The sequence below is a fragment of the Salmo salar genome, chromosome ssa06 (assembly GCF_905237065.1).
Source record: "Salmo salar chromosome ssa06, Ssal_v3.1, whole genome shotgun sequence".
NCBI lineage: Eukaryota > Metazoa > Chordata > Actinopteri > Salmoniformes > Salmonidae > Salmo > Salmo salar.
In genome coordinates, this window is record NC_059447.1 from 11,458,895 (window position 1) to 11,590,000 (window position 131,106).

At 46.4% G+C, this 131,106-nt stretch overlaps 1 protein-coding gene across 2 annotated transcripts; it reads left to right on the forward strand.

Moving 5' to 3' along the window:
* The first annotated feature begins 30,370 nt into the window (after window positions 1-30,370).
* LOC106560351 (protein tweety homolog 2-like) lies at window positions 30,371-120,936 on the forward strand. 2 transcript variants are annotated; one of them, XM_045719728.1, is made up of 15 exons: window positions 30,372-30,790; window positions 41,864-42,036; window positions 55,987-56,098; window positions 92,945-93,165; window positions 96,234-96,329; window positions 103,182-103,254; window positions 107,839-107,908; window positions 109,835-109,890; window positions 110,752-110,844; window positions 113,409-113,501; window positions 113,746-113,888; window positions 115,161-115,346; window positions 115,538-115,616; window positions 119,178-119,190; window positions 119,840-120,936. In XM_045719728.1, the coding sequence occupies exons 1-15, from the start codon at window positions 30,662-30,664 to the stop codon at window positions 119,878-119,880; spliced, it is 1,578 nt and encodes a 525-aa protein (XP_045575684.1). In that variant the 5' UTR covers window positions 30,372-30,661; the 3' UTR covers window positions 119,881-120,936. The 2 variants fall into 2 exon arrangements, with proteins under 2 accessions (XP_045575683.1, XP_045575684.1); XM_045719727.1 differs by lacking the exon at window positions 119,178-119,190 and having other exon boundaries at window positions 30,371-30,790.
* Window positions 120,937-131,106: the final 10,170 nt, after the last annotated feature.

A 131,106-nucleotide genomic window follows, 5' to 3' on the forward strand; every position in this document is an offset into this window, starting at 1 on the left:
GTCTGTTATACCTGTATTTCTGTCTGTTATACACGTCTGTCTGTTATACACGTCTGTCTGTTATACCTGTATGTTATACCTGTATGTCGGTCTGTTATACCTGTCTGTCTGTCTGTCTGTCTGTCTGTCTGTCTGTCTGTCTGTCTGTCTGTCTGTCTGTCTGTCTGTCTGTCTGTCTGTTATACCTGTCTGTTATACCTGTATATCTGCTTGTTATACCTGTCTGTTATACCTGTATGTCGGTCTGTTATACCTGTCTGTCTGTCTGTCTGTCTGTCTGTCTGTCTGTCTGTCTGTCTGTCTGTTATACCTGTCTGTTACACCTGTATGTCGGTCTGTTATACCTGTCTGTCTGTCTGTCTGTTATACCTGTCTGTTACACCTGTATGTCGGTCTGTTATACCTGTCTGTCTGTCTGTCTGTCTGTCTGTCTGTCTGTCTGTCTGTTATACCTGTCTGTCTGTCTGTCTGTCTGTTATACCTGCCTGCCTGTTATGTCTGTCTGTTATACCTGTCTGTCTGTCTGTCTGTCTGTCTGTCTGTCTGTCTGTCTTGTCTGTCTGTCTGTCATACCTGTCTTGTCTGTCTGTCTGTTATACCTGTCTGTCTGTCTGTTATACCTGTCTTGTCTGTCACATCTGTCTGTCTTGTCTGTCTGTTATACTTGTCTGTCTGTTTTACCTGTTTGTCTGTTATATCTGTCTGTCTGTCTTGTCTGTTATATCTGTCTGTAATACCTGTCCTGTCTGTCTGTTATACCTGTATGTCTGTCTATCTGTTATACCTGTATATCTGTCTGTCTATCTTGTCTGTCTGTCTGATATACCTGTCTGTCTGTTATACCTGTCTTGTCTGTCTGTCTGTTATACCTGTATGTCTGTCTGTTATACCTGTATCTCTGTCTGTCTGTTATACCTGTATGTCTGTCTGTTATACCTGTAGGTCTGTCTGTCTGTCTGTCTGTCTGTCTGTCTGTCTGTCTGTCTGTCTGTCTGTCTGTCTGTCTGTCTGTCTGTCTGTCTTGTCTGTCTGTCTGTTATACCTGTCTGGCTGGCTGTTATACCTGTATGGCTGTCTGTCTGTCATACCTGTCTGTCTGTGTGCCTGCCTGTGTTTCCATGGTGTTTTGGGTTGTTAGACAACATCCCCTTCATCTTGGTAGTGACTCTAGTCTTGCCTCATTGTTCTCAGTGATGTTGTGCCATAGAAAGCCTTGGGCGGGCGGCCTATCTGTTTTTTTTGGGAAGCCTAAGTGTAAATATATAAATAAAATATTTTTGTATTATTATACATTGTCGGGATGTTTAAAAAAAATCTGTGTGAACTTAAACAGCTAAAACCACATAAAGTATGTAGAAAATATAATGGACCTACATATATTTTTTTTATAATCTTTAAGAACTAACAATCACCAAAATAAAAGCTAAACTGTCAGGGGAATTTGAGAATTCCCCAAAAAATGTATTTAGCAGTGTCACGGATGTCTAAAGGATTGGACCAAAATGCAGCGTGTGTTTCGTTCCACATATTTATTAGACTGTGAAACTTTATGCAATACAAAATAAACTGAAGGGCAAAACAACAAACTGTGACGCAGAGGAGAAACAAACACTACTCACAAAATATAATCACCCATAAAAACAGGTGGGACAAACATCAGCTTAAATACGACCTCCAATTAGAGACAACGACGACCAGCTGCCTCTAATTGGAGATCATACCAAACAACACCAACATAGAAGTACAAAACTAGAAACTGAAAATAGAAATACATAACATAGACAAACAACCCCTGTCACGCCCTGAACTACTCTACCATAGAAAATAACAACATACTATGGTTAGGACGTGACAAGCAGTAGTGATTTTGTTATAAAGTTTGAGCAAAAGAACAGAGCATTTTCCATGGTAAAATGTGTAGAATTGCAGGAAATGTACTTTAAAACTGCAAAAATGTATCTCGGCTCCATGGAGAAATTCAGAGATTGCTATAAATTGGCTTAGAAATGCAAAATAGCAACAAAAAATATATATATATACACAACAACAAAAAAGATGGCACCTGAAATTTCCTAAAAAATGCAGCAACACCAACCACGCCCAATGGCCATGCCCCCCTTCCACGCCCACCACCTAAGCCCCTTTTTGATCCAGAAAAAAACCTGGATCCTCTGTGTTGCTGTGGTAGTACTCTCTCTTGCTGTCTAGACAGCTGGAAGACTTATGTCTGAATTCCAAATGGCACTCTGCTCCCTTTATAGTGCTCTACTTCCCTATGGACCCTTGTCAAAAGTAGTGCACTATATAGGGAATAGGGTGCCATTTGGGAGAAGACTATGTGTTTAATTAACCGCTGTCTGTCCATTCCATTGATTTCCATTATTACTCTTCTAATTATACAACTCACTGCTTTTTAAACACGGGGAGAAAAAACTACTTTAAATGCAACGATTATAGCCCGTTGAGGGATATCATCAGATTTAGAGAATAACGTAGCCACTGTTGCAGAAATCCTCCCAACACAGTGGTATCTGTGGTTGGTGTGAGTGTGAGTTTTTTTATTTTTTTATTTCACCTTTATTTAACCAGGTAGGCTAGTTGAGAACAAGTTCTCATTTACAACTGCGACCTGGCCAAGGTAAAGCAAAGCAGTGCGACACAAACAACAACACAGAGTTACACATGGAATAAACAAGCATACAGTCAATAACACAATAGAAAAAAAATTAAGTCTATATACAGTGTGCAAATAGCCTGAGGAGGTAAGAAAATAAATAGGCCATAGTAGCGAAGTAATTACAATTTAGCAAATTAACACTGGAGTGATAGATGTGCAGATGATGATGTACAAGTAGAGATACTGGTGTGTAAAAGAGAAGAAAAATAAATAAAAACAATATGGGGATGAGGTAGGTAGATTGGGTGGGCTATTTACAGATAGACTATGTAGAGCTGTAGCGATCGGTTAGCTCCTCAGATAGCTGATGTTTAAAGTCAGTGAGGGAAATATAAGTCTCCAGCTTCAGCGATTTTTGCAATTCGTTCCAGTCATTATGACGTGTTAGTATGAGTGTGAGTCAGTGTGAGTGTGTGACTGTGTATGTGTGTGATCAGTGCTAACTGATTCAACAATGAGTCCTCCTCTTCCCGTTCTTTCACGTCATACCCCTCCTTCGCTATACCCCCCCCCAGTGGGGCTACCATGGGGAATCAGTGATGTGTGTGCGGGAGTGTGTGTTTTGCCCCCCTATGGGGTATCATCTGCCATACAGTACGTTTCACTTCAGGCCTTACCATGTCCATATCTTCTATCATAAACATAGGTTCCTGGCTCCTATCAGACAAGCCACTTAACATGACATTGAATCAGAGACCTTGTCCTTATTGAGAGGCTCTGCACACACACACACACACACACACACACACACACACACACACACACACACACACACACACACACACACACACACACAAATGTTAGGTGAGAACTTAGATAGATTCTTTAAGATATGCTTCTTTAAGATATGCTTTCAGTTAAAGGGGCAATCAGCAGTTGCTACATTACATACAGTTGAAGTCGGAAGTTTACATACACCTCAGCCAAATACATTTAAACTCAGTTTCCTGACATTTAATCCTAGTAAAAATTCCCTGTCTGAGGTCAGTTAGGATCACCACTTTATTTTAAGAATGTGAAATGTCAGAATAATAGTAGAGAGAATTATTTATTTCAGCTTTTATTTCTTTCATCACATTCCCAGTGGGTCAGAAGTTTACATGCACTCAATTAGTATTTGTCAGCATTGCCTTTAAATTGTTTAAATTGGGTCAAACGTTTTGGGTAGCCTTCCACAAGCTTCCCAGAATAAGTTTGGTGAATTTTGTCCCATTCCTCCCGACAGAGCTGATGTAACTGAGTCAAGTTTGTAGGCCTCCTTGCAAATGGAAGACCCATTTGCAACCAAGCTTTATCTTCCTGACTGATGTCTTGAGATGTTGCTTCAATATATCCACATAATTTTCCATCCTCATGATGCCATCTATTTTGTAACCTGCACAAGTCCCTTCTGCAGCAAAGCACCCCCACAACATGATGCTGCCACCCCCGTGCTTCACGGTTGGGATGGCGTTCTTGGGCTTGTAAGCCTCCCCCTTTTTCCTCCAAACATAACGATGGTCATTATGGCCAAACAGTTCTATTTTTGTTTCATCAGACCAGAGGACATTTCTCCAAAAAGTATGATCTTTGTCCCCATGTGCAGTTGCAAACCGCAGTCTGGCTTTTTTATGCCGGTTTTGGAGCAGTGGCTTCTTCCTTGCTGAGTGGCCTTTCAGGTTATGTCGATATAGGACTTGTTTTACTGTGGATATAGATCGTTTTGTACTTGTTTCCTCCAGCATCTTCACAAGGGCCTTTGCTGTTGTTCTGGGATTGATTTGCACTTTTCGCACCAAAGTACGTTCATCTCCAGGAGACAGAACGCGTTTCCTTCCTGAGTGGTATGACGGCTGCATGGTCCCATGGTATTAATACTTGCGTACTATTGTTTGTACAGATGATGATTTTGATTTTCCCATGATGTCAAGCAAAGAGGCACTGAGTTTGAAGGTAAGCCTTGAAATACATCCACAGGTACACCTCCAATTGACTCAAATGATGTCAATTAGCTTATCAGAAGCTTCTAAAGCCATGACATCATTTTCTGGAATTTTTCAAGCTGTTTAAAGGCACAGTCAACTTAGTGTATGTAAACTTCTGACCCACTGGAATTGTGATACAGTGAATTATAAGTTAAATAATCTGTCTGTAAACAATTGTTGGAAAAATGACTTGTGTCATGCACAAAGTAGATGTCCTAACCGACATGCCAAAACTGTAGTTTGTTAATAAGAATGTTGTGGAGTGGTCGAAAAACTAGTTTTAACGACTCCAACCTAAGTGTATGTAAACTTCCGACTTCAACTGTACATGTTGTAATATGTCCCCATTGATTTTGGAAGAATATCACTTATAAATGCTTTATGAGTTTAATGGTGGTACCCGATCAAACCCCAAATATATGCTTGTTTCTCTCCAATGTTTGTAAACAAAGTCAATGTAAACAAACACCATATAGCCTCAAAACATGATTAAAACGATGCTTTAACCAGTCCATGTATCCATAGCACTGTCTATGAATTTGAGAGTGATTCCATTTCTTCAGCCCCATCCCTCTGTCACAGTGTCCACAGAAGGTGACGCCCCTCCCCAGTCGGGCGGTGCTCAGCGGTCGTCGTCGCTGGCCTACTAGCTGCCACCGATCTATGTTTCTGTGTCTTTTGGTTTTGTCTGTCTAGGTCTGCACCTGTTCCTTGTTAGTCATTTAGTGGGGGGGTATTTAGTTTGTCTTTTTGCTTGTGGAATTCGTGCAGGATTATTTCATGTCATGTGTGAGTGGCAGTTGGTATTCCGCGCTGCCTTTTACTACACAGCGTACTTTGGATTATACATTTGGATTGCCGGGCTGCGCCCTGTGCGTTTTTTGAATTTTGGAGTTGTTCTCCTATCGTGTGTATTGTGCACCCTGCCTTGTGGCTACCTTATTTATACAGTGTTTAATAAAACATCTGTGTTAACGGATCTCCGTCTCCTGCGCTTGACTCTGCCCCTTTCCTGCTACCAAGGATATCGTTGACAGAATCCCGCACCCTCAGATGGAGTCAGCAGGAGCAGAAGCGCCGTCCATGGCTGAACAGGTGTCGCAACACGCCAGCCTCCTCCACCGCCTGGGCTCGGCTATGGATCAGGTGCTGGCCCGGCTGGAGAGCTGGGAGAGAGGTGCTCCCCCAGTCACATCAGCGCCGGTTCCCCATCCTGCGCCCCTACCGGCACCCACTGAAGCAAGCTCAAGTGGGATCAGGATTACGCCTCCCAGGGAGTTCGATGGGACGGCCGCTGGGTGCCAGGGGTTTTTACTCCAGTTAGAACTGTACCTGGCGACCGTCCGCCCCTCTCCCTCTGATGAAGAGGGTGAGCGTCCTCGTCTCGTGTCTCACGGGTAGAGCCCTAGAAATGGGCCAACGCAGTCTGGGATGGTCCAGACTCGGCTAGGGGCGACTACCCGGAGTTCGCCCGCCGCTTCCGGGTGGTATTCGATCATCCCCCAGAGGGCATCGAACAACCCCGGGTGAGCGATTATTTCACCTGAGACAGGAGACGAGGAGCGCTCAAGACTTTGCCCTAGAATTCCGGACTCTCGCCGCAGGATCGGGGTGGAATGAGCGGGCCCTGATTGATCACTACAGATGTAGTGTCCGAGAGGACGTCCGCCGGGAGCTGGCTTGTCGGGACAACACCACCACCCTAGACCAGCTTATAGATCTGTTCATCAGGCTGGACAACCTGCTGGCTGCCCGGGGACGTTCCAGTCGGGGCCTGTTTGTTCCATCTCCCAGCCCTCCTGCTCCACTGCCCATGGAGATAGGAGGGGCTACATCTTGGAGGACCCACTGTGGTCGTAGAGGACACACTGCGGACCGGTGCTGGAGAGGTCCACCCGGGAGTTCGGATGGCAGGCAGAGCACTACATCGACCCCCAAGTGAGTCAGCACCAGCCACACCCAGAGCCCCCTGTCGACCACATGTACACCTCAGTTTGTTTTCCTGAGTTTTCCGCTCACTTCCAGTATAAGGCACTAGTCGATTCAGGTGCAGCTGGGAGTTTTATGGACCGTGGGGTAGCCAAGAAGTTAGGGATTCCCCTGGTTCAGCTGGATCACCCCTTCCCCGTGCACGCCCTAGATAGTCGACCGCTAGGGTCAGGCCAAGTGGGGGAGGTCACAGTGCCACTGGTCATGGTGACATGGGGGGGCCATGAGGAGCGTATCAGCCTATTCCTCATTGACTCCCAGGCGTTTCCGGTGGTACTGGGAATCCCCTGGCTAGCCACTCACAACCCTCAGACTTCATGGAGGCAGAGGCAGGGGCGAAAATCTGATATCAACTTTGGAGGGGACAATTACATTACATTTTCTCAAGAGCAATTCCTGAGGGGGACACCAAAAGTAGTGCTGTAACACATAGCCTACATTGTAATATGGTAAATGTATATTGAGGAACCAAAGAAATAAGGTGTTTGCCGTACTCCTAACTACCGGTACCCAAAACTACACAACTAATCACAACAGCAATACCATTGCCTTTAACAAATCTTAGTTCAGTCACCAGTTTAAGTTGAGTGGGGGTATCCATGGCATTTTCCAATTCTGTTCCTATTTTACAAGTAAAAAAAATTGAGAACCTTTCATAATGTTGCCAAACAAAGACTCAACAAACTTACCTGAGACTCCCTGTCTCTGCCAGTCTGTCCCTGCATATCTGTCCCCAATTCTGCTGTCTGTGTGCCATCTGTTGCCTGCTCTGCCTAATGACATCATTGTGAAACATTTCCATTAGCATTTCACTTCTTTCTTATGAACATATTATCAACTAGTCTGAGATATTAGGCTACTAGGGTTCTTACTTTGCGTTTTGGTGTACTGAAAAATACTCTGATGTCCGTCTTTTTTCTGCCATTTTTCTACCTGGCTGGCTACACACACACAGTATGTAGGTTATTTACAGTAGGAGATGGGCTTATATCATCTTATCTTCTATCATTCTATATGGGCTTCGTTCTAAAAGGTAGCTAGCAAATGTGAAACGGATTGCAGTGACAAGAGTTGACAGCTGTATGAGTTCACCATTTACACAACATATGCTGCAAACTTTTGTAATTCATATTGGCTGGCTTCCAACAATAGCTGAATTTGCAAAGCTAGCGAGCACCAATTCAGTGGTGTTTGCTATAATCTTTGCTACCCTGGTTATATAAAGGTGAAATAAAATAAATAAATAAATAAAAGTTCCCTTGCGACAATTTATCTTTTGCACCGAGACCATTAAATATATTTAAAACAATGGTAGAAGAGAGTGTAGTTCTGTTCAGTTTATCGCTAACCTTATCACAGGGACTTTGAAGCACTAACTTACATGTATGCTGATCTTGGAATAAATTGACGATAGCAAAGATTCCATCTTTGACGACGCCACATAAATGGAATAGGTACTAGCTAGCTTAATAGTTAATATTTGCGCGCTAGCTCTGCAAATTCAGCTAGGGTGTGTGTGAACCCTGGCGCGATTGACTGGATTAACCTCACGTCAGTTACGTGCATTGAGTGCCTTTCAGACAGTAGATACTAACACTCTGTTAAATTGACAACTAAGGAACTGGCAGTGGATCAAACCATTGTGAGGCAAAGGGCGGGGGGGGGGGTCGCAATCTTTTGAAACTTAAAAGTGTCTATAATCAGCACAATTGCTTTCATTGCGTATTATTAATATTATTTAAATTACATAGTTATGTTTACAGTAATATATTGGGGGGGACAAATCATATTTTTCCCAGGATGGGGGGGTCGTGTCCCCCCCATCCCCCCTGGGATTTCCGCCCCTGGGCAGAGGGCTCTTAAGGGGTGGTCGAGGGAGTCCTCGGGTAGGTGTATAGGAGTTTCCATCAGTGTATGCCGATTTGGCTATCGCCTTCAGTAAAACGAAGGCGACTCAATTACTACCTCATCGACGAGGGGATTGTGCGATAAACCTCCAGGCTGGGAGTCACGTGTATCCTCTGTCTCAGGAGGAGACAGCGGCTATGGAGACATACGTCACTGAGTCCTTGAGACAGGGATACATTCGGGAATCCAAGTCACCCGTCTCCTCGAGCTTCTTTATTGTGAAGAAGAAGGAGGGAGGTCTGCGCCCGTGCATTGACTATAGAGGTCTAAATTCTATCACGGTGGGTTTCAGTTACCCGCTACCTCTCATCGCTACGGCGGTGGAGTCATTTCACGGGGCGCGCTTCTTCACAAAACTAGATCTCAGGAGCGCGTATAACCTGGTGCAAATCTGAGATGGAGACGAGTGGAAAACCGCATTTAGTACCACATCTGGCCATTATGAGTACCTCGTCATGCCGTATGGGTTAAAAAATGCTCCCGCCATCTTCCAATCCTTTGTGAACGAGGTTCTCAGAGACATGCTCGGTCAGGGTGTGGTGGTGTACATCGATGACATTTTGATCTACTCCGCCACACGCGCCGCGCATGTGTCTCTGGTGCGTAAAGTGCTTGGGCGACTGCTGGAGCATAACCTATACGTCAAGGCTGAGAAATGTGAGTTCTCCAAACGAACCGTCTCTTTTCTGGGATATCGCATTTCCACCACAGGGGTGGTGATGGAATGTGACCACGTTACGGCTGTGCGTAATTGGCCGACCCCAACTACGGGAAGGAGGTGCAGCGGTTCTTGGGGTTTGCCAATTACTACCGGAGGTTTATCCGGGGTTTTGGCCAGGTGGCGGCTCCCATTACCTCACTGATGAAAGGGGGTCCGGTGCGGTTGCGGTGGTTGGCAGAGGCGGACAGAGCCTTTCGTCGTCTGAAGGCTCTGTTTACCGACGCTCCGGTGCTGGCGCATCCGGACCCCTCTTTGCCATTCATAGTGGAGGTGGACGCGTCCGAGGCTGGGGTAGGAGCGGTGCTGTCGCAGTGTTCGGGCGCGCCTCCGAAGCTTCGCCCCTGTGCGTTCTTTTCAAAGAAGCTGAGTCCGGCGGAGCGCAACTATGATGTGGGGGACAGGGAGTTGTTAGCTGTGGTCAAGGCTCTGACGGTGTGGAGACATTGGCTTTAGGGGGCACAACACCCTTTTCTCATCTGGACTGACCACCATAACCTGGAGTACATCCGGGCAGCGAGGAGACTTAACCCTCGTCAAGCCAGGTGGGCCATGTTCTTTACGAGGTTTCAATTTACCCTCTCGTACATTCCAGGTTCCCGGAACCGGAAGGCCGACGCACTGTCGCGTCTCTACGACACCGAGGAGCGGACCATTGATCCTACTCCCATACTCCCCGCCTCCTGTCTGGTGGCACCGGTGGTCTGGGAGGTGGATGCGGACATCGAGCGGGCGGGTCAGTCGGAACCCACTCCACCTCAATGTCCCGCGGGTCTGAAATACGTTCCGCTCGGTGTTCGCGATCGCCTGATCCGATGGTCCCATACTCTACCCTCCTCGGGTCATCCTGGTGTGGAACGGACGGTGCGGGGCCTGAAGGGGAAGTACTGATGGCCCACTTTGGTTAACCTGTTTAGGATAGGGGGCAGTATTTGCACGGCAGGATAAAAAACGTACCCGATTTAATCTGGTTATTACTCCTGCCCAGAAACTAGAATATGCATATAATGATTTTATTTGGATAGAGAACGCCGTAAAGTTTCTAAAACTGTTTGAATGGTGTCTGTGAGTATAACAGAACTCATATGGCATGCCAAAACCTGAGAAGATTCCATACAGGAAGGCCCTCTCTGACCATTTCTTGGCCTTCTATAGCCTCTTTATGGAAAATAGAGGATCTCTGCTGTAACGTGACATTTTCTAAGGCTCCCATAGGCTCTCAGAAGGCGCCAGAATGGGGAATGATGACTCTGCAGTCCCTGGGCGAAAAACAGTAGGGGATTTGGAAAGTGGTCGTTCTGAGAACAATGACATGGGTGCGCGCGTGCATGTGAAGACTCCATTTTCTATTTTCAGTGTTTGAACGAAAACAAGGTCTCCCGGTCAGAATATTTTCGCTATTTTACGAGAAAAATCGCATAAAAATGTATTTTAAACGTTTGACATGCTTCGAAGTATGGTAATGGAATATTTAGAATTTTTTTGTCACAATACGTGCCGGCGCGTCACCCTTCGGATAGTGTCTTGAACGCAAGAACAAAACGCAGCTATTTGGATATAACTATGGATTATTTGGAACCAAAACAACATTGGGTGTTGAAGTAGAAGTCCTGGGAGTGCATTCTGACGAAGAACAGCAAAGGTAATCCAATTTTTCTTATAGTAAATCTGAGTTTGGTGAGTGCCAAACTTGGTGGGTCAAAATAGCTAGCCATGATGGCCGGGCTATCTACTCAGAATATTGCAAAATGTGCTTTCACCGAAAAGCTATTTTAAAATCGGACACCGCGATTGCATAAAGGAGTTCTGTATCTATAATTCTTAAAATAATTGTTATGTTTTTTGTCAACGTTTATCGTGAGTAATTTAGTAAATTCACCAGAACTTTTCAGTGGGTATGCTAGTTCTGAACGTCACATGCTAATGTAAAAAGCTGGTTTTTGATATAAATATGAACTTGATTGAACAAAACATGCATGTATTGTATAACATAATGTCCTAGGAGTGTCATCTGCTGAAGATCATCAAAGGTTACTGCTGCATTTAGCTGTGGTTTTGGTTTTTGTGACATTATATGCTAGCTTGAAAAATGGGTGTGTGATTATTTCTGGCTGGGTACTCTCCTGACAATCTAATGTTTTGCTTTCGTTGTAAAGCCTTTTTGAAATCGGACAATGTGGTTAGATAAAGGAGAGTCTTGTCTTTAAAATGGTGTAAAATAGTCATATGTTTGAAAAATTGACGTTTTTGGATTTCTGAGGTGTTTGTAATTCGCGCCACGCTCTATCATTGGATATTGGCGAAGCGTTCCGCTAGCAGAACATCTAGATGTAAGATGTTAGACGCTATGTATCTTCCTGTTCGATGTGCGCCCAGTGTAAGGCTCCTAGGCACCTGCCTCGAGGGAAACTACAGCCCCTCCCCGTTCCACAGCGACCTTGGTCCCACCTCTCGGTGGATTTCCTCACGGATCTCCCGCCGTCTCAGGGGAACACCACGGTCCTGGTCGTTGTGGATCGGTTCTCGAAGTCCTGCTGTCTGCTCCCTTTGCCCGGTCTTCCTACGGCCCTACAGACCGCGGAGGCACATGTCTTCCGGCACTACGGGGTGCCCGAGGACATCGTCTCTGATCGAGGTCCCCAGTTCACATCCAGGGTATGGAGGTCGTTTATGGAGAGGCTGGGGGTCTCGGTCAGTTTGACCTCGGGTTTTCACCCCGAGAGTAATGGGCAGGCGGAACGCATTAACCAGGATGTGGGAAGGTTTCTGCAGTCCTATTGTCAGGACCGGCCAGGGGAGTGGGCGAGGTTCGTGCCATGGGCCGAGATGGCACAGAACTCTCTGCGCCACTCCTCTACTAACCTGTCACCTTTCCAAGTTGTGTTAGGGTACCAGCCGGTCCTGGTGCCATGGCATCAGAGCCAGACGGAGGCTCCTGCGGTGGAGGAATGGGTACAGCCCTCAAAAGAGACCTGGAGTGCTGTCCAGGAGTGCCTGAAGCGAGCTGTAAGACGGCACAAGGAGAGCGCTGACCGTGAGGCCCCCGTGTTTAACCCGGGGGACAGAGTCTGGCTCTCGACCCAGAACCTGCCCCTCCGCCTGCCCTGCCGGAAGCTGGGGCCGTTCAAAGTCCTGAGGAGAATAAACGAGGTGTGTTATATGTTACAACTTCCTTCATATTACCGTATTAACCCCTCGTTTCATGTGTCTCTCCTCAGGCCGGTGGTAGCTGGTCCGCTGCAGGACCGCTGAGGTGCGGGAGGTCCCTCCGCCCCCCCTGGACATCGGGGGGGGGCCCCGGCGTACACAGTCGGGGCCATCCTGGACTCTCGACGTCGGGTAGGGGGCCTGCAGTACCTCGTGGACTGGGAGGGGTACGGCCCGGAGGAGAGGTGCTGGGTCCCGGTGGGGGACATTCTGGATCCAGCCCTGCTGCAGGAATTCCACCGCCTCCGTCCGGATCGACCGGCACCTCGCCCTCCGGGTTGTCCCTGAGGCCGGCGTCGGCGCGCTGCAGGAGCCGCGTGTCGGGGGGGGGTACTGTCACAGTGTCCACAGAAGGTGGCGCCCCTCCCCGGTCGGGCAGTGCTCGGCGGTCGTCGTCGCCGGCCTACTAGCTGCCACCGATCTATGTTTCTGTGTCTTTTGGTTTTGTCTGTCTAGGTCCGCACCTGTTCCTTGTTAGTCATTTAGTGGGGGGTATTTAGTTGGTCTTTTTGTTTGGGGAATTCGTGCGGGATTATTTCATGTCATGTGTGAGTGGCAGTTGGTATTCTGCGCTGCCTTTTACTACGCAGCGTACTTTGGATTATACATTTGGATTGCCGGGCTGCGCCCTGTGCGTTTTTTGAATTTTGGAGTTGTTCTCCTATCGTGTGTTTTGTGCACCCTGCCTTGTGGCTACCTTATTTATACAGTGTTTAATAAAACATCTGTGTTAACGGATCTCCGTCTCCTGCGCTTGACTCTGCCCCTTTCCTGCTACCAAGGATATCGTTGACACCCTCAGCTTTCTACCGTACCAGGGGCGGGGAGGACGTTTTATTATTGTTTCATCCGCTGATTGGCCCTGTATTGTAAATATCTGCTATGGTATTATGGCTCAGACGGGACATATTAATTTACATAAAGTATATGTGGTATCATTTCATATCATTTTCTTCTCTCAGCAGACAAAATAAACCCTATGGGCCCTGGTCAAAAGCAGTGCACTACATAGGGAATATTCTGCCTGGGCCCTGGTCAAAAGCAGTGCACTACATAGGGAATATTCTACCTGGGGCCTGGTCTAAAGTAGTGCACTACATAGGGAATATGGTGCCATCCGGGACACACACCATCATATCACAGACGGCTTAGTCAACATGCAGTCTGATAGGATCAAGCATTGACACGTGAAAGAGAAGTCTTTCTCCACATCTAATTTAGTTAACTAAACAACTAGATTCTCATCAGGACAGGAGGTCCTCTTCACTATATTATGGAGTCAGATAAACAACTAGATACTCATCAGGACAGGAGGTCCTCTTCACTATATTATGGAGTCAGATAAACAACTAGATTCTCATCTTGACAGGAGGTCCTCTTCACTAGACAGTATTATGGAGTCAGATAAACAACTAAACTGAAACTAACCATAGATCATGGGTTCCCAAACATTATCACTCAGGACCACTTGCAGCATTGAGGAACATCCAGTGTCCCCTCTCCGGGTTGAGGGGCCGCCACGTCTACTTCTATGGGTACAAGAACTGTTCATGACACAAACTGTTCACATCCCTCTCGTTAAGCAGAGAGAAAATGTTGCAGGTTAAAAGCGTATTTCCTGAAATTCTCCACATTTTGCCATGTCTTATGTGTGTTCATGTGATATTTCAATGACTCAGACATTACAACAAAATTAATGGGCTAAAAAACGTTAGCTGACATGGGCTAGTTGATCTGGACATTTCTATTAATAGCTTTCCGAGGTCTACACTGATTTACATGAAAAGAACACAACCGTATGGGAACTACTGCCCTAGATCAGTATTAGTGTTGCCAGGTAATACAACCTAAAGTCTGCCATGTGTCATATCTCAATGATATCAGCCAGGTAATACAACCTAAAGTCTGCCATGTGTCATATCTCAATGATATCAGCCAGGTAATACAACCTAAAGTCTGCCATGTGTCATATCTCAATGATATCAGCCAGGTAATACAACCTACAACCTGCTGTGTTATATCACAATGCCATCAGCCAGGTAATACAACCTACAGTCTGCTATGTGTTATATCACAATGCTATCAGCCAGGTAATACAACCTACAGTCTGCTATGTGTTATATCACAATGCTATTAGCCAGGTAATACAACCTAGAGCCAGCTGTTTTATATCACAATGCTATCATCCAGGTAATACAACCTACAGCCCACTGTGTGTCATATCTCAATGCTATCAGCCAGGTAATACAACCTACAGTCTGCTATGTGTTATATCTCAATGCTATCAGACAGGTAATACAACCTAAAGCCTGCTGTGTTATATCACAATGCCATCAGCCAGGTAATACAACCTACAGTCTGCTATGTGTTATATATCAATGCTATCAGCCAGGCAATACAACCTACAGCCTGCTGTGTGTCATATCTCAATGCTATCAGCCAGGGAATACAACCTACAGCCCGCTGTGTGTCATATCTCATTGATATCAGCCAGGTAATACAACCTACAGTCTGCTGTGTTATATCACAATGCTATCAGCCAGGTAATACAACCTACAGTCTGATGTGTGTCATATCACAATGCTATCAGCCAGGTAATACAACCTACAGCCTGCTGTGTTATATCACCATGCTATCAGCCAGGTAATACAACCTACAGCCTGCTGTGTGTCATATCACAATGCTATCAGCCAGGTAATACAACCTACAGCCTGCTGTGTTATATCACAATGCTATCAGCCAGGTAGAACAACCTACAGCCTGCTGTGTTATATCACAATGCTATCAGCCAGGCAATACAACCTACAGCCTGCTGTGTGTCATATCACAATGGTATCAGCCAGGTAGAACAACCTACAGCCTGCTGTGTGTCATATCTCAATGCTATCAGCCAGGTAGAACAACCTACAGCCTGCTGTGTGTTATATCACAATGCTATCAGCCAGGTAGAACAACCTACAGTCTGATGTGTTATATCACAATGCCATCAGCCAGGTAGAACAACCTGCAGTCTGATGTGTTATATCACAATGTCACAAAAGGTGCCGTGTTGAAGGGAAGACCAAAATGCAGCGGGTATGTGGATACTCATTCTTTTAATGGAAAAAACGAAAAGCATCCACAGGAAAAACAAAACAATAAACAGTACTCACGACTAGCCAGTGTAGCAGGCTCAATAAACGCAGTGCTCACAAACAATTACCCACAAACACACAGACAAACACACCCTACTAATATAGGACTCCCAATCAAAGGCAACTCAACACACCTGCCTTCAATTGGGAGTCCAACCCCAATTAACTCTACATAGAAAACAAACCTAGAACCTATACCCACAACTAACTAACTAAACCTAGAAATACATAAACACAGAGCAGTGCCCAAAACCCCCGGAATACATAAATAAAACAACCTACTACCTACACCACCACCCCAAACCATATAAAACAAATACCCTCTGCCACATCCTGACCAAACTCCAACAACAAATAACCCTTAACTGGTCAGGACGTGACAGTACCCCCCCCTAAAGGTGCAGACCCGGAATGCACCTAAAAGAAAAAACAAACCCCCAAACAAAAATATCCCCCTAAACAATAAGGGAGGGTGGCTGCCGTCAACGACGGCACTGTGCTACACCCTCCCTCCCCAACCCACCTATCCTGGAGGTGGCTCAGGTGCAGGACGTGGACCTCGCTCCACCTTCGGCGTCGCGCACTTCGGTGGCGCCGATAGCTGCGCCGGGCAGACGGGCCACTCGGGCTGACCCTGGCAGACGGGCCACTCGGGCTGGGCCGGAGGACAGGCGGGCCACTCGGGCTGGGCCGGAGGGCAGGCGGGCCACTCGGGCTGGGCTGGAGGGCAGTCGGGCCACTCTGGCAGACCCGGGCAGTCGGGCCACTCTGGCAGCTCCTGACTGGCGAGGCTGGGCTGACGCACTAGACGCCTGATGCGTGGGGCTGGTACTGGACGTGCCAGCCTGGAGACACACACCTCCACGCTAGTGCGCACAGCGGGAAACACCGGACCGTAGAGGCGCACCGGCGGTCTTGAGCGCAGGGTTGGCATCACCCCTTCAGGCTCGATGCCTACTTCGCCCTGGCACATGCGGGGCGCTGATACTGTGCCTACCGGCCTGAAAAGCCCAGGCCTCACCACAGTCCCAACCCCAAAGCACGGGACCTGTCCAGTCTGCCCTACAAGGGTACGGGGAGCTGGCCTGGGGCTCCAATCTCGCCCCGCCAAATAGCCCTTGTGCCCCCCCCCTAAAAAATTATTGGGGCTGCCTCTCGGGTTCTACCTGCCTCCCAGGCAGGTTGTCACAGTGGACCCGCAACTGCTCCCATGTCCAGTCAATCCTTTCCTCCAATACTTCCAGCGACCAGGAATCCATCTCCTCCCGAGCACGCTGCTTCCAATAGTCCTCCTTGACTTCCCTCTGTCCTCTTCTCCGCTGCTTGGTCTTTTTGTGGTGGGTAATTCTGTCACAAAAGGTGCCGTGTTGAAGGGAAGACCAAAATGCAGCGGGTATGTGGATACTCATTCTTTTAATGGAAAAAACGAAAAGCATCCACAGGAAAAACAAAACAATAAACAGTACTCACGACTAGACAGTGTAGCAGGCTCAATAAACGCAGTGCTCACAAACAATTACCCACAAACACACAGACAAACACACCCTACTAATATAGGACTCCCAATCAAAGGCAACTCAACACACCTGCCTTCAATTGGGAGTCCAACCCCAATTAACTCTACATAGAAAACAAACCTAGAACCTATACCCACAACTAACTAACTAAACCTAGAAATACATAAACACAGAGCAGTGCCCAAAACCCCCGGAATACATAAATAAAACAACCTACTACCTACACCACCACCCCAAACCATATAAAACAAATACCCTCTGCCACATCCTGACCAAACTCCAACAACAAATAACCCTTAACTGGTCAGGACGTGACACACAATGCTATCAGCCAGGTAGAACAACCTACAGCCTGCTGTGTTATATCACAATGCTATCAGCCAGGTAGAACAACCTACAGTCTGATGTGTGTTATATCACAATGATATCAGCCAGGTAGAACAACCTACAGCCTGCTGTGTTATATCACAATGCTATCAGCCAGGTAGAACAACCTACAGTCTGATGTGTGTTATATCACAATGCTATCAGCCAGGTAGAACAACCTACAGCCTGCTGTGTTATATCACAATGCTATCAGCCAGGTAGAACAACCTACAGTCTGATGTGTGTTATATCACAATGCTATCAGCCAGGTAGAACAACCTACAGTCTGATGTGTGTTATATCACAATGCTATCAGCCAGGTAATACAACCTAAAGCCTGCTGGTTGTTTCCTCAGTGCTTCACTAGTACATCTCAAAGCCACGAAAAACAAACAAGCAATCCATTATAGCCAATGAAGTTGACTTATTATGGTTGCGTCTCAAATGACACCCTATTCCCTACATAGTAGACTACATTTGACCAAAGCCCAGGGAGGCAGAGTTTTTCTGTCCCTCCTCTGCAGTAGATCAATAACAAGCAGCTGCAATTATGACCATCAGACACCATTTGTAATGATTGTGTGTGTGTGTGTGTGTGTGTTTGTGTGTGTGTGTGTGTGTCTAATTGTGTGTGTGTGTGTGTACGTGTCTACATTGTGTGTAAGTATACTTGCTTGCATGAGGTCCACCGCCATCCAATTCTGTGGTCTTACAGTGTGATCTAGGGGATTTGTCTGTTTAGGTCATGATTCATTGACAGAGGGGATTTGTCTGTTAAGGTCATGATTTATTGACAGAGGGGATTTGTCTGTTTAGGTCATGATTCATTGACAGAGGGGATTTGTCTGTTTAGGTCATGATTCATTGACAGAGGGGATTTGTCTGTTTAGGTCATGTATCATGGAAAAGCTGCCAGTGAGATCGACTGCTGCGTAATGAACGAATGGGGACGTTGCTTGGGTCCCAAATGACATCCTATTCCCTATATAGTGCACTACTTTTGAGCAGGGCGCATAGGACACTTTTTTAAAGAAGTGCACTATATAGAGAATAGATGCCATTTGGGATGCAGCCTATGCGTTCTGAGGGAAACAATTAAAAAGGCAGTAGGTGTACAATTATTTGTCAGCGATATGCAGGGAAATGAGTCTCAGACAGACCTCATTTTGAAAGTGTTATTATTACGTTTTAAATTAGTATTGATTTTGGGGATGATTAAACTGCACTAATCAAACATATTCCTCTTTTTGAATTGTTCATTACTTTTCTAATCAAGGGCACACAGAACATTTACTTAGGCCAACACACACACACACACACACACACACAATTAGACACTCACACACACACACACACACAGACACACACACACACAATTAGACACTCACACACACACAAACTCACACACACACACACACACACACACACACACACACACACACACACACACACACACACACACACACACACACACACACACAGACACACACACACACAATTAGACACTCACACACACACAAACTCACACACACACACACACACACACACACACACACACACACACACACACACACACACACACACACACAGACAATATCCCAGAGGATTTCATACTTTGATATTAAACTTTAACACAATCTCAGGAGTCACAGAGCGAGCCGGTCTGATTGGATAACACCCTACGTTGAGCCATAAACCTGGTCAGCATCCCAAATGGCACCCTATTCCCTATGGGCCCTGGTCGAATGTAGTGCACTATATAGGGACTAGGGTGTAATTTAGGATACACACTCTTAATTCATATGTATAAATCTCTCAATATAGAGCAAAGAGGATTTAAGTCGATGAAAATCCCAAATAGCAATAACCATGAAGGAGGGAGAAAAATAAAAGTCTGGATGTGTCCCAAAATGGCACCCTATTCCCTATGGGCCCTGGTCAAAAGTGCAATGAAGGGAATAGGGTGCCATTTGGACTAGAAAGGGAATATGGTGCCATTTGGACTAGAAAAGGAATAGGGTGCCATTTGGCCTATACATGGAATATGGTGCCATTTGGACTAGAAAGGAAACACGGTGCAATTTGGACTAGAAAGGGAATAGGGTGCCATTTGGACTATAAATAGAATAGGGTGCCATTTGGACTAGAACGGGAATAGGGTGTCATTTGGACTATAAATGGAATAGAGTGCCATTTGGACTATAAATGGAATAGGGTGCCATTTGGACTGTAAATGGAATAGGGTGCCATTTGGACTATAAATGGAATAGGGTGCCATTTGGACTATAAATGGAATAGGGTGCCATTTGGACTGTAAATGGAATAGGGTGCCATTTGGACTATAAATAGAATAGGGTGCCATTTGGGACGCAGATATATTTCTGCCACATACCACTGAACATTGACTGGCTATGAAGGCTTGAATGAAGCCTACAGGAAAATAACTAATGGAGATAGGATTTGTGTTGGTCCTCCTAAACAGTAAACTAATCAAATAATCTCCAGTCATCATGGAAACATCTCAAGAGCTGGTTTCCCAGACACAGATTAAGCCTGGTCCTGAACTAACAAACATTAGGGAGATTCTCCATTGAGCATGCTTTTCAGTCCAGGCGCAGTATGTATGTGCATTAACAAGTGTATGATTCTGACAATGCCGCTCATACTTGGTACAATACGATACATCTATTTGTTGTTCATTGATTGTTTTGTCTGCAGGACTTGTTGACCTTTCGACCTAACGACTCACACAGGAAGTTGTTGAGTTGATTGGAAAGTCAAATAACCTTCAACTACAATACAAAAAGAGATTCTGCATGTTTTCTATTCTTAACCTCGCTAGGACTCCAGTCAGATAATGTGTGCATCACAAATGGCACCCTACAGGCCCTGGTCGAGGCACCCTTCGGGCCCTGGTCAAGGTACCCTACGGTCCCTGGTCGAGGCACCCTTCGGGCCCTGGTCGAGGTACCCTACGGGCCCTGGTCAAGGTACCCTACGGTCCCTGGTCGAGGCACCCTTCGGGCCCTGGTCGAGGTACCCTACGGGCCCTGGTCAAGGTACCCTACGGTCCCTGGTCGAGGCACCCTTCGGGCCCTGGTCGAGGTACCCTACGGGCCCTGGTCGAGGTACCCTACGGGCCCTGGTCGAGGAACCCTACGGGCCCTGGTCGAGGAACCCTACAGCCCTGGTCGAGGAACCCTACAGGCCCTGGTCGAGGTACCCTACGGCCCTGGTCGAGGCACCCTACGGGCCCTGGTCGAGGCACCCTACGGCCATGGTCGGGGCACCCTACGGGCCCTGGTCGGGGCACCCTACGGCCATGGTCGGGGCACCCTACGGTCCCTGGTCGAGGTACTCTATGGGCCCTGGTCGGGGCACCCTACGGGCCCTGGTTGAGGCACCCTACGGGCCCTGGTCGGTGCACCCTATGGGACCTGGTCGGAAGTAGTGCTCTACATAGGGAATAGGGGGCCATTTGGGACGCAGGCCAGATACTGTGTGTCTGTCTATTCTGGTACCCAGTCAGGTCAAGGTTGGAGTGATACAGAGATCCTGTTACCCAGTCAGGTCAAGGTTGGAGTGATACAGGTTTCCGGTTTGGAGCGAGCAGTCGCACTACGCTTCGCTCCACAGGTAATATTACACTTCACTACATTACAACGGGTTGATTTGTTTGATCTGAGCAATTCTTCTTAGCTAGCTACATAGCCGTCTTTGTATCAAAGATAATTGTGTAGTTTAGAGTAGTTTAGAGTAATTAGAGTAATTATCGAGGCTAGCTATCTTCGTCCTCCTAACGTAGTCAACACTGCTAGCTGCTAGCTAGCTAGTCATCACTGCTAGCTAGCCAACTTCTACCGACTAGCAGCACTGTAGAAACTATTACATTACAACGTAACGACTTGATTAGTGTAGTGTTAGTGTTAGTTAGCCAGCTACATAGTTGTCTTTGCTGTCTCTGTATCTAAGATAATTGTGTAGTTTAGAGTAATTATCGAGGTGAGCTAGCAAGCCGCGACGCGACGCCAGACTTAGTCAACACACCTAGTCATCATTAACCCACTGCTAGCTAGCCAACCGTTACCGACTAGCAGCGCTGTAGATACTAATACTTTACAACGGAACGATTTGACTAGTGCAGTGTTAGCTAGCTAGCTACATAGTTGTCTTTGTCATAACTTGATAATTGTGTAGTTTAGTAATTATCGAGGTTAGCTAGCCAGCTATTTCCGTCCCCCGCGACGCCATTTTTCCTAACCCAGCCAACTATTACCGACGAGCAGCATTGTAGAAACTAAATACATTACAAAGGAACGTCTTGATTAGTGTTATGTTAGCTAGCTAGCTACAAAGCTACAAAGTTGCTTTGTATCATGACAAGGTGTAGTACTGAAACTATCGAGGTTACCTAGCCAGCTACACGTTCAAAGTCAACAACGCAGCCACTACTAGCTAGCCTACTCCACCAGCCAGCAGTACTGTATCATTTTCGTCATTTTAGTCAATAAGATTTTTGCAACGTAAGCTTAACTTTCTGAGCATTCGAGACGTGTAGTCCACTTGTCATTCCAATCTCCTTTGCATTAGCGTAGCCTCTTCTGTAGCTTGTCAACTATGTGTCTGTCTATCCCTGTTCTCTCCCCTCTGCACAGGCTATACAAACGCTCCACACCGCGTGGCCGCTGCCACTCTAACCTGGTGGTCCCAGCGTGCACGACCCACGTGGAGTTCCAGGTCTCCGGCAGCCTCTGGAACTGCCGGTCTGCGGCCAACAAGGCTGAGTTCATCTAAGCCTATGCTACCCTCCAGTCCCTAGACTTCCTGGCGCTGACGGAAACATGGATTACCACAGATAACACTGCTACTCCTACTGCTCTCTCCTCGTCTGCCCACGTGTTCACGCATACCCCTAGAGCATCGAGCCAGCGGGGTGGTGGCACTGGAATCCTCATCTCTCCCAAGTGGACATTCTCTCTTTCTCCCCTGACCTATCTGTCTATCTCCTCATTTGAATTCCATGCTGTCACAGTTACCAGCCCTTTCAAGCTTAACATCCTTATCATTTATCGCCCTCCAGGTTCCCTTGGAGAGTTCATCAATGAGCTTGACGCCTTGATAAGTTCCTTTCCTGAGGATGGCTCACCTCTCACAGTTCTGGGTGACTTTAACCTCCCCACGTCTACCTTTGACTCATTCCTCTCTGCCTCCTTCTTTCCACTCCTCTCCTTTTTTGACCTCACCCTCTCACCTTCCCCCCCTACTCACAAGGCAGGCAATACGCTTGACCTCATCTTTACTAGATGCTGTTCTTCCACTAATCTCATTGCAACTCCCCTCCAAGTCTCCGACCACTACCTTGTATCCTTTTCCCTCTCGCTCTCATCCAACACTTCTCACTCTGCCCCTACCCGGATGGTATTGCGCCGTCCCAACCTTCGCTCTCTCTCTCCCGCTACTCTCTCCTCTTCCATCCTATCATCTCTTCCCTCTGCTCAAACCTTCTCCAACCTATCTCCTGATTCTGCCTCCTCAACCCTCCTCTCCTCCCTCTCTGCATCCTTTGATTTCCTCTGTCCCCTATCCTCCAGGCCGGCTCGGTCCTCCCCTCCTGCTCCGTGGCTCGACGACTCACTGCGAGCTCACAGAACCGTGCTCCGGGCAGCCGAGCGGAAATGGAGGAAAACTCGCCTCCCTGCGGACCTGGCATCCTTTCACTCCCTCCTCTCTACATTTTCCTCTTCTGTCTCTGCTGCTAAAGCCACTTTCTACCACTCTAAACTCCAAGCATCTGCCTCTAACCCTAGGAAGCTCTTTGCCACCTTCTCCTCCCTCCTGAATCCTCCTCCCCCTCCCCCCCCTCCTCCCTCTCTGCGGATGACTTCGTCAACCATTTTGAAAAGAAGGTTGACGACATCCGATCCTCGTTTGCTAAGTCAAACGACACCGCTGGTCCTGCTCACCCTGTGCTTTGACCTCTTTCTCCCCTCTCTCTCCAGATGAAATCTCGCGTCTTGTGACGGCCGGCCGCCCAACAACCTGCCCACTTGACCCTATCCCCTCCTCTCTTCTCCAGACCATTTCCGGAGACCTTCTCCCCTACCTCACCTCGCTCATCAACTCATCCTTGACCGCTGGCTACGTCCCTTCCGTCTTCAAGAGAGCGAGAGTTGCACCCCTTCTGAAAAAACCTACACTCGATCCCTCCGATGTCAACAACTACAGACCAGTATCCCTTCTTTCTTTTCTCTCCAAAACTCTTGAACGTGCCGTCCTTGGCCAGCTCTCTTGCTATCTCTCTCAGAATGACCTTCTTGATCCTAATCAGTCAGGTTTCAAGACTGGGCATTCAACTGAGACTACTCTTCTCTGTGTCACGGAGGCTCTCCGCACTGCTAAAGCTAACTCTCTCTCCTCTGCTCTCATCCTTCTAGACCTATCTGCTGCCTTTGATACTGTGAACCATCAGATCCTCCTCTCCACCCTCTCCGAGCTGGGCATCTCCGGCGCGGCCCACGCTTGGATTGCGTCCTACCTGACAGGTCGCTCCTACCAGGTGGCGTGGCGAGAATCTGTCTCCGCACCACGTGCTCTCACCACTGGTGTCCCCCAGGGCTCTGTTCTAGGCCCTCTCCTATTCTCGCTATACACCAAGTCACTTGGCTCTGTCATATCCTCACATGGTCTCTCATATCATTGCTATGCAGATGACACACAATTAATCTTCTCCTTTCCCCCTTCTGACAACCAGGTGGCGAATCGCATCTCTGCATGTCTGGCAGACATATCAGTGTGGATGACGGATCACCACCTCAAGCTGAACCTCGGCAAGACGGAGCTGCTCTTCCTCCCGGGGAAGGACTGCCCGTTCCATGATCTCGCCATCACGGTTGACAACTCCCTTGTGTCCTCCTCCCAGAGTGCTAAGAGCCTCGGCGTGACCCTGGACAACACCCTGTCGTTCTCCACTAACATCAAGGCGGTGACCCGATCCTGTAGGTTCATGCTCTACAACATTCGCAGAGTACGACCCTGCCTCACACAGGAAGCGGCGCAGGTCCTAATCCAGGCACTTGTCATCTCCTGTCTGGATTACTGCAACTCGCTGTTGGCTGGGCTCCCGGCCTGTGCCATTAAACCCCTACAACTCATCCAGAACGCCGCAGCCCATCTGGTGTTCAACCTTCCCAAGTTCTCTCACGTCACCCCGCTCCTCCGCTCTCTCCACCGGCTTCCAGTTGAAACTCGCATCCGCTACAAGACCATGGTGCTTGCCTACGGAGCTGTGAGGGGAACGGCACCTCCGTACCTTCAGGCTCTGATCAGGCCCTACACCCAAACAAGGGCACTGCGTTCATCCACCTCTGGCCTGCTCGCCTCCCTACCTCTGAGGAAGCACAGTTCCCGCTCAGCCCAGTCAAAACTGTTCGCTGCTCTGGCACCCCAATGGTGGAACAAGCTCCCTCACGACGCCAGGACAGCGGAGTCAATCACCACCTTCCGGAGACACCTGAAACCCCACCTCTTTAAGGAATACCTGGGATAGGATAAAGTAATCCTTCTAACCCCCCCCCTTAAAAGATTTAGATGCACTATTGTAAAGTGGTTGTTCCACTGGATATTATAAGGTGAATGCACCAATTTGTAAGTCGCTCTGGATAAGAGCGTCTGCTAAATGACTTAAATGTAATGTAAAATACAGAGATCCTGTTACCCAGTCAGGTCAAGGTTGGGGTGTCACAGAGATCCTGTTACCCAGTCAGGTCAAGGTTGGAGTGTTACAGAGATCCTGTTACCCAGTCAGGTCAAGGTTTGGGTGTCACAGAGATCCTGTTACCCAGTGCAAAGAGGGCATATGTTTTTAGTATGTGTTGTTGATCCCAGATGGAATTGAACCCACAATATTGTTTATCTCTGTCACCCACCTGGACTTTAGAACCGCGTTCATCTATAGTTGAAGGTCGAGCCTCCCCCATCTCTCTCTCTCTCTCTCTCTCTCTCTCTCTCTCTCTCTCTCTCTCTCTCTCTCTTATCCAGCTCTTCCTTTATCTTCTCCAAGTTGGTAACCTCTGCTACCCAGCGAATAACAAATGTTCCCACAACTTAGAGTAGGGATAAGGGAAAGTATTCAGAAGTTCGGATGACTGACGTGCCGAAAGTAAACTGCCTGTTACTCAGGCCCAGAAGCTAGGATGTGCATATAATTGGTAGTATAGGATAGAAAACACTCAGAAGTTTCTAAAACTGTTAAAAGAATGTCTATGAGTATAACAGAACTGATATGGCAGGCAAAAACCCGAGGAGAATCCATCCAGAAAATCTATTTTTTGAGGTGACCCAAAATGCTTGTCTATGGGAAATTCAAAGAAAATCCTCCCAGATTGCAGTTCCTATGGCTTCCACTAGATGTCAACAGTCTTTAGAAAGGGTTTCAGGCTTGTTTTTTGAAAAATGAGCTAGAATTTGTCATTTTTCAAGGTGGCTCTCATTTGGACTGTAGTCTTGTGGCACGCATGGATGAGGGCGCACACTTCATTATTTATCTCTGGTATTGAACACACTATTCTCCATCTTAAATTTGATCATTTATTTACATATTAGGGTACCTGAGGATTGATTAGAAATGTTGTTTGACTTGTTTGGATGAAGTTTATTGGTAACTTTTGGGATTCCTTTGTATGCAGGTGGATTACTGAATCAAGCCCGCCAACTAAACTGACTTTTTTAGGATATAAAGAAGGACTTTATCGAACAAAACGACCATTTGTTGTGTATCTGGGACTCTTGGGATTGCAAACAGAGGAAGATCTTCAAAGGTAAGTGATTTATTTTATCGCTATTTCTGACTTTTGTGATGCCTCTGCTGGTTTGGAAAATGTTTTTAATGCTTTTGTACGCGGGGCGCTGTCCTCAGATAATTGCATGGTATGCTTTCGCGGTAAAGCCTTTTTTAAATCTGACAAAGCGGCTGGATTAACAAGAAGTTAAGCTTTTAAATGATGTATGACACTTGTATTTTCATGAATGTTTAATATTATGCGCCCCACCTAGCGCCCCACCTTTCCCAAAGAGGAAGTCTCATTAGGTAATTTACTAACGTTTTCACAGGAATGTTCCTGTGAGGTGCAAGGAATGTTTCCAAGAGACCATTGCCTTGTTCTCTGAGAACATGGTAACCACATTCTGGGTATGTTCTGTTTGATATTAAGGTAATGTTCTCCAAAACTGGCTAAAAAGGTTCTCAGAAGGTTTTTGCTAACATAGATAGAATGTTCCCCTAACTAACAGAAAACTGGACACTCAAACATTAAGGGAACATTACGTGTGACATTACAAAAATGTTCTCTCTCCCTAGAATTGTTAGCTGGGTAGCTTCCTCAACTCCTCTTCTGTAAAACACATCCATACTGTACAACATATGAACTGTTGCCTGTGCCTTGATCTTATTGACTGAGCCACATAGGACCATAGACACCACAGGACCATAGACACCGCAGGACCATAGACACCACAGGACCATAGACACCGCAGGACCATAGACAGAGGACCATAGACAGAGGACCATAGACACCGCAGGACCATAGACACCACAGGACCACAGACACCACATGATCATAGACACCACAGGACCATAGACACCGCAGGACCATAGACACAGGACCATAGACACCACAGGACCATAGACACCACAGGACCACAGACACCACAGGATCATAGACACCACAGAACCATACACAGGACCATAGACACCACAGAACCATAGACACCACAGGACCATAGACACCACAGGACCATAGACACCACAGGACCATAGACACCACAGGACCATAGACACCACAGGATCATAGACACCGCAGGACCATAGACACAGGACCATAGACACCACAGGACCATAGACACTGCAGGACCATAGACACCACAGGACCATAGACACCACAGGACCATAGACACCACAGGACCATAGACACCGCAGGACCATAGACACCGCAGGACCATAGACACATGATCATAGACACCACAGGACCAAAGACACTACAGGATCATAGACACCACAGGATCATAGACACCACAGGACCATAGACACCACAGGAACATAGGCACAGGACCATAGACACCACAGGATCATAGACACCACAGGATCATAGACACCACAGGACCATAGACACCACAGGAACATAGACACAGGACCATATACACCACAGGACCATAGATACCACAGGACCATAGACACCACAGGACCATAGACACAGGACCATAGACAGAGGTCTACTTCAAAGACTTCTTTCATGATGTTGTTTCTGCTCCAACACTAAATTAGCTCCAGTGTTCTGCTTTGCTCTGCTGCCCCCAGAGACCCTTTGGTTATGTCCCAGATGCCATTATTCATGATAAGCTACAGTTCATTGGGATTATATCTAAATTCACAGGCGGTATAATATAAACACACACACACACACACACAGAGAGAGAGAGAGAGGAGCACTTAGGATGAGGTGTTCAGGAATATAAGTCTTCCCAGATACAATAACACTAGAGTAGGATGGGAATTCTCTGCTACATTACTCTGATGTATGGAGAGAGGTAGGGATGCTTGACTGCCCCCACTCTCTCTCTCACTTTCCCTCTCTCTCCAGTCTTCTCTTTCCCTCTCTCTCCAGTCTTCTCTCTCCCTCTCTCTCTCTCTGAACTAGGTTACATGGGCTATCTTGTGCTGCCACCTTCTGGTTCATTCTCTCCTTGTTAGTCTCTAAGAGAGAAAGAGAGCGACATTAATCAACTCATATCTGTTTGCTGCACTTCTCTTTAATTTCCACCAGAGGTCAGGCTTCAACTACACCTGTCTGTCTGTCTGGCTCTGTTGTAGGTCTAATAGTGGGCCTGATCTCATTGACCTCAGAAACCCAGAAAGCGTTTGTGTATGTTTTAATAATATGATTACTGATGTGAAGTGAAATAGATTCCCCACTACCCAATCAAATGAGGATTAGAGTAGATAGATAGATACTACAGTTCACCTGTTTCCCCGGACTTCCTATGGATCCCAGAGCAGGTGCAGGCCTATAAGGCATTCCGTTACTGATGTCAGGACACATCTTAAAATATAATTGATCAAGATGAATCAAGTGGCTGGTAGCCAAGATATCAGCCTACATACATTGAGTTGACCGTAAAACAGCTCACATGAAAATGACAATATCTACTCTGTGCAATATCTACTCCGTGCCCTACGGAGTAAGACGCACTGACACGGCGATAGGCCTATACACAAACACAGGCCTAGTCATTCATGCATGTTCATCTCAGTAACATCATGCCAGCACACATCAGATAACATGTGTGTAACAGTCTACTTACCTTAGTACTATTAGCACTACACACGATCCATGCATCCATACACTTTACTCCATGGTCCTTTTTATAGCAGGCCTGCAAGAGGATCCCAATGGAAATACTTTGTTAAAGTTTTTTTGTGTTATCCTCAATGATTTGAAATGCATTGCTTCCACATGCGGTTTGAATTGTGTTTTTAAATAGTCAAATAAATCGTGAATGGGCTACTGGTGCATTCATTTTGTTGGATTTATTGCTTCCGACTTCACCGTTTCCCACTTTCCCCATGAGCACATGAATGCCACATAACTACAACGAGGTTGGCAGTTAGCAGACCATGGGAAACATCTGGTGCGTGTCGCATTAAACTTTTTAGGGCCCAAATAAAATGGATGTAGCCTCGTTTTTTTTTCAATGTATGTCCTTTTTTGTTGTGTCCTGACATGGCACTGTTAAATAATTCCCACATGGGCTACGAAACAAAATTCAATTATTTTGTAAAATAAACCAATGTAACTGAAAGCCAATTTATACTTGATCCAAAATGTGGTCGGTGTGACGCAATTGCAGAGCCTCAGAGGCATGCAGAAGCCAACCTGAACTCTGTACCGCATCGCCATGACCTTCCCAAATGTTGTAACAATGCGGTGGGCTCCATATAGCGTTGCATTGGTGTGATTGTTTGACTGTAGGTGGGGGCGGCCGGGAGGTCCTGTATACACGCAAACTCACTTCCTTGACAACTTCCTTCACAACAGCTCCGCTGCTCCGCGAAGCGCAAGAAGTATGAGGGTCCTGACTTCTGTAGAGGCCACATTACGGGCTCCCGAGTGGCGCAGTGGTCTAAGGCACTGCATTTCAGTTCTAGAGGCGTCACTACAGTCCCTGGTTCGAATCCTCAAATCCAGGCTGTATCATATCCGGCCGTGATTGGGAGTCCCATAGGGTGGCGAACAATTGGCCCAGCGCGCGTCTTCTGGGTTTGGCCGGGGTAGGCGTCATTGTAAATAAGAATTGCTGTTCTTAAATGACTTGCCTAGTTAAAAAAAAAATTATCAGCGTAAATACTACACGGCCACCACGTAGCACGTTTAGGCCTAGCGCTGCCTCCGTTCAAATGCTTGTAAGCCTCCTAGTGCTGGGCCAGCCTTACAGGCATTATCAGAACCTACACTACACTCACACAAACCACAGCCTTTCATGAATGGTTCACTACTGTAGTGCTCTATCATGCTTCAGCCGTCGGATTACATGAGATACATTCTGCTCTAATAACCAGCAGTTTTATACCAGATATGAGATAGCCTATGGGTTGTATTCTAATACCACCAATCATCATTATAGATTTAATTTCATGACCTGAATGTATTAACCGCATCCTCTTCCCTGTAGCCATATCCTTTTCCACTAGGTTATACTTTCTTGACCGCAGCTGTAAATGGTTTAAAACGGGTCACGCACTGTGTATTGAAGGGCGTTATCGTCAGTCTCGTGCCTTGGATGAGTGCGCGTCGCGCGCGGTCAAGTCAGAAAAAGCGGCTTCCACTGGAACGAGCTTACCCGTGAGCGCGCCTCCGAGAAGTTAAAACAGCTGTCTAGCTGCAGAACACGACACGGGACCACGGAGATACCGAGATAGTGCTGTTGTTATGCCTTGTTCTCAGGGCAAAGAGTCCAAGGAAGTAATTTTGTATTGTTTATTCTCCTGCGCTACATTGTAAAGTGTTTTCCAACAAGAAGTCGCGGATTCATGATTTGTTTTTGTACAGAACCAAGGATTAGGCTACTGACGGGGTCTCAACTTCTCGAATGAGATTTTAGGGGTCCAGAAGCACTTTTTGTAATAAGGAATGGCCACGGCACGGCTGGACTATATCGCTCCATGGTGGACCTACTGGCTGCACAATTTTCCCCACTTCAACTTTACCTTCCAGCCCGTTGATAACACCTTCAGACCCGGGGAGGCGAGCTACCAGCAGGTTGGTACCTACTACCACTGCGCGTAAATCGCGGCCACGTTTCTCTTCTAGACTAGAGAGGGCTCACTGAAAGACCTTCACTGACAGGCCACATATCTAGGCAAATTATCTGAAAACGAGTTTGTTGGTCAAAGATTTAACAATTCATTCTTACGTAATTTCCCACATTGCTATAGGATGTATTTCCATCCGCACCAACTCTGCACAGTTTAACTTTTAATGAAGTGAACACACTTTATTCTCTCTATTCTCTGCTATCATCACTGGGCATGTTCAATAGGACGTAGCAAAATAAAGTTATGAGCAGAGTGGACACATCACATCCGTTTTAGTATTGACATCTCCAGCTGCAAAGGCCTGAGTGTGCCTATCTAGCCTGGTTGCATTCTCTGTTAAACTATTACATTCCACTCCTTGCCACTCCTGTCTTTGGCAAATGAGTGGCAAGGAGTGGAATGTTAGCTAAAAAGACTGGTAGCCAAACTAGTGCCAATCTGGCTGGTTGGTTGTTTGTTACCAGCCTTCAGTGTCTGAGTCTGGGCATATTCCTGGTTGTCTTCTTTATTGCAGTAGTGCTCCACAGATGAATATGTGTTAAGCTTCTCAGAATAGGATTGCTGATCTAGGATCAGCCCCCCCATCCATGTAATCCTATTCATTGTGATCTAAGGGTCAAAACGGATCCTATATAGATCAGTTCTCCTGCTCCAGGACACTTGCTAGACACAGCCCCATATCTCACTACACCTGGAGAAGTGTTTACCCTGTCAATAACCACATTACCCACCATACCAGTGTTCTGAGATGTGAGATGTGCAGCGTGACTGCATAAAGACTTCCTGGAACGTAGCCACAGTGTCAGAGATCAGGGGCACACAGAGGTTACAACTACATAACACTGGTTACCACTACGTAACACTGGTTACCACTACATAACACTGGCTATAACTACATAACACAGAGGTTATCACTACGTAACACTGGTTACCACTACATAACACTGGTTATTAAGACATAACACTGGTTATAACTACATAACACAGAGGTTATCACTACGTAACACTGGTTACCACTACATAACACTGGTTACCACTACATAACAGTGGTTACCACTACATAACACTTGTTACCACTACATAACACTGGTTACCACTACATAACACAGAGGTTACAACTACATAACACTGGTTACCACTACGTAACACTGGTTACCACTACATAACACTGGCTATAACTACATAACACAGAGGTTATCACTACGTAACACTGGTTACCTCTACATAACACTGGTTATTAAGACATAACACTGGTTATAACTACATAACACAGAGGTTATCACTACGTAACACTGGTTACCACTACATAACACTGGTTACCACTACATAACACTGGTTACCACTACATAACACTTGTTACCACTACATAACACTGGTTACCACTACATAACACTGGTTACCACTACATAACACTGGCTATAACTACATAACACAGAGGTTATCACTACGTAACACTGGTTACCACTACATAACACTGGTTATTAAGACATAACACTGGTTATAACTACATAACACAGAGGTTATCACTACGTAACACTGGTTACCACTACATAACACTGGTTATTAAGACATAACACTGGTTATAACTATATAACACAGAGGTTATCACTACGTAACACTGGTTACCACTACTTAACACTGGTTACCACTACATAACACTGGTTACCACTACATAACACTGGCTACAACTACATAACACAGAGGTTATCACTACATAACACTGGTTACCACTACATAACACTGGTTACCACTACATAACACTGGCTATAACTACATAACACAGAGGTTATCACTACATAACACTGGTTACCACTACATAACACTGGTTACCACTACATAACACTGGTTACCACTACATAACACTGGTTATAACTACATAACACTGGTTATCACTACATAACACTGGTTACCACTACATAACACTGGTTACCACTACATAACACTGGTTACCACTACATAACACTGGGTATAACTACATAACACAGAGGTTATCACTGCGTAACTGGAACCACTACATAACACTGGTTACCACTACATAACACTGGTTACCACTACATAACACTGGTTACCACCACATAACACTGGTTATAACTACATAACACTGGTTACCACTACGTAACACTGGTTACCAATACATAACACTGGTTACCACTACATAACACTGGTTACCACTACATAACACTGGTTACCACTACATAACACTGGTTATAACTACATAACACAGAGGTTATCACTACGTAACTGGAACCACTACATAACACTGGTTACCACTACATAACACTGGTTACCACCACATAACACTCGTTACCACTACATAACACTGGTTATTAAGACATAACACTGGTTATAACTACATAACACAAGGGTTAACACTACATAACACTGTTTATAACTGCATAACACTTGTTACCACTACATAACACTGGTTATACCTACATAACACTGGTTATAACTACATAAAACTGGTTATAACTTCATAACACAGAGGTTAACGCTACATAACACTGGTTATAACTACATAACACTGGTTACCACTATATAACACTGGTTATAAGTACATAACACTGGTTATAAGTACATAACACTGGTTATAACTACATAACACTGGTTACCACTACATAACACTGGTTATAGCTACATAACACTGGTTACCGCTACACGACACTCGTTACCAGTACATAACACTGGTTACCAGTACATAACACTGGTTACCACAACATAACGCTGGTTACTACTACATAACACTGGTTACCACTACATAACACTGGTTACCACAACATAACACTGGTTATAACTACATAACACTGGTTACCACCACATAACACTGGTTATAGCTACATAACACTGGTTATCACTACATAACACTGGTTATATCTACATAACACTGGTGACCACTACATAACACTGGTTACCACTACGTAACACTGGTTACCACTACATAACACTGCTTACCACCACATAACACTGGTTACCACTACATAACACTGGTTCTTAAGACATACCACTTGTTACCACTACATAACACTGGTTATACCTACATAACACTGGTTATAACTACATAAAACTGGTTATAACTACATAACACAGAGGTTAACATTACATAACACTGGTTATAACTACATAACACTGGTTACCACTACATAACACTGGTTATAGCTACATCACACTGGTTACCGCTAGACGACACTCGTTACCAGTACATAACACTGGTTACCGCTACGTAACACTGGCTATAACTACATAACCCAGAGGTTATCACTATGAAAACACTGGTTACCACTACATAACACTGGTTACCACTACATAACACTGGTTATAGCTACATAACACTGGTTACCGCTAGACGACACTCGTTACCAGTACATAACACTGGTTACCGCTAGATAACACTGGCTATAACTACATAACCCAGAGGTTATCACTATGAAAACACTGGTTACCACTACATAACACTGGTTACCACTACATAACACTGGTTATAAGTACATAACACTGGTTGTAAGTACATAACACTGGTTATAACTTTATAACACTGGTTACCACAACATAACACTGGTTATAGCTACATAACACTGGTTACCGCTACACGACACTCGTTACCAGTACATATCACTGGTTACCAGTACATAACACTGGTTACCACAACATAACGCTGGTTACCACTACATAACACTGGTTACCACTACATAACACTGGTTACCACTACATAACACTGGTTATAACTACATGACACTGGTTACCACTACATAACACTGGTTATAACTTCATAACACTGGTTACCATTTCATAACACTAGTTACCACTACATCACACTGGTTATAACTACGTAACACTGGTTACCACTACATAACACTGGTTACCACTACATAACACTGGTTACCACTACACAACTCTGGTTACCACTACATAACACTGGTTATAACTGCATAACACTGGTTATAACTACATAAAACTGGTTACTACTACATAAAACTGATTACAAAAATTACACGGTCTTATCCAGAGTAGCTACATAACACTGGTTACCACTACATAACACTGGTTACCACTACGTAACACTGGTTATAGCTACATAACACTGGTTACCACTACATAACACTGGTTACAACTACATAACGCTGGTTACCACTACATAACACTGGTTATAACTACATAACACTGGTTACCACTACATAACACTGGTTACCACTACATAACACTGGTTATAACTACATAACACTGTTTATAACTACATAAAACTGGTTACTACTACATAAAACTGATCAAAAAAATTACACGCTCTTATCCAGAGTAACTTATAGTAGTGATTGCATACATTTGCATATTTGTTTGTACTTGTCCCCCGTGGGAATCGATCTCACGACCCTGGCGTTGCAAGTACCATGCTCTACCAACTGAACCACATGGTACCACTATTTAACACTGGTTACCAGTACATAACACTGGTTACCACAACATAACACTGGTTACCACAACATAACACTGGTTACCAATGGTTACCACTACATAACACTGGGTACCACTACATAACACTGGTTATTAAGACATAACACTGGTTATAACTACATAACACAAGGGTTACCACTACATAACACTGTTTATAACTGCATAACACTTGTTACCACTACATAACACTGGTTATACCTACATAACACTGGTTATAACTACATAAAACTGGTTATAACTACATAACACAGAGATTAACACTACATAACACTGGTTATAACTACATAACACTGGTTACCACTATATAACACTGGTTATAAGTACATAACACTGGTTGTAAGTACATAACACTGGTTATAACTTTATAACACTGGTTACCACTACATAACACTGGTTATAGCTACATAACACTGGTTACCGCTACACGACACTCGTTACCAGTACATAACACTGGTTACCAGTACATAACACTGGTTACCACAACATAACGCTGGTTACCACTACATAACACTGGTTGCCACTACATAACACTGGTTACCACTACATAACACTGGTTATAACTACATGACACTGGTTACCACTACATAACACTGGTTATAACTTCATAACACTGGTTACCATTTCATAACAATAGTTACCACTACATCACACTGGTTATAACTACGTAACACTGGTTACCACTACATAACACTGGTTACCACTACATAACACTGGTTACCACTACACAACTCTGGTTACCACTACATAACACTGGTTATAACTGCATAACACTGGTTATAACTACATAAAACTGGTTACTACTACATAAAACTGATTACAAAAATTACATGGTCTTATCCAGAGTAGCTACATAACACTGGTTACCACTACATAACACTGGTTACCACTACGTAACACTGGTTATAGCTACATAACACTGGTTACCACTACATAACACTGGTTATAACTACATAACTCTGGTTACCACTACATAACACTGGTTACCACTACATAACACTGGTTACCACTACATAACACTGGTTATAACTACATAACACTGTTTATAACTACATAAAACTGGTTACTACTACATAAAACTGATCAAAAAAATTACACGCTCTTATCCAGAGTAACTTATAGTAGTGATTGCATACATTTGCATATTTGTTTGTACTTGTCCCCCGTGGGAATCGATCTCACGACCCTGGCGTTGCAAGTGCCATGCTCTACCAACTGAACCACATGGTACCACTATTTAACACTGGTTACCAGTACATAACACTGGTTACCACAACATAACACTGGTTACCACAACATAACACTGGTTACCAATGGTTACCACTACATAACACTGGTTACCACTACACTCCAGACTAGAGACAAACCTCCAACACATGCACAACTGCTTTCTCTCCAAACCTTCTGGCTTTGGCAATGATCTGTCAGACAGGCCTCAATGTGGGATTTCTGATGGTGTTAAGTCTAGTTTCCTGGATATTACAAAAGGTGTACCGCAGGGGTCGCTACTGGGACCTGGTATCTTGACTATTTATATACATAATATTGGTCTGTTAACTTGTAATATTCATCTGTATGCAGACACCACTGTTATATATGCCATTGACACCAACCCCCAACTGCTGGCCTGGCTACGTTAGATCTGACCGTGTTACCTTACAGAAGCCCTGGTTGGTACTTAATGCAGGCAAGACTAAAGACATGTTGTTCTCTAATTCTCTCTCCAAAAATGTCAGCTGGACTACGTATTTATTCATTGGATGGTTCTCCCATTGATCTGGTTCCCATCTATATACTGTATATCTGAGCATTTGGATTGACAAAGACTTAATGTTTAAGAAACATACGGATGAGCTAGATAAAAAACTATGATTTAAAGTAGGCTTCTTTTTTAGAAATAGATATTGCCTCTCCCTAAACAGCAGGAAGCAGATTGTACAGTCAACTTTCCTGCCAGTTCTTGACTATGGTGACACTATTTACCAGATTGCAGCAGCCACTACTTTCTGACGAATGTGGCTGTTTTTCTAGAATGTATGTATTGTGCAGTAATTTAGTTGGTTTTGCATTGCATTGATTAGATTTTGTCTTGTGAATTGTATGTATTGTAGAGTTTGTTAAATGCTTTTGGCATCTCTAAGTGCCTATTTGAAAATAACTTCAGCTCAAGTTGTCTCCATGTGCCTCAAAGCTAAACACAAAAGTCCCATTTGATGTCCACGGTGGGAAAGAAATGATCTGAAACCACATTACCGTAAACCACATCTTCTAAGCTGTTATCATTCACAGCCTGGTGATTGTGTGAGCATGCAGCATCACTTCTCTGTGTGGGGGGTGTTTGTGAATGCTGCTGTTGTGTGTTGTAGTACCTCTATACTACTTTAAATTGTGATATTGACCTGTGTTGCTGAATAGACAGGTCAATGGAGGTAGTGTGATGCTAACAGATTCACTTCTCTCTCTCCGGCCAAACTGGGAAACTGTCTGTGTGTGTCTGTCTCTGCGTTTAGTTTGCTTGTGTAAGTAGTAACACCGTAGTCTGTCCTCTGCGATTAAGACTACATGATGTGTAACACCGTAGTCTGTCCTCTGCGATTAAGACTACATGATGTGTAACACCGTAGTCTGTCCTCTGAGATTAAGACTACATGTGTAACACTGTCAGATTATCTTCTAAAGCAGTTCTGAACAATGTGGACCTTCCTCCTGCTGGCACATCCTTCTGGAACAACGGGACCATTTCAGATCGAGAGGTGGGATTGAGGACAGAGCCCAGAATATGATCACTTTAATGACTTGGTACAGTTGAACTCTGTTTGGGTCCAGAAGTTTACAACAGGAGTTTGAATAGCAGTTTCATCTTACTTTCCAGGTCATTGTTGTGAAAGAGATTGTGTTCTCAATTACTTACATTTAACTAGGCAAGTCAGTTAAGAACAAATTCTTATTTACAATGACGGCCTACACCGGCCAAACCGGGATGATGCTGGGCCAATTGTGCGCCGCCCTATGGGACTCCCAATCACAGCCGGGTGTGATAGAGCCTGGATTCGAACCAGGGTGTCTGTAGTGACACCTCTAGCACTGAGATGCAGTGCCTTAGACCACTTCGCCACACAGAAGCCCCAAATATAGGTAGTTACATTGATTTAGACACTAGTTGGATGAGAAATAATACATGAGCCTTTAGTTTCCGCTGCTCGGCCCCACTTGACCAGTCAAGTTGAGTCAGGAAAATAGAAGGTATCATCCTGTTAACCTCTCTGGGCTAGGTGGGACGTTTGCGTCCCACCCTAGTCAACAGCCAGTGGAATCCCGTGGCGTGATATTCAAATACCTTAGAAATGCTATTACTTCAATTTCTCAAACATATGACTATTTTACACCATTTTAAAGACAAGACTCTCGTTAATCTAACCACACTGTCCGATTTCAAAAAGGCTTTACAACGAAAGCAAAACATTAGATTATGTCAGCAGAGTACCCAGACAGAAATAATCAGACACCCATTTTTCAAGCTAGCATATAATGTCACAAAAACCAAAACCACAGCTAAATGCAGCAGTAACCTTTGATGATCTTCATCAGATGACACTCCTAGGACATTATGTTATACAATACATGCATGTTTTGTTCAATCAAGTTCATATTTATATAAAAAACCAGCTTTTTACATTAGCATGTGACTAGCATGTGACTAGCATTCCCACCGAACACTTCCGGTGAATTTACTAAATTACTCACGATAAACGTTCACAAAAAACATAACAATTATTTTAAGAATTATAGATACAGAACTCCTTTATGCAATCTCGGTGCCCGATTTTAAAATAGCTTTTCGGTGAAAGCACATTTTGCAATATTCTGAGTAGATAGCCCGGCCATCACAGGCTAGTTATTTTGACACCCACCAAGTTTGGTACTCACCAAACTCAGATTTACTATAAGAAAAATTGGATTACCTTTGCTGTTCTTCGTCAGAATGCACTCCCAGGACTTCTACTTCAATAACAAATGTTGGTTTGGTTCCAAATAATCCATAGTTATATCCAAATAGCGGCGTTTTGTTTGTGCGTTCAAGACACTATCCGAAGGGTGACGCGCCGGCGCATATCGTGACAAAAAATTTCAAAATATTCCATTACCGTACTTCGAAGCATGTCAAACGCTGTTTAAAATACATTTTTATGCGATTTTTCTCGTAAAATAGTGATAATATTCCGACCGGGAGTCGTGGTTTTCGTTCAAAGACTGAAAAAGTAACATGGACTCTTCATGTGCACGCGCACACCCGTCTCATTGTTCTCAGATCGACCACTTACCAAATGCGCTACTGTTTTTCAGCCAGTAACTGCAGAGTCATCATTCAACGTTCTGGCGCCTTCTGAGAGCCTATGGGAGCCTTAGAAAGTGTCACGTTACAGCAGAGATCCTCTGTTTGGGAAAGAGATGACAAAGAAGGCCAAGAAATGGTCAGAGAGGGCGCTTCCTGTTTGGGATCTTCTAAGGTTTTGGCCTGCCATATGAGTTCTGTTATACTCACAGACACCATTCAAACAGTTTTAGAAACTTTAGGGTGTTTTCTATCCAAATCAAACAATTATATGCATATTCTAGTTACTGGGCAGGAGTAGTAACCAGATTAAATCGGGTACGTTTTTTATCCGGCCGTGCAAATACTGCCCCCTATCCCCAACAGGTTTTAAGGTTCTGTGGAGACAAACAGTACCTTGTTAGAGTCATGAAACCATGCCAGGTAGGAGTGTGGAGAAACAACATGGGCACAAGGCTCTGGTCAAAAGCAGTGCACTATATAGGGAATAGGGTGCCATTTGAGAGTCAACCATATTTGGCCAAAACCCCATGGTTCCACTTGGCTTTGATTTCCGTTCTTGAATTTTGAACTCCTCAACACTCCAAACCACGGGCTGAACTTTTGTCAACTTGTGTAAATGGCTGTGTGTGTAGTTGTACTTGTGTAAATGATGGTGTGTGTAGTTGTACTTGTGTAAATGGCTGTGTGTGTAGTTGTACTTGTGTAGTACACTATGTTTTATCACTTTCATCACCTTTCATCAAAATGAACGGTAGATACAAACTGCAGGCGTACCTCATCTCAAAAACAAAGACATATGGCTACAGTAGACCCCCATGTTCTGCTTGCTGCTTTCTATACCTCTCTCTTTCTCTCTCGCTCTTTCTATACCTCTCTCTTTCTCTCTTTCTCGCTCGCTCTTTCTCTCTCTTTCTATACCTCTCTCTTTCTCTCTTTCTCGCTCGCTCTTTCTTTCTCTATCTCTTGCTCTCTCTCTCTCGCTCTCTCTCTCACCCTCTCACTTATCACTCTCTCTCTATCTCTCTCTCTCTCCTTTCCTACCCTGGCTATCCCTCCATCATTCATGCTCTGAGGGTAACCTCAGTCAGGGAATCACAAGACTGTTTTGGAGGGAGGCCGCTTTGTCACCTGACGTTGAGCTGAAACTCCAGCAGCCTCTGAGCAGAACTGTTTTTCCCCCTAACACCCTAACTCCTGTGTGGATCAGCTGGTAGAGCGTTGTGCTTGCACCACCAGGGTTGTGGGTCAGATACCCGGGACCACCCATACGTAAAATGGATGCATGTTGGCGCGTATGACTGTAAGTTGCTTTGGATAAAGTGTCTGTTGAATGACAAATGTTTATAGTAGTAGTCCAAGAGACCCCAGGTATCTCTTAAACCACCAACACCAGGTCATGTTCATTAGACACCAAACTGATAACACAGAGAAGGAATACCTAGACCTGTCCAATGAGAAACCGTCATGTTCATTTTTTTTTTTTAAATACTTGCTACTTTGTGCCCTACTGAACACGATCCTGGAGTGTATCCAGTGAGCCTGCTCCACCCAGCTCTCTCTCTCTCTCTCTCTCTCTCTCTCTCTCTCTCTCTCTCTCTCTCTCTCTCTCTCTCTCTCATTTTCTTTCTCTCTGTCTCTCCGTGTCTCCGTCTCTCCGTGTCTCTATCTCTGGCTTCACACAGAGACCTGTTAGTGATGATGATTGATGAAACAAACGTGACTTTTGACCCAGTATATCTTTTCATATTAGTCTCACTTGATTCCAGTGGCTCCCTTTCCGTCAGAGTGGGGTCACTCTACACAGTAATTAATCACAGGGCTTGTATCAACTCAGGACCTGACGTGATAATATATACTGGTTGTCTGAAGAAATGGTGCTTTGCAAATAAGTTCTCTCAGTGTGGCAGTTGTATTTTTCCTGTTATTAGTCAATAACAAATGTATTATAACATTCTCATCTCTGTTTCTCTCTGTTTCTCCCTCCCTCTCCCTCCCTCCCTCCCCCTCCCTCTCCCTCTCCTCTCTCTCCCTCCCTCCCCCCTCCCCCTCCCTCTCCTCTCTCTCCCTCCCTCTCTCCCTCCCTCGCTCTCTCCTCCCTCCCTCCCTCCCTCCCTCCCTCCCTCCCTCCCTCCCTCCCTCCCTCCCTCCCTCCCTCCCTCCCTCCCTCCCCTCCATCCCCCTCCCTCCCCACCCTCCCTCCCTCCCCCTCCCCCTCACTCCCTCCCCATCCTCCCCCAGTCTCTGGTCTTCCTAGCCTGTATATCAGCTGCTGGACTAGTCCTGAGCCTCCTGCTGCTGTCTGTCTACCTGACCAGTGTGTGCTGCTGCAGGAAGGAGGAGGAGGAGGAGACCAAGAGGCCTGACTCCTGCTGTGTCTCCTGGACCGCTGTCATCACTGGACTCATCCTATGGTGAGTAGTATCACGGGAACTGTTTGTATCTAACAGTACTGTACTACAGTATTAGTGTTACATGGACCTTTCTTCAGTCTGTCCCGGGTTTGGTTCATCCTATGGTGAGAGGTGTTGTCTTATATTACAGAATTACAAGCCAAGGTCTTTTAAGGGCGTATGCAAGGAATAGATGTTCGCTTCACCTCGCCAAGTTCCACTAGAAGCAAACCAAATCTAGTATGTGGGGCTCCTTTAGTGTCTAGATCAGAGGTCTACAACTCTGGTTCTGTGATAGTGATGTAACACAGCTGGTAATCAAGGTCCTGGCCAGTAGCTAATTAGTCAAATAAAGTGTTTAGGGTTGGAATGAAACTCCAGGAGGGGAATTGGACAACCCTAGAACGCCCTCCTGTGTTCTTGGAAAAGGCTTTGATGTGACCTTTGACATTCAGGAGTTGACCTCTGACCTCATTAACTTACACACAGAGGCTGACATTCTGCTATGGTGGTGAGAAAGAGAGACCAGATGGTCCCTTTTGGCCTGATCCACTTTGACGCAGGATGTTGTAGACTGAGATCACTGTGACTGACCATGTTCCCTGATGACAGTCCTGCTCTCATTGTGTCTAAAGCAGACTACACTATGCACTGTCTACCCTACACTATCACTACACTACATTACACTACATAATCTATTCACGTGTCCTGGGTGTGTACAGAACAGTGTCCATTGAGGCGTTATCCTTTGTCCTCTGAGATTGTGGTTTGCAACATTCACAATGTGCAGTTGTGCACTGCCACAAGCGGAAAGGCCCTTTTTGGATCTGTATGTTGGGCTGCGCACCTCATCACTATAGGACCTGTATGGCTGCCCACCTCATCACTAAAGGACCTGTATGGCTGCCCACCTCATCACTATAGGACCTGTAGGGCTTCCCACCTCATCACTATAGGACCTGTTGGGCTGCCCACTTCATCACTATAGGACCTGCCCACCTCATCACTATAGGACCTATAGGGCTGCCCACCTCATCACTATAGGACCTGTAGGGCTGCCCACCTCATCACTATAGGACCTGTAGGGCAGCCCACCTCATCACTATAGGACCTGTTGGGCTGCCCACCTCATCACTATAGGACCTGTTGGGCTGCCCACCTCATCACTATAGGACCTGTAGGGCTGCCCACCTCATCATCACTATAGGACATGTAGGGCTGCCCACCTCATCATCACTATAGGACCTGTAGGGCTGCCCACCTCATCACTATAGGACCTGCCCACCTCATCACTATAGGACCTGTAGGGCTGCCCACCTCATCACTATAGGACCTGTTGGGCTGCCCACCTCATCACTATAGGACCTGTTGGGCTGCCCACCTCATCACTATAGGACCAGTAGGGCTGCCCACCTCATCATCACTATAAGACCTGTAGGGCTGCCCACCTCATCACTATAGGACCTGCCCACCTCATCACTATAGGACCTGTTGGGATGCCCACTTCATCACTATAGGACCTGTAGGGCTGCCCACCTCATCATCACTATAGGACCTGTAGGGCTGCCCACCTTATCATCACTATAGGACCTGTAAGGCTGCCCACCTCATCACTATAGGACCTGCCCACCTCATCACTATAGGACTTGTATGGCTGCCCACCTCATCACTATAGGACCTGTAGGGCTGCCCACCTCATCACTATAGGACCTGTAGGGCTGCCACCTCATCATCACTATAGGACATGTAGGGCTGCCCACCTCATCATCACTATAGGACCTGTAAGGCTGCCCACCTCATCACTATAGGACCAGCCCACCTCATCACTTTAGGACCTGTAGGGCTGCCCACCTCATCACTATAGGACCTGTTGGGCTGCCCACCTCATCACTATAGGACCTGTTGGGCTGCCCACCTCATCACTATAGGACCTGTAGGGCTGCCCACCTCATCATCACTATAGGACATGTAGGGCTGCCCACCTCATCATCACTATAGGACCTATAGGGCTGCCCACCTCATCACTATAGGACCTGCCCACCTCATCACTTTAGGACCTGTTGGGCTGCCCACCTCATCACTATAGGATCTGTTGGGATGCCCACCTCATCACTATAGGACCTGTAGGGCTGCCCACCTCATCATCACTATAGGACCTGTAGGGCTGCCCACCTCATCACTATAGGATCTGTAGGGCTGCCCACCTCATCACTATAGGACCTGCCCACCTCATCACTATAGGATCTGTTGGGCTGCCCACCTCATCACTATAGGATCTGTTGGGATGCCCACCTCATCACTATAGGACCTGTAAGGCTGCCCACCTCATCACTATAGGACCTGCCCACCTCATCACTATAGGACCTGTAGGGCTGCCCACCTCATCACTATAGGACCTGTAGGGCTGCCACCTCATCATCACTATAGGACATGTAGGGCTGCCCACCTCATCATCACTATAGGACCTGTAAGGCTGCCCACCTCATCACTATAGGATCTGTTGGGCTGCCCACCTCATCGCAATAGGACCTGTTGGGCTGCCCACCTCATCACTATAGGACCTGCCCACCTCATCACTATAGGAGTTGTTGGGCTGCCCACCTCATCACTATAGGACCTGTAGGGCTGCCCACCTCATCATCACTATAGGACCTGTTGGTCTGCCCACCTCATCGCTATAGGACCTGCCCACCTCATCACTATAGGACCTGTAGGGCTGCCCACTTCATCACTATAGGACCTGTTGGGGTGCCCACCTCATCACTATAGGACCTGTTGGGCTGCCCACCTCATCACTATAGGACCTGTTGGGCTGCCCACCTCATCACTATAGGATCTGTTGGTTCCAATTATAGGCTAATATCTTGTAGCAATATGCTTTATTGTTTTTGTAAAGTATTCAGTATTTGGAGTAACAGTTGTTTATTCAGGTAATGACATTCCCCAGGTTAAAGCATTACTAGACACTGTGTTAATAGGAACATCTTCCTAATATTAAGTCGCAGCCCTGTGAATGGATCGCAATCCATGTCTCAATTGTTTCAAGGCTTAAAAAAATCCAGAGGCATCTGCTAAACATGTGTATGTGACAAATATAATGTGTTTTGATGTGATGTTTTGCAGTATACAGCCACCCAATAGTGAAGGAATGTTATTAGAATGAAGGGCCTCTGACTCTTCAACAACAACACCTCCATTGGTTGGTTAGTTACCCTGGGTTACCATCCATCTCAGACCGTGAAGTCCATGGTGAATCTGATCAAAAACGTAATCACATTTGGAGCGGAAACTTGATTTTTTTGTTCCAACCAAGCCTCTTAGTTTAATTAGGTGATAAAGTCAGTTATTAGTCATTGGAATTTTCCACAGTAAGAGACAGTCATCTTCGATTCTATATAAAGTGAATGATCACATCCATAGTAATATAGTAATATAATCTAGTATGCCCTACATCCTCAGGTTTTCATAATGCCCAATGAAAGAGAACAACAAATGATTCCTCCTCCCAATGAAAGAGAACAACAAATGATTCCTCCTCCCAATGAAAGAGAACAACAAATGATTCCTCCTCCCAATGAAAGAGAACAACATCTGATTCCTCCTCCCAATGAAAGAGAACAACAAATGATTCCTCCTCCCAATGAAAGAAAACAACATCTGATTCCTCCTCCCAATGAAAGAGAACAACAAATGATTCCTCCTCCCAATGAAAGAGAACAACATCTGATTCCTCCTCCCAATGAAAGAGAACAACAAATGATTCCTCCTCCCAATGAAAGAGAACAACAAATGATTCCTCCTCCCAATGAAAGAGAACAACAAATGATTCCTCCTCCCAATGAAAGAGAACAACAAATGATTCCTCCTCCCAATGAAAGAGAACAACAAATGATTCCTCCTCCCAATGAAAGAAAACAACATCTGATTCCTCCTCCCAATGAAAGAGAACAACAAATGATTCCTCCTCCCAATGAAAGAGAACAACATCTGATTCCTCCTCCCAATGAAAGAGAACAACAAATGATTCCTCCTCCCAATGAAAGAGAACAACAAATGATTCCTCCTCCCAATGAAAGAGAACAACAAATGATTCCTCCTCCCAATGAAAGAGAACAACAAATGATTCCTCCTCCCAATGAAAGAGAACAACAAATGATTCCTCCTCCCAATGAAAGAGAACAACAAATGATTCCTCCTCCCAATGAAAGAGAACAACAAATGATTCCTACTCCCAATGAATGAGAACAACAAATGATTCCTCCTCCCAATGAAAGAGAACATTAAATTATTCCCCTTCCCAAAGTGCTTGATTGAGTTGGCACTGTGTTGAGCTTAATCTTGTGACAGAGCTCTAAGTGCTGAAGGTAATTGAGTTATTTAGCTGATAACATTCCAGAGGGGGGGGGCAGCCCAGCTCTGATTGGTCTCTCTTACACCAAACCTATCGTAGTGCTAAGCGTTATGGCATGATGCTGTTCACCCTGACCAAGGAGCGCTGTGTGAACTCTTGCATGTCTGGGCTCTGAACGGCTCTGTTTCCTATGGAAACGTGACTTCATTTACATTTTAAAGCTCACACAATTCAGCAACCTAACCCCCTGTAGGAAATACTATCTTAGTATTATGATATGAAATGTGTTAACCCTTCACTGTCTGGAGCCAGAATGCAAACGTGACTTTGTGTTGTAACTTACCAGGATCACAGAGCATTCAGCTTGCTACCCATATAGGAAATACTATCTTATCTTATTTTGAAATGCATAATAAGATGTTTATTTAACCAACAAGTGCTGCGTGAAACCTTTTCTGTCTGGGTTCTGGGTGGCTTTCACCTTTCCTCAGTACAGCTAGTCTAGTAAAACCTCTACTATTGTTGTGATATAACTAAACAGGCTCACAGCTTTCAGTTAACTGCTCCCGTAGGAAATAAAATACAACTATAATATTTGTGCCTGGACTTTTGGGGCGAATATCAGTTTCCGTTTTCTACAGCCAAGCCAACCTGGAACCTTGGTCATGTAACTTTGGGAATGTGTTTTATGGTGTTTATTTAAGGAAGCATTTCACTGTGAATTGTACACCTGTTTGATTTGGTTTCTGTAATTGTCCATGTGGTTGCTGTAATAGGGGAAAACCCTAGTGACACTAAACACCTTAATGACCCCAGTCCTCCACCTCTCAGCTACTTACCTTCTCCACAAGGGCCTGTGTGACTGGACGCTCTGTTCTGCTCTTAAATGCGGTCCTGTTCTTGTTAATGTGATTTGGGAATGTGGTTTGGTTTCCTGTACAAGGTTATTTTCAGATGTGGTCTTCCATAAATCAACAAGCTCAATAACAGTTGTTTGTCTGATGTAGCTCCTCTCATCTGGTGGCTGAGTTGTTGGACAGGAGACTTCTATTGAAAGATGTTTGAACGTTGACTTGGAGGGAAACAGTGTCCTTGATTTGCTATAGCTAGTAGGGTTTAGTGCTGGGCTGGAACAAAAGTGTGCCATGCCCGTTGCAGCCCCCAGGACTAGTGCCCCCGGATAGCCTGTTGTTTTTATGTTGTCTAATGGTTTTATTATAACCCGAAGACTTTAATCCAATAGCCTGTCTTTTTATTTCTCTGTCCTTTGTTTTATGAGTCACCGGGTTTTTATGATTAGATGATGTCACCGGACAGTTTTATGTAATATCATATGTTATTCCATTATATTACCTGTTATAATTATATTACCTTCTCTAATTGGATATATCATTCTGATCATTCAACCAGGCCTAACATGTTAGATGGTATGGGTGGAGGTAGTGTTGGATCACTCAACCAGGCCTAACATGTTAGATGGTATGGGTGGAGGTAGTGTTGGATCACTCAACCAGGCCTAACATGTTAGATGTTATGGGTGGAGGTAGTGTTGGATCACTCAACCAGGCCTAACATGTTAGATGGTATGGGTGGAGGTAGTGTTGGATCACTCAACCAGGCCTAACATGTTAGATGGTATGGGTGGAGGTAGTGTTGGATCACTCAACCAGGCCTAACATGTTAGATGGTATGGGTGGAGGTAGTGTTGGATCACTCAACCAGGCCTAACATGTTAGATGGTATGGGTGGAGGTAGTGTTGGATCACTCAACCAGGCCTAACATGTTAGATGGTATGGGTGGAGGTAGTGTTGGATCACTCAACCAGGCCTAACATGTTAGATGGTATGGGTGGAGGTAGTGTTGGATCACTCAACCAGGCCTAACATGTTAGATGGTATGGGTGGAGGTAGTGTTGGATCACTCAACCAGGCCTAACATGTTAGATGGTATGGGTGGAGGTAGTGTTGGATCACTCAACCAGGCCTAACATGTTAGATGGTATGGGTGGAGGTAGTGTTGGATCACTCAACCAGGCCTAACATGTTAGATGGTATAGGTGGAGGTAGTGTTGGATCACTTAACCAGGCCTAACATGTTAGATGGTATGGGTGGAGGTAGTGTTGGATCATTCAACCAGGCCTAACATGTTAGATGGTATGGGTGGAGGTAGTGTTGGATCACTCAACCAGGCCTAACATGTTAGATGGTATGGGTGGAGGTAGTGTTGGATCACTCAACCAGGCCTAACATGTTAGATGGTATGGGTGGAGGTAGTGTTGGATCATTCAACCAGGCCTAACATGTTAGATGGTATGGGTGGAGGTAGTGTTGGATCACTCAACCAGGCCTAACATGTTAGATGGTATGGGTGGAGGTAGTGTTGGATCACTCAACCAGGCCTAACATGTTAGATGGTATGGGTGGAGGTAGTGTTGGATCACTCAACCAGGCCTAACATGTTAGATGGTATGGGTGGAGGTAGTGTTGGATCACTCAACCAGGCCTAACATGTTAGATGGTATGGGTGGAGGTAGTGTTGGATCATTCAACCAGGCCTAACATGTTAGATGGTATGGGTGGAGGTAGTGACTGTTGGATCTGTAAGGGAATTCAGCCCTATGTTTATACAAGACACCACAGGAAACTTCTTTGATCAGAGGTTAGTTTGTTTAATAAGGATTGCAACCCGGAGTATACACTTACAGCAATTTGCAAACAACACACTCAGTTCTCAAGATGGTGTTTTCCCTTTTTATCCCCTATTATGGTTCACCCTGCCCAGGGTGACACCCCTTAACTTTACTACAATATAAACTAATAAGTAATAGTTGCTAATACAAAGATGTTTCTGCTAGGCGGAGTTCAGTTTATTGTTATTTGCAGTTACTTTCCCAATCCTTCTTCCTCCTATTGCTATCATGTGCTAGCAGAAGTAAGACTGGAACATAGTATCAACAGGAACTGAAAGTATAGTTTCAACAAGCAGGCATATGACTTTTGTACAGTTGACCTCTTCATGCACTTGCAAAGTCTACCACTGATTCTTAATCTCAAGCAAAACATTAATCATTGTACTTTTGTAATCACAGGTAGAATTGTAATGTACAGATATTATAAAACTCCTTTCAGATCATTCAACCAAGCCTAACATGTTAGATGATATGGGTGGAGGTAGTGACTGTTGGATCATTGAGTCAGAGTATGTAAGCGGAGTGGAGCTGGAGCGAGGAGAAAAGTGGAGCTGGAGCGAGGAGTGGAGCGGAGCTGGAGCGAGGAGTGGAGCGGAGTGGAGCTGGAGTGAGGAGCGGAGTGGAGCGAGGAGCGGAGTGGAGCGAGGAGCGGAGTGGAGTGGAGCTGGAGCGAGGAGTGGAGCGGAGTGGAGCTGGAGTGAGGAGTGGAGTGGAGCTGGAGTGAGGAGCGGAGTGGAGCTGGGGGGAGGAGTGGAGCGGAGTGGATCTGGAGTGAGGAGTGGAGCTGGAGGGAGGAGCGGAGTGGAGCTGGAGTGAGGAGCGGAGTGGAGCGCGGAGTGGAGTGGAGCTGGAGTGAGGAGTGGAGCGGAGTGGAGCGAGGAGCGGAGTGGAGCTGGACTGAGGAGCGGAGTGGAGCTGGAGTGAGGAGCGGAGTGGAGCTGGAGGGAGGAGCAGAGTGGAGCTGGAGCGGAGTAGAGCTGGAGTGAGGAGCGGACCGGAGTGGAGCTGGAGTGAGGAGTGGAGTGTGCCCAATTTGACTGGAGCGCAGAGCTCTTCTCACCCGCTCCAGTAGCGCTCAGTTCACCAGCTCAGGGCATGCCCGGCCCAGCATGCATTTGTGTGCTGCTATAGCCCCTTGGTTTAGCTAGGTTTATGGAGTTTGCTAAATATTTTCATAAAGAAACTGATAAAACACACAGGTGCTAAATCAAGGTGACTTACAAAGATGAGGACCAAGAGCAAGAGAGGAAGTGAGGTGATGTAGTGGTGTCACGGATCCCTCAGAACTTTCATTACGCACACCTGTCCCCTATTCCCACTGATTGTATATATGTGCCCTTTGGTTTCCATTGGGCTGTAGATTATTGTTACTATGTCTGTTGGTGTGTGTGAGTGCCTGTGCTGTGTGTTTTGGCTTTCGTGCCCTTGTGGATTGCGCAGATGATTACGGGTCTCGTCCTGTGTGTTAATCATTGTGCGCGTGTGTTATTTATTCAAGGTACTCCTCGCTCTTTTGCTTTGGGTTTCTACCCAGTGTTTTGTTACATGTTTGTTTGGTCTTCGTCCCCGTGCCTTTACACGGCACGCCGTAATTTAGGCTTAATAAAAAAAAACTATTACGCATTCCTGCGCCTGTCTCCCGATCCTTCATGCCAACGTGACAAGTATCCACAACTAAAAATTCATTGTGGAATCTAAAAAGACACGTATCCTGAAAGCATGATGGGATACTTACTACCTGCACATGTTAAAAGAAAGGAATGAGGTGTGTAGATAACTGTGTCATTGTAGCAAAGTATTTAGTTAGTGACCAGACTCTAGAACATTGGCAGTTAGTTAGTGACCAGACTCTAGAACATTGGCAGTTAGTCTCAGGGTAATGGATGGTAGAGATACAGGACCATCCTAGTCTCAGGGTTCTGGAGTAATGGATGGTGGAGATACAGACTCTGGTACCAATCATGGTTATGATGCTTCAGAGACAGGGTGCACAGTGGTACATACTCCCTCCCTCCCTCACACACACACACACACACACACACACACACACACACACACACACACACACACACACACACACACACAGGATGTGTTTCCGTCATAACACCTCTCCCACTCCCCACCTCCCTCCCTCTGGCTCTCTGGTGGGGCGTGATAACAGTATGCTTGCTCTGTCCATCTGGCCGCCTGCATCTGTTTGAAGATGTCTTATATTCATTCTGTGGTGTATAATATAATGCTTTTATTGCAGCAGGTGGTGATACTCCACAAGTGGTTCATTGAACGTTAAACCAGAAATGAAGGCATTTACATCAGAAGTGAAGTGTTCTACCTAGTAACAATGATTTAATTGTGTTGAATCACAAATTTCTCTGCTCTGCTACTCTCCCTCTCTCTGTATTCCTGGGCCAGACTCAAGAACATTGGCAGTTAGTTAGTGACCAGACTCAAGAACATTGGCAGTTAGTTAGTGACCAGACTCAAGAACATTGGCAGTTAGTTAGTGACCAGACTCTAGAACATTGGCAGTTAGTTAGTGACCAGACTCTAGAACATTGGCAGTTAGTTAGTGACCAGACTCTAGAACATTGGCAGTTAGTTAGTGACCAGACTCTAGAACATTGGCAGTTAGTTAGTGACCAGACTCTAGAACATTGGCAGTTAGTTAGTGACCAGACTCTAGAACATTGGCAGTTAGTTAGTGACCAGACTCTAGAACATTGGCAGTTAGTTAGTGACCAGACTCTAGAACATTGGCAGTTAGTTAGTGACCAGACTCTAGAACATTGGCAGTTAGTTAGTGACCAGACTCTAGAACATTGGCAGTTAGTTAGTGACCAGACTCTAGAACATGGGCAGTTAGTTAGTGACCAGACTCTAGAACATGGGCAGTTAGTTAGTGACCAGACTCTATAACATGGGCAGTTAGTTAGTGACCAGACTCTAGAACATGGGCAGTTAGTTAGTGACCAGACTCTAGAACATGGGCAGTTAGTTAGTGACCAGACTCTAGAACATGGGCAGTTAGTTAGTGACCAGACTCTAGAACATGGGCAGTTAGTTAGTGACCAGACTCTAGAACATGGGCAGTTAGTTAGTGACCAGACTCTAGAACATGGGCAGTTAGTTAGTGACCAGACTCTAGAACATGGGCAGTTAGTTAGTGACCAGACTCTAGAACATGGGCAGTTAGTTAGTGACCAGACTCTAGAACATGGGCAGTTAGTTAGTGACCAGACTCTAGAACATGGGCAGTTAGTTAGTGACCAGACTCTAGAACATGGGCAGTTAGTTAGTGACCAGACTCTAGAACATGGGCAGTTAGTTATTGACCAAACTAGAACATTGGCAGCTAGTAAATGACTGAAGGATATGAAGGTCAGTGTGTATACAGGGTGGGATGGGGGTTGGTGCACCATGACAGAGATCCTGGTCTGCTCTGTCCAATACAGTGATTGATGACTCACATCCTCAGGGGCACAGAACCTCCCTAAAACCTGTCCCAGTGTGTCTAACCTGTGACCTCTAACAAAATGACCTCACTGGTACCAGATGTGATGGACGAGTATCATTATTAATGGGGAACCTGAGTACAGGTCTACTGGGAGGTAGCAGCGTGGTACTGTCTAGGCAAACGTGTCCTGTTACAGCACAGCCTAAAGGAACGTTGAGAATGCATGGTGCCAGACAGGTTTCTGTCTGTGTCTAGTCCCATGGGGCTGTGGTGTTTGGGATTTGGGTTGATTTAACACTTTGACACGTACGAACACACAAGTGTGATCATTCAACAGTGGTCTCTGCAGTGTTTGCTCAAACCGGTGTGATTAGAACACTTATTTCGTTTTTAACAACTTGATTGGAGTCCACCTATGGCCAATTCAGTTGACTGGACATGATGATTAGGAAAGGCACACACCTGTCTATATGAGGTCCCACAGTTGACAATGTATGTCAGAGCAGGTTCCCAATTAGAGGCAGCTGGTAATCGTTGCCTCTAATTGGGGATCATATTTAGGTAGCCCTTTTTCCCATCTGCGTTTGTGGGATATCGTTTTGTGCATGTAGCACCACTTACTTCACGTTTCGTTGTTTGTTTTGTTGTTTTTTGGTAAAGTTTCACTTTTAATAAATATGTGGAACTGAACACACGCTGCGCCTTGGTCCGTCCTTTACGACGAACGTGACAGAATATCCCACTACACAAGGACCAAGCAGCGTGCCATGGAGGATAAAGTGAGTTGGACATGAGAAGAGATAATGGGAGGATGCGAGACCCTTCCTTGGCGGGAATCGCAGAGGAATCTGGAGGGACAGCGACGACGCCGGGGTCCGAGGCCATAGAAACCCCAATATTTTTTTTAGGGGGGTGGGCACAAGGGGCGGTCGGCTGAGCAGCGAAGAGTGCCAGAGCCCGAATGGGAGTCGGTGGAGGAGTTCAATGAGGGATACCGGAGAGAGGTGTTAGCGAGGAGTATTCTGCAGCGCAGACGTGCTGAAGTGCGTGTCACCAGTTCAGTGCCACCTGTGCCGGCTCCACGCACCAGGCCTCCAGAACGCCTCCCCAGTCCGGTACGTCCTGTGCCTGCTCCCCGCACTCGCCCTGAAGTGCGTATCAACAGTCCGGTGCCACCTGTACCGGCTCCACGCACTAGGCCTCCAGTGTGCATCCCCAGCCCGGAGCCTTCCTCTGCGCCGGTGCCCAGTCCAGGCACGGCCTCCAGTCCCGCTCCAAGGCCGGAGCCTTCCTCTGCGCCGGTGCCCAGTCAGGCACGGCGTCCAGTCCCGCTCCAAGGCCGGAGCCTTCCTCTGGGCGTCCAGTCCTGCTCCAAGGCCAGAGCCTTCCTCTGCGCCGGTGCCCAGTCCAGGCACGGTGTCTAGTCCCGCTCCAAGGCCGGAGCCTTCCTCTGCGCCAGTGCCCAGTCCAGGCACGGTGTCCAGGCCCAGCTCCATGGCCGGAGACCTCCTCTGCGCCGGTGCCCAGTCCAGGCATGGCATCCAGTACCGCTCCAAGGCCGGAGCCTTCTTCTGCGCCGATGCCCAGTCCAGGCATGCCGTTCAGCCCGGCGCCATGGCCGGATCCGGGTGGGTGCTACAACCCGCATCGGAGCCGCCACCGCCACCACCCCCACCCTCCCCATTTGGTTTCAGGTTTTGCGGTGAGGGGGGGGGTACTGTCACACCTTGACCATAGAGAACCAAGGGAACCAGAGGGTGTTGTAGGTCAGGACGTGACTAGGGGGTGTTCTAGTCGTTTGTATTTCTATGTTGGTGGTTTGTATGGTTCCCAATTAGAGGCAGCTGGTAATCGTTGCCTCTAATTGGGGATCATATTTAGGTAGCCCTTTTTCCCACCTGCGTTTGTGGGATATTGTTTTGTGTATGTGCATGTAGCACCACTTACTTCACGTTTCATTGTTTATTTTGTTGTTTTTTAAAAGTTTCACTTTTAAAATAAATATGTGGAACTCAACACATGCTGCGCCTTGGTCTGTCCTTTACGACGAACGTGACAATTATGGGGTATTATGATGTCATTATGAGGTATTGTGTGTAGGTTGATGAGGGAAAAATGTATTTAATCTATTCTAGAATAAGGCTGTAATATAACAAAATGTGGAAAAGGGGAAGGGGTCTGAATACTTTCAGAATGCACTGTATATATGGTGTATCGGTACCGCTTCCCGTGCGGTAGCAGAGACAACCGCCTATGACTTGGGTGGCAGAGTCTTTAACTATTTCTGGGGCAGTTCCTCTGACACCGCCTGGTATAGAGGTCCTGGATGGCAGGGAGCTGGGCCCCAGTGATGTACTGGAGTCATTATCCATGTCAGAGCAGCCTGTCCATTCTGGGGTACAGGTTCTCTGACACCGCCTGGTATAGAGGTCCTGGATGGCAGGGAGCTGGGCCCCAGTGATGTACTGGAGTCATTATCCATGTCAGAGCAGCTTGTCCATTCTGGGGCACAGGTCCTCTGACACCGCCTGGTATAGAGGTCCTGGATGGCAGGGAGCTGGGCCCCAGTGATGTACTGGAGTCATTATCCATGTCAGAGCAGCCTGTCCATTCTGGGGTACAGGTCCTCTGACACCGCCTGGTATAGAGGTCCTGGATGGCAGGGAGCTGGGCCCCAGTGATGTACTGGAGTCATTATCCATGTCAGAGCAGCCTGTCCATTCTGGGGTACAGGTCCTCTGACACCGCCTGGTATAGAGGTCCTGGATGGCAGGGAGCTGGGCCCCAGTGATGTACTGGAGTCATTATCCATGTCAGAGCAGCCTGTCCATTCTGGGGTACAGGTCCTCTGGGCATAATGGCCCAAGTTGTCCTATTACAGAACAGTCAGTTTCAGCAAGGTGGCTCGGTAACCATGCCAGTTGCAGCTCAGTTTGGCTTGGCTCAGTAGTGTGAAACAGGGTATCAGAGTGTCCAGTACTTGAGAGAGATAGGTGTTTCCTCTACAGAGAAAGAGGATATATTTAACCAATGCGTCACAACGACACAATGACACATGATGCTAAGTGTGAAGTCTAGAGATGGGGTGAGGAGACAGATGAGCGGATGGAAGGAAAGAAGGAGATATTGGAGGAAAGAGAGAAGGAAAGGCGAGAGCTATAATCACCCTTCAGAGACCTCTCTTCTTCCTATAGATAGCTGCATTGTAATAGGCTGCATATGGCTGACAGGCAGCATTGTGGGATACATCTCAGTTCAATAGCACTCTCTTTGTGCCTTTGATTCCGCCGTTTAATTGGTTTGATTGAGTTACAGATGAAGATGAAACTAAGTGCCCCTCCCCTTAAATCTTTCCACAACTATTTTGTAAAAGCAATTTTGTTTGATACTTGATTTGGACCAAGATTTAGTTCCAATGTGAACATGAAGAAATTAAAAGTTTCTCTGTTCTTAATGTTTATTTCTTCTGTTGCAGCTCTGCTGTTGGAGTGGGTTTCTATGGTAACAGTCAGACCAATGACGGGGTGTACCAGCTGACCTACTCCCTCCACAATGCCAACCACACTCTGGGTGGCATCAACAGCTTGGTAAGATACCAGGACACAGCTCAGTAGAGCCCTGAACACTGGTACAGTTCACTATGGGCACAACTGTACCTGGAGGTCAGTGTGCGTAGCTTCCATTTTCGTGCAAGTCTCCCATTGAAATGTTGTTATTCAATATTCAATACAGCTAGTAGCTATTTGTCTTGAATAAACCCAGTCCTTCTAGCTACAATGTAGAGGTATGTTGTCATGGACTCTGTAAATATCACTGTAGTGGTATATTGTTATGGACTCTGTAAATATCACTGTAGTGGTATGTTGTTATCCAGTTCGGTAAATAACAACTACAAGCTTATTTTACACGCAACAAAGGGTTCCTTTGTTAATGGAGGGTGCATCATCTGTCCCAGTAAAATCACACACCCCGGGGGGCCTCTATCCCCTTATGATCCCCCAGTCCTGGTAGGGGGTGACTGGTTTGGGGACTGGTGGTGGAGCCTGGTCCCTTCTGGTGGTGACCTGCTTCTAGCCCATGGGGTGATGGAATAGAAGAGGGGGTGGATGGAATGGAAGTGGGGGGGTGTAGTGGGAGTGATGTGAGGTAACAGGGTGATGGAATAAAGGAGTGGGGGAGGGGTGAGGTGCAGTAACTGGGTGATGAATAGAGAAGTGGTAGAGGGGTGAGGTGCAGTAACAGGGTGATGAATAGAGGAGTGGTAGAGGGGTGAGGTGCAGTGACAGGGTGATGAATAGAGGAGTGGTAGAGGTCGGCCGATTATGATTTTCAGCGCCGATACCGATTATTGGAGGGCCCAGAAAAAGCCGATACCGATTAATCGGCCGATCTTTTTATTTATTTATTTGTAATAATGACAATTACAACAATACTGAATGAACACTTATTTTAACTTAATATAATACATAAATACTATCAATTTAGCCTTAAATAAATAATGAAACATGTTCAATTTGGTTTAAATAATGCAAAAACGAAGTGTTGGAGAAGACTTCATTATAACAATAACACACAGAAATACGAGCCTTTGGTCATTAATATGGTCGAATCCGGAAACTATCATTCCGAAAACGAAATGTTTATTATTTCAGTGAAATACGGAACAGTTCCATATTTTATGTAACAGGTGGCATCCCTAAGTCTAAATATTCCTGTTACATTGCACATGCTTCAATGTTATGTCATAATTATGTACAATTCTGGCAAATTAATTACGGCCTTTGTTAGGAATAAATGGACTTCACACAGTTCACAATGAGCCAGGCGGCCCAAACTACTGTATATACCCTGACTGCTTGCACGGAACGCAAGAGAAGTGACACAACTTCCCTAGTTATAAGAAATTCATGTTAGCAGGCAATATTAACTAAATATGCAGGTTTAAAAATATATACTTGTGTATTGATTTTAAAGGCATTGATGTTTATGGTTAGGTACATTGGTGCAACGACAGTGCTTTTTTCGCAGATGCGCTTGTTAAATCATCACCCGTTTGTCGAGGTAGGCTGTGATTCGATGAGAAATTAACAGGCACCGCATCGATTATATGCAACGCAGGACACGTTAGATAAACTAGTAATATCATCAACCATGTGTAGTTAACTAGTGATTATGTGAAGATTGATTGTTTTTTAGAAGTTTAATGCTAGCTAGAAACTTACCTTGGCTTCTTGCTGCTCTTGCATAACAGGTAGTCAGCCTGCCACGCTGGCTCCTCGTGGAGTGCAATGTAAGGCAGGTGGTTAGAGTGTTGAACTAGTAACCGGAAGGTTGCAAAAACGAATCCCCAAGGTGACAAGGTAAAAATCTGTTGTTCTGCCCCTAAACAAGGCAGTTAACCCCCGTTCCTAGGCCGTCATTGAAAATAAGAATGTGTTCTTAATCTGACTTGCCTAGGTGTAAAGGTGTAAAAAAAAAAAAAAAAAAAGGCAAATCGGTGTCCAAAAATACCGATTATCGATTGTTATAAAAACTTGAAATCGGCCCTAATTAATCGGCCATTCTGATTAATCGGTCAACCTCTAGTAGAGGGGTGAGGTGCAGTAACAGGGTGATGAATAGAGGAGTGGTAGAGGGGTGCGGTGCAGTAACAGGGTGATGAATAGAGGAGTGGTAGAGGGGTGCGGTGCAGTACCAGGGTGATCAATAGAGGAGTGGTAGAGGGGTGAGGTGTAGTAACAGGGTGATGAATAGAGGAGTGGTAGAGGGGTGAGGTGCAGTAACAGGGTGATGAATAGAGGAGTGGTAGAGGGGTGAGGTGCAGTAACAGGGTGATCAATAGAGGAGTGGTAGAGGGGTGAGGTGCAGTAACAGGGTGATGAATAGAGGAGTGGTAGAGGGGTGCGGTGCAGTAACAGGGTGATCAATAGAGGAGTGGTAGAGGGGTGAGGTGCAGTAACAGGGTGATCAATAGAGGAGTGGTAGAGGGGTGAGGTGCAGTAACAGGGTGATGAATAGAGGAGTGGTAGAGGGGTGAGGTGCAGTAACAGGGTGATGAATAGAGGAGTGGTAGAGGGGTGAGGTGCAGTAACAGGGTGATGAATAGAGGAGTGGTAGAGGGGTGAGGTGCAGTAACAGGGTGATGAATAGAGGAGTGGTAGAGGGGTGAGGTGCAGTAACAGGGTGATGAATAGAGGAGTGGTAGAGGGGTGAGGTGCAGTAACAGGGTGATGAATAGAGGAGTAGTAGAGGGGTGAGGTGCATTAACAGGGTGATGAATAGAGGAGTGGTAGAGGGGTGAAGTGCAGTAACCGGGTGATGAATAGATGAGTGGTAGAGGGGTGAAGTGCAGTAACAGATGGTGAGGATAGGAGGGATGGGTATGGAGTTAGGGGAGCAGAGGAGTGAGTGGAGGGGAGGGTCTGAGAAGGAGAAGGCAGAAAAGGAATCCATCACGCTTAATTAAACTGGGGAAGGGTGGGGTGGGGGTAGTGATGGAGGGTGAGTGGGAAGTAGAGGGTCTGTTAGACAGAAGGTAGTAACAGTCTGGGGCAGTAGAGGGTCTGTTAGACAGAAGGTAGTAACAGTCTGGGGTAGTAGAGGATATGTTAGACAGAAGGTAGTAACAGTCTGGGGCAGTAGAGGGTATGTTAGACAGAAGGTAGTAACAGTCTGGGGCAGTAGAGGGTCTGTTAGACAGAAGGTAGTAACAGTCTGGGGCAGTAGAGGGTCTGTTAGAAGGTAGTAACAGTCTGGGGTAGTAGAGGGTCTGTTAGACAGAAGGTAGTAACAGTCTGGGGCAGTAGAGGGTCTGTTAGACAGAAGGTAGTAACAGTCTGGGGTAGTAGAGGGTCTGTTAGACAGAAGGTAGTAACAGTCTGGGGTAGTAGAGGGTCTGTTAGAAGGTAGTAACAGTCTGGGGTAGTAGAGGGTCTGTTAGAAGGTAGTAACAGTCTGGGGTAGTAGAGGGTCTGTTAGACAGAAGGTAGTAACAGTCTGGGGTAGTAGAGGGTCTGTTAGACAGAAGGTAGTAACAGTCTGGGGTAGTAGAGGGTCTGTTAGACAGAAGGTAGTAACAGTCTGGGGCAGTAGAGGGTCTGTTAGACAGAAGGTAGTAACAGTCTGGGGCAGTAGAGGATCTGTTAGACAGAAGGTAGTAACAGTCTGGGGTAGTACAGGGTCTGTTAGACAGAAGGTAGTAACAGTCTGGGGTAGTAGAGGATCTGTTAGACAGAAGGTAGTAACAGTCTGGGGCAGTAGAGGGTCTGTTAGACAGAAGGTAGTAACAGTCTGGGGTAGTAGAGGGTCTGTTAGTCAGAAGGTAGTAACAGTCTGGGGCAGTAGAGGGTCTGTTAGTCAGAAGGTAGTAACAGTCTGGGGTAGTAGAGGGTCTGTTAGACAGAAGGTAGTAACAGTCTGGGGCAGTAGAGGGTATGTTAGACAGAAGGTAGTAACAGTCTGGGGCAGTAGAGGGTATGTTAGACAGAAGGTAGTAACAGTCTGGGGCAGTAGAGGGTCTGTTAGACAGAAGGTAGTAACAGTCTGGGGCAGTAGAGGGTCTGTTAGAAGGTAGTAACAGTCTGGGGCAGTAGAGGGTCTGTTAGAAGGTAGTAACAGTCTGGGGCAGTAGAGGGTCTGTTAGAAGGTAGTAACAGTCTGGGGTAGTAGAGGGTCTGTTAGAAGGTAGTAACAGTCTGGGGCAGTAGAGGGTCTGTTAGACAGAAGGTAGTAACAGTCTGGGGTAGTAGAGGGTCTGTTAGACAGAAGGTAGTAACAGTCTGGGGTAGTAGAGGGTCTGTTAGACAGAAGGTAGTAACAGTCTGGGGTAGTAGAGGTTCTGTTAGACAGAAGGTAGTAACAGTCTGGGGTAGTAGAGGGTCTGTTAGTTAGAAGGTAGTAACAGTCTGGGGTAGTAGAGGGTCTGTTAGACAGAAGGTAGTAACAGTCTGGGGCAGTAGAGGGTCTGTTAGACAGAAGGTTGTAACAGTCTGGGGCAGTAGAGGGTCTGTTAGACAGAAGGTAGTAACAGTCTGGGGTAGTAGAGGGTCTGTTAGAAGGTAGTAACAGTCTGGGGTAGTAGAGGGTCTGTTAGACAGAAGGTAGTAACAGTCTGGGGCAGTAGAGGGTCTGTTAGACAGAAGGTAGTAACAGTCTGGGGTAGTAGAGGGTGTGTTAGACAGAAGGTAGTAACAGTCTGGGGCAGTAGAGGGTCTGTTAGAAGGTAGTAACAGTCTGGGGTAGTAGAGGGTCTGTTAGACAGAAGGCAGTAACAGTCTGGGGCAGTAGAGGGTCTGTTAGTTAGAAGGTAGTAACAGTCTGGGGCAGTAGAGGGTCTGTTAGTCAGAAGGTAGTAACAGTCTGGGGTAGTAGAGGGTGTGTTAGACAGAAGGTAGTAACAGTCTGGGGTAGTAGAGGGTCTGTTAGAAGGTAGTAACAGTCTGGGGCAGTAGAGGGTCTGTTAGACAGAAGGTAGTAACAGTCTGGGGCAGTAGAGGGTATGTTAGACAGAAGGTAGTAACAGTCTGGGGCAGTAGAGGGTATGTTAGACAGAGGGTAGTAACAGTCTGGGGTAGTAGAGGGTCTGTTAGAAGGTAGTAACAGTCTGGGGTAGAGGGTCTGTTAGACAGAAGGTATTAACAGTCTGGGGTAGTAGAGGGTCTGTTAGACAGAAGGTAGTAACAGTCTGGGGTAGTAGAGGGTCTGTTAGTTAGAAGGTAGTAACAGTCTGGGGTAGTAGAGGTTCTGTTAGACAGAAGGTATTAACAGTCTGGGGTAGTAGAGGGTCTGTTAGACAGAAGGTAGTAACAGTCTGGGGTAGTAGAGGGTCTGTTAGTTAGAAGGTAGTAACAGTCTGGGGCAGTAGAGGGTCTGTTAGACAGAAGGTAGTAACAGTCTGGGGTAGTAGAGGGTCTGTTAGACAGAAGGTAGTAACAGTCTGGGGTAGTAGAGGGTCTGTTAGACAGAAGGTAGTAACAGTCTGGGGTAGTAGAGGGTCTGTTAGTTAGAAGGTAGTAACAGTCTGGGGCAGTAGAGGGTCTGTTAGTCAGAAGGTAGTAACAGTCTGGGGTAGTAGAGGGTCTGTTAGACAGAAGGTAGTAACAGTCTGGGGTAGTAGAGGGTGTGTTAGACAGAAGGTAGTAACAGTCTGGGGCAGTAGAGGGTCTGTTAGAAGGTAGTAACAGTCTGGGGTAGTAGAGGGTCTGTTAGACAGAAGGTAGTAACAGTCTGGGGTAGTAGAGGGTCTGTTAGTTAGAAGGTAGTAACAGTCTGGGGCAGTAGAGGGTCTGTTAGTCAGAAGGTAGTAACAGTCTGGGGTAGTAGAGGGTCTGTTAGACAGAAGGTAGTAACAGTCTGGGGCAGTAGAGGGTCTGTTAGACAGAAGGTAGTAACAGTCTGGGGCAGTAGAGGGTCTGTTAGACAGAAGGTAGTAACAGTCTGGGGCAGTAGAGGGTCTGTTAGACAGAATGTAGTAACAGTCTGGGGTAGTAGAGGGTATGTTAGACAGAAGGTAGTAACAGTCTGGGGTAGTAGAGGGTCTGTTAGACAGAAGGTAGTAACAGTCTGGGGCAGTAGAGGGTCTGTTAGACAGAAGGTTGTAACAGTCTGGGGCAGTAGAGGGTCTGTTAGACAGAAGGTAGTAACAGTCTGGGGTAGTAGAGGGTCTGTTAGAAGGTAGTAACAGTCTGGGGTAGTAGAGGGTCTGTTAGACAGAAGGTAGTAACAGTCTGGGGCAGTAGAGGGTCTGTTAGACAGAAGGTAGTAACAGTCTGGGGTAGTAGAGGGTGTGTTAGACAGAAGGTAGTAACAGTCTGGGGCAGTAGAGGGTCTGTTAGAAGGTAGTAACAGTCTGGGGTAGTAGAGGGTCTGTTAGACAGAAGGCAGTAACAGTCTGGGGCAGTAGAGGGTCTGTTAGTTAGAAGGTAGTAACAGTCTGGGGCAGTAGAGGGTCTGTTAGTCAGAAGGTAGTAACAGTCTGGGGTAGTAGAGGGTGTGTTAGACAGAAGGTAGTAACAGGCTGGGGTAGTAGAGGGTCTGTTAGAAGGTAGTAACAGTCTGGGGCAGTAGAGGGTCTGTTAGACAGAAGGTAGTAACAGTCTGGGGCAGTAGAGGGTATGTTAGACAGAAGGTAGTAACAGTCTGGGGCAGTAGAGGGTATGTTAGACAGAGGGTAGTAACAGTCTGGGGTAGTAGAGGGTCTGTTAGAAGGTAGTAACAGTCTGGGGTAGAGGGTCTGTTAGACAGAAGGTAGTAACAGTCTGGGGCAGTAGAGGGTCTGTTAGACAGAAGGTAGTAACAGTCTGGGGTAGTAGAGGGTCTGTTAGACAGAAGGTAGTAACAGTCTGGGGTAGTAGAGGGTCTGTTAGACAGAAGGTAGTAACAGTCTGGGGTAGTAGAGGGTCTGTTAGTTAGAAGGTAGTAACAGTCTGGGGCAGTAGAGGGTCTGTTAGTCAGAAGGTAGTAACAGTCTGGGGTAGTAGAGGGTCTGTTAGACAGAAGGTAGTAACAGTCTGGGGTAGTAGAGGGTGTGTTAGACAGAAGGTAGTAACAGTCTGGGGCAGTAGAGGGTCTGTTAGAATATACAGTTGGGTAGTAGAGGGTCTGTTAGACAGAAGGTAGTAACAGTCTGGGGTAGTAGAGGGTCTGTTAGTTAGAAGGTAGTAACAGTCTGGGGTAGTAGAGGGTCTGTTAGACAGAAGGTAGTAACAGTCTGGGGTAGTAGAGGGTCTGTTAGACAGAAGGTAGTAACAGTCTGGGGCAGTAGAGGGTATGTTAGACAGAAGGTAGTAACAGTCTGGGGCAGTAGAGGGTATGTTAGACAGAAGGTAGTAACAGTCTGGGGCAGTAGAGAGTCTGTTAGAAGGTAGTAACAGTCTGGGATAGTAGAGGGTCTGTTAGACAGAAGGTAGTAACAGTCTGGGGCAGTAGAGGGTATGTTAGACAGAAGGTAGTAACAGTCTGGGGCAGTAGAGGGTCTGTTAGACAGAAGGTAGTAACAGTCTGGGGCAGTAGAGGGTCTGTTAGACAGAAGGTAGTAACATTCTGGGGTAGTAGAGGGTCTGTTAGACAGAAGGTAGTAACAGTCTGGGGCAGTAGAGGGTATGTTAAACAGAAGGTAGTAACAGTCTGGGGTAGTAGAGGGTCTGTTAGACAGAAGGTAGTAACAGTCTGGGGCAGTAGAGGGTATGTTAGACAGAAGGTAGTAACAGTCTGGGGCAGTAGAGGGTATGTTAGACAGAAGGTAGTAACATTCTGGGGTAGTAGAGGGTCTGTTAGACAGAAGGTAGTAACAGTCTGGGGCAGTAGAGGGTCTGTTAGACAGAAGGTAGTAACAGTCTGGGGCAGTAGAGGGTATGTTAGACAGAAGGTAGTAACAGTCTGGGGCAGTAGAGGGTCTGTTAGTTAGAAGGTAGTAACAGTCTGGGGCAGTAGAGGGTCTGTTAGTCAGAAGGTAGTAACAGTCTGGGGTAGTAGAGGGTCTGTTAGACATAAGGTAGTAACAGTCTGGGGCAGTAGAGGGTATGTTAGACAGAAGGTAGTAACAGTCTGGGGCAGTAGAGGGTATGTTAGACAGAAGGTAGTAACAGTCTGGGGCAGTAGAGGGTATGTTAGACAGAAGGTAGTAACATTCTGGGGTAGTAGAGGGTCTGTTAGACAGAAGGTAGTAACAGTCTGGGGTAGTAGAGGGTCTGTTAGACAGAAGGTAGTAACAGTCTGGGGTAGTAGAGGGTCTGTTAGTTAGAAGGTAGTAACAGTCTGGGGCAGTAGAGGGTCTGTTAGTCAGAAGGTAGTAACAGTCTGGGGTAGTAGAGGGTCTGTTAGACAGAAGGTAGTAACAGTCTGGGGTAGTAGAGGGTCTGTTAGTTAGAAGGTAGTAACAGTCTGGGGCAGTAGAGGGTCTGTTAGTCAGAAGGTAGTAACAGTCTGGGTAGTAGAGGGTCTGTTAGACAGAAGGTAGTAACAGTCTGGGGCAGTAGAGGGTATGTTAGACAGAAGGTAGTAACAGTCTGGGGCAGTAGAGGGTCTGTTAGTTAGAAGGTAGTAACAGTCTGGGGCAGTAGAGGGTCTGTTAGTTAGAAGGTAGTAACAGTCTGGGGTAGTAGAGGGTCTGTTAGTTAGAAGGTAGTAACAGTCTGGGGCAGTAGAGGGTCTGTTAGACAGAAGGTAGTAACTGTCTGGGGTAGTAGAGGATCTGTTAGACAGAAGGTAGTAACAGTCTGGAGCAGTAGAGGGTCTGTTAGTCAGAAGGTAGTAACAGTCTGGGGTAGTAGAGGGTCTGTTAGTCAGAAGGTAGTAACAGTCTGGGGCAGTAGAGGGTCTGTTAGACAGAAGGTAGTAACAGTCTGGGGCAGTAGAGGGTCTGTTAGTCAGAAGGTAGTAACAGTCTGGGGTAGTAGAGGGTCTGTTAGACAGAAGGTAGTAACAGTCTGGGGTAGTAGAGGGTCTGTTAGACAGAAGATAGTAACAGTCTGGGGTAGTAGAGGGTCTGTTAGACAGAAGGTAGTAACAGTCTGGGGCAGTAGAGGGTCTGTTAGACAGAAGGTAGTAACAGTCTGTGGTAGTAGAGGGTCTGTTAGAAGGTAGTAACAGTCTGGGGTAGTAGAGGATATGTTAGACAGAAGGTAGTAACAGTCTGGGGCAGTAGAGGGTCTGTTAGTCAGAAGGTAGTAACAGTCTGGGGTAGTAGAGGGTCTGTTAGTTAGAAGGTAGTAACAGTCAAAGGCAGTAGAGGGTCTGTTAGACAGAAGGTAGTAACAGTCTGGGGCAGTAGAGGGTCTGTTAGTCCGAAGGTAGTAACAGTCTGGGTTAGTAGAGGGTCTGTTAGACAGAAGGTAGTAACAGTCTGGGGTAGTAGAGGGTCTGTTAGACAGAAGATAGTAACAGTCTGGGGTAGTAGAGGGTCTGTTAGACAGAAGGTAGTAACAGTCTGGGGCAGTAGAGGGTCTGTTAGAAGGTAGTAACAGTCTGGGGTATTAGAGGGTCTGTTAGACAGAAGGTAGTAACAGTCTGGGGCAGTAGAGGGTCTGTTAGTCAGAAGGTAGTAACAGTCTGGGGTAGTAGAGGGTCTGTTAGACAGAAGGTAGTAACAGTCTGGTGCAGTAGAGGGTCTGTTAGACAGAAGGTAGTAACAGTCTGGGGCAGTAGAGGGTCTGTTAGACAGAAGGTAGTAACAGTCTGGGGTAGTAGAGGGTCTGTTAGACAGAAGATAGTAACAGTCTGGGGCAGTAGAGGGTCTGTTAGTCAGAAGGTAGTAACAGTCTGGGGCAGTAGAGGGTCTGTTAGACAGAAGGTAGTAACAGTCTGGGGCAGTAGAGGGTCTGTTAGAAGGTAGTAACAGTCTGGGTTAGTAGAGGGTCTGTTAGACAGAAGGTAGTGACAGTCTGGGGTAGTAGAGGGTCTGTTAGACAGAAGGTAGTAACAGTCTGGGGCAGTAGAGGGTCTGTTAGACAGAAGGTAGTAACAGTCTGGGGTAGTAGAGGGTCTGTTAGACAGAAGGTAGTAACAGTCTGGGGCAGTAGAGGGTCTGTTAGACAGAAGGTAGTAACAGTCTGGGGCAGTAGAGGGTCTGTTAGAAGGTAGTAACAGTCTGGGGTAGTAGAGGGGCTGTTAGACAGAAGGCAGTAACAATCTGGGGTAGTAGAGGATATGTTAGACAGAAGGTAGTAACAGTCTGGGGCAGTAGAGGGTCTGTTAGTCAGAAGGTAGTAACAGTCTGGGGTAGTAGAGGGTCTGTTAGTTAGAAGGCAGTAACAGTCAAAGGCAGTAGAGGGTCTATTAGACAGAAGGTAGTAACAGTCTGGGGCAGTAGAGGGTCTGTTAGTCAGAAGGTAGTAACAGTCTGGGGTAGTAGAGGGTCTGTTAGACAGAAGGTAGTAACAGTCTGGGGTAGTAGAGGATCTGTTAGACAGAAGGTAGTAACAGTCTGGGGTAGTAGAGGGTCTGTTAGACAGAAGGTAGTAACAGTCTGGGGCAGTAGAGGGTCTGTTAGACAGAAGGTAGTAACAGTCTGGGGTAGTAGAGGGTCTGTTAGAAGGTAGTAACAGTCTGGGGTAGTAGAGGGTCTGTTAGACAGAAGGTAGTAACAGTCTGGGGTAGTAGAGGATCTGTTAGTTAGAAGGTAGTAACAGTCTGGGGTAGTAGAGGGTCTGTTAGACAGAAGGTAGTAACAGTCTGGGGTAGTAGAGGTTCTGTTAGACAGAAGGTAGTAACAGTCTGGGGTAGTAGAGGGTCTGTTAGTCAGAAGGTAGTAACAGTCTGGGGCAGTAGAGGGTCTGTTAGACAGAAGGTAGTAACAGTCTGGGGCAGTAGAGGGTCTGTTAGAAGGTAGTAACAGTCTGGGGTAGTAGAGGGGCTGTTAGACAGAAGGCAGTAACAATCTGGGGTAGTAGAGGATATGTTAGACAGAAGGTAGTAACAGTCTGGGGCAGTAGAGGGTCTGTTAGTCAGAAGGTAGTAACAGTCTGGGGTAGTAGAGGGTCTGTTAGTTAGAAGGCAGTAACAGTCAAAGGCAGTAGAGGGTCTATTAGACAGAAGGTAGTAACAGTCTGGGGCAGTAGAGGGTCTGTTAGTCAGAAGGTAGTAACAGTCTGGGGTAGTAGAGGGTCTGTTAGACAGAAGGTAGTAACAGTCTGGGGTAGTAGAGGGTCTGTTAGACAGAAGGTAGTAACAGTCTGGGGTAGTAGAGGGTCTGTTAGACAGAAGGTAGTAACAGTCTGGGGCAGTAGAGGGTCTGTTAGACAGAAGGTAGTAACAGTCTGGGGTAGTAGAGGGTCTGTTAGAAGGTAGTAACAGTCTGGGGTAGTAGAGGGTCTGTTAGACAGAAGGTAGTAACAGTCTGGGGTAGTAGAGGATCTGTTAGTTAGAAGGTAGTAACAGTCTGGGGTAGTAGAGGGTCTGTTAGACAGAAGGTAGTAACAGTCTGGGGTAGTAGAGGTTCTGTTAGACAGAAGGTAGTAACAGTCTGGGGTAGTAGAGGGTCTGTTAGTCAGAAGGTAGTAACAGTCTGGGGTAGTAGAGGATCTGTTAGACAGAAGGTAGTAACAGTCTGGGGCAGTAGAGGGTCTGTTAGACAGAAGGTAGTAACAGTCTGGGGTAGTAGAGGGTCTGTTAGTCAGAAGGTAGTAACAGTCTGGGGAAGTAGAGGGTCTGTTAGACAGAAGGTATTAACAGTCTGGGGCAGTAGAGGGTCTGTTAGACAGAAGGTAGTAACAGTCTGGGGTAGTAGAGGGTCTGTTAGACAGAAGGTAGTAACAGTCTGGGGTAGTAGAGGGTCTGTTAGACAGAGGGTAGTAACAGTCTGGGGTAGTAGAGGGTATGTTAGAAGGTAGTAACAGTCTGGGGTAGTAGAGGGTCTGTTAGAAGGTAGGAACAGTCTGGGGTAGTAGAGGGTCTGTTAGACAGAAGGTAGTAACAGTCTGGGGTAGTAGAGGGGCTGTTAGACAGAAGGCAGTAACAATCTGGGGTAGTAGAGGATATGTTAGACAGAAGGTAGTAACAGTCTGGGGCAGTAGAGGGTCTGTTAGAAGGTAGTAACAGTCTGGGGTAGTAGAGGGTCTGTTAGACAGAAGGTAGTAACAGTCTGGGGTAGTAGAGGGTCTGTTAGACAGAAGGTAGTAACAGTCTGGGGTAGTAGAGGGTCTGTTAGACAGAAGGTAGTAACAGTCTGGGGTAGTAGAGGGTCTGTTAGACAGAAGGTAGTAACAGTCTGGGGCAGTAGAGGGTCTGTTAGACAGAAGGTAGTAACAGTCTGGGGCAGTAGAGGGTCTGTTAGACAGAAGGTAGTAACAGTCTGGGGTAGTAGAGGGTCTGTTAGACAGAATGTAGTAACAGTCTGGGGTAGTAGAGGGTCTGTTAGACAGAAGGTAGTAACAGTCTGGGGTAGTAGAGGGTCTGTTAGAAGGTAGTAACAGTCTGGGGCAGTAGAGGGTCTGTTAGACAGAAGGTAGTAACAGTCTGGGGTAGTAGAGGGTCTGTTAGTCAGAAGGTAGTAACAGTCTGGGGTAGTAGAGGGTCTGTTAGACAGAAGGTAGTAACAGTCTGGGGCAGTAGAGGGTCTGTTAGACAGAAGGTAGTAACAGTCTGGGGCAGTAGAGGGTCTGTTAGACAGAAGGTAGTAACAGTCTGGGGTAGTAGAGGGTCTGTTAGACAGAAGATAGTAACAGTCTGGGGCAGTAGAGGGTCTGTTAGTCAGAAGGTAGTAACAGTCTGGGGCAGTAGAGGGTCTGTTAGACAGAAGGTAGTAACAGTCTGGGGCAGTAGAGGGTCTGTTAGAAGGTAGTAACAGTCTGGGTTAGTAGAGGGTCTGTTAGACAGAAGGTAGTAACAGTCTGGGGTAGTAGAGGGTCTGTTAGACAGAAGGTAGTAACAGTCTGGGGCAGTAGAGGGTCTGTTAGACAGAAGGTAGTAACAGTCTGGGGTAGTAGAGGATCTGTTAGACAGAAGGTAGTAACAGTCTGGGGTAGCACCCGTGGTGCACTCCATCAACAGCAGGTGCATTTCAAGAGCGGCAAATTTGAATCCAAATAAATGTCAAAATTCTACTGCCCCAGACTGTCTGCTACCTAACAGACCCTCTACTGCCCCAGACTGTTACCTTCTGTCTAACATATCCTCAGTACCCAGTCTGCTACAAGCCTCTGCTACCCCAGACTGTTACCCTCTGTCTAACAGACCCTCTGTTAGACAGAAGGTAGTAGAGGGTCTGTTAGACAGAAGGCAGTAACAGTCTGGGGCAGTAGAGGGTCTGTTAGTCAGAAGGTAGTAACAGTCTGGGGTAGTAGAGGGTCTGTTAGACAGAAGGTAGTAACAGTCTGGGGTAGTAGAGGGTCTGTTAGACAGAAGGTAGTAACAGTCTGGGGTAGTAGAGGATCTGTTAGACAGAAGGTAGTAACAGTCTGGGGTAGTAGAGGGTCTGTTAGTCAGAAGGTAGTAACAGTCTGGGGTAGTAGAGGGTCTGTTAGAAGGTAGTAACAGTCTGGGGCAGTAGAGGGTCTGTTAGTTAGAAGGTAGTAACAGTCTGGGGTAGTAGAGGGTCTGTTAGACAGAAGGTAGTAACAGTCTGGGGTAGTAGAGGTTCTGTTAGACAGAAGGTAGTAACAGTCTGGGGTAGTAGAGGGTCTGTTAGTCAGAAGGTAGTAACAGTCTGGGGTAGTAGAGGATCTGTTAGACAGAAGGTAGTAACAGTCTGGGGCAGTAGAGGGTCTGTTAGACAGAAGGTAGTAACAGTCTGGGGTAGTAGAGGGTCTGTTAGTCAGAAGGTAGTAACAGTCTGGGGAAGTAGAGGGTCTGTTAGACAGAAGGTATTAACAGTCTGGGGCAGTAGAGGGTCTGTTAGACAGAAGGTAGTAACAGTCTGGGGTAGTAGAGGGTCTGTTAGACAGAAGGTAGTAACAGTCTGGGGTAGTAGAGGGTCTGTTAGACAGAGGGTAGTAACAGTCTGGGGTAGTAGAGGGTATGTTAGAAGGTAGTAACAGTCTGGGGCAGTAGAGGGTCTGTTAGAAGGTAGGAACATTCTGGTGTAGTACAGGGTCTGTTAGACAGAAGGTAGTAACAGTCTGGGGTAGTAGAGGGTCTGTTAGACAGAAGGTAGTAACAGTCTGGGGTAGTAGAGGGTCTGTTAGAAGGTAGTAACAGTCTGGGGCAGTAGAGGGTCTGTTAGACAGAAGGTAGTAACAGTCTGGGGTAGTAGAGGGGCTGTTAGACAGAAGGCAGTAACAATCTGGGGTAGTAGAGGATATGTTAGACAGAAGGTAGTAACAGTCTGGGGCAGTAGAGGGTCTGTTAGTCAGAAGGTAGTAACAATCTGGGGTAGTAGAGGGTCTGTTAGTTACAAGGCAGTAACAGTCAAAGGCAGTAGAGGGTCTGTTAGACAGAAGGTAGTAACAGTCTGGGGTAGTAGAGGGTCTGTTAGACAGAAGGTAGTAACAGTCTGCGGTAGTAGAGGGTCTGTGAGACAGAAGGTAGTAACAGTCTGGGGTAGTAGAGGGTCTGTTAGAAAGTAGTAACAGTCTGGGGCAGTAGAGGGTCTGTTAGTCAGAAGGTAGTAACAGTCTGGGGTAGTAGAGGATCTGTTAGACAGAAGGTAGTAACAGTCTGGGGTAGTAGAGGGTCTGTTAGACAGAAGGTAGTAACAGTCTGGGGTAGTAGAGGGTCTGTTAGTCAGAAGGTAGTATCAGTCTGGGGCAGTAGAGGTTCTGTTAGACAGAAGGTATTAACAGTCTGGGGTAGTAGAGGGGCTGTTAGACAGAAGGCAGTAACAATCTGGGGTAGTAGAGGATATGTTAGACAGAAGGTAGTAACAGTCTGGGGCAGTAGAGGGTCTGTTAGAAGGTAGTAACAGTCTGGGGCAGTAGAGGGTCTGTTAGAAGGTAGTAACAGTCTGGGGTAGTAGAGGGTCTGTTAGAAGGTAGTAACAGTCTGGGGTAGTAGAGGGTCTGTTAGACAGAAGGTAGTAACAGTCTGGGGTAGTAGAGGGTCTGTTAGAAGGTAGTAACAGTCTGGGGCAGTAGAGGGTCTGTTAGACAGAAGGTAGTAACAGTCTGGGGTAGTAGAGGGGCTGTTAGACAGAAGGCAGTAACAATCTGGGGTAGTAGAGGATATGTTAGACAGAAGGTAGTAACAGTCTGGGGCAGTAGAGGGTCTGTTAGTCAGAAGGTAGTAACAGTCTGGGGTAGTAGAGGGTCTGTTAGTTAGAAGGCAGTAACAGTCAAAGGCAGTAGAGGGTCTGTTAGACAGAAGGCAGTAACAGTCTGGGGCAGTAGAGGGTCTGTTAGTCAGAAGGTAGTAACAGTCTGGGGTAGTAGAGGGTCTGTTAGACAGAAGGTAGTAACAGTCTGGGGTAGTAGAGGGTCTGTTAGACAGAAGGTAGTAACAGTCTGGGGTAGTAGAGGATCTGTTAGACAGAAGGTAGTAACAGTCTGGGGCAGTAGAGGGTCTGTTAGTCAGAAGGTAGTAACAGTCTGGGGCAGTAGAGGGTCTGTTAGACAGAAGGTAGTAACAGTCTGGGGTAGTAGAAGGTCTGTTAGAAGGTAGTAACAGTCTGGGGCAGTAGAGGGTCTGTTAGACAGAAGGTAGTAACAGTCTGGGGCAGTAGAGGGTCTGTTAGACAGAAGGTAGTAACAGTCTGGGGTAGTAGAGGGTCTGTTAGACAGAATGTAGTAACAGTCTGGGGTAGTAGAGGGTCTGTTAGACAGAAGGTAGTAACAGTCTGGGGTAGTAGAGGGTCTGTTAGACAGAAGGTAGTAACAGTCTGGGGTAGTAGAGGGTCTGTTAGAAGGTAGTAACAGTCTGGGGTAGTAGAGGGTCTGTTAGACAGAAGGTAGTAACAGTCTGGGGTAGTAGAGGGTCTGTTAGTCAGAAGGTAGTAACAGTCTGGGGTAGTAGAGGGTCTGTTAGACAGAAGGTAGTAACAGTCTGGGGTAGTAGAGGGTCTGTTAGACAGAAGGTAGTAACAGTCTGGGGCAGTAGAGAGTCTGTTAGACAGAAGGTAGTAACAGTCTGGGGTAGTAGAGGGTCTGTTAGACAGAAGGTAGTAACAGTCTGGGGCAGTAGAGGGTCTGTTAGACAGAAGGTAGTAACAGTCTGGGGCAGTAGAGGGTCTGTTAGACAGAAGGTAGTAACAGTCTGGGGTAGTAGAGGGTCTGTTAGACAGAAGGTAGTAACAGTCTGGGGTAGTAGAGGGTCTGTTAGACAGAAGGTAGTAACAGTCTGGGGCAGTAGAGGGTCTGTTAGAAGGTAGTAACAGTCTGGGGTAGTAGAGGGTCTGTTAGACAGAAGGTACTAACAGTCTGGGGTAGTAGAGGGTCTGTTAGACAGAAGGTAGTAACAGTCTGGGGTAGTAGAGGGTCTGTTAGACAGAAGGTAGTAACAGTCTGGGGCAGTAGAGGGTCTGTTAGACAGAAGGTAGTAACAGTCTGGGGGCAGTAGAGGGTCTGTTAGTTAGAAGGTAGTAACAGTCTGGGGTAGTAGAGGGTCTGTTAGACAGAAGGTAGTAACAGTCTGGGGTAGTAGAGGGTCTGTTAGTTAGAAGGTAGTAACAGTCTGGGGTAGTAGAGGGTCTGTTAGACAGAAGGTAGTAACAGTCTGGGGTAGTAGAGGGTCTGTTAGAAGGTAGTAACAGTCTGGGGCAGTAGAGGGTCTGTTAGACAGAAGGTAGTAACAGTCTGGGGTAGTAGAGGGTCTGTTAGAAGGTAGTAACAGTCTGGGGCAGTAGAGGGTCTGTTAGACAGAAGGTAGTAACAGTCTGGGGTAGTAGAGGGTCTGTTAGACAGAAGGTGGTAACAGTCTGGGGCAGTAGAGGGTCTGTTAGACAGAAGGTAGTAACAGTCTGGGGTAGTAGAGGGTCTGTTAGTCAGAAGGTAGTAACAGTCTGGGGTAGTAGAGGGTCTGTTAGTCAGAAGGTAGTAACAGTCTGGGGTAGTAGAGGGTCTGTTAGACAGAAGGTAGTAACAGTCTGGGGTAGTAGAGGGTGTGTTAGACAGAAGGTAGTAACAGTCTGGGGCAGTAGAGGGTCTGTTAGACAGAAGGTAGTAACAGTCTGGGGCAGTAGAGGGTCTGTTAGACAGAAGGTAGTAACAGTCTGGGGTAGTAGAGGGTCTGTTAGACAGAAGGTAGTAACAGTCTGGGGCAGTAGAGGGTCTGTTAGACAGAAGGTAGTCACAGTCTGGGGTAGTAGAGGGTCTGTTAGAAGGTAGTAACAGTCTGGGGCAGTAGAGGGTCTGTTAGACAGAAGGTAGTAACAGTCTGGGGTAGTAGAGGGTCTGTTAGACAGAAGGTAGTAACAGTCTGGGGCAGTAGAGGGTCTGTTAGACAGAAGGTAGTAACAGTCTGGGGCAGTAGAGGGTCTGTTAGACAGAAGGTAGTAACAGTCTGGGGCAGTAGAGGGTCTGTTAGAAGGTAGTAACAGTCTGGGGTAGTAGAGGGTCTGTTAGACAGAAGGTACTAACAGTCTGGGGTAGTAGAGGGTCTGTTAGACAGAAGGTAGTAACAGTCTGGGGTAGTAGAGGGTCTGTTAGACAGAAGGTAGTAACAGTCTGGGGCAGTAGAGGGTCTGTTAGACAGAAGGTAGTAACAGTCTGGGGCAGTAGAGGGTCTGTTAGTTAGAAGGTAGTAACAGTCTGGGGTAGTAGAGGGTCTGTTAGACAGAAGGTAGTAACAGTCTGGGGTAGTAGAGGGTCTGTTAGTTAGAAGGTAGTAACAGTCTGGGGTAGTAGAGGGTCTGTTAGACAGAAGGTAGTAACAGTCTGGGGTAGTAGAGGGTCTGTTAGACAGAAGGTAGTAACAGTCTGCGGTAGTAGAGGGTCTGTGAGACAGAAGGTAGTAACAGTCTGGGGTAGTAGAGGGTCTGTTAGAAAGTAGTAACAGTCTGGGGCAGTAGAGGGTCTGTTAGACAGAAGGTAGTAACAGTCTGGGGTAGTAGAGGGTCTGTTAGTCAGAAGGTAGTAACAGTCTGGGGCAGTAGAGGGTCTGTTAGACAGAAGGTAGTAACAGTCTGGGGTAGTAGAGGGTCTGTTAGACAGAAGGTAGTAACAGTCTGGGGTAGTAGAGGGTCTGTTAGTCAGAAGGTAGTAACAGTCTGGGGTAGTAGAGGATCTGTTAGACAGAAGGTAGTAACAGTCTGGGGTAGTAGAGGGTCTGTTAGACAGAAGGTAGTAACAGTCTGGGGTAGTAGAGGGTCTGTTAGTCAGAAGGTAGTATCAGTCTGGGGCAGTAGAGGTTCTGTTAGACAGAAGGTATTAACAGTCTGGGGTAGTAGAGGGGCTGTTAGACAGAAGGCAGTAACAATCTGGGGTAGTAGAGGATATGTTAGACAGAAGGTAGTAACAGTCTGGGGCAGTAGAGGGTCTGTTAGAAGGTAGTAACAGTCTGGGGCAGTAGAGGGTCTGTTAGAAGGTAGTAACAGTCTGGGGTAGTAGAGGGTCTGTTAGAAGGTAGTAACAGTCTGGGGTAGTAGAGGGTCTGTTAGACAGAAGGTAGTAACAGTCTGGGGTAGTAGAGGGTCTGTTAGAAGGTAGTAACAGTCTGGGGCAGTAGAGGGTCTGTTAGACAGAAGGTAGTAACAGTCTGGGGTAGTAGAGGGGCTGTTAGACAGAAGGCAGTAACAATCTGGGGTAGTAGAGGATATGTTAGACAGAAGGTAGTAACAGTCTGGGGCAGTAGAGGGTCTGTTAGTCAGAAGGTAGTAACAGTCTGGGGTAGTAGAGGGTCTGTTAGTTAGAAGGCAGTAACAGTCAAAGGCAGTAGAGGGTCTGTTAGACAGAAGGCAGTAACAGTCTGGGGCAGTAGAGGGTCTGTTAGTCAGAAGGTAGTAACAGTCTGGGGTAGTAGAGGGTCTGTTAGACAGAAGGTAGTAACAGTCTGGGGTAGTAGAGGGTCTGTTAGACAGAAGGTAGTAACAGTCTGGGGTAGTAGAGGATCTGTTAGACAGAAGGTAGTAACAGTCTGGGGCAGTAGAGGGTCTGTTAGTCAGAAGGTAGTAACAGTCTGGGGCAGTAGAGGGTCTGTTAGACAGAAGGTAGTAACAGTCTGGGGTAGTAGAAGGTCTGTTAGAAGGTAGTAACAGTCTGGGGCAGTAGAGGGTCTGTTAGACAGAAGGTAGTAACAGTCTGGGGCAGTAGAGGGTCTGTTAGACAGAAGGTAGTAACAGTCTGGGGTAGTAGAGGGTCTGTTAGACAGAATGTAGTAACAGTCTGGGGTAGTAGAGGGTCTGTTAGACAGAAGGTAGTAACAGTCTGGGGTAGTAGAGGGTCTGTTAGACAGAAGGTAGTAACAGTCTGGGGTAGTAGAGGGTCTGTTAGAAGGTAGTAACAGTCTGGGGTAGTAGAGGGTCTGTTAGACAGAAGGTAGTAACAGTCTGGGGTAGTAGAGGGTCTGTTAGTCAGAAGGTAGTAACAGTCTGGGGTAGTAGAGGGTCTGTTAGACAGAAGGTAGTAACAGTCTGGGGTAGTAGAGGGTCTGTTAGACAGAAGGTAGTAACAGTCTGGGGCAGTAGAGAGTCTGTTAGACAGAAGGTAGTAACAGTCTGGGGTAGTAGAGGGTCTGTTAGACAGAAGGTAGTAACAGTCTGGGGCAGTAGAGGGTCTGTTAGACAGAAGGTAGTAACAGTCTGGGGCAGTAGAGGGTCTGTTAGACAGAAGGTAGTAACAGTCTGGGGTAGTAGAGGGTCTGTTAGACAGAAGGTAGTAACAGTCTGGGGTAGTAGAGGGTCTGTTAGACAGAAGGTAGTAACAGTCTGGGGCAGTAGAGGGTCTGTTAGAAGGTAGTAACAGTCTGGGGTAGTAGAGGGTCTGTTAGACAGAAGGTACTAACAGTCTGGGGTAGTAGAGGGTCTGTTAGACAGAAGGTAGTAACAGTCTGGGGTAGTAGAGGGTCTGTTAGACAGAAGGTAGTAACAGTCTGGGGCAGTAGAGGGTCTGTTAGACAGAAGGTAGTAACAGTCTGGGGGCAGTAGAGGGTCTGTTAGTTAGAAGGTAGTAACAGTCTGGGGTAGTAGAGGGTCTGTTAGACAGAAGGTAGTAACAGTCTGGGGTAGTAGAGGGTCTGTTAGTTAGAAGGTAGTAACAGTCTGGGGTAGTAGAAGGTCTGTTAGACAGAAGGTAGTAACAGTCTGGGGCAGTAGAGGGTCTGTTAGACAGAAGGTAGTAACAGTCTGGGGCAGTAGAGGGTCTGTTAGACAGAAGGTAGTAACAGTCTGGGGCAGTAGAAGGTCTGTTAGACAGAAGGTAGTAACAGTCTGGGGCAGTAGAGGGTCTGTTAGACAGAAGGTAGTAACAGTCTGGGGTAGTAGAGGGTCTGTTAGACAGAAGGTAGTAACAGTCTGGGGCAGTAGAGGGTCTGTTAGAAGGTAGTAACAGTCTGGGGTAGTAGAGGATATGTTAGTCAGAAGGTAGTAACAGTCTGGGGTAGTAGAGGGTCTGTTAGACAGAAGGTGGTAACAGTCTGGGGCAGTAGAGGGTCTGTTAGACAGAAGGTAGTAACAGTCTGGGGCAGTAGAGGGTCTGTTAGACAGAAGGTAGTAACAGTCTGGGGTAGTAGAGGGTCTGTTAGTTAGAAGGTAGTAACAGTCTGGGGTAGTAGAGGGTCTGTTAGACAGAAGGTAGTGACAGTCTGGGGTAGTAGAGGGTCTGTTAGAAGGTAGTAACAGTCTGGGGCAGTAGAGGGTCTGTTAGACAGAAGGTAGTAACAGTCTGGGGTAGTAGAGGGTCTGTTAGAAGGTAGTAACAGTCTGGGGCAGTAGAGGGTCTGTTAGACAGAAGGTAGTAACAGTCTGGGGTAGTAGAGGGTCTGTTAGACAGAAGGTGGTAACAGTCTGGGGCAGTAGAGGGTCTGTTAGACAGAAGGTAGTAACAGTCTGGGGCAGTAGAGGGTCTGTTAGACAGAAGGTAGTAACAGTCTGGGGCAGTAGAAGGTCTGTTAGACAGAAGGTAGTAACAGTCTGGGGCAGTAGAGGGTCTGTTAGACAGAAGGTAGTAACAGTCTGGGGTAGTAGAGGGTCTGTTAGACAGAAGGTAGTAACAGTCTGGGGCAGTAGAGGGTCTGTTAGAAGGTAGTAACAGTCTGGGGTAGTAGAGGATATGTTAGTCAGAAGGTAGTAACAGTCTGGGGTAGTAGAGGGTCTGTTAGACAGAAGGTGGTAACAGTCTGGGGCAGTAGAGGGTCTGTTAGACAGAAGGTAGTAACAGTCTGGGGCAGTAGAGGGTCTGTTAGACAGAAGGTAGTAACAGTCTGGGGCAGTAGAAGGTCTGTTAGACAGAAGGTAGTAACAGTCTGGGGCAGTAGAGGGTCTGTTAGACAGAAGGTAGTAACAGTCTGGGGTAGTAGAGGGTCTGTTAGACAGAAGGTAGTAACAGTCTGGGGCAGTAGAGGGTCTGTTAGAAGGTAGTAACAGTCTGGGGCAGTAGAGGGTCTGTTAGAAGGTAGTAACAGTCTGGGGTAGTAGAGGATATGTTAGTCAGAAGGTAGTAACAGTCTGGGGTAGTAGAGGGTCTGTTAGACAGAAGGTAGTAACAGTCTGGGGTAGTAGAGGGTCTGTTAGACAGAAGGTAGTAACAGTCTGGGGCAGTAGAGGGTCTGTTAGACAGAAGGTAGTAACAGTCTGGGGCAGTAGAGGGTCTGTTAGACAGAAGGTAGTAACAGTCTGGGGCAGTAGAGGGTCTGTTAGTCAGAAGGTAGTAACAGTCTGGGGTAGTAGAGGGTCTGTTAGACAGAAGGTAGTAACAGTCTGGGGTAGTAGAGGGTCTGTTAGACAGAAGGTAGTAACAGTCTGGGGTAGTAGAGGGTCTGTTAGACAGAAGGTAGTAACAGTCTGGGGTAGTAGAGGGTCTGTTAGACAGAAGGTAGTAACAGTCTGGGGTAGTAGAGGGTCTGTTAGACAGAAGGTAGTAACAGTCTGGGGTAGTAGAGGGTCTGTTAGACAGAAGGTAGTAACAGTCTGGGGTAGTAGAGGGTCTGTTAGACAGAAGGTTGTAACAGTCTGGGGTAGTAGAGGGTCTGTTAGTCAGAAGGTAGTAACAGTCTGGGGTAGTAGAGGGTCTGTTAGTCAGAAGGTAGTATCAGTCTGGGGTAGTAGAGGGTGTGTTAGACAGAAGGTAGTAACAGTCTGGGGTAGTAGAGGGTCTGTTAGACAGAAGGTAGTAACAGTCTGGGGTAGTAGAGGGTCTGTTAGTTAGAAGGTAGTAACAGTCTGGGGTAGTACAGGGTCTGTTAGACAGAAGGTAGTAACAGTCTGGGGCAGAAGAGGGTCTGTTAGACAGAAGGTAGTAACAGTCTGGGGCAGTAGAGGGTCTGTTAGACAGAAGGTAGTAACAGTCTGGGGTAGTAGAGGTTCTGTTAGTCAGAAGGTAGTAACAGTCTGGGGTAGTAGAGGTTCTGTTAGACAGAAGGTAGTAACAGTCTGGGGTAGTAGAGGGTGTGTTAGACAGAAGGTAGTAACAGTCTGGGGTAGTAGAGGGTCTGTTAGTTAGAAGGTAGTAACAGTCTGGGGTAGTACAGGGTCTGTTAGACAGAAGGTAGTAACAGTCTGGGGCAGAAGAGGGTCTGTTAGACAGAAGGTAGTAACAGTCTGGGGCAGTAGAGGGTCTGTTAGACAGAAGGTAGTAACAGTCTGGGGTAGTAGAGGGTCTGTTAGACAGAATGTAGTAACAGTCTGGGGTAGTAGAGGGTCTGTTAGACAGAAGGTAGTAACAGTCTGGGGTAGTAGAGGGTCTGTTAGTCAGAAGGTAGTAACAGTCTGGGGTAGTAGAGGTTCTGTTAGTCAGAAGGTGGTAACAGTCTGGGGTAGTAGAGGTTCTGTTAGACAGAAGGTAGTAACAGTCTGTGGCAGTAGAGGGTCTGTTATACAGAAGGTAGTAACAGTCTGGGGTAGTAGAGGTTCTGTTAGACAGAAGGTAGTAACAGTCTGTGGCAGTAGAGGGTCTGTTAGACAGAAGGTAGTAACAGTCTGGGGTAGTAGCGGGTCTGTTAGTCAGAAGGTAGTAACAGTCTGGGGCAGTAGAGGGTCTGTTAGACAGAAGGTAGTAACAGTCTGGGATAGTAGAGGATCTGTTATACAGAAGGTAGTAACAGTCTGGGGCAGTAGAGGGTATGTTAGACAGAAGGTAGTAACAGTCTGGGGTAGTAGAGGATCTGTTAGACAGAAGGTAGTAACAGTCTGGGGTAGTAGAGGATCTGTTAGACAGAAGGTAGTAACAGTCTGGGGTAGTAGAGGATCTGTTAGACAGAAGGTAGTAACAGTCTGGGTTAGTAGAGGGTCTGTTAGACAGAAGGTAGTAACAGTCTGGGGTAGTAGAGGGTCTGTTAGACAGAAGGTAGTAACAGTCTGGGGTAGAGGGTCTGTTAGACAGAAGGTAGTAACAGTCTGGGGTAGTAGAGAGTCTGTTAGACAGGAAGTAGAACCGGGATTATCTCTCCATCTATCTGTACTAATGGTGGTTCAGCTCCTTTCAGTGTTTCTTGACACTTTAATCTCATAACTCCCTCTAAACATCCAGGTTATACACATACACACACCACGCACACACACCACGCAGACCACGCACACACACATACCACGCACACATCATTCACACCAATTACACACACACTCCAGATGCTCCAGATACTCAACTAGTCTAAAGAAGGCCAGTTTTCTTGCGTCTTTAAATCAGGACAACAGTTTTCAGCTGTGCTAACATAATTGCAAAAGGGTTTTCTAATGATCAATTAGCCTTTTAAAATGATAAACTTGGATTAGCTAACACAACGTGCCTCTAGAACACAGGAGTGATGGTTGCTGGTAATGGGCCTCTGTTCGCCTTAGTAGATATTCCATAAATTAAACAGCTGTTTCCAGCTACAATAGTCATTTACAACATTAACAATGTCTACACTGAATATCTGATCAATTTGATGTTATTTTAATGGACAAAAAATGTGCTTTTCTTTCAAAACAAGGACATTTCTAAGTGACCCCAAACTTTTGAACTGTAGTGTATCTCCAGAAAGTTTTGTGTACCGGGAGTGTCCCATGGTTTTCCAATGTGATTCCTGGGGCCTGCAATCTATGCAGGTATTGATTGTAGTGAACAGTCCTCCAGGGAAACAAACAGAGACTTCCTTATTTAAACCAGAACAGGAAGTTTTAACTAACATGTTTTATAAATACCATTTGTGGCAGTGTAAATACACTGAGGTACAGTAGAGTGTTGGAAACTCCCCACAGTTCCTAAGATGTTTCCTCAAATGTTTCCCTATTCCAACCAGCTTATCTTGTTTGATGACGCTGAGGCGTGTTGTTTGGTAAAATCCCCCCTCTTAAATGAACAGTGGTTCTATCAGCTCTCTGTTTTGTGTCCCAAATGGCACTCTATTCCCTATATAGTGCACTACTTTTGACCAGCCTGGTCACTATATAGGGAATGGAGTGCCACTTGAGACACAACCTGTGTCTGTCACTGTGTGACTGTGCTGGCAGCCTCTTCTCTCTGTGACGAGAGACTGAGCTGAGAGCAGCCCAGGGGCCACACAGCCAGGGGCCGTACAGCCAGGGGCCGCACAGCCAGGGGCCACACAGTCACACAACCAGGGGCCACACAGCCAGGGTCCACACAGCCAGGGTCCACACAGCCAGGGTCCACACAGCCAGGGGGCACACAGCCAGGGCACAGAGTGAAACAGGGCACAGGGTCACTGATGGTTTGGCGGCAGGCCTCGGCCCCATGTAAATAACCACTCTACTCTGCCAACCTGCTAGACTAGGCATTACCTGTGTTGTGTTCAGAAGGTGGAAACGTTTTGAAACGGGAAGGTATTACCTGTCTCTCTAAGAAGACAGATATTCATGTTGTGTTACAAAACATTTTGGGACGTCATGCCCTTTACTGAACAGGGCCCAAGACTATCAGTTCTAGTCTGTCAGATGCAGGGACGAACTGCAGACACAGATTCATACGCTACATTAATAGTTAGCCATACCTCCTTCTCTAACACACCACTATGTGGTTATTTTTTGGGACTTCTTAATTTCTCTCATAAGTTCTCTGAAGGCCATTTGTTACCACTGTGTGCTGCTTAGAAATCAATGCGGAATTAGGACAAATAAAGATTTTTTTGAGGTTGCATGACGTCAATGAAAAAGAACAATATTATGGAATTTGATGAATTCTGGATATAATTTACAACAGAGAAGAACCCAGTTAGCTGGAGACTCATACCCTATACAATATATACTGCTCAAAAAAATAAAGGGAACACTTAAACAACACAATGTAACTCCAAGTCAATCACACTTCTGTGAAATCAAACTGTCCACTTAGGAAGCAACACTGATTGACAATACATTTCACATGCTGTTGTGCAAATGGAATAGACAACAGGTGGAAATTATAGGCAATTAGCAAGACACCCCCAATAAAGGAGTGGTTCTGCAGGTGGTAAGCACAGACCACTTCTCATTTCCTATGCTTCCTGGCTGATGTTTTGGTCACTTTTGAATGCTGGCGGTGCTTTCACTCTAGTGGAAGCATGAGACAGAGTCTACAACCCACACAAGTGGCTCAGGTAGTGCAGCTCATCCAGGATGGCACATCAATGTGAGCTGTGGCAAGAAGGTTTGCTGTGTCTGTCAGCGTAGTGTCCAGAGCATGGAGGCTCTACCAGGAGACAGGCCAGTACATCAGGAGACGTGGAGGAGGCCGTAGGAGGGCAACAACCCAGCAGCAGAACCGCTACCGCCGCCTTTGTGCAAGGAGGAGCACTGCCAGAGCCCTGCAAAATGACCTCCAGCAGGCCACAAATGTGCATGTGTCTGCTCAAACGGTCAGAAACAGACTCCATGAGGGTGGTATGAGGGCCCGACGTCCACAGGTGGGGGTTGTGCTTACAGCCCAACACCGTGCAGGACGTTAGGCATTTGCCAGAGAACACCAAGATTGGCAAATTCGCCACTGGCGCCCTGTGATCTTCACAGATGAAAGCAGGTTCACACTGAGCACATGTGACAGACGTGACAGTCTGGAGACGCCGTGGAGAACGTTCTGCTGCCTGCAACATCCTCCAGGTGGGTCAGTCATGGTGTGGGGTGGCATTTCTTTGGGGGGGCCGCACAGCCCTCCATGTGCTCGCCAGAGGTAGCCTGACTGCCATTAGGTTCCCGAGATGAGATCCTCAGACCCCTTGTGAGACCATATGCTGGTGCGGTTGGCCCTGGGTTCCTCCTAATGCAAGACAATGCTAGACCTCATGTGGCTGGAGTGTGTCAGCAGTTCCTGCAAGAGGAAGGGATTGATGCTATGGACTGGCCAGCCCGTTCCCCAGACCTGAATCCAATTGAGCACATCTGGGACATCATGTCTCGCTCCATCCACCAACGCCACGTTGCACCACAGACTGTCCAGGAGTTGGCGGATGCTTTAGTCCAGGTCTGGGAGGAGATCCCTCAGGAGACCATCCGCCACCTCATCAGGAGCATGCCCAGGCGTTGTAGGGAGGTCATACAGGCACGTGGAGGCCACACACACTACTGAGCCTCATTTTGACTTGTTTTAAGGACATTACATCAAAGTTGGATCACCCTGTAGTGTGGGGTTCCACTTTAAATTTGAGTGTGACTCCAAATCCAGACCTCCATGGGTTGATAAATTGGATTTCCATTGATTATTTTTGTGTGATTTTGTTGTCAGCACATTCAACTATGTAAAGAAAAAAAGTATTTAATAAGATTATTTCATTCATTCAGATCTAGGATGTGTTATTTTAGTGTTCCCTTTATTTTTTTGAGCAGTGTATATATCTCTTCTTTACAGTGTGTCTATGAATACAGTGTCTCTCTGAATGTTTAGTTTATACAATTACGGTATGATCCAGAGATATGCTTCCACGTCTACTTCCAGACCAGGCAGACCAATAGGCTGTGAGGCTAACACCTCTCCATCCAGGCCAGGTAGACCTATGGGCTGTGAGGCTTCCACCTCTCCTTCCAGGCCAGGCAGACCTATAGGCTGTGAGGCTTCCACCTCTCCATCCAGGCCAGGCAGACCTACAGGCTGTGAGGCTTCCACCTCTCCATCCAGGCCAGGTAGACCTATGGGCTGTGAGGCTTCCACCTCTCCATCCAGGCCAGGCAGACCAATAGGCTGTGAGGCTAACACCTCTCCATCCAGGCCAGGTAGACCTATGGGCTGTGAGGCTTCCACCTCTCCATCCAGGCCAGGTAGACCTATGGGCTGTGAGGCTTCCACCTCTCCATCCAGGCCAGGCAGACCAATAGGCTGTGAGGCTAACACCTCTCCATCCAGGCCAGGTAGACCTATGGGCTGTGAGGCTTCCACCTCTCCTTCCAGGCCAGGCAGACCTATGGGCTGTGAGGCTTCCACCTCTCCTTCCAGGCCAGGCAGACCTATGGGCTGTGAGGCTTCCACCTCTCCTTCCAGGCCAGGCAGACCTATAGGCTGTGAGGCTTTCACCTCCCCTTCCAGACCAGGCAGACCAATAGGCTGTGAGGCTTCCACCTCTCCATCCAGGCCAGGCAGACCTATAGGCTGTGAGGCTTCCACCTCTCCATCCAGGCCAGGCAGACCTATAGGCTGTGAGGCTTCCACCTCTCCATCCAGGCCAGGCAGACCTATAGGCAGTGAGGCTTCCACCTCTCCATCCAGACCAGGCAGACCTATAGGCTGTGAGGCTTCCACCTCTCCATCCAGACCAGGAAGACCTACGGGCTGTGAGGCTTCCACCTCTCCTTCCAGGCCAGGCAGACCTACGGGCTGTCAGGATCCCACCTCTCCTTCCTGTTGGTCGGGCTAGGGTGAAAGATGAACGTTAGGCGGCAGGCGGTGGTGTGTGGTGGGGGCAGGACATCAGAGCAGTTTCCTGGCAATCAGAGACCTTCCCTAGGGACCTGGGGAGGAGAGGAGGATGTGTTACATAGTGTCCTTACTGTCTTACCACATAGCTGTGCTCTCTGGCTCCATACTGTCAGGTTACTGTGATCCAAGTGGTACTCTATTCCCTATGAATTTCACTACTGTTGACCTATACGGCGGGAACAGTAGTACTATATACTGTATATACAGTACAAGTCAAAAGTTTAGACACACCTACTCAAGGGTTTTTCTTTATTTTTACTATTTTCTACATTGCGCTTGATGGTTTTTGCGACTGCACTTGAAGAAACTTTCTGTCTTAAAGTAATGATGGACTGTCGTTTCTCTTTGTTTATTTGAGCTGTTCTTGCCATAATATGGACTTGGTCTTTTACCAAATAGGGCTATCTTCTGTGTACCCCACCTACCTTGTCACAACACAACTAATTGCCTCAAACGCATTAAGAAGGAAAGAAATTCCACAAATTAACTTTTAACAAGGCACACCTGTTAATTGAAATGCATTCCAGGTGACTACCTCATGAAGTTGGTTGAGAGAATGCCAAGGGTGTGCAAAGCTGTCATCAAGGCAAAGGGTGGCTACTTTGAAGAATCTCAAATCTAAAATGGATTTTGATTTGTTTAACACTTTCTTGGTTACTACATGATTCCATATGTGTTATTTCATAATTTTGATGTCTTCACTATTATTCTACAATGTAGAAAAAAGTACTAAACGCAGTAGAGTTCTGCTAGCGGCCAGTACTAGACACAGTAGAGTTCTGCTAGCGACCAGTACTAGACACAGTAGAGTTCTGCTAGCGACCAGTACTAGACACAGTAGAGTTCTGCTAGCGGCCAGTACTAGACACAGTAGAGTTCTGCTAGCGGCCAGTACTAGACACAGTAGAGTTCTGCTAGCGGCCAGTACTCGACACAGTAGAGTTCTGCTAGCGGCCAGTACTCGACACAGTAGAGTTCTGCTAGCGGCCAGTACTCAACATAGTAGAGTTCTGCTAGCGACCAGTACTAGACACAGTAGAGTTCTGCTAGCGGCCAGTACTAGACACAGTAGAGTTCTGCTAGCGGCCAGTACTAGACACAGGAGAGTTCTGCTAGCGGCCAGTACTAGACACAGGAGAGTTCTGCTAGCGGCCAGTACTAGACACAGGAGAGTTCTGCTAGCGGCCAGTACTAGACACAGGAGAGTTCTGCTAGCGACCAGTACTAGACACAGGAGAGTTCTGCTAGCGACCAGTACTAGACACAGTAGAGTTCTGCTAGCGGCCAGTACTAGACACAGGAGAGTTCTGCTAGCGACCAGTACTAGACACAGTAGAGTTCTGCTAGCGGCCAGTACTAGACACAGGAGAGTTCTGCTAGCGGCCAGTACTAGACACAGTAGAGTTCTGCTAGCGGCCAGTACTCGACATAGTAGAGTTCTGCTAGCGGCCAGTACTCAACATAGTAGAGTTCTGCTAGCGGCCAGTACTAGACACAGGAGAGTTCTGCTAGCGACCAGTACTAGACACAGGAGAGTTCTGCTAGCGACCAGTACTAGACACAGTAGAGTTCTGCTAGCGGCCAGTACTCAACATAGTAGAGTTCTGCTAGCGGCCAGTACTAGACACAGTAGAGTTCTGCTAGCGGCCAGTACTAGACACAGGAGAGTTCTGCTAGCGGCCAGTACTAGACACAGGAGAGTTCTGCTAGCGACCAGTACTAGACACAGTAGAGTTCTGTTAGCGACCAGTACTCGACATAGTAGAGTTCTGCTAGCGGCCAGTACTAGACACAGGAGAGTTACTTTAAAGGTCGACTTTGGGCAAAAACGCAAAAATAAAGTCCTTAAACTGTATAACTGATCAAAGCACCATCATGCCAGGTCATTTAATGCTTGAATAAGATATTTGGCTACAGAAGTGCCATTTCTTACCGATTTCTAAAGCTTCCATCCCGACCCCATTTTTTAAATGTAATTTTAAATAAATGATTTGGGGAAGAATCAATCTGTTCTGAATATTGAGGGACATGTCCCCCCATCCCCCTTGGCAAATTGCCTATGGTACAGGGATACGCCAGGGCTCTTAGGCTACCCACGGCAGAACCATGTTCCCCTTCATGAAAACTGTCCTATAGGTCTTTCTTGTGAAATATATTTTCTCTCTCTAGCTAGGTTTCTATTCATTTGGTGACAGATTTTCATGCAAATATAAAAAAAATGAGCATTATCCAACCAGTGGTGGTGTTTCCACCAAACTGACTTGTTGTGTAGACAAATTAGTATGTGATGACATAGTGCACACACAATGGACTTTTTTGCCAAAGTTTTCATGTACCAAATAAAAATCTGAAGTTCAATGTGTTTCCATGGCATTTTCAACAGTTGTCACAAAAACTGGTGCGTTACATACATTTGCCTACTCTGGTCTTGGCACGTGTGCTCATGCCAACAGCTCACAGGTACAGTGCAGGTAGGCTGTGCAGGTAGGCTAGTCCACATGATGAGATTAGTATGGATAAGTATTTTTATTTATCAAACTGCAGTCCAGCATCGATCATCATGTCACCAGAATCAGACCATTGATATTTGTTTGTAAAGGAACATCAAGATCACTATGCACTTTCACCACCCTGTGAAGTTCATCATAACTTATTTCATCTGTAGACTAATAAACTGCATGGTTTTCCGAGTCGTAGTGTGAGGACCACACACCATATCATCGCGTGATTCCAAGTTTACTTCGATATGATTGTTATTATATCAATATTTGTGCATAAAGGCGTGTCCACTGCCATTTCTCGCATAATACATTTTACTGACAGAAAAAGTTCCCACCATGTTGAACAAACAAATTATTTGTCTGCATTTATACAATTGTACCAAAACTTCCTGTTACCATCAAAGCTCTCGTGATATTTTTTATACGGTATTACTTTATTTGCATAAAAACTGTGAATGGAAACATGGTTAATGAGAATAAATATATAAATAAATAAAGGTTAAATAATAATTTTAAAAACTGTAAAGTTGAATAAAGTAAATGAATTCTGAATCAGAGATAAACCAAGCAGTACTGCATGTCCTGTGTGTCTGCAGGGAGAGACTATTAGGATAAACTTCTGATCTCAGAAAGGACATTTAAAAGATTCACAACCTTCAGACCACAACGTTAAAATAAAAACCCCTCTTTCCTTCATCGTTATCAGCTTCATGTTGTCTTCTGTGGTATTTTAACACCTCTGCTAACTCTGCCCTGCCTCTTCCGACCTCCAGAAACTCAGATGAATAGATATGATCCACTGTATCAGAGTGAAAACACGACAGAAATGACTCATAAGATCCACATGCTTGACAGACTTCTCAGAGTAGAATGGCTTGGCTCATACCTCTCAGCATTCAACTGGCTGTTCTGATCAGAACTGTCCTTACAGACCAGGACATCAAAGATGAAGGAGACAAATGTACCTTTTACATTTCTAATGATGAAGGAGAAGACTACTGTTTGATGTTCAGATCCTCAGCTGGAGAGAGCCTGCTGCTGTGGAACACTTCAAACCCAGTTGAGAATTCCTCCCTGGCTGCTGAGTTTAGGGATCGACTGGTACTGGAGGGATCAAATCTCTATATCAACAATCTCACTCAGTCAGACTCTGGACGGTACAGAATGGAGTGTTGGACAGACGGCAGGGTGTCACACCGGGACAGCAAGGAACTCCTAGTCTGCAGTGGTTCAAATGAAGAAGAGATGATGCAGGTTAATTTAGGACAACGTGTAGAGCTGCAGTGTGAGGGCACAAGGGAAGATGCCAACATGACAGTCAGATGGTTCAGGGAGGATGAAAATGGGGACAACAGAGTGCAGTTAGCTGAGAACAGCTCCTCTCTCCACATCACCAACATCACCATAAAGGACCTGGAGTCGTATTACTGGTGCATGGGACTGGGGGGACAGCTTTGTGTTTACAGCCTGGTCTTTAATCTGGGACATAAGTTACAGTATGTTACTCTCTCAGTAGGAGAGGAGGCTGTACTGCCCTGCTTTAACCCTGATGACCCCAATGGGACAGAGACAAGGTGGGATAGTATCCTCTTTGGATACATCAGATGGGTCCCCAGTCATCTCACTAGCGGAGGGAAGCAGATGTACCTGACAGATGGAAGAACATCAGGGAACTTCTCCCTGGTCATCCCATCACTGATGCTCAACCACTCAGGGTGGTATGGGTGCTCTAAGAAGTTACAAGGAACGTACAGATACAGAAAACGCTATGCTCTCCTGGTGTGCCCCAAGGCTGAGCCGCTCACAGAGTTTTTCTCAGAGGGAGAGGAGGTTGTTCTCAGCTGTAACTCTAATCTCACTGAGTCTGACAGGGTGTGGTACAGACGGACTGCTCAGCTGGACGATGTCATTCTGGACACAAGAGTACAACTAGCAAACTTGCCCCAAGACTTGGTTGGCCGAATGAATGCATCACACCCTCCCTCCTTTCTGGTCCTCTCTAACCTCTCACTGGCAGACAGTGGAGAGTACTGGTGTGCTGTCTTCTATGAAGGGTTGTGTGTCTCAGTAACTAAGACCCTCTTGCTGGTGTGGGACCCGTTTGGCATCAACTCCACGTTCTACAGAGTGTACTCTTCACTGATGGGCTGTGCTCTGCTGGGGATGGTCTGTGCTGTGATCACTGTGAACCTGAAGACCTGGAGAAGAAGAGACCAGACTTCCCTGAAGACCCGGAGGACTGCAGTCCAGACACAGGGACAGCAGAGCAGCAGAGTGGAAGAGGAGAGAGAAGAGAGTGAGGAAGAAAGAGGAGAGGGAGTAGAGAGGAGAGGGAGTAGAGAGGAGAGGGAGTAGAGAGGAGAGGGAAGAGAGAGGAGAGGGAAGAGAGAGGAGAGGGAAGAGAGAGGAGAGGGAAGAGAGAGGAGAGGGAATTGAGAGGAAAGGAGGGAGTAGAGAGGAGAGTAGGAGAAATCGAGGAGAGGGAGTAGAGAGGAGAGGAGAAAGAGGAGAAAGAGAGGAGAGGGAGTAGAGCGGAGAGGAGAAAGCGAGAGAGGGAGTAGAGAGGAGAGGGAGTAGAGAGGAGATGAGAGGAGGAGAAAGCGAGAAGAGAGGGAGTAGAGAGGAGAGGAGGAGAAAGCGAGAAGAGAGGGAGTAGAGAGGAGAGGAGGAGAAAGTGAGAAGAGAGGGAGTAGAGAGGAGAGGAGGAGAAAGCGAGAAGAGAGGGAGTAGAGAGGAGAGGAGGAGAAAGCGAGAAGAGAGGGAGTAGAGAGGAGAGGAGGAGAAAGCGAGAAGAGAGGGAGTAGAGAGGAGAAAGAGAAAGGAGAGGGAGTAGAGAGGAGAAAGAGAGCGAGGGAAGAGAGAGGAGAGGGAGTAGAGAGGAGAGGGAGTAGAGAGGAGAGGAGAAAGAGAGAAGAGAGGGAGTAGAGAGGAAAGGAGAAAGGGAGAAGAGAGGGAGTAGAGAGGAGAGGAGAAAGAGAGGAGAGTGAGTAGAGAGGAGAAAGAGAGGGAGTAGAGAGGAGAGGAGAAAGGGAGTAGAGAGGAGAGGAGAAAGGGAGGAGAAGGAGTAGAGAGGAGAGGAAGAGAAAGCTATAGAAGAGGGAGTAGAGAGGAGAAAGAGAGGAGAGGGAGTAGAGAGGAGAGTAGAAACAGAGGAGAGGAGATTGAGAAAGGAGAGGGAGTAGAGAGGAGAGGAGAGAGAAGAGAGGGAGTAGAGAGGAGAGGAGAATGGAGAGGGAGTAGAGAGGAGAGGATGGAGTAGAGCGGAGAGGAGAAAGAGAGAAGAGAGGGAGTAGCGAGGATAGGAGAAAGGAGAGGGAGTAGAGAGGAGAGGAGAAAGAGAGCAGAGAGGGAGAGGAGAGGAGAAAGGAGAGGGAGTAGAGAGTGTACTCTTCACTGATGGGCTGTGCTCTGCTGGGGATGGTCTGTGCTGTGATCACTGTGAACCTGAAGACCAGGAGAAGAAGAGAACAAACTTCCTTGAAGACCCGCAGGACTGCAGCCCAGACAGAGGGACAGCGGAGTCGATAAGTAAGCCTAATAAAGATTAAATGTTTTACAATTCCAACTAAATTCCACTTCCATAACTTGGAGTTGTTAAGATTAGATTTGAGGCCGCCTGAGTGGTGCAGCGATTCTACCATTCATCAACTGGAATGTGTTTAGAATGCTTGGTTCTACCATTCATCAACTGGAATCAACTGAAACCTGGACCTTTTTGTGAGTAGAACAAGAACTCTCTCAAGTCCTTTAACAGGGAAAACACATTGGAACCGTGCCGGTAAAAGCGTCTCTAGAAGTGGCCATCTATAGATGTTAGAACCTAGCCACTACACCCTTATTTGACCTGGTAAGTTGATTGAGAACACATTTTCTTTTACACCAACGACCTGGGGAAGAGGTACAATGGGGAGGTGGGATGAATGAGCCAATGGGAAGCTGGGGATGATTAGGTGACCATGATGGTATGAGGGCCAGATTGGGAATTTATCCAGGACACCAGGGTTAACACCTCTACTCTAACGATAAGTGCAATAGGATCTTTAGTGACCCCAGAGAGTCAGGACACCCGTTTAACGTCCCATCTGAAAGACGGCACCCTACACAGGGCAACATCTCCTTCACTGCCTTGGGGCATTGGAATCTCCTTAGACCAGAGGGAAGAGTCCCCCTATTGGCCTTCCAACACCACTTCCAGCAGCATCTAGTCTCCCATCCAGGGGCCGACCCTGCTTAGCATCAGAGACAAGCCAGCAGTGGAATGCAGGGTGGTATGCTATGTACACTACATGATCAAAAGTATGTGGACACCTGCTCGTCAAACTTCTCATTCCAAAATCATGGACATTAATATGGAGTTGGTCCCCCCTTTGCTGCTATAACAGCTTCCACTCTTTTGGGAAGACTTTCCACTAGATGTTGGAACATTGCTGCGGGGACTTACTTCAGTTCAGCCACAAGAGCATTAGTGAGGTCGGGCATTGATGTTGGCTGTTTAGGCCTGGCTCGCAGTCGGCGTTCCAATTCATCCCAAAGGTGTTCGATGGGGTTGAGGTCAGGGCACTGTGCAGACCAGTCAAGATCTTCCACACTGATCTCGACAAACCATTTATGTAAGGACCTTGCTTTGTGACGGGGCAGTTGAACTGGGCAGCTCTAGCAGGGCAGAGATTTTATGAATGGACTTGTTGGAAAGGTGGCATCCTATGATAGTGTCACGTTAAAAGTCACTGAGCTCTTCAGTAAGGCCATTCTACTGACAATGTTTGTCTATGGAGATTACATGGCTGTGTGCTCGATGTTATACACCAGTCAGCAACGGGTGTGGCTGAAATAGCCAAATCCACTAATTTGAAGGGGTGTCCACATACTTTTGTATATATAGTGTATGTTACACTGTTAGCGTTCAACCACTCTATATTAATGGAATGTTGTATGTGGAATACGGATACTGTTCACAAATAGATACACAGATATCTTCTCTAGGGCCAGTGGGACGAAATCGTCCCACCTACGTAACAGCCAGTGGAATCCTGTGGCGCGTTATTCAAATACCTTAGAAATGCTATTACTTCAATTTCTCAAACATATGACTATTTTACACCATTTTAAAGACAAGACTCTCGTTAATCTAACCACACTGTCCGATTTCAAAAAGGCTTTACAACGAAAGCAAAACATTAGATTATGTCAGCAGAGTACCCAGCCAGAAATAATCAGACATCATTTTTCAAGCTAGCATATAATGTCACAAAAACCCAGAAGACAGCTAAATGCAGCACTAACCTTTGATGATCTTTATCAGATGACACACCTAGGACATTATGTTATACAATACACGCATGTTTTGTTCAATCAAGTTCATATTTATATAAAAAAACTGCTTTTTACATTAGCATGTGACGTTCAGAATTAGCATACCCCCCGCAAACTTCCGGTGAATTTACAAAAAATGTACTAAATTACTCACGATAAACGTTCACAAAAAGCATAACAATTATTTTAAGAATTATAGATACAGAACTCCTCTATGCACTCAATATGTCCGATTTTAAAATAGCTTTTCGGTGAAAGCACATTTTGCAATATTCTCAGTAGATAGCCCGGCATCACAGGGCTAGCTATTTAGACACCCAGCAAGTTTAGCACTCACCAAAGTCAGATTTACTATAAGAAAAATGTTATTACCTTTGGTGTTCTTCGTCAGAATGCACTCCCAGGACTTCTACTTCAATAACAAATGTTGGTTTGGTCCCAAATAATCCATAGTTATATCCAAACAGCTGCGTTTTGTTAGTGCGTTCAAGACACTATCCGAAAGGGTAAAGAAGGGTGACGAGCACGACGCATTTCGTGACAAAAAAATTCTAAATATTCCATTACCGTACTTCGAAGCATGTCAACCGCTGTTTAAAATCAATTTTTTATGCAATTTTTCTCGTAAAAAAGCGATAATATTCCGACCGGGAATCTGCGTTTAGGTAAAAAGACGAAAGAAAATAAAGCATGGGGTCGACTCGTGCACGCGCCTAAGCCCATTGTCCTCTGATCGGCCACTTGCCAAAAGCGCAAATGTGTTTCAGCCTGGGGCTGGAATTACATCATTCAGCTTTTTCCCGCCTTCTGAGAGCCTATGGGAGCCGTAGGAAGTGTCACGTTACAGCAAAGATCCTCAGTCTTCAATAAACAGAGGCAAGAAGCTCAAGGAATGGTCAGACAGGCCACTTCCTGTAAGGAATCTTCTCAGGTTTTTGCCTGCCATATGAGTTCTGTTATACTCACAGAGACCATTCAAACAGTTTTAGAAACTTTAGGGTGTTTTCTATCCAAAGCCAATAATTATATGCATATTCTAGTTTCTGGGCAGTAGTAATAACCAGATTAAATCGGGTACGTTTTTTATCCGGCCGTGTAAATACTGCCCCCTACCCCCAACAGGATATGCATATACATGCCAACATTCACTTCAGTCCACACACACATGTACGTTCTGTACATACAGCTGTACATGACTCCTAAATCTGTCCTGTCAACTATCTCTCTAGTACAAAAACAGTCATTTACTCCCTTTAACAGTCAATAAATCTCTCTCTCTCAGGTCTCCAGTTCTCTGGGCAGTATGGAGGTGGGTCTGCAGCAGCACCTGAAACGTCTGGATGAGATCTTTGCTACGCGGGGGGACTATGTCCAGGCCTTGAGGTTCATGGGTCAGATGGCTGACAACATCATCAGACAGCTGACCTCCATGCCGGAGCTCAGCAAGGCCAAGGTGGACCTGTCGGCCATCGCTGATCAGACAGATTACGTAGAGTACTACAGGTGAGAAGAGGAGACAGACAGAAAGACAGACAGACAGTCAGGCATGAAGACAGGCAGGCAGGCAGACAGTCAGATATGCAGACAGACAGAATGAACAGTGACCTCATCGTGACTACCAGCCAGTCTATGTGTGTCTCCCCTCACTGTAGTTAAGGCTCTAGACTGGGCCTGTTGCTCCGGCCTGACTGACTGGTGTAATCTGACACCTATATATATTGGTTTTCCAAGGCTGGTGAGTCAGTGTGTTATAAAGTGACTGCTAGAGGGGGTACTGTACCAGTGGAGGATGCAGTATTTATTGATGAAGAGGTGTTTCACTGAGGGCAGAGGGGGATGGAAGGCACTCTTTCGTTCTCTCGCTCTCACTCTCTCCTTTGCTTCCTTTCATTAGAACACATTTGTACAGACATTTATCCAGACAAATGTAATAGCATAGCGATTGCTTAGTGCCGCTCCTCACCCACCCAGTCTCTTCTCTATAAAGATATGTGTGGTCAATTTACTGCAGGCTATCATGGTGTGGGGTTACCAAACAGATAAGTGGTTTGGGGCCCATTTCAAGCCATTTCAATCCAATACATTCCATTTCAAATGGCCGTTTCAAGACTATCTCACACTATGAGTTCGCCAAGTATGATGTCACTATTGCACTAGAGGTGACCGTAGGTTTGCACTTTGACCTCAATATCCCGCTTATTCAAAGCTAGAAGCGTCATGATTTTTCCACTGGGGCCAGTGCAGTGGAAACGTGGCTTTATGCGCACACACGAAAGAGAGAAAGAGAGAAAGGGAGAAAGAGCGAGAGAGACACCGACAGACAGACAGAGAGAGAGACAGAGAGATAATTACTTGACACATTGGAAAGAATTAACAAAAAAAACAGAGCAAACTAGAATGCTATTTGGCCCTTGTGACGTAGAAGTCCGTCACTGGCCGCGGGCAGCATTTGGTACTTTAACGCACGCACACATTCATCACTCCTCCCTGCTCCGTTATCAGATCAGTTAACAATGTGGGTCAACACACAAGTTAACTTCTCTATCTTAGTACATACATTTCACACTTACGTCAGTAACTGGTTATTGTATAAAGACATAAACAGACAAGTGTTCATATTTAATATACCGTAATTTCCAGACTATTAAGCGCACCTGAATATAAGCCGCACCCACTGAATTTTTTTTTTTTTTAATTTTGAACATAAATAAGCTGCACATGTCTATAAGCCGCAGGTGCCTACCGGTACACTGAAACAAATTAACTTTACACAGGCTTTAACGAAATACGGCTTGTAACAAAAATAAATAGGCTTTAACGAAACACAGCTTGTAACAAAAAATAAAAAATTAGCAGTAAGCTTTAGTTGTCTTTTTGCACTGAGTCAATTCCTCACGCTGCTGTTTCCAACGTCTTATCATCGACTCATTAAGACCAAGCTCCCGTGCAGCAGCTTTATTTCCTTTTCCAACAGCCAGATCAATCGCCTTCAACTTGAAAGCTGCATCATATTCATTTCTCCGTGTCTTTGCCATGATGAGGGTGACAAAATGACTACCGTAATCAGAATGATGGGATGTTTGAGAGCGCTCGATTTAATCTAAACAGTAAACAAAAAAGTTGTTTGACCCTGACCCGTTCGGCAATTTCATTGGTCTAATGAAAGCTTCATGCCGCCCAAAAACTGAGCACGTCACAGAATGTGTTTTTGGAGCAAAAAAAATTGAAAGCGGGAAAAATCCATATATTAGCCATGTCATTGTTTAAGCCGCGAGGTTCAAAGCCTGGGAAAAAAGTTGCTGCTTATAGTCCGGAATTTACGGTAAGCAATATTTATTATACTTATCGATGTTATGGATGAGCCGTTGTATGTTTGATTGATTGTTTGTTTGTTTGTTTGTTTGTTCTGTTCCGCTCTCTCTCCATCTCTGTAGCTTCCGGGTATGCTGGATAAGGACCCAAGCTAAGGGAATTGGGCTGACTTTGTAGTGCCTGTCCCGAATGGCTCATTAATGTAAATGGGCATATTGAAAGACACTGTCAGTAGTGATGTCATTTTGTAAATGTTATATTGAGATATTGTTTATTAAAAAACGTGTTGCAATGTATATACTTTAGTATGTTTTTTTAAATGGAAAAATGTAGGTTTGAATAGGTAATTGCTTAATTAATTAGTGTTAATTGTTCTGAGGGGAGGGGTTCATAAAGAGGCATTTTGGATTGAGCTGTGGATGGGGCAGCATTGTTTTTAAGCTGTCCCATAAGGTATACGTTTGATGGCAGTACTGTTGTTTTTGTTCCGGAATCACTATGTAAATAAACACCCTTGCACAGAAGAACTTTTGCGGCTCCGCCATCTTTTTATTTTGATAGAGGTTAGGTTTTCCAGTTTAGCCTTCTGGCCTACTCTACGTGACAACCCTAAACAGAAAATACACAGTGGCAGAGTACCTGACCCAAACTTACTGACCCAAACTTAAGGAAAGCTTTGACTATGTACAGACTCAGTGAGCATAGCCTTGCTATTGAGAAAGGCCGCCGTAGTCAGACCTGGCTCTCAAGAGAAGACAGGCTATGTGCACACTGCCCACAAGGTGGAAACTGAGCTGCACTTCCTGACCTCCTGCCAAGTGTATGACCATTTTAGAGACACATATTTCCCTCAGATTATACAGATCCACAAAGAATTTGAAAACAAACCCGATTTTCATAAATTCCCATATCTATTGGGTGAAATACCACAGCGTGCCATCACAGCAGCAAGATTTGTGACCCATTGTCGCAAGAAAAGGGCAACCAGTGAAGACAGAAACCTCACCTCTCGTTTCAACTCTGTACCTGGGTCATATCTGCAGTGCCTTTGTTTTGGTGCTCGTTCCCCCTCCCTTCTACCTGCTACTGCTGATCCTAGATCGGTAACACTGTGCCCTCTCTGTTCTCTAGGTGGGTAACCTACCTGCTACTGCTGATCCTAGACCTGTAACATTGTGCCCTCTCTGTTCTCCAGGTGGCTGACCTACCTGTTACTGCTGATCATAGACCTGTAACACTGTGCCCTCTCTGTTTTCTAGGTGGCTGACCTACCTGTTACTGCTGATCCTAGATCTGGTTATATGCCTGGTGGCCTGCCTGGGGTTGGCAAAGCAGTCCCGGTGGCTACTCACCATGTAAGTAGTTGGTACCCACTCTGCTCTGTGTTAGTAACTGGTACCCACTTTGATCTATGTAAGTAACTGGTACCCACTCTGACCTGTGTAATAACTGGTACCCACTCTGATCTGTGTAATAACTGGTACCCACTCTGATCTGTGTAATAACTGGTACCCACTCTGCTCTGTGTTAGTAACTGGTACCCACTCTGATCTATGTAAGTAACTGGTACCCACTCTGACCTGTGTAATAACTGGTACCCACTCTGATCTGTGTAATAACTGGTACCCACTCTGATCTGTGTAATAACTGGTACCCACTCTGCTCTGTGTTAGTAACTGGTACCCACTCTGATCTGTGTAATAACTGGTACCCACTCTGATCTGTGTAAGTAACTGGTACCCACTCTGACCTGTGTAATAACTGGTACCCACTCTGATCTGTGTTAGTAACTGGTACCCACTCTGCTCTGTGTAATAACTGGTACCCACTCTGCTCTGTGTTAGTAACTGGTACCCACTCTGATCTGTGTAATAACTGGTACCCACTCTGATCTGTGTAATAACTGGTACCCACTCTGATCTGTGTAATAACTGGTACCCACTTTGATCTGTGTAAGTAACTGGTACCCACTCTGATCTGTGTAATAACTGGTACCCACTCTGAACTGTGTAATAACTGGTACCCACTCTGATCTGTGTAATAACTGGTACCCACTCTGACCTGTGTAATAACTGGTACCCACTCTGACCTGTGTAATAACTGGTACCCACTCTGCTCTGTGTTAGTAACTGGTACCCACTCTGATCTGTGTAAATAACTGGTACCCACTCTGATCTGTGTAAGTAACTGGTACCCACTCTGATCTGTGTAAGTAACTGGTACCCACTCTGATCTGTGTAAGTAACTGGTACCCACTCTGATCTGTGTAAGTAACTGGTACCCACTCTGATCTGTGTAAGTAACTGGTACCCACTAAGATCTGTGTAATAACTGGTACCCACTCTGTTCTGTGTAATAACTGGTACCAACTCTGCTCTGTGTAATAACTTGTACCCACTCTGATCTATGTAAGTAACTGGTACCCACTTTACTCTGTGTAGAGATGATCAGCAGATATGGACAAGATCAATGTTATAACACAAACACATTAACACATATTATGTCATCACCCATCTCCCCTGAGATGACTACCAACCACATACAGTAACAGTTACTGTAGAGCTGAGATGACTACCAACCACATACAGTAACAGTTACTGTAGAGCTGAGGTGACTACCAACCACATACAGTAACAGTTACTGTAGAGCTGAGGTGACTACCAACCACATACAGTAACAGTTACTGTAGAGCTGAGGTGACTACCAACCACATACAGTAACAGTTACTGTAGAGCTGAGGCGACTACAGTAACTACCAAACACATACAGTAACAGTTACTGTAGAGCTGAGGTGACTACCAACCACATACAGTAACAGTTACTGTAGAGCTGAGGTGACTACCAACCACATACAGTAACAGTTACTGTAGAGCTGAGATGACTACCAACCACATACAGTAACAGTTACTGTAGAGCTGAGGTGACTTCCAACCACATACAGTAACAGTTACTGTAGAGCTGAGGTTCTACCAACCACATACAATAACAGTTACTGTAGAGCTGAGGTGACTACCAACCACATACAGTAACAGTTACTGTAGAGCTGAGGTGACTACCAACCACATACAGTAACAGTTACTGTAGAGCTGAGGTGACTACCAACCACATACAGTAACAGTTACTGTAGACCTGAGGCGACTACCAACCACATACAGTAACAGTTACTGTAGAACTGAGATGACTACCAACCACATACAGTAACAGTTACTGTAGAGCTGAGGCGACTACCAACCACATACAGTAACAGTTACTGTAGAGCTGAGGTGACTACCAACCACATACAGTAACAGTTACTGTAGAGCTGAGACGACTACCAACCACATACAGTAACAGTTACTGTAGAGCTGAGGTGACTACCAACCACATACAGTAACAGTTACTGTAGAGCTGAGGTGACTACCAACCACATACAGTAACAGTTACTGTAGAGCTGAGGTGACTACAGTAACTACCAAACACATACAGTAACAGTTACTGTAGAGCTGAGGTGACTACAGTAACTACCAACCACATACAGTAACAGTTACTGTAGAGCTGAGGCGACTACCAACCACATACAGTAACAGTTACTGTAGAGCTGAGGTGACTACCAACCACATACAGTAACAGTTACTGTAGAGCTGAGGTGACTACAGTAGCTACCAACCACATACAGTAACAGTTACTGTAGAGCTGAGGTGACTACAGTAACTACCAACCACATACAGTAACAGTTACTGTAGAGCTCTGACGACTACCAACCACATACAGTAACAGTTACTGTAGAGCTGAGACGACTACCAACCACATACAGTAACAGTTACTGTAGGGCTGAGGTGACTACCAACCACATACAGTAACAGTTACTGTAGAGCTGAGGTGACTACCAACCACATACAGTAACAGTTACTGTAGAGCTGAGGTGACTACCAACCACATACAGTAACAGTTACTGTAGAGCTGAGATGACTACCAACCACATACAGTAACAGTTACTGTAGAGCTGAGGTGACTACCAACCACATACAGTAACAGTTACTGTAGAGCTGAGGTGACTACCAACCACATACAGTAACAGTTACTGTAGAGCTGAGGTGACTACCAACCACATACAGTAACAGTTACTGTAGTGCTGAGGTGACTACCAACCACATACAGTAACAGTTACTGTAGAGCTGAGGTGACTACCAACCACATACAGTAACAGTTACTGTAGACCTGAGGCGACTACCAACCACATACAGTAACAGTTACTGTAGAGCTGAGATGACTACCAACCACATACAGTAACAGTTACTGTAGAGCTGAGGCGACTACCAACCACATACAGTAACAGTTACTGTAGAGCTGAGGTGACTACCAACCACATACAGTAACAGTTACTGTAGAGCTGAGACGACTACCAACCACATACAGTAACAGTTACTGTAGAGCTGAGGTGACTACCAACCACATACAATAACAGTTACTGTAGAGCTGAGGTGACTACCAACCACATACAGTAACAGTTACTGTAGAGCTGAGGTGACTACCAACCACATACAGTAACAGTTACTGTAGAGCTGAGGTGACTACAGTAACTACCAAACACATACAGTAACAGTTACTGTAGAGCTGAGGTGACTACAGTAACTACCAACCACATACAGTAACAGTTACTGTAGAGCTGAGGCGACTACCAACCACATACAGTAACAGTTACTGTAGAGCTGAGGTGACTACCAACCACATACAGTAACAGTTACTGTAGAGCTGAGGTGACTACAGTAGCTACCAACCACATACAGTAACAGTTACTGTAGAGCTGAGGTGACTACAGTAACTACCAACCACATACAGTAACAGTTACTGTAGAGCTCTGACGACTACCAACCACATACAGTAACAGTTACTGTAGAGCTGAGGTGACTACCAACCACATACAGTAACAGTTACTGTAGAGCTGAGATGACTACCAACCACATACAGTAACAGTTACTGTAGAGCTGAGGTGACTACCAACCACATACAGTAACAGTTACTGTAGTGCTGAGGTGACTACCAACCACATACAGTAACAGTTACTGTAGAGCTGAGGTGACTACCAACCACATACAGTAACAGTTACTGTAGACCTGAGGCGACTACCAACCACATACAGTAACAGTTACTGTAGAGCTGAGATGACTACCAACCACATACAGTAACAGTTACTGTAGAGCTGAGGCGACTACCAACCACATACAGTAACAGTTACTGTAGAGCTGAGGTGACTACCAACCACATACAGTAACAGTTACTGTAGAGCTGAGACGACTACCAACCACATACAGTAACAGTTACTGTAGAGCTGAGGTGACTACCAACCACATACAGTAACAGTTACTGTAGAGCTGAGGTGACTACCAACCACATACAGTAACAGTTACTGTAGAGCTGAGGTGACTACAGTAACTACCAAACACATACAGTAACAGTTACTGTAGAGCTGAGGTGACTACAGTAACTACCAACCACATACAGTAACAGTTACTGTAGAGCTGAGGCGACTACCAACCACATACAGTAACAGTTACTGTAGAGCTGAGGTGACTACCAACCACATACAGTAACAGTTACTGTAGAGCTGAGGTGACTACAGTAGCTACCAACCACATACAGTAACAGTTACTGTAGAGCTGAGGTGACTACAGTAACTACCAACCACATACAGTAACAGTTACTGTAGAGCTCTGACGACTACCAACCACATACAGTAACAGTTACTGTAGAGCTGAGACGACTACCAACCACATACAGTAACAGTTACTGTAGGGCTGAGGCGACTACCAACCACATACAGTAACAGTTACTGTAGACCTGAGACGACTACCAACCACATACAGTAACAGTTACTGTAGAGCTGAGATGACTACCAACCACATACAGTAACAGTTACTGTAGAGCTGAGGTGACTACCAACCACATACAGTAATAGTTACTGTAGAGCTGAGGCGACTACCAACCACATACAGTAACAGTTACTGTAGAGCTGAGATGACTACCAACCACATACAGTAACAGTTACTGTAGAGCTGAGACGACTACCAACCACATACAGTAACAGTTACTGTAGAGCTGAGGTGACTACCAACCACATACAGTTACTGTAGAGCTGAGGTGACTACCAACCACATACAGTAACAGTTACTGTAGAGCTGAGGTGACTACAGTAACTAGCAACCACATACAGTAACATTTACTGTAGAGCTGAGATGACGACGAACCACATACAGTAACAGTTACTGTAGAGCTGAGGTGACTACCAACCACATAAACTAACAGTTACTGTAGACCTGAGACGACTACCAACCACATACAGTAACAGTTACTGTAGAGCTGAGATGACTACCAACCACATACAGTAACAGTTACTGTAGACCTGAGACGACTACCAACCACATACAGTAACAGTTACTGTAGAGCTGAGATGACTACCAACCACATACAGTAACAGTTACTGTAGAGCTGAGGTGACTACCAACCACATACAGTAACAGTTACTGTAAAGCTGAGGCGACTACCAACCACATACAGTAACAGTTACTGTAGAGCTGAGACGACTACCAACCACATACAGTAACAGTTACTGTAGAGCTGTGACGACTACCAACCACATATAGTAACAGTTACTGTAGAGCTGAGGTGACTACCAACCACATACAGAAACAGTTACTGTAGAGCTGAGACGACTACCAACCACATACAGTTACTGTAGAGCTGAGGTGACTACCAACCACATACAGTTACAGTTACTGTAGAGCTGAGGTGACTACCAACCACATACAGTAACAGTTACTGTAGAGCTGAGGTGACTACCAACCACATACAGTTACTGTAGAGCTGAGGTGACTACCAACCACATACAGTTACAGTTACTGTAGAGCTGAGGTGACTACCAACCACATACAGTAACAGTTACTGTAGAGCTGAGGTGACTACCAACCACATACAGTAACAGTTACTGTAGAGCTGAGGTGACTACCAACCACATACAGTAATAGTTACTGTAGAGCTGAGGTGACTACCAACCACATTCAGTAATAGTTACTGTAGAGCTGAGGTGACTACCAACCACATACAGTAACAGTTACTGTAGAGCTGAGGTGACTACCAACCACATACAGTAACAGTTACTGTGGAGCTGAGGTGACTACCAACCACATACAGTAACAGTTACTGTAGAGCTGAGATGACTACCAACCACATACAGTAACAGTTACTGTAGAGCTGAGACGACTACCAACCACATACAGTAACAGTTACTGTAGAGCTGAGGTGACTACCAACCACATACAGTAACAGTTACTGTAGAGCTGAGGCGACTACCAACCACATACAGTAACAGTTACTGTAGAGCTGAGGCGACTACCAACCACATACAGTTACTGTAGAGGTGGTTTCTTACCCCCTCTGGACAATGTACACAATAGCCCTGTTATATAGACTCGACACAATACTTGACAAGAAAACACCTCACTATTCAATATCTGTGTCCAGCAGCGGAGTTAAAACAAGACAACAACATCCCAGTAATCACCCTCATATCTCTTTCCCCTTTAATATCTCTGTCTTACTGTATCAGTGTTGTTGAACGATTCTGCTGAAGACTTCTTGTCTTCTCTGGTGTCCACTAATGTCTATCGACCGGCCTGCTCTCCAGTATGTGTACTACTATGCCCTTAACTCATTATCAAGAGCTTTCAGCCACTTTACTGCTTCTGTAAGACTACCAGAGGAGAGATAGGAGCTGAAACCATCCCCAGCCTTTTTACAACCATCTGGGAGTCCTTTGTTTTCTTTCTCACTCTATTTATCTTTCTCCTCCTGTCATCTCTCTCTCTCTCTCTCTCTCTCTCTCTCTACCTCTCTCTCTCTACCTCTCCCTGTTTCTCTCTCTCTCTCTCTACCTCTCCCTGTTTCTCTCTCTCTCTCTCTCTCTCTCTCTCTCTCTCTCTCTCTCTCTCTCTCTACCTCTCCCTGTTTCTCTCTTTCTCTCTCTCTCTCTCTCTCTCTCTCTCTCTCTCTCTCTCTCTCTCTACCTCTACCTCTCCCTGTTTCTCTCTTTCTCTCTCTCTACCTCTCCCTGTTTCTCTCTCTCTCTTCTCTCTGTATCTCTCTCTCTGTCTCTCTCTCTCTCTCTCTCTCTCTCTCTCTCTCTCTCTCTCTCTCTCTCTCTCTCTCTCTCTCTCTCTCTCTCTCTGTTTCAGGATCATGGTGTTTGGGGTGATATCTCTGGTCCTGAGCTGGGGATCACTAGGAGCAGGCACTGCTACTGCCGTGGTGAGTGTCTGTTCTGTCCCGTCATCACCAAACATGCTCGAATTAAAAAACTGATTCAAGTGATCTCATTCTTAAGTATTGTGACGTCATGGTCAGGTTGTGTTCTGATTGCAAAATTATCGGGGTTTTTTTTACGTCTTTCACTGGTTATAATCTGATTATCTGGCCAGATAACAACCAAACTATGACCTGTCCTACACATACACTATCTATACAAAAGTATGTGGACACCCTTTCAAATGAGTGTATTCAGGTAGTTCAGCCACACCCATTGCTGACAGGTGTATACAATTGAGCATACATCCATACATACAACATATACAAACATTGGCAGTAGAATGGATTTAATGAAGAGCTCAGTGACTTTCAATGTGGCACCGTCATAGGATGATACCTTTCCTCCAAGTCAGTTCATTAAATGTCTACCCTGCTAGCACTGCCCTGGTCAACTGTAAGTGCTGTTATTGTGAAGTGGAAACGTCTAGGAGCAACAACGGCTCAGCCACAAAGTGGTAGGCCACACAAGCTGGAAGAACTTGACTGGCCTGCACAGAGCCTGACCTCAACCCCATCGAACACCTTTGGGATGAATTGGAATGCCGACTGCGAGCCAGGCCTAATCACCTAACATCAATACCCGACCTCACTAATGCTCTTGTGGCTGAATGGAAGCAAGTCCCCACAGCAATGTTCTAGTGGAAAGTCTTCCCAGAAGACTAGGAGTATCAATAACATTGGTACTCTATCATAGAGGAATAAGACATCTTGGTGCACAGAGAGCTGCAGTGTAGCAAAACCCAGGAGCAAAGGGGGGACCAACTCCATATTAATGCCCATGATTTTGGAATGAGATGTTTGACGAGCAGGTGTCCACATACTGGCCATGTAGTGTATGTGTGTCTACAGTATGTCTAGTCTTAGTGGGGTTAATGGGGCAGACTTTGTTAATAACAGGGCCATTCAGGATCCCTCTCCCCCCTCCCTCCATCCCAGAGAGGAGCCATCATGGTGGGACTAGGATTATCCAGAGGCTGGGCAGCTGTGCCTCTGATGCAGGCTGGAGAGAGGGAGGGAGGGAGGGAGAGAGAGAGGAGGAGGGATTGAGTGACATGATGAAATCATGAGTCTACATTTATTTGACCAGAAAATACACTGCAACAATATCACAACAACAGTCAGAATTACAGTAATGCATGCAATGTTGACATCACTGACCAGTTTATCCACAACCAGTGAGCTACAGAAACCATTGTGTCTGTGTTATTATGACACGACCTCTGACCTAGAAGAATGACACAACCTTCTGACCTAGAAAAATGACACGACCTCTGACCTAGAATAATGACACGACCTCTGACCTAGAATAATGACACGACCTCTGACCTAGAAAAATGACACGACCTCTGACCTAGAATAATGACACGACCTCTGACCTAGAAAAATGACACGACCTCTGACCGAGAAAAATGACACGACCTCTGACCTAGAATAATGACACGACCTCTGACCTAGAATAGCATGATGCCACAGTAAGCATGCCACACTTCTCCAGCTGGTAATTGCAGAGTCAGTGTCTGTTGGGGGTCAGGATATAGGCTGCGTCCCAACTGGCATCCTATTCCCTACATAGTGCCCTTGTAGATAATAGGGCACCATTTGGGAGCCAGACACAGATACTGTGATGTGGTCTATGGAGATCAGGGTAGAGGTCAATCCCTAGCAGTAAAACACAGATACTGTGATGTGGTCTATGGAGATCAGGGTAGAGGTCAATCCCTAGCAGTAAAACACAGATACTGTGATGTGGTCTATGGAGATCAGGGTAGAGGTCAATCCCTAGCAGTAAAACACAGATACTGTGATGTGGTCTATGGAGATCAGGGTAGAGGTCAATCCCTAGCGGTAAAAGATCATTGTTCCTCCTCCTCCTCAACCCAGATCATTGTTCCTCCTCCTCCTCCTCCTCCTCCTCCTCAACCCAGAACATTGTTCCTCCTCCTCCTCCCCCTCAACCCAGAACATTGTTCCTCCTCCTCCTCAACCCAGATCATTGTTCCTCCTCCTCCTCCTCAACCCAGAACATTGTTCCTCCTCCTCCTCCCCCTCAACCCAGATCATTGTTCCTCCTCCTCCTCCTCAGCCCAGATCATTGTTCCTCCTCCTCCTCAACCCAGATCATTGTTCTTCCTCCTCCTCAACCCAGATGATTGTTCCTCCTCCTCCTCAACCCAGATCATTGTTCCTCCTCCTCCTCAACACAGATCATTGTTCCTCCTCCTCCTCAGCCCAGATCATTGTTCCTCCTCCTCCTCAACCCAGATCATTGTTCTTCCTCCTCCTCAACCCAGATGATTGTTCCTCCTCCTCCTCAACCCAGATCATTGTTCTTCCTCCTCCTCAACCCAGATGATTGTTCCTCCTCCTCCTCAACCCAGATCATTGTTCCTCCTCCTCCTCAACCTAGATGATTGTTCCTCCTCCTCCTCAACCCAGATCATTGTTCCTCCTCCTCCTCAACCCAGATCATTGTTCCTCCTCCTCCTCAACCCAGATGATTGTTCTTCCTCCTCCTCAACCCAGATTATTGTTCTTCCTCCTCCTCAACCCAGATCATTGTTCCTCCTCCTCCTCAACCCAGATGATTGTTCCTCCTCCTCCTCAACCCAGATCATTGTTCTTCCTCCTCCTCAACCCAGATCATTGTTCCTCCTCCTCCTCAACCCAGATGATTGTTCCTCCTCCTCCTCAACCCAGATCATTGTTCCTCCTCCTCCTCCTCCTCCTCAGCCCAGATCATTGTTCTTCCTCCTCCTCCTCAGCCCAGATCATTGTTCCTCCTCCTCCTCAACCCAGATCATTGTTCCTCCTCCTCCTCAGCCCAGATCATTGTTCCTCCTCAACTCCTCCTCTCCCAACAATAAGAGAGGGAGAGAAATATTTGGTCATAGAAATATAATGCCAATAGATCATGACTATATAGATTACCTCTAAACTTCTAGACATGTCATTGTATTTCTATGTGTATGGCCCCCTAGAAGTGACAGTCTGAATACTGGGGATTTTTTGGGGCCTGCCAGTAATTGCTTATGCATGCACATCAACAGGTTCTCTCCCTACACACACAAACACGCACACACACGCATGCACAGCCCTTGCTATCTGTGGTCCTTGGGACATCTAACTCCCATTAAAGTTGAAATGTGAAATGGTTAAGGTTAGGGTTATGGTTAGGGTTTAGGGTTGGGATGTCCCAAGGATTCCGCATAGCACTAACCACACACACACACACACACACACACACACACACACACACACACACACACACACACACACACACACACACACACACACACACACACACACACACACACACACACACACACACACAGACTGTATGCCATGGTTGGTTCTGCTACGTTCAGCACAGGTTAAAGAGGCGTGTAGACTGTTACTAACAGCCCTCTTGTGTGATCTATAGTTTATTTACTTTGACAGGATGTTATTTTCTGTCAAGCCTCCATGGACTGTTTAATAAAACAAAACAGTCATTGAGATTCTGGGAAGGGATTTGAGTCTGAAATGTTTATGACAGGTCCTCAATTTTCTTTGTTCTGTAAGATCACTGTCCATTTCGAATGGAGTTGACTCCAACACTGCACAGTATAGTGTCCTGTTTCCCCTGCAGGGCACCAGTAACTTCTGACTGTATAGTGTCTTGTTTCCCCTGCAGGGCACCAGTAACTTCTGACTGTATAGTGTCTTGTTTCCCCTGCAGAGCACCAGTAATTTCTGACTGTTTAGTGTCCTGTTTCCCCTGCAGGGCACCAGTAACTTCTGACTGTATAGTGTCTTGTTTCCCCTGCAGAGCACCAGTAACTTCTGACTGTATAGTGTCCTGTTTCCCCTGCAGGGCACCAGTAACTTCTGACTGTATAGTGTCTTGTTTCCCCTGCAGGGCACCAGTAACTTCTGACTGTATAGTGTCCTGTTTCCCCTGCAGGGCACCAGTAACTTCTGACTGTATAGTGTCCTGTTTCCCCTGCAGGGCACCAGTAACTTCTGACTGTATAGTGTCCTGTTTCCCCTGCAGGGCACCAGTAACTTCTGTCTGTATAGTGTCCTGTTTCCCCTGCAGGGCACCAGTAACTTCTGACTGTATAGTGTCCTGTTTCCCCTGCAGGGCACCAGTAACTTCTGACTGTATAGTGTCCTGTTTCCCCTGCAGGGCACCAGTAACTTCTGACTGTATAGTGTCCTGTTTCCCCTGCAGGGCACCAGTAACTTCTGACTGTATAGTGTCCTGTTTCCCCTGCAGGGCACCAGTAACTTCTGACTGTATAGTGTCCTGTTTCCCTGCAGGGCACCAGTAACTTCTGACTGTATAGTGTCCTGTTTCCCCTGCAGGGCACCAGTAACTTCTGACTGTATATTATCTTGTTTCCCCTTCAGGGCATCAGTGACTTCTGACAGTATATTATCTTGTTTCCCCTTCAGGGCATCAGTGACTTCTGACAGTATATTATCTTGTTTTCCCTGCAGGGCACCAGTGACTTCTGACAGTATATTATCTTGTTTCCCCTTCAGGGCACCAGTGACTTCTGTGTGTCTCCAGACAAGTTCATAGCGAACAGGACCAAGGATTTCCTCAGTGCAGGTGAGGTACCTTCCAGTTCCAGTTCAAGTTTTACTAATAACAGTCATAGACACAGTGATTTATGCAAGTTATCTTCACAGTTCACACTGGCTCACACTGGTCAGATAGAATCACTGGTCAGACAGAATCACTGGTCAGACAGAATCACTGGCCAGATAGAACCACTGGTCAGATAGAATCACTGGTCAGACAGAATCACTGGTCAGACAGAATCACTGGCCAGATAGAACCACTGGTCAGATAGAATCACTGGTCAGATAGAATCACTGGTCAGATAGAACCACTGGTCAGATAGAACCACTGGCCAGATAGAACCACTGGTCAGACAGAACCACTGGCCAGACAGAATCCCTGGTCAGATAGAACCACTGGTCAGATAGAATCACTGGTCAGACAGAACCACTGGTCAGATAGAATCACTGGTCAGATAGAATCACTGGTCAAATAGAACCACTGGCCAGATAGAACCACTGGCCAGATAGAATCACTGGTCAGATAGAACCACTGGCCAGATAGAACCACTGGCCAGATAGAACCACTGGTCAGATAAAATCACTGGCCAGATAGAACAACTGGTCAGATAGAACCACTGGTCAGATAGAACCACTGTTCAGATAGAACCACTGGCCAGATAGAACCAACCACTGGTCAGATAGAACCACTGGCCAGATAGAACCACTGGTCAGATAGAACCAACCACTGGTCAGATAGAACCACTGGCCAGATAGAACCACTGGTCAGATAGAACCAACCACTGGTCAGATAGAACCACTGGCCAGATAGAACCACTGGTCAGATAAAATCACTGGTCAGATAGAACCAACCACTGGTCAGATAGAACCACTGGCCAGATAGAACCACTGGTCAGATAGAACCAACCACTGGTCAGATAGAACCACTGGCCAGATAGAACCACTGGTCAGATAAAATCACTGGCCAGATAGAACAACTGGTCAGATAGAACCACTGGTCAGATAGAACCACTGTTCAGATAGAACCAACCACTGGTCAGATAGAACCACTGGCCAGATAGAACCACTGGTCAGATAGAACCACTGGTCAGATAGAACCACTGTTCAGATAGAACCAACCACTGGTCAGATAGAACCACTGGCCAGATAGAACCACTGGTCAGATAAAATCACTGGCCAGATAGAACAACTGGTCAGATAGAACCACTGGTCAGATAGAACCACTGGTCAGATAGAATCACTGGTCAGATAGAACCACTGTTCAGATAGAACCAACCACTGGTCAGATAGAACCACTGGCCAGATAGAACCACTGGTCAGATAGAACCACTGGTCAGACAGAACCACTGTTTCAGAACAAATCCTACGTGTTAAGATGTGTTTATGTTGTCTTTTCTTTCTAAAATGAATGAACATAATTAGTACAGTGTGTGTTTGGGTTCATCTTCATTGGGATGAGCTTTGGTTGTTTGACTCTCTCTCTCTATCCTCTCCCGCTCTCTCTCTTGCGCTCTCCTCTCCCCCTCTCTCCCCCTGTCCCTCCCTTCCTTCCTCTCTCTTTCTTTCTTTCTTTCTTTCTTTCTTTCTTTCTTTCTTTCTTTCTTTCTCTCTCTCTCTCTCTCTCTCTCTCTCTCCTCCCGCTCTCTCTCATGCTCTCCAATTTCCCTCCCCCTCTCTCTCCCTGTCCCTCTCTCTCTTCCTGTCCCTCTCTCATTCTCTCACGCTCTCTCTCTCCCCCTCTCTCTCCCTGCCACTCTCTATCTCTCTCTCCCTGCCACTCTCTCTCTCGCCTCTCTCTCTCCACTTCCTCTCTCTCTCCATCTCTCTCTTTGTCTCCCCCTCTCTCTCTCCCCCCCTTTCTCTCTCCCACCCTCTCTCTCCTCTCACTCTCCCCCCTACCTCTCTCTTGCTCTCTCTCTCCCCCCTCTCTCTCCTCTCTCTCTCCACCTAACAGAAGTGACACACTACTACCTGTATTGCAGTCAGAGTCTACCCAACCCTTTCCAACAGGTACTGAAATCACGTTCTAACACACACACACATGAATGATATTTTAGTTTTAAAAGTAGTTTTCCTTCATTAGTTTGATTAGTTCAGAAGCAGATGTTAATGAAAACGTCTGGGGATAAAAACAAGCATAAAAACAAGTCCATTTTATCTGTGGGGTTTGGAGATCATTAATGGGGTGTAGACATAGACGGTGTGTATAGTCTGCCTCAAGGACTACACAGTCCACACACACACACACACACAGAGAGACCAACCCCCCCTCCATCCCCAAATCCCTTGTATTTATTTACCATGCCGGGGATATAACGTTCTTAAAGGGCAGCATTAATGGTACGTGTATTGAGGTAATATACAAGCAGTAGATACATCCTCATGGCCAGTAAACACACACACACACACACACACACACACACACACACACACACACACACACACACACACACACACACACACACACACACACACACAGCAGTATCCATTTAAAGTTTTGTGTTATGCCTTGTTAAGTAGACACAGATAATGTGCCCTCTCATTGCTGAGCCAATGGAAATATTGTCTTGTTTGTGCTAGGGATCAGAGGGGGGAGAGTGTTTTGGGGTATGTGGGGTAATCTGGATAATCTGGGGCCCTCCATCTGAAATGAACGTGTCCTCCATTAAGCGTCCATAATGACACACTTTATGACATATTTTCACTCATGTTTCCACACAACTTTGACTCTACAATTTGTGTGTGTGTGTGTGTGTGTGTGTGTGTGTGTGTGTGTGTGTGTGTGTGTGTGTGTGTGTGTGTGTGTGTGTGTGTGTGTGTGTGTGTGTGTGGTGTGTGTGTGTGTGTGTGGTGTGTGTGTGTGCGCGTCAGTCTCTGACTATCTTCCAGAGGTCTCTGACCACCATGCAGATCCAGATACAGGGACTACTACAGTTCTCTGTACCTGTCTTCCCTACTGCTGAGGTGAGTGACTGGGACAGATACAAGGACTACTGCAGTTCTCTGTACCTGTCTTCCCTACTGCTGAGGTGAGTGACTGGGACAGATACAAGGACTACTGCAGTTCTCTGTACCTGTCTTCCCTACAGCTGAGGTGAGTGACTGGGACAGATACAAGGACTACTGCAGTTCTCTGTACCTGTCTTCCCTACTGCTGAGGTGAGTGACTGGGACAGATACAGGGACTACTGCAGTTCTCTGTACCTGTCTTCCCTACTGCTGAGGTGAGTGACTGGGACAGATACAAGGACTACTGCAGTTCTCTGTACCTGTCTTCCCTACTGCTGAGGTGAGTGACTGGGACAGATACAGGGACTACTGCAGTTCTCTGTACCTGTCTTCCCTACTGCTGAGGTGAGTGACTGGGACAGATACAGGGACTACTGCAGTTCTCTGTACCTGTCTTCCCTACTGCTGAGGTGAGTGACTGGGACAGATACAGGGACTACTGCAGTTCTCTGTACCTGTCTTCCCTACTGCTGAGGTGAGTGACTGGGACAGATACAGGGACTACTGCAGTTCTCTGTACCTGTCTTCCCTACTGCTGAGGTGAGTGACTGGGACAGATACAGGGACTACTGCAGTTCTCTGTACCTGTCTTCCCTACTGCTGAGGTGAGTGACTGGGACAGATACAGGGACTACTGCAGTTCTCTGTACCTGTCTTCCCTACTGCTGAGGTGAGTGACTGGGACAGATACAGGGACTACTGCAGTTCTCTGTACCTGTCTTCCCTACTGCTGAGGTGGGGGGATGGAGCAGCCGTCAACATAGAAATAGCATTACATTTATTATATTCAGTACATATATCTCTATGGAGCTCAACATCTGGTGCTCATGGTGACAATGTTCACTTCTCAACATGTAAGGGTAGAGTGTTAAAACGCTGTTAAAGCCCTCATGGAGATGAATGGTCAAGTCCTGCATGTCTATTTAACATGTTAAGGTTAATTAGTGCTCTGTGCCACTGTGTATAGAAGAGTGAAATGTTATCCTTCGACTAGTGGAGCTAGGAGGACACATAGTGTTACAGGAGGACACATCGTGTTACAGGAGGACACATAGTGTTACAGGAGGACACATAGTGTTACAGGAGGACACATAGTGTTACAGGAGGACACATCGTGTTACAGGAGGACACATAGTGTTACAGGAGGACACATCGTGTTACAGGAGGACACATAGTGTTACAGGAGGACACATAGTGTTACAGGAGGACACATAGTGTTACAGGAGGACACATAGTGTTACAGGAGGACACATAGTGTTACAGGAGGACGCATAGTGTTACAGGAGGACACATAGTGTTACAGGAGGACACATCGTGTTACAGGAGGACACATAGTGTTACAGGAGGACACATAGTGTTACAGGAGGACACATAGTGTTACAGGAGGACACATAGTGTTACAGGAGGACACATAGTGTTACAGGAGGACACATAGTGTTACAGGAGGACGCATAGTGTTACAGGAGGACACATAGTGTTACAGGAGGACGCATCGTGTTACAGGAGGACGCATCGTGTTACAGGGGGACGCATAGTGTTACAGGGGGACGCATAGAGTTACAGGGGGGACGCATAGAGTTACAGGGGGGACGCATAGAGTTACAGGGGGACGCATAGAGTTACGGGGGGACGCATAGAGTTACAGGGGGACGCATAGAGTTACAGGGGGACGCATAGAGTTACAGGGGGACGCATAGAGTTACAGGGGGACGCATAGAGTTACAGGGGGACGCATAGAGTTACAGGGGACGCATAGAGTTACAGGGGGGACGCATAGAGTTACAGGGGGACGCATAGAGTTACAGGGGGACGCATAGAGTTACAGGGGGACGCATAGAGTTACAGGGGGACGCATGGTGTTACAGGGGGACGCATGGAGTTACAGGGGGACGCATAGAGTTACAGGGGGACGCATGGTGTTACAGGGGGACGCATGGTGTTACAGGGGGACGCATGGAGTTACAGGGGGACGCATGGAGTTACAGGGGGACGCATGGTGTTACAGGGGGACGCATAGAATTACAGGGGGAAGCATAGAGTTACAGGGGGACGCATAGAGTTACAGGGGGACGCATAGAGTTACAGGGGGACGCATAGAATTACAGGGGGGCGCATAGAGTTACAGGGGGGCGCATAGAGTTACAGGGGGACGCATAGAGTTACAGGGGGACGCATAGAGTTACAGGGGGACGCATAGAGTTACAGGGGGACGCATGGAGTTACAGGGGGACGCATGGAGTTACAGAGGGACGCATGGAGTTACAGGGGGACGCATGGAGTTACAGGGGGACGCATGGAGTTACAGGGGGATGCATGGAGTTACAGGGGGACGCATGGAGTTACAGAAGGACATAGAGTTACAGGAGGACCCATAGAGTTACAGTAGGACCCATAGTGTTACAGGAGGACCCTTAGTGTTACAGGAGGATGCATAGTGTTACAGGAGGACCCATAGTGTTACAGGAGGATACATAGTGAGGTGTGTTTTTCCTCACACTATCTTTATACCTTGTCTACAGAGAGATCTTCTGGGCATCCAGCGCCTGCTGAACTCTACAGCGTTCAACCTGAACCAGTTAACAGTCCTGCTAGACTGCAGGGGGCTCCATAAGGTGAGATGATTACCCAGACACGAGAGGACGTCATGGTCCAGTCAGAATGCGTCTGTAGAATGAGAACATACCCAGAGACACTTGAATGAAAAGACAAAAGGTGCTCTTAGGTTCTCTGAAATCCCCCAAAAACTATTATCTCACAACACTCCACTTTGTGACTATACCAGCAATAGAAAATGAGTTCTAATCTTAACAGTGAGGGTAACAGTGAGGGTAACAGTGAGGGTGTGTTGTGTTGTAGAACTACCTGGATGGTCTGATGGGGGTGTGTTATGACGGGGTGGAGGGTCTCCTCTACCTCTGCCTCTTCTCTCTGCTGTCGGTCAGTGCCTTCTGTGTCATGCTGTGTGCCATCGCCCGGGCATGGACCCTCATCACCAGCAGGTAGGCACTGGTAACACTGTATCTGGTCTATGTGTGTTCAACCTACCTGTAACCACATCCCCAACCCCAACCTTGACCTTTACACTTAAGCCTAACCAAATAAGGACTGGGAGATTCACGGCCTAAAAGATGTTTGCTATAGTGGTTCTATTGTGTTTATTGGTTTCAATGAACAATGTTGCTGTTATACCAGTGGAGGCTGCTGAGGGGAGAACGGCTCATAATAATGGCCGGAACGGAGCAAATGGAATGGCACCAATCACCTGGAAACCATGTGTTTGATGTATTTCATACCATTCCACCGACTCCGCTCAAGCCATTACCATGAGTCTGTCCTCCCCAATTAAGGTGTCACCAACCTCCTGTGTGCTAGAGGGCCTGGATATTGATGCTAGAGGGCCTGGATGTTGATGCTAGAGGGCCTGGATGTTGATGCTAGAGGGCCTGGATATTGATGCTAGAGGGCCTGGATGTTGATGCTAGAGGGCCTGGATATTGATGCTAGAGGGCCTGGATATTGATGCTAGAGGGCCTGGATATTGATGCTAGAGGGCCTGGATATTGATGCTAGAGGGCCTGGATGTTGATGCTAGAGGGCCTGGATGTTGATGCTAGAGGGCCTGGATGTTGATGCTAGAGGGCCTGGATGTTGATGCTAGAGGGCCTGGATATTGATGCTAGAGGGCCTGGATGTTGATGCTAGAGGGCCTGGATATTGATGCTAGAGGGCCTGGATATTGATGCTAGGGGGCCTGGATGTTGATGCTAGAGGGCCTGGATATTGATGCTAGAGGGCCTGGATGTTGATGCTAGAGGGCCTGGATGTTGATGCTAGAGGGCCTGGATGTTGATGCTAGAGGGCCTGGTAGAGGGCCTGGATGTTGATGCTAGAGGGCCTGGTAGAGGGCCTGGATGTTGATGCTAGAGGGCCTGGTAGAGGGCCTGGATGTTGATGCTAGAGGGCCTGGTAGAGGGCCTGGATGTTGATGCTAGAGGGCCTGGATGTTGATGCTAGAGGGCCTGGATGTTGATGCTAGAGGGCCTGGATATTGATGCTAGAGGGCCTGGATGTTGATGCTAGAGGGCCTGGATGTTGATGCTAGAGGGCCTGGATATTGATGCTAGAGGGCCTGGATGTTGATGCTAGAGGGCCTGGATATTGATGCTAGAGGGCCTGGATGTTGCTTTGGGCACCATTGTGCCCTTCCTTGAAATGAAACTAACAGAAAGCCTGGCTCTGACTGACTGTGTTCTCCCCTGTTGTGATCTCAGGGACAGGGACTATGACGACATCGATGAGGAGGATCCGTTTAACCCCCAGGCCCGTCATATGGCCTTCAACCCCAGTAGAGCCAGCCATGTACACAGCTTCTGTAGCTACAGCAGCAGTCTGGACAGCCAGGCCAGTCCACACCCTCCACCACAGACTGCCGCCATCCTCCCCACCTCAGAATACATGTAAGTAGAGAGAGAAGGTGCGGTAGGGTGCCTGTGTCTGTGTGTCCCTGTCCGTGTGCGTGTCCCTATCCCTGTCCGTATCTCTGTCCATGTGTGTGTGTCTGGAATAAGCAGCACTGTGTTTGTTTTATCAGATAAGTTGACTCTCTGTTTCTCTTTCTATCTCTCCCCCCCATGTCTCTCTCCTATAGGAATCAGTCCATGCTGTTTGGAGGGAACCCTCGTTATGAGAACGTTCCTCTGATCGGGAGGGGATCCCCGCCACCCTCGGTGCGTTGGCCACTAACATTAGAGGCCAGGTCCCTCGTTCTGGAGGCTAGGTCCCTCGTGTGATGATGTCACTGACATTAACATTAACAGTGCTCCGTTCTACTGAAGGACCACAGACACACTCATGTATAGAGTTACTGTGTGTAGAGCCAGAGGCCAGACAGGTCCCTTGTTAGATAATGGCATCAACACTAACACATATTGTACTGAAGGACCACAGACATTCTCCAAGACACCCTGCTGCCTTCACTGTGTCTACCATACAGTATCCACAGCCTGACAGAAACCTCCTGTGGGCAGCAGGTAGCCTAGGGGTTAAGAGTGTTGGGCCAGTAACCGTAAGGTCACTGGTTCAAATCTCTGAGCCGACTAGGTGAAAAATCTGTCGATGTGCCCTTGAGCAAGGCACTTAACCCTAATTGCTCCTGTAAGTCTCTCTGGATAAGAGTGTCTGGTCCAGATAATTGGCCCAGTCCTAAATCATCCCTTTAAACCTATGCACTTGCTATCTGATAGGCTATCTGGACGTTTCATCATATTGCTTATACCAATCAAATACTCTCAGATTTCTACTAGGGTTTATTTATGGGGTCGATATGGGATTGGCCCTTCCACTGCACATTATGGTGAAAGACTGCTCTCTGCTGGTCATGGACTGAAATACCGACAAAACAGTACATGCTGTTCTCCTTTGTGCCATTATTTGGCCTGATGCTCTGATGCCGGCCTGCTAATGACCCTAGAGAGATGCTAGCCTGCTAATGACCCTAGAGAGAGGCTAGCCTTCTAATGACCCTAGAGAGATGCTAGCCTGCTAATGACCCTAGAGAGATGCTAGCCTGTTAATGACCGTAGAGAGATGCTAGCCTGCTAATGACCCTAGAGAGAGGCTAGCCTTCTAATGACCCTAGAGAGATGCTAGCCTGCTAATGACCGTAGAGAGAGGCTAGCCTGCTAATGACCCTAGAGAGATGCTTGCCTGCTAATGACCCTAGAGAGAGGCTAGCCTGCTAATGACCCTAGAGAGATGCTAGCCTGCTAATGACCGTAGAGAGAGGCTAGCCTGCTAATGACCGTAGAGAGAGGCTAGCCTGCTAATAACCCTAGAGAGATGCTAACCTGCTAATGACCCTAGAGAGATGCTAGCCTGCTAATGACCGTAGAGAGAGGCTAGCCTGCTAATGATCCTAGAGAGATGCTAGCCTGCTAATGACCGTAGAGAGAGGCTAGCCTGCTAATGACCCTAGAGAGAGGCTAGCCTGCTAATGACCATAGAGAGATGCTACTGTAATGTTACAGTATGGCCTGACAGGTAATGTTACAGTATGGCCTGACTGGTAATGTTACAGTATGGTCTGACTGGTAATGTTACAGTATGGTCTGACTGGTAATGTTACAGTATGGCCTGAGTGGTAATGTTACAGTATGGTCTGACTGGTAATGCTACAGTATGGCCTGACTGGTAATGTTACGGTATGGCCTGACTGGTAATGTTACAGTATGGCCTGACTGGTAATGTTACGGTATGGCCTGACTGGTAATGTTACGGTATGGCCTGACTGGTAATGTTACGGTATGGCCTGACTGGTAATGTTACAGTATGGCCTGACTGGTAATGTTACGGTATGGCCTGACTGGTAATGTTACAGTATGGTCTGACTGGTAATGTTACAGTATGGTCTGACTGGTAATGTTACAGTATGGCCTGAGTGGTAATGTTACAGTATGGTCTGACTGGTAATGCTACAGTATTGCCTGACTGGTAATGTTACAGTATGGCCTGACTGGTAATGTTACAGTATGGCCTGACTGGTAATGTTACAGTATGGCCTGACTGGTAATGTTACGGTATGGCCTGACTGGTAATGTTACGGTATGGCCTGACTGGTAATGTTACAGTATGGTCTGACTGGTAATGTTACAGTATGGTCTGACTGGTAATGTTACAGTATGGCCTGAGTGGTAATGTTACAGTATGGTCTGACTGGTAATGCTACAGTATTGCCTGACTGGTAATGTTACAGTATGGCCTGACTGGTAATGTTACAGTATGGCCTGACTGGTAATGTTACAGTATGGCCTGACTGGTAATGTTACGGTATGGCCTGACTGGTAATGTTACGGTATGGCCTGACTGGTAATGTTACGGTATGGCCTGACTGGTAATGTTACGGTATGGCCTGACTGGTAATGTTACGGTATGGCCTGACTGGTAATGTTACAGTATGTCCTGACTGGTAATGTTACAGTATGGCCTGACTGGTAATGTTACAGTATGGCCTGACTGGTAATGTTACAGTATGGCCTGACTGGTAATGTGACCGTATGGCCTGACTGGTAATGTTACAGTATGGTCTGACACGCGCACACACACACACACACACACACATACATACACACGCACACATACTCACACGCACGCACGCATACTCACACGCACGCACACACACGCAAGCGAGACTACAGAGCACTTAAGTCTGCACAGAAGTCAAGACAAGGGTACTTGTTGTTGTACGTTTGTTCAGAGCACAGGGTGTGCTGTATACCCTGCCATGAGAGGAGAGGCCCAGTGGTGGTGTTATTACAACTGAACAGCTACAATGTCAGCCGCTGTTTAATAAATGATACTGCTAACACACAGGGTCAGTCTCTGGCATCAGGAAACAAGTGGGGCTAGATGATACCGCTAACACACAGGGTCAGTCTCTGGCATCAGGAAACAAGTGGGACTAGATGATACCGCTAACACACAGGGTCAATCTCTGGCATCAGGAAACAAGTGGGACTAGATGATACAGCTAACACACAGGGTCAGTCTCTGGCATCAGGAAACAAGTGGGACTAGATGATACCGCTAACACACAGGGTCAGTCTCTGGCATCAGGAAACAAGTGGGACTAGATGATACCGCTAACACACAGGGTCAATCTCTGGCATCAGGAAACAAGTGGGACTAGATGATACAGCTAACACACAGGGTCAGTCTCTGGCATCAGGAAACAAGTGGGACTAGATGATACCGCTAACACACAGGGTCAATCTCTGGCATCAGGAAACAAGTGGGACTAGATGATACAGCTAACACACAGGGTCAGTCTCTGGCATCAGGAAACAAGTGGGACTAGATGATACCACTAACACACAGGGTCAGTCTCTGGCATCAGGAAACAAGTGGGACTAGATGCTAGGAAGCTGTCTTTTAAACAGATCCAATTCAGATGTGGATTTATGTGGATAGATGTGACCTATTTTGTGTCCTATTTATTTATGAAGCGTTATATATTCTACTGGATGTTTTTAAGCCGTTGCAAATATGCAGTTGTCCATCCTATATTGTAAAAATATTATATTTTTGTACGAATGACAGAGACGAAAACCTTTTTGTGTACCAATCATACTGGCCTTTTGTTTTTTCTACATGTACCATATAGGGTATAGGCCAGAGCCCAACATATCTCTTTATGCTGTCTTAAAGAACACTTTGTCATTTTACAATCCTAACCGGACATCTAAATCATATTTTGCTTCTAACTTTATTTTTGTCTTTTCTTTTACTCGCAGACATTTAGAAACAGTAAGTGTTCTGTTGTACACTACACACAACCTTACTGTACATTTAAACTTCCATTTCTTTTGTTAAGGAGGATACTTTCCTTTGTTGTACCGCTCTCATTCTCCTTCCACCTGTCTAATAAGAGGTGGTTCTAAGTCTTACCTGTAATTCTTAGAAGTAGTTCTTGTTCTTAGTTCTAATTATTGCTCTTTTAACCCTACACCTCCGGAATGAGACTGACCATTATTAACCAATCAGCTCGTTTGGTCCTGACCACTATGTGACCTCTCTAAGCTCTGTGACCTCTAACCTCAGCTGTATGACCTCTGACCTCCGGCGATGTAGTGTCATCAGTGTGTTAACCTGTGAGTGGAACTTTTCATGTGATGTGCCCTCCCACCACTAACCCAAATCTCTTCCACACGCCCCTCACCTTTGACCTCTGCCTGCCCTTCACCCGTGATGTGTGTCCTGCCGACTCCCCCGCTACCCTGTAGTTCAGAACACTGAGTCACACGACTCTCTAACCTACCCACCACCTAGCACCTCCTAATCAAAACAAATGTCTGAACATTTCTGCAATTGTTTTCAAAGTTTGATTGATAGAAAAACTATTTTTCTTTCACACAGTTATGGGATCTAACGTGTATTTTGTTCCTTCCTCCTGCAGTATTCTCCCAGAATGAGAACCACCTACCTGTCTATGACTGATGCACAGATCAGACACTTTGGGACAGACTTCCAGCAGGTATAGCTCCCAACTATGGCCTACTGGTCCCCCTCAGGAAGTGTCTGTCTGGGACTACCACTGTACTGAGGAAGCGGAGTTTACAGATAACCCTGTCCATGGATGTCTCACCCTGCTCTCCTGGCCATCTGTTACTTAAATGCAGGAGGTATGGGGTAAACAACAGCTCAGGAACACACTGACGCTCTCAAAGTCCTGTACTGTACGTGTAGAAACCAGTAGACTACATAGAACCTTGAGTGTAAAGTGCACTTGCATCTCTCCCCAAACAAACCGACACTTCAGTTATGTGTTTTCTTCAAATGTGAGTTCGTCTCGAGCCAGATCAGAAGACATATTTTTTTTCCTGCGAGTGACGTCACCTTCGATGGATTTCAGGGGACAACAAATAACCAGATTGATTTCCAGATCATTCATTGAAATGTGATGATGTCTACACTCTTAGAGAAAAAGGTCCTGTCTAGAACCTAAAAGGGTTCTTTGGCTGTCCACATAGGAGAGCCCTTTGAATAACCCTTTTTGGTTCCATGTAGAACCTTTTGGGGTTCCATGTAGAACCCTTTCCACAGAGGGTTCTACATGGAACTCAAAAGTGTTCTACCTGGAACCGAAAAGGGTTCTACCTGGAACCAAAAAGGGTTCTACCTGGAACCGAAAGGGATTCTCCTATGGGGACTGCCGAAGAAACCTTTTAGAACCCTGTTTTCTAAGAGTGTACTCTATATGTATAAGGGGGACTGAGGAGAAAGGATGCATGATGATGTTTCTAAAGCCTTTATTTCCTCTAACCTGTTTCTCTCTGTTCTCCTATGCTGTGTCATCCTGCATGCTGTGTCCTGCTCAATTTTAGCCTGGATTCCCGACTGAATATCAGTCCATTTCATTATTGTGTCAGTGAATCATTGAAAGGAATAAAACAAAGCGATATTCAGTTTAGGTTCCATGCCAGTTCATTTCAGGACAACACTGAGGGATTTCCGTAGCTTGGCATCTAAACTGAATATTGCTCTGGTTCACTATTGTGTCACTTGAATCTGTGGCTGTGTTCCAATAATCTCTCACTTGTTCACTTCCCTGCATGGATTTGAAAGGAAATGACTGTCCCTCTAACCCGTGTCTACACCAATCCAATGCTTTTGAACTTGTAGGGAGTAGTGAATGAGTTCACACTTCAGGAGGATGGAGATAGCATTGGGATGCACTGTCTGAATTACAGTAATATTACATTTGGATTATAGACTATAGGCCTACTGCCTGTACATTAGCATGTTAAACATTTCCTGGATAGGATGAGAGGAAACCATCCACAACTGAAATGGTGTCGATGGTGAATTACTGGTAAGTATTATCACTGATGTCATGTTTATTGGATGTTTGTTTGTTTACTACGAGTTGGACACAATCACAGTAAGACACATTCTTTATGATATGAAATCAGAATTACAGTAAGGCAGTCATTCTCCCAATTCATCCCTTCAGTTCCATGTTGAATGACAAAATATACATTTGGCGAGATGTGCTATAAGCACAATGCATGCACCTGGGTCTGTTAAGACAATAGATTGATACAGTACATATAATTGGTTAAGACATGGTCAAAGAAAAGTACTGCAGGGGCCCTTAACAGTCAAATAAGGTCATTGTACAGTACTGCAGGAGCCCTTAACAGTCAGATAACCCATCATTGTACAGGGGCCCTTAATTTTATTTATTTATTTCTCCTTTATTTAACCAGGTAGGCAAGTTGAGAACAAGTTCTCATTTACAATTGCGACCTGGCCAAGATAAAGCAAAGCAGTTCGACACATACAACAACACAGAGTTACACATGGAGTAAAACAAACATACAGTCAATAATACAGTAGAAAAAATAAGTCTATATACAATGTGAGCAAATGAGGTGAGATAAGGGAGGTAAAGGCAAAAAAGGCCATGGTGGCAAAGTAAATACAATATAGCAAGTAAAACACTGGAATGGTAGATTTGTAGTGGAAGAAAGTGCAAAGTAGAAATATAAATAATGGGGTGCAAAGGAGCAAAATAAATAAATACAGTAGGGGAAGAGGTAGTTGTTTGGGCTAAATTATAGATGGGTTATGTACAGGTGCAGTGACCTGTGAGCTGCTCTGACAGCTGGTGCTTAACGCTAGTGAAGGAGATAAGTGTTTCGAATTTCAGAGATTTTTGTAGTTCGTTCCAGTCATTGGCAGCAGAGAACTGGAAGGAGAGACGGCCAAAGGAGGAATTGGCTTTGGGGGTGACCAGAGAGATATACCTGCTGGAGCGCATGCTACACGTGGGTGCTGCTATGGTGACCAGCGAGCTGAGATAAGGGGGGACTTTACCTAGCAGGGTCTTGTAAATGACCTGGAGCCAGTGGGTTTGGCGACGAGTATGAAGCGAGGGCCAGCCAAAAGGGGGCGTACAGGTCGCAGTGGTAGTTAGTATATGGGGCTTTGGTGACAAAACAGATGACACTGTGATAGACTGCATCCAGTTTGTTGAGTAGGGTATTGGAGGCTATTTTGTAAATGACATCGCCGAAGTCGAGGATCGGTAGGATGGTCAGTTTTACGAGGGTATGTTTGGCAGCATGAGTGAAGGATGCTTTGTTACGAAATAGGAAGCCAATTCTAAATTTAACTTTGGATTGGAGATGTTTGATGTGAGTCTGGAAGGAGAGCTTACAGTCTAACCAGACACCTAGGTATTTGTAGTTGTCCACATCTTCTAAGTCAGAAGCGTCCAGGGTAGTGATGCTGGACGGGCAGGCAGGTGCGGGCAGCGATCGGTTGAAGAGCATGCATTTAGTTTTACTTGTATTTAAGAGCAGTTGGAGGCCACGGAAGGAGAGTTGTATGGCATTGAAGCTCGTCTGGAGGTTAGTTAACACAGTGTCCAAAGAAGGGCCAGAAGTATACAGAATGGTGTCGTCTGCGTAGAGGTGGATCAGAGACTCACTAGCAGCAAGAGCGACATCATTGATGTATACAGAGAAAAGAGTTGGCCCAAGAATTGAACCCTGTGGCACCCCATAGAGACTACCAGAGGCCCGGGACAACAGGCCATCCAATTTGACCCATTGAACTCTGTCAGAGAAGTAGTTGGTGAACCAGGCGAGGTAATAATTTGAGAAACCAAGGCTGTTGAGTCTGCGGTGATTGACAGAGTCGAAAGCCTTGGCCGGGTCAATGAATACGGCAGCACAGTATTGTTTCTTATCGATGGCGGTTACGATATCGTTTAGGACCTTGAGCATGGCTGAGGTGCACCCATGACCAGCTCTGAAACCAGATTGCATAGCGGAGAAGGTGCGGTGGGATTCATAACAGTCAGATAACCCATCATTGTACAGGGGCCCTTAACAGTCAGATAACCCATCATTGTACAGTGTGAATTCTTGTTTGTGGTCATGCTTTTCTTCTTTGTTTGAAACCTGTCAACTGCTGTTTATTTTCCAAGTTTGTTAAAGTATTGGACCAGGTGTATCAATTACATTTAAAAAAAAGCTTTCTGTGTTTGTCTATTTTGCGCACACACACTGTCTGTATAATATATATATAGTCATTTATAGATTACACAATATTATACGGCACACATACTACATATCATTACATATGAGTAATTTACCAGACACTCTTATCCAGAGTGACTTATAGTTAGCTACCTTAAGATGAATGTACTAGATAGGTGATACAACCATATATTACAGTCATAGTAAGTACAACTTTCCCTCAATAAAGCAGCTATTAGCACAGTCACTGATAGTAAGAAAAGACAAGTGCAAGTGTACCCAAACCTATCTCAGTTCAAATCAAGCACTGCGTAGTTGACGTATGGAGCCAAGTGGTAAAACAGAGGTGAACTGGCATGAAGCACAAAGAAAGACATGCCAGTAACAAAAGTGGTGTAGTCTGACACCTAGTGGACAGGTTGATGTTCTTGGGGTAGCCAAGCCGGCCCACCACCAGGTTGATGTTTACATTTACATTTACATTTAAGTCATTTAGCAGACGCTCTTATCCAGAGCGACTTACAAAATGGTGCATTTTGGGGGGGGGTTAGAAGGATTACTTTATCCTATCCTAGGTATTCCTTAAAGAGGTGGGGTTTCAGGTGTCTCCGGAAGGTGGTGATTGACTCCGCTGTCCTGGCGTCGTGAGGGAGCTTGTTCCACCATTGGGGTGCCAGAGCAGCGAACAGTTTTGACTGAGCTGAGCGGGAACTGTGCTTCCTCAGAGGTAGGGGGGCCAGCAGGCCAGTGGTGGATGAACGCAGTGCCCTTGTTTGGGTGTAGGGCCTGATCAGAGCCTGAAGGTATGGAGGTGCCGTTCCCTTCACAGCTCCGTAGGCAATCACCATGGAGTAGTCGGCCCACCACCAGGTTGATGTTCTTGGAGTAGCCGGCCTACCACCAGGTTGATGTTCTTGGGGTAGCCGAGCCGGCCCACCACCAGGTTGATGTTCTTGGGGTAGCCGAGCCGGCCCACCACCAGGTTGATGTTCTTGGGGTAGCCGAGCCGGCCCACCACCAGGTTGATGTTCTTGGGGTAGCCGAGCCGGCCCACCACCAGGTTGATGTTCTTGGGGTAGCCAGCCCACCACCAGGTTGATGTTCTTGGGGTAGCCGAGCCGGCCCACCACAAGGTTGATGTTCTTGGAGTAGCCGGCCTACCACCAGGTTGATGTTCTTGGGGTAGCCGGCCCACCACCAGGTTGATGTTCTTGGGGTAGCCGAGCCGGCCCACCACCAGGTTGATGTTCTTGGGGTAGCCAGCCCACCACCAGGTTGATGTTCTTGGGGTAGCCGAGCCGGCCCACCACAAGGTTGATGTTCTTGGAGTAGTCGGCCCACCACCAGGTTGATGTTCTTGGAGTAGCCGGCCTACCACCAGGTTGATGTTCTTGGGGTAGCCAAGCCAGCCCACCACCAGGTTGATGTTCTTGGAGTAGCCGAGGTTGATGTTCTTGGGGTAGCCGGCCCACCACCAGGTTGATGTTCTTGGGGTAGCCGAGCCGGCCCACCACAAGGTTGATGTTCTTTGAGTAGCCGAGCCGGCCCACCACCAGGTTGATGTTCTTGGGGTAGCCGAGCCGGCCCACCACCAGGTTGATGTTCTTGGGGTAGCCGAGCCGGCCCACCACCAGGTTGATGTTCTTGGGGTAGCCGAGCCGGCCCACCCACAAGCCGATACGAGCTTGTTCCTGCAAAAACAGGAACCACAGTTATAGTTAAGGCACACATCATTGTAGATTTTAAGGTACACAGCATTATAGATTGTAAGTCACACAGCATTATAGATGTTAAGGCACTCAGCATTCTATATTTTAAGGCACTCAGCATTTTTTGCAATATTAAGTACATATAAGGCCCTTCTAATTCGGATCTTCAGAGAAAACATAACAGGAAGCATAGAAATAGTGCACATAGAACAGATCTACCGCTTCTTAGACTTGCTTTCAATGAGAATGACAGATCCGTAACACACGTCGATGTGAATTTGGTCGGGTCACCCAAAAGTTACATATTGCGGCTTTAAAACTGAAGGTGGATTTAGCTAATTTGGTGACCCACGGAACCTCCAGAGTTAACCAACCCTGTGAGCAGGTTTGGTATCTCATGTTTTTATACTTGTGTAGTAGAGCTTTGAAGAGTGATCTACGGGACTTCAATGAGGACCAGCCAACCTTTTCATACAAGATGTAGTGATGCATATGAAAACTGTCGCCCATGATAAAGCGAAGGGCGCAATGGTAGACAGCATTGAAATATTTAAGATTAGGGCTGAATTCTGGTAAATGGTGTCACCATACACTTAGAAAAAAAAAGGTTCCTTATAAAACCAGTGTCCTATCACTTGCTTCATATATGGAACCTCTAAAAGTTCTATATAGAACCCTTCTTTGTTCAGAACTCTAGAAGTTCTTCTTCACTGAGCAAAAATGGTTACATATAGAACCCTGTATGGTGCCATTTATGATTTATGGCAACTGCTCATAAACAGTAATATAGCTACGCATATATAATAAACAATTCAATAATGGACAAAAGAATACCAGCATAGTTTTGAGATTTTACTGTCATTAAATTCAAACCGTTTGGAAATAAGCACTGGTTGCCAGGGAGGCATCTCTGTTTGAATGATAAGATGGAGGTGGTGCGACCTCAGTCCACCCTGATGGTTGATGTAAGCCACCACTGTGGTGTTGTCCGTTCTCACCAGGACATGTCTTCCCTTCAGATGTGGAAGGAAAGACTGCAGGGCCAGCAGTACAGCTCAGAGCTCTAGTGTATTGATGTACCTGCTGCTCCAAGGGGGTAGGCAACAGCCGCCGGCCGACCTGCCCTTGGTCACACCCCCCCAGCCGAACTGGGAGGTGTCTGTGCTGACCAGCTCCTGGCAGCACATCCTCCGCATCTCCAGTAGTAACAGCACCACCTCAACAATGCCCTGAGACACTGTGGGATCACCCGCAGCTGGTGGTGATTGTGGTGCTTTGGGTGCAGCCGGTGGGAGTTGAACCACCGTTGAAGAGGATGGAGATGGAGCAGGCCCAGGGGAATCAACAACGAGGCCGCCGTCAGCAAGCCTAACAGGCGTTGGCAGGTTAGGACGGATACCATCCGCCCCTGCCGAAAGTGGTTGAGGCAAGTTAAGATGGCCTGAACCCTTCTGGTGGGCAGGCGTGCTCTCATGAGGACTGAGTCCAGTTCCATGCCAATGAAGGCCACCCTCTGGGTTGGCATCAGACGACGACTCGTCGCCTACAGTAATGCCCAGCCCGCCGATGTGGGTCAGGAGCATGTCTCTGTCTGACAGGACCTGGGTCCTGGTTGGGGCACCAATCAGCCAATTGTCCAGGTAATTAAGGATCAACAACCCTCAGGACGTGAGAGGTGCCAGGACAGCGGGCGCCAAGGAGAGGCCGAAGGGAAGAACCATGAATTCGTAAGCCCTCCCTTCGAAAGCGAATTGGAGGTACTGTCAATGAGCTGGGTGAACAGGAACATGGAAATATGCATCCCTCAGTTCCAGCGTCACAAACTACGGTCGCACACTGTGGTGACACGAAGGCCTGAAGGATGGGCCGGCCCCGGAATTGAGTCGGTACCCCTCGAGCATTGTGGACAACACCCATGGGGACTCCATACACTCCTCCCATTTTGAGACCAGGAGAAGCGGCCCGGGGAAGGGTGTGTCAGGGGTCCTGCCGGCGCCCAACCTTTCCTCTGGCACCCCAGGCACATCCCTATGGCGTGATGGCTGAGGTTGTTGTTCCACCGCACGCTGTGCCTCTCCCCGCTGTCGTTCCTCAGCACGAGGCGATGGGGCAGGAGAGGTACCCCACCGTCATTCGGGTGCAGGTGGGTGGCGACGGTCCGTCTGCCTTGGACCCTGAGGAGGCGGCATGAACCGTCTCAGGGTCTCCAGGTCCCTACGAACCGTATCGGTCTGCTCCAGAATGTCTTCAACCCCTGTGCCAAAGGTCAGCCCTGGGGTGATGGGGAGAACAGCTGGCAGACGGGATTGGGCCAGCCAGAGATGGCGCCTGGATGTAACCACCTGCGCCATCGCCTGTCCATTGGAGCGGGCCACATCCCTCTGGAGCAGGGAAAGCATGCGAGACACCTCCATCGCTTCCCGGAGGAGCTCCTCTGTGCCCCCCTGCAGCCGGGGCAACAGAGTCTGCAGGTAGGCCTGCAGCAGCATGGCTGAGCAGAGGGACCCATATGTGGCTTTCAGGTCTGCATCAAAGACTCTGGGGGGTCCGGCTTCAGTCGCGGGTTCTGCCCTATAATCTCCCAGTCCGGGAGGACCATGGCAGCGATTATGGTGTCCATGGTCGGGTACTCCCGTAGGCCAAGTGACTCTGCGCCCGACACATAACTCCATGGTCCAGTCTCTGCTGTGAGTTGGAAGCGCTCCCTGGCAGAGGCACAGCTCTCCTGCAAGACCTCGCGGAACTCAGCAAAGATGGGGACAGATGGAGGGTCACTGTCCACCAGTTTGATATCCAGTGCAGTGGCCACCTGAGTGAGTAGGCTCCTCACAGCCTCTCGAGCTGCTGGGGGAAATGAAGCCCCATCGCAGGCTTCTGATGGCCTGTCAGCGTGGTAGCCCCGTTCATGGTGGTGAACAGTAGAGGTCGACCAATTAATCGGAATGGCCGATTAATTAGGGCCGATTTCAAGTTTTCATAACAATCGGTAAATCGGTATTTTTGGCCACCGATTTGCCGATTATTATTATTATTATTATTTTTTTTAAAACCTTTATTCAACTAGGCAAGTCAGATTAAGAACACATTCTTATTTTCAATGACGGCCTAGGAACGGGGGTTAACTGCCTTGTTCAGGGGGGGATTCGAGGATTTGTTTTTGCAACCTTCTGGTTACTAGCCCAACGCTCTAACCACCTGCCTTACATTGCACTCCACGAGATGATAGTTTCCGGATTCGACCATATTAATGACCTAAGGCTCGTATTTCTGTGTGTTTTTTATGTTATAATTAAATCTATGATATGATAGAGCAGTCACTGTGCGATGGTAGGCACCAGCAGGCTCGTAAGCATTCATTCAGACAGCACTTTGGTGCGTTTTGCCAGCAGCTCCTCGCTGTGTTTCAAGCTGTTTATGACTTCAAGCCGGGTGGGTATAATTTGTGGAACGTTCCAACAGGAATCTATTCCAAACACTTCGTAAATAACAAGGTTGCCAAAAAACAACGCATACAAAGTTGTATAGCGGCAGAATAAGATACCGGGTAGTGAGTGGTCTATTTCATCGCGTTTTTCACTCATCATGTATATTCCGAAAAATGTCTGTCCTCACTCTGGTTGCCTATGGACAAACATTAAGAATAAGCTACGTGGTGAGTTGATGCCTATTCGGCAGCTAGTTAGCTAGGTTTGTATGCGTTGCTACTTTGTATGCATTGTTGGTTGGCAACCTTTTACTTTACGTTTTTTGGACGTCACTCGCTCTGAGACTTGGAGTAGTTGTTTACCTTCCTCTACATGGGTAACGCTGCTTCGAGGGTGGCTGTTGTCGATGTGTTCCTGGTTCGAGCCCAGGTAGGAGCGAGGAGAGGGACGGAAGCTATACTGTTACACTGGCAATACTAAAGTGCCTATAAGATCATCCAATAGTCAAAGGTATATGAAATACAAATCGTATAGAGAGAAATAGTCCTATAATAACTACAACCTAAAACTTACCTGGGAATATTGAAGACTCATGTTAAAAGGAACCACCAGCTTTCATATGTTCTCATGTTCTGAGCAAGGAACTTAAACGTTAGCTTTTTTACATGGCACATATTGCACTTTTACTTTCTTCTCCAACACATTGTTTTGCATTATTTAAACCAAATTGAACATGTTTCATTATTTATTTGAGGCTAAATTTATTTGATTGATGTATTATAATGTAAGTTAAAATAAGTGTTCATTCAGTATTGTTGTAATTGTCATTATTACAAATAAATGAAAAAAAATAAAAAATATATATACAAATTCTGACGACTAATCGGTATCGGCTTTTTCCGGCCCCCCAATAATCGGTATCGGCGTTGAAAAATCATAATCGGTCGACCTCTAGTGAACAGTGCCAGCATCGTCCCCCAGGAACAGCCCATCACTGGGCAACAGAGAACAACTGTCGACGCCATCGAAACGATCAATCTCCTGAAGCAGGGCATGCACACTCCGTTCAAAATGGTCCCAGCAGTCCGACTCCTGCCCCCGTCCAAGACTGGCAGCAGATGGGCTCTGCCTGCAGTGACTCCGGCCACGCTTCCTGGGTGGGGTACTTTGCCCAGTAGAGGGACTAACAGCTTGCTGGCGCACTCACGCATGGCCTCCAATCACCCCAGCGCAGGTGTTCTGAGAACACACCAAACAGGAATCCAGTACGGCGCTCCACCGCCCTCTCCGCGTGGCTCAAACCCAATAATGTAATGGATTTGATTTGTGCATTCTTTTATTATTATTTTCACACCAACAGCAATATTACCTAGCTGGTTTAATATCCAAGCAGTAAAAACAGCACCATATGATGGAGTAACTTCATTAAGGAACTCCAAAGTCAATGTCTCAACATAGTGGAAGCCCAACACGATACTATAGGCGCGGTGACAGCACACAGTCGTAGTAACGCTAACGAAACACTAGCACGACAAACCGCGCGCAATCAAGCACTCGAGAGAAGGCGCTGGCCATACCGCAAGCTGCTCCAGGAGGCAAACAGCCAGTGAGTATACTTCCACGCAAGATATTACACTTACCACTGACTTACCAAGCGAACTTCAGAAAGTTTGTACCTCAAACCATACGGACATCCGCCGAGAAAATGAAAGAGAACGTGTGTCGGTATATGTGTATATATATGTGTATATATATACTGCTCAAAAAAATAAAGGGAACACTTAAACAACACATCCTAGATCTGAATGAAAGAAATAATCTTATTAAATACTTTTTTCTTTACATAGTTGAATGTGCTGACAACAAAATCACACAAAAATAATCAATGGAAATCCAATTTATCAACCCATGGAGGTCTGGATTTGGAGTCACACTCAAAATTAAAGTGGAAAACCACACTACAGGCTGATCCAACTTTGATGTAATGTCCTTAAAACAAGTCAAAATGAGGCTCAGTAGTGTGTGTGGCCTCCACGTGCCTGTATGACCTCCCTACAACGCCTGGGCATGCTCCTGATGAGGTGGCAGATGGTCTCCTGAGGGATCTCCTCCCAGACCTGGACTAAAGCATCCGCCAACTCCTGGACAGTCTGTGGTGCAACGTGGCGTTGGTGGATGGAGCGAGACATGATGTCCCAGATGTGCTCAATTGGATTCAGGTCTGGGGAACAGGCGGGCCAGTCCATAGCATCAATGCCTTCCTCTTGCAGGAACTGCTGACACACTCCAGCCACATGAGGTCTAGCATTGTCTTGCATTAGGAGGAACCCAGGGCCAACCGCACCAGCATATGGTCTCACAAGGGGTCTGAGGATCTCATCTCGGTACCTAATGGCAGTCAGGCTACCTCTGGCGAGCACATGGAGGGCTGTGCGGCCCCCCAAAGAAATGCCACCCCACACCATGACTGACCCACCGCCAAATCGGTCATGCTGGAGGATGTTGCAGGCAGCAGAACGTTCTCCACGGCATCTCCAGACT

Coding starts and splice junctions, on each gene's coding strand:
- LOC106560351 (XM_045719727.1), top strand. CDS start 30,662: ATGGCCACGGCACGGCTGGACTATATCGCTCCATGGTGGACCTACTGG. Junction 56,099..92,944: donor TGGGTGGCATCAACAGCTTG/GTAAGATACCAG, acceptor TCTCTCTCTCAG/GTCTCCAGTTCTCTGGGCAG. Junction 103,255..107,838: donor CAGGCACTGCTACTGCCGTG/GTGAGTGTCTGT, acceptor TTTCCCCTTCAG/GGCACCAGTGACTTCTGTGT.